Source organism: Dipteris shenzhenensis, chromosome 4 (assembly GCF_047967505.1).
Source record: "Dipteris shenzhenensis isolate YYH24624 ecotype China chromosome 4, Dip_SZ_1.0, whole genome shotgun sequence".
NCBI classification, from domain to species: Eukaryota; Viridiplantae; Streptophyta; class Polypodiopsida; order Gleicheniales; family Dipteridaceae; genus Dipteris; species Dipteris shenzhenensis.
In genome coordinates, this window is record NC_141599.1 from 53459694 (window position 1) to 53586474 (window position 126781).

The 126781-nt window shown below is 41.6% G+C and overlaps 3 protein-coding genes across 3 annotated transcripts; all 3 read right to left on the bottom strand.

The window, feature by feature from the left end:
- Positions 1-4209: 4209 nt before the first annotated feature.
- On the bottom strand, positions 4210-9522 carry LOC147903042 (uncharacterized). The gene is made up of 4 exons (XM_087374132.1): positions 7973-9522; positions 6030-6164; positions 5558-5689; positions 4210-5457 (listed from the first exon to the last, which is right to left on the bottom strand). Exons 1-4 carry the CDS (start codon positions 9452-9454, stop codon positions 4822-4824), a joined length of 2385 nt encoding a protein of 794 aa, XP_087230258.1. The 5' UTR covers positions 9455-9522; the 3' UTR covers positions 4210-4821.
- A 17859-nt stretch (positions 9523-27381) lies between these two features.
- On the bottom strand, positions 27382-52628 carry LOC147903043 (acyl-CoA synthetase family protein). The gene is made up of 6 exons (XM_087374133.1): positions 52428-52628; positions 51979-52285; positions 51577-51796; positions 29722-29925; positions 29241-29606; positions 27382-28919 (listed from the first exon to the last, which is right to left on the bottom strand). Exons 1-6 carry the CDS (start codon positions 52608-52610, stop codon positions 27629-27631), a joined length of 2571 nt encoding a protein of 856 aa, XP_087230259.1. The 5' UTR covers positions 52611-52628; the 3' UTR covers positions 27382-27628.
- Positions 52629-86813: 34185 nt separating this feature from the next.
- On the bottom strand, positions 86814-88601 carry LOC147903044 (uncharacterized). Its single transcript, XM_087374135.1, has one exon. The coding sequence runs from the start codon at positions 88348-88350 to the stop codon at positions 87352-87354; it is 999 nt and encodes a 332-aa protein (XP_087230261.1). The 5' UTR covers positions 88351-88601; the 3' UTR covers positions 86814-87351.
- Positions 88602-126781: the final 38180 nt, after the last annotated feature.

Consider the following 126781-nt stretch of genomic DNA (forward strand, 5'->3'; position numbering starts at 1 on the left):
TGGCTGCGAAAGCTGATTGATGGATCATAGTCGTAGAGCCATTGTTGTCCGAGTATGACATCGTACCGAGAAAGAGGCATAATGTCGAAGTTCAACTTGTCCGTATAATGTTGGATGCGAAAAGACAAGTTTTTAATCCTGGTGTTGCACAAGAAAGTTGTTCCATTTGCGAGTTCAATCTGATAGTCCATGAGGCTAGGACTGGTGGTCAACCGAAGTTTATCGACCACAGAACTGGCTAGGAAATTATGAGAACAGCCACTGTCGATGAGGATGGTGACCGTTGTTCCACGAATCGATCCTTGAACACAAAGTACTTGAGTGGCCAGGGAAGGTTCGGGTTGCTGGCAAGGCTCACGTGGATGGTATTCGCCATTCGAACAGCTTTGCCTTTCTTGTCTTGTGCTGAGGTAGCATCTTCTTTTGGGAAAGTACTAGATTCCATATTAGAATTTTGCTTTGGTCGCTTGGGACAATCGAACCATCTATGGTCGCCTGTACAGATGGTACAAAGTCCTTTTGAGCTGGAGTTGTTCTTCTTGTCAGTGGCCGCACCTTTATGTTGGGGCTGTCGGTAATGACTTTGTGAAGAAGAAGAAACACGATCCTTAGGGGACTGCTTCTGTTGGGATCCAGCAAATGATTTCTGAGGCTTTGGGGATCTTGAGACTGTCGCTGACCTTGATTACCGAAGTTTTTGCGAAACCTGGTATTATCTTGAGGGCGAGCACCTTTGGCCGTAGGAGAGTTCTGTGTGCGAGTAGCACTCTGCTTCCCTGTGTTGAGGAAATCTGTAATGCGCTCTGCGTAAGCAATAGCGCCATCTGTGGTGGTAATATTGGCTTTAAGAACATCAATGCGTAACGAGGGTTGTAGGCCTGAGATGAAAGCATGAAGGCGATCATCCTCAGTTAAACCATCAATCTCTAGCACCAATGTGGTGAACTGAGAGATATAAGAAGACAGGGAACCCGTTTGCTCCAACTGTCGAAGTTTTGATCGTGCTTGGAAGTCCGCATTGGCAGGTACAAACTGCTTACGGAGCACGTGTTCAAAACGTTCCCAAGTTAACACACTTTTTCCGTCCTTTAAGCGTCTTTGCCACCATAGAAATGCGAGCCATTGGTCAACAGTTCGGCGATTACGTTGACCAGTGTAGGCTTCCGGAAGTTTGACGTCAAGTCGTTTTGTTTTGGAAGCTTGAAGTAATCGATAGAGAGTACGCAGTTCAGTATTTTCTACCTCGAGAGGAAAAGAATCCGCATCGTCGTCGGGTTGCGTCACGTTGTCCTCTGTATGTGCTGGACTTCGAGAATCTTGGAGTTGTTGAACTTTTTGAACCAGGTCGGAGATGCTGTCCTGAAGCTGAGATATTTGAAGTTGCAATAGAGATTCACTTTGGGTGTTGCCTTCAGGGGTCTTCTTGGGACTTGATTCTTTAATCTCGGGAGAGGCTTCACGCGAGCGGTGCGACATGTCGGAAATCCCTGTGAGAGAGGCGCGAACTTGCGCTCTAGTTTGAACCATCCCTGAAAGAGGATTCGGGCTGCTCCCTGAGGTTGCTCATATTGGAGGGGGCAGGCGAGGCAGGATGGAACCACCCGTGGAAATCTGGTAAGGGAGGTCCTGTCGGAGGTAACACTGGAGATTCTGAGAAAGGTGTTACTGCTCGTGATAAGACAGGGGTAGGTAGCAGAGTCCACGGATCTGAAAAAGGATAAGGAGCTGCTGTCGGAAGAGGAGGATATCCAGGAGAGGGAGTGCCTTCAGGATGTAAATACTGGCTGGGAGAAGGTACACCCTGTAGAGGAGGATATCGGGGAGCTGAAGGAGGTGGAGAGTACCCTGGGGATGCCGAAGGTGAAGGGTAGAACTCTCTCCAAAAATGAACAGCAAACTCCTGAGGAATATCGTGTTCCGGATATCTTCGTGTCTCGTGGAACACAACCTGTACTGTGCTGAGGAAATAATGTAATTGAGGCGCCTCACGCAGAAGGTAGAGGATGTGATCCAAGTCACTCGGAGGGCACGTGACACAGAAGACCCAAGATGCAAAGGCTCCAAAATGGGCTGGCTGTGCAATTTGAACACGATATTGTGTAGTAGCAGGTGCCTGAGGTGTCCTTGAATGGCCGGGTGAATTACTAGGGGTTTCCATGCTTTAATATGGATTCTTTCATTTGCTGTAATTTGTTTAAAAGAATCCTGAAAAAGCAAATTGGAAAGACTCCACCTGGCAATACTTTAATCTGCCAAATGATTGCGGAGAAGAAGGCTGCAAATCGTTGTCCGGAGATCCATGTTGCAGTGTTTTGTGAGGAGTGCTCGAGGCTGGTCTGGTCCGGGCTGTCAACGGGCTTTCTTCATTGCGAGAAGAGGCTGCAAGTGTTGCTGATTTAGCAGGAAAAGAATGGCGAAAACTGTTGCAGTTCCCTTGTTTGTCGACCGAAAGGTTGGCTGAAGCGGTGCTCCCGTTGCAGGCTGGAAAGGAGCAGGCGAGGCAACACCAACAGGGCTATAAGGGGGCAGAACCTGGCAGCGACAGAGGCCAAGGGCTGGCAGCGGAAAAAGGCAGAAGACCGGCGGCGTGCTGCTGCGTATGCAGAGGCTGTACGGACAGCGCAGGACTGTACCAGCGCAGGGCTGTACGGATGGCGCGAGCTTCTGCGCAGGGCTGTACGGCAGGGCGTAGTCTGTACGTATGTCTGCGCAGGCCTGTACGGCAGGGCTGTACGGATGGCGCAAGCTTCTGCGCAGGGCTGTACGGCAGGGCGTAGTCTGTACGTATGTCTGCGCAGGGCTGTACGGCAGGCGCAGGCTTGTACGGACTGTTGCGCAGGACTGGTACGGATGGCGCAGACTTGTACGGACTGTTGCGCAGGACTGGTACGGAAGGTTGCGATGGCTGACGCAGGCTGCGGGAAATCCGTACGGCCGTTTTTTGTTCCTTGTGTTGGCTGGAAGGTACGACGATTCGTTGGGCAGCCTAAGGGTTATTTGCCCCAATATTAAGTTGGGGGTTAAGTTAACCCTAGGGTAGTTAGGGTAACCTAGGGTTAGGGGATGGGTTTAATTTTTATCCCTTTTTACCCCTCTAGGTTCCCTTTTTGTAGGTACTTGGGCCTAGGAGGTGTGCCTATTCGAAGGGGTGTGACCCTTGGAATAGGTGCACCTGTTCATGAGGGGATATGTCCCTATTGTTAAAAGGGATGCGACCCTGCATGAATAGGTATGTCCCTTTGCCCACGATGGGGTATGTCCCATGAGTGAGGAGTCGTGACTCGTCACCAAAAGGTGTGTCCCATGGTGGAAAAGGCGCGTCCCTTGGTTTTGGGACAGCCCAAGCACCTTAAAGGACACGATTTTGGTCGTGTCCATTCACATCAACTTGTGATGTGAGGGAGATGGAGAGGCCAGGATGACTTTAGGCGTTTAAAAATTTTACGCTCATCCTCTCCATCTCTTCCATGCACTATGTGCACGGATGTCCTTCTAGCGGCAAAAATGTATCAGATCAGCGCTAGAAGGTGGGGGGCATTTCCTACAGGCAGGAGCGAATTTTGCTCTGATACCACTGTAAGAAATCCTAGATTTACTATATTTAGAACTGTGCTAAGGAACAGAAAAGAGACTGAGATAGCAGAGAGCAAAGGAATAACTGTATTGCTTGAATGTCTGTAGGGTGGATGTGATTGTCATCCATACAATTTGGCCTCTCTTATATAGAGAGTGAAGAGTCACACATGAAAAGGTGTGTACTCCAAAGGGTATGTGCATGAAGAGGTGTGTACCCCTTGTGAAGGGTGTGACCCTTGATGAGAGGGTACATTACAATAGGAATGTCTCTTCATTAGAATGCCTCTTGTGAAGGGTTATGCCTCATTAGGAAGTGTCCCGTCGAAAGGGTAAGTGTCCCGTCGAAAGGGCAAGTGTCCCGTCGAAAGGTCATACCCTTCCACAAGTGTCCATTCATTAAACCATCCATAAGTCTAGAAAGAGAAAGGAATACGTCACAGATCGTGACATTGTGACTTAGTCAGTGCTGAAAATTCAACCTGCATTGCTAACTTAAATATCCAAAATGCTGACTTAATCGTGCATATGCCACTATATACAGATGAGATGAATGACCAAACATTTAAAAAAAGGCTTCAACACAAAGGTGGCACATTTAGAACAGCTGCCCATCCAGCAAAAAGATAAAAATTAAGTAAAAAAGGCAGAGGGTAGGGCATCAGCAACTCTTCCACTGACAGGTGCAAGTGACACTTCTTGATCCTACAGATATCAAATGAAATCACAGCACACTACTAACTATTTGTAAAAGAGAATGCACCTTCCCAAAAGTCCATTAAAGAGAGTACAGCATCAGCAGTTCACTTTTCATAAACGAGATAGCAGCACATTAGCATATGCTTGTGAAAGAGAATGCTACATGATTGCATGTTCCAGTTTGATCTTGGAGGAACATACGGTCTGAAAGGGGGAGAAAAGGTCTCAGATATAAACAAGATCACAGCACGTTAGCATCTGTTTGTAAAAGAGAACACTACATGTTCAGTATGATCTTACAAGAACATACATTCTGAAGGGGGAAAAAGGCCTTGGAAAGTACATGTAAAAGAAACATTGGAAGAAATGGAACAAGCAGAGTGTGGCTTAACGTGTGTCTTTCCGTACCTGTCTCATCAAACACAGGAATTCCCATTGAATTGATGAAGCATTCCAAAGGGCCACTTACGGAAGAGAAGGCCCTTTGCCAGCATGCCACGGGATACTCATGATAACTAAGTTATAGGATCTTGGCTTTCACATATCCGATCAAATAAGAAAAAATAAAAGTAAGATGAAAATTAGGTTTTTGAACATATAAGCTACAACAAGAATAGCAACAAATAGAATTGGTTTCTTGGCCATAAACCTCAGATTCACTCTCCAGCCTCGGCGTCGGAGATGAACATGAAGAAGCAACCAGGAGTTCCATATGAAGCTCAACAACATGCTGAGATACTTGCTACTTTGCAGTCTGTGCAAATACTGTGTGTGGTCAGTTTCGGTAGATCTCACAGTATTCACATCACCTGTCTCCTGAGGCTGATGTCTTCCTTCTTGTGCTTCACAGTTTGAGATCAAATCCAAACTTGTATTTATATGGTCTGAGAGCCTCACAAGGTACCGCACAAGCCAAGCTATTTCTGTACTTTCGATCGGGCGTCTCATCCAATCCCCTCTATACCTCACATCCGACCACGTATGTTGTGGAAAAGCTCTGGATGATACGACATGATAAGCGATTGACTGAGCCACAATAAGAGGTGTTACTGCTGGACTTGAAATTGCACGTGAATCAAAAATAGTTTGGCCTGCTTTTTTTATTGCCTCCAGGGTTTTTGTGCAGGCTGTTCGAGTTGTATATGAAAGCAACTGGATTTCACCTTCAGCTTGCAAGATTAACATCTGTAAACATTTCTAAGATCAATGATACCATCTAGCAGCAACTTCAAAAACCACCACCTAATTTGGTATACTTGGAGAGTACTCCTGTATTTCAACTGACCTGAAGAACATGTTGACCTCCACCTTCATTCTTGCTGAAAAATCCTAAATGTGGAGTACTTGATTGCAGTGATGACGGACGAAGCATGTCACTGTCTCGGTTGCAATCTGCATGCAGGCTCTCTTCCCAATCCTAGTTTGCAAAGAAACAGTGATTGATATGTTTCGTATGAGTGCGTCACAAAGACCACTCCTTATGACATATATACGTGCCAAGACTCTTTCTTTAGTTTTACTGTAGCTAAAATGAGAATTTTATAACACAATAACCCATCCCCCATATGAGCTAATTGCACGGAACAGTTGAAGACAATAAGGCCTGTCCAGTCTCCCCAATAGCCACGCTAACATGGATGCCTTACTCAGATACCAAATGCATAGAGACAAGGCCACAACCAGATGCAAAAGTAGCATAATAAGATTGAGAAGGGCCATAATCGCATCAACAAAATCCAGATTGAATTTTTTCGAACCTGCAATTGCTCTTGTATTGCTGAAACGACATTATTGGACTGTTGAAGCATTCCCGAATGATTCGTATTGTAGATAGCATCAACTTTTTGTAAGCAATCCACTAAATCACTTGACCCTGCCAAAATGTTTAAAATCTATGGGAACTTTGGTCAATATGTGTTTTTTCCCATAAAAATGCCATTTACTCAGATTATATAAGTTACAATTAAGTAAACTTGTAATATTGAACCAACAACACTAAAATGGATTATTGGCAATATTGTGGTCAAATACCTGTTTTCTTACTACCTTAGCACACTTAAAACTCTGACAAGCATGCAGCAGCACAAATGCTCTTTCAAATAATCGTTACTGAAACCATAACTTGACAAGATCTTTGTGGAAACTTTTATATAATATTCTTAAAGTAATAACCAATGGCCAGTGCCGAGGGTTCGTGAGATGCCACATGGATTGAGGAAGCTAATTACCGTGGACCATCAAGCAGCAGCCTTTAGCACTATCTCATTTGGGATATCACCTATGTATTCAACCAGTCACTTGACATTTTGGTCAGGACTCCATTTTTCATCACCACTAGTGTCTAGACTCTATTATGATTGTTTAGCCTACAGGATATGACACTATGTTGTTTCGACCTTCAGAGTGAAACAGGTACAGAACTGTATGCATGTTCAGCTTCCATCCCCTGCAGCCTTCCTCCTTGATTTTGGATGTCCTCGACTGGAATGAGGTACTGTAGTATAACATTATCGAGCATCTTCGACATTGGGAGCTCAAGCTAGGACAAGGTAACTCCTGAGCAGTGATGCCCAGCATGCTTGCGACTAAAGCAATACTCAAAACCCTTCCACGTGAGAGTCCTTTCTCTCCTCTTGTATCGTCTTCCCGTCTCTAGAATCGGTTCGACTTGCTTCAGGACGTAGTCAAGTTTCAGGAGGGCATCAAGGTTCAATCCACTTGGCCATCATCTGACTTTTGAGAGAGCACATGGGGAAAAGAATTGAAGAGCTCCTCTTTGCCGGAGAAGGGAGTTACCGCCTTTACCATGGTGCTACAGGGCAGAACTGTAAGTGACGACCGCCAAGCTTGAGCGAAAAATTCTCCTCATGCAAATTGTCCTCTTTAAATAAGGATGCTGAATTTAGCTGTTAGGACAGTGATTGCACTCTGAGGTGGCAACATCATTGCATGCCACTTCCACTCTCACCACTCATTTTGGTCCCAACGTTCACCTCCCACAATCAAGGCTGATAAATGCGGCTCCATCATACTTGGGAATCTCACATGGTGGTGGGTCTCCGATTCGTCAGGTGTCCGAGTTGTTCCTGACGGTTTTTGACAGCGACAACAGCACTCAGTTTTGAATCAGGATCATGTTGTCCATCGTGTAAAGAATCTTGAGTCATAACTTCATTTTCATATGAAAGATCTGAAACGTTGTATTTTAATCGATGAAACGTGGCATTTACTACTAACTAATCATAAGGAAACATGCTTTCACATTGTGCCTAGCCAGACACACGAATAGAGTCCCTGCAAAGTAATAAATTCATGAAAAAATGTTAAGTACTCGGTGTGAAACTACAAAACGTAAACCCTATGAGGAAACATACTCTCCTCACTTCGTTTGGAATTTCCCTCTATGACTATCTGAACATCCATTGGACGTTCCGACCACATGAGAGATCACAATTCCATACGAAACATTCCTTTACTACTGACCTGATTTATTCTACATGCGGCAAGAGCAGCTTAGGTCCCTTTTGAAAGAATTCAGACACTTTGTTAGAAAACAGAATTTGAAGCATTGGATCGCCTCTGTATCGAAGCATAGACCATTAACATAGGCACACATACTGGTAGAGAGAAAACAAAAACGGCAGGTTGAGTTTCGTGAATGTCAGGGTAAAAAATGGCCTTACGAGGTAGAGCTTCATACCTTTGAGGTCATTTGCAGCATTGCCTCTGGATCAAGGTGCATAAGTTTGAGTGCGAATTCCAAGAAGTGAAGTACGAGACTTGAGTAGAAGAGAAAGTTTGCCGTCACGAAACTCTGCCATCTTTCCGAGAACCCATATGATATTGCCGACTGCAGTGAGCCTTTTCCAGGTCTACTTTCTGACATTTGCTGCTCGGGTCTTCCGGCTGTATCCCACGGTTGTAAGTAGTCCGACCATACATCTACGATGCAAGAAGCCTTTCTAACAGGGCTTCCCGCCGTCCAGAAACGAAATGCTCGAAGAATAAATCTGTACAATGGCCTTTGCAGCAGTCGGGCGTATGTGCTGTGAGAGAAACCTGGTCCCACCGGGGAGGAATCGAAACGAACAGAGGGGCTCGTTAAAAGGGCAGAAGTAGTCGATGAACCAACGAATGAAACAGCCCACAGTTTGTTGATGTGATCAACTAATACTCTCAGCGCATCCGTCAATTCAGAACTGGGAAGCACACAAGTGAGAACCGCTGCGCTTCCCGTGGTCGGAAAGCCCAGAGATTGGCGCAGGGGCCAAGGCACAGGCAAAGGATCATCGTCTATCAGCCAGAATTCAACAAGCGTATGGACCAAGAAGTCCGCCCTTGAGTAATTTGCCGTGGACAATTCGGCGTAAGGCAGCCTGGACAGGGAGCTGTTGCTTCTTGTAGTTGGAACAAAATGAACGAGATACAGGTGCAAAAGCTGCAAGTAAGGATCGAGAGAATTGCTGATGCCAGTGTGAGACAACTGATGCAACCAATTCTGCAAAGAGCTTTCCCACATCGACCTGAAGAAAGACCGATCTTTCTTACTCAAGAACGTAGACTGCTGAAAGTTGTGGTCGTTGCACACAGCATAGTAAGAAAACCAAAACACAAAGTACTCGAAGACATCAAGCTGCACCTGGAGGCTGCCGCCTGCGCCCAATTTGATTCGATCTTTGAACACTGGAGAGACCTGGGACAGGATCGAGGCGCCCTTTTCCAGGCGAAGCAATCGTTGAACCCAGTCGGGGAGACGCTCGGTGGGGAAGACGAAGCGGACGGCGCTTTCCTTGTCGACTTGGAGAAGGGAAGAGAAGAGGACGCCGGAAGGGGAGAGGAGGGAGATCAAGGCCTTGACAGCGGCCTCGTTGAGGGGGGAAGAGACGAGGGAGAGCCAGCCACCGGAGTGGGCAGAGGGGGAGGCAGAGGGGGAGAGGGAGTGACAATCTTGGAAGCCGAAGATTTTCTGGAGGAGGACGGGGAAGCAGAAGCGGTAGAAATCGCGGGAATGGTCGGGGGGAAGGCGATGGAGGAAGCGATGGACGGCGATGCAAGCGGAGGGGATACGATTGGGGGAAGAAGAAGAGAGCAGCAGGGAGCGGAGCTCTGCTTCTTCGCCGGCGGCAGCTGCTGCTGCTGGCGGGGATGGACGAGGGGACGCCATCGCCATCGCCATCGCCATAGCCAAGAGCTCACGAAAAGCCAGCACAAGAAGAAGAAGAAGACTACGAAGCTTTTTTTTCTTTCTTCTTTGGAGGCTCGGAAAACCCTCCGAGAACCTTCCTGTGGGAATGGAACGCAGGTAGTTCCATTTCAGATGCGTAGTAAACCTTTATTGCGCCAACCGATAAAAAAAGGTCTTGGATTGAAGCGTTTCACACACGGGTGGACTCGGGTCTCCAAAAAATTCCTAGTCATGCCCGTGCACGAGCAACAAGTTGAATGACTTTTGTCATTCATTAGGCCTGCCCAGATGCAGTCGGTGGCGATGGAGGAGCAAGGTGCAACTTCTTGGCTGCATTGCGATAACGTGGGCATGGAGATCTAGAGTGGGGAGAAACTTGAGAGCAGAGAGAGAGAGAGAGGACCTTGAAATAAAAATGAGGAAAAGAGGGAGAAAATGGTGGGAATGAGGACAACAAATTAGCGAAGTAAGACAACCAATATTGGAGGCACGCATGGAACGAAACAGTATTTACAAAATAAAACTAATAAAATGATTTTTCGCTTTGGAAGCAGCCCTCGCCTTCACTAAGGCCTCCCTATGGTGGCAGGCCAAAAACCTGGGTGGCTTCCCCACGACGCCCAATACTTCATCTAGAATTTAGCAACGTATTAGAAGATATTAGAAGAAGTTAAGATTCGAACTTAGCCCACCAGCCTAACATTCTCCCCACCTACCAATGGGCCAAGCTACTTAGATGAAATAAGTGTGACACATTTAGTATATATTGAAAAATGTGTAGACGACGGACAGACGCCTTGACACAAGGCGGATATCACTTTTGAGGGACATGGGTGAAACCCCCCTTAGAACCACTTGAGCATCCACTGCTTCCGCCTTGCACTTCCTAAAGTTAAGCTACCCCAACCCAAGTTTACTCTTGTTGAACCAACACTCTCCTTGTCGATGAGTGTGCACTTTGCTTGAGCACCTCTTGCTCATCAAATTCCCTATTGCAAATTCAACTTTAGATCATGAACAAGTGAATTTAAAATTCACGGCCTCCAAGTTGATTGGGTGAGGAGCAACCTTGAACTAACCTAATATTAAGGCAAACATGCACCTTAATTACACCCTCATTTTCTATAACCAAGGTGAGTAGGCTAAAAGAACAAGAAAGAATAAACGAGGGATGTGTTTTGTTTACATCAATGACTGCATCTACTGAAGACATGAAGTGCTATGTAAAAGCTTAAAAATGGAAGGAAGTAAACATCCACAACTGGAATTGTGGTTACATCAATGCATAAATGAACTAAAGACATGAAGTGCTATGTAAACACTTCAAAATGGAATCAAGCAAATATGCTCTAGTTTAAATCAAGTTCTTGCACTTCAAGTAGTAATATTTTCTCAAACTTGCAGAGTTTCCTTTTACATGATTGTATCTCAATGTTATTCCTAAGCTGGCAATTCGCTTCCTTTTTGTTTAGAGTGGATGTTAGCATCTCCGTCTCATGATACCTAAGTGTACGCCAATGTGGCCTATCGCAAGATGTGAGTCTAGTAATTATTTTTCACATTTACAATGAGCCAATATAAATTGAGAACAAAAGTAAAATAGCATATGTTTCAAGAGAATTGTAATTTGAGTGAAACTTCCCTTATTCAAAAATTATGATTTTTTAATTACTGGTAAGAAGAAAATCGGAAGAGGAAATATCTGGCTATGAAGCAAGTAAACAATAGCAAGCTGAAGAGGAAGAGATGTATCCTTGGAAAACAATAGTGCACGCCTATCACAAGCTTTTGAAGACACAAAGTAAATGGATTTAGATTGAGCTAATATATGTTGGAAAAGGAAAGAGGACAAAGTTTTGGGCATTTCCTAAGAACAAGCAAGTAAATGTATTTGTATAATAATATATAATATAATTATTATAACGGCACATAGTGTGGGCGGGGAGGAAGTGGCGTGCTTCTTTTCCTAAGATTCATAATTCGAGGGAACATGCCCTTCCCTAAGGCATGACATTTGAGAACGTCGAGTATATTAGAGTCTATTAAAGTCTCGAAGAAGTCTTGAGTGAAAACTAATAGAAGGATAAGATATTGACAAAGTACCTAAATGTCAATAGGCAACCAATCTCATATTCATATTACAATTCAAGAAATGAATATTTTGCACGCACCAATCACAAGTCATGTAGATGTCTTTCACTTTCTACTAACATGGAAAAATACATCTTACTATATATTAAGGAGAGAGGAAGTCCTTGCCACGTGTCATGTTAAACAGAATGCCACGTGGCATGAAAAGAGACACCAAGGAGGAGAGGCTGGAGAGAAGCTACATGGAGGGTGGACACTCGAGATGGGAAAGGCTTGAAGGCGGTGCATCGCATTGAATGTTGCACACTACAGTTTGAATCCGAGGTGCCTTGCCCGCCAAGACTCTCTCTCTCTCGCTCATTCATCTCTCTCTCTTCTCTCTCTCTCTCTCTCTCTCTCTCTTTGGCATCCAAGCTCTCCAATCTCCATGCTCTATATCTTGGCAAATCTCCTCATGCATGCAAGCTTACAAGATCTATGCTTTGATAGGGGAGGCCTCATCATCGCCGGTGCTACTTCAAGTGGCTTCTTACAAATGTTGCATGCTAGGAGATCCTCCTCTCGGTCTATGATGCGGGGCCAAGGTTAATGCTTATCAAGGTTTAGCAGCTCAACTTTCACGAAGTATGTTATTTTTCGGAGATGTTCGCATGAACTTAGCCTTTGATTGTTTGATCACTACCAACCATTTCTTGTGCAATAGTCAAGTTGGGGCTCATGGATGGGAGGGTTGATTGGAGGCAATCCCCGACTGTTAGGCTCCTTGGCAACTCCTTTAGGTTTGGTCTTTCCTCTATCTGCAACGAGACTTCGACGTCAAGGCAGGTGAGTTGGAACTCATGGATAGGAGGTTGAAATGTAAATAAGAAACAAGAACCTTGCTTAGGCTTTCGGGCATGAGCTCTGCGCAGATCTTATGCTAGGCTACTATGGCATTTTTTATATGCTTGAGAAAAAGATTGCATTGAGCTTCGTGATCCTCAGGTTCTTCAAGGCAGGACATCAAAAGAGAAATTGTCGATTGGAGTCGAGATTTTGATTAGAGGAGAAACTATTAGATTGGAGTGGCAAATATTTATGTCAAATGAGTTCGCAATTTGGACGTCCGAAGGTACTGTACTTACTCATGATAGCCCGGTGGTTTCCTCCAATTTTTCCCTATGCTTAAGAACCAGTCCGCATTGAGCTTCATTGTCATCATCAGGTTCAAGGCAGGACATCAAAGGAGAAACTGTCAATTGGACTAGAGCTTTCAAACAAAGGAGAAACCATCTAATTGGAGTGAAGATTTTTGTCAAACGAGTTCGCAATTTGGATTCCTTGAGCGAGCCATGGCAGAGAAGGAGTAGAGTACAACTCCTTGACGGCATGCAGCCCGGACATCGAGCATCTCTGCAACTGCCGATGGAGGCGGTTGGATGCATTTGCCTCAAGCCTTGTTCTGATCCCTCTGCTTTTGTGACACATAAAATGTTTGTCTCTTTGTGATGCCTTTCCAAGGATTAAGTGTCTCTTTGATTCTCCCTCTCCCCTTTCTTCTTGCCGCTTCCTTCAGTCTTCTTTCCTTCACTAAGCATAGATACAACTTGTAGAGTTCCTCTCTACCCAACCTTCGAAATCAAATTCTAGAGGGTGTCGGTGTTAAAGGCCACTGTGCCTTAACTCCAGTTATGTACAATACTCAAACACATATATATATGGATGACATACTTGCATGGGGATCTACACCCACCAAAACTTGTGTGGCTCTCTCTTCTGGCTCTCCCTCTCTCTCACCCTCTTCTGTTGTTGAGATCTCTCAACTAGTATCAGAGCACGACTGAGCTCGAGTGTGTGCCTGGAGCCAGAATCCCGCTACTCCTGTAGCTCTATGGGAGGAAGGAAAAGCTCCATGACTTTACCTGCATCCTGGTGCATAGAGACCTTGCAGAAACCTTTGGAAAGTTCTCGGAGTGGTTTTAGAGCAAAAAAAGACGTTTTTTGATGATTTCCTTGTTTCTTTCGACTTCTGAGAGTCCAAAATGACCTGTAGAGGCAACCATTGCCTACTTTTGGTATCCATTTCACTTTAGGATTTCAAAAACCTTCATTCTTGAATTTGGGATCATTGCGTTGGATTTCGACTCACTATCTCTACTTCAACGCTTTTTTGCCAGTGTGTTGGAACTCAAATTTGAAGCAACCATTTGCAGATCTATCAATTTCGGTGGATGTAGGAGGTCTAAAACTTGTGTGTTGCTCATCATTTGCAGGTCGATGGAGTTTACAAACAGATCGTTTGCAAAAGCATTTTTCAATCCATGTGTTGGACCCGGTGATTGGGACCACGATTTTCAAAACCGTCTGTTCCATTGCATTCGGGAGGCCTAAAAGCCCCTATCTGTTAGCTCTTGCGTGATTTTATGGATATTTGGAGAAGTTTCGTCTCTCAAAGACGTCAATTGCCTGTTTCTCTATCAAAAATCCATTCAAAGGTTCAAAGCTTTGATTTTTTTATTACAGGCCAATTGCAAGGGTTGACTCCCTATTTTTCATTCATCGGTTGGAATTTTGGACTTCCAACAAAAGAGTAATATTTGTAGATTTCCTTGCTGAGTCCGATTATACAGTAACACCCATATTTTGAGTCATCTTAGGTTCTATTTTCACTAGCGGTCATTGCTGTGGGGCCATGATTTTTTGGATATACCTTATGCAAATCACTCTGGTTACAGTTTCAGCATATTCACTCATTCATGGTGTGCATTGGGTTGCAGTGGATGCTTTACAAGCCTTTTGGATGCATTGTGATCCTTGTTGGATGCATTGATAGGCCTAGATTGCCTTGTGGGATGCGTTATTGATGGACGTTTAGCACATAGATGCTATTTTATGTTGCGGGACAGCTTCAACACATTGCAGGTGATGCACTAATCGTGCTATGCTCTCGTGGATGAGACATTATTGATGCTTATGTCCATGCTTGAGGCTTTTGGCTCTTATTGGCATTGGGTTTGCCATTCTTTTGTCATTGCAGGTTGACATTTTTTGGGGGCTCGATTTGCTGATATGGATGCATAGTATATGCACATGAGTCAAATGCATTTTGATGCTTTGAGCCTTTGAGGTTTGGTGATATTACCTTCCATTGTGGCATACATATTTGGGTGCACTTGGTATTTGGTGTGATTCTTTCTTGCAGGCGCTAGCATTTGGGATTTTGCTTTATTTGCATCATGGCATCCTCTTCCATGTCTAAAAAGGAGTTTTTAAGCATTAAAAAGTTTGATGGAACAAAGGTAACTATGTATGAGGATGGTTGAAATGAGTTGGATGCATTAGCAAAGTCTACTATTAGACTTCATCTTGCAGAGTTAGTTTATTTCGCAATAGTAAATGAGCAGACTACGGAAGATTTGTGGAAGAAATTATGTACCGCTTATAAAAAGGAAACTGCCTCTAATAAAATTTACCTCATGAAGAGGTTGTTTGAGCTGCATATGAAGGAAGGGGTCTCCATTGCTTCTCACTTGAATGAATTCAATATTATTTTCAGCCAGCTTTAGGCTCAAAAGCTGAATTTCGATGCAGAGACTAAGGCAATATTCCTCTTGTGTTCATTGCCATCCTCATGGGATACCTTTTGTACAGTTATCAATAACTCTGCACCTAGAAGATAGTCCCAGGGAGGACAAAGGAAAAGTAAAGATCGAGGACATCAATGCTATCTCATTGATGATATTTACAATGACATTCTCTTCATGTCTAGTCTACCTACAAAGTTGCTTACCACTTTAGATGATGCATATTCCCAGGATTGGATTTTGGATTCTGGTGCTTCATTCGATGTTACTTCCCATAAAGAATGATTCTCCACTTATGACAGTGGAAAGACAGGTTGTGTGCATCTTGGAAATATCTATGCATGTGGCATAGTGGGAGCAGGTGACATCAAGTTTTCTTTTGCAAATGGGTCTGCATTTGTTTCAAAAAATGTGAGACATGTGCCTAAGTTAACCAAGAGTCTCATTTCAGCAAGTCAGCTAGATGATGTTGGTTTTTAGAGTACCTTTGGCTTTCAAAGTTGGAAAATTCAGAAGGGCTCTATGGTTTTGGCATGAGGTGCCAAGTGTGGGACATTGTATCCCTTACATGTATCAGAAGGTCTGATCATGTTGTTGCAATAACCGAGCAACCAAGTACTTCTTTGTGGCATTGCCGATTGGGGCACATGAGCCATAATGGAATGAAACTCTTATGCCATTTGGGTTATGTACCGCATTTGAGTTTGTCGGACTTTGAATCTTGTGAGTACTGTCTCTATGGGAAGCAGACTAAATCAGCCCATAAAAGAAGGGGAAAGAAAGAGCATGAAAGGCTTGATTTGGTGCATTCCAATGTATGTGGTCCCATGCATACAAGATCATTAGGCGGGGCTGAATACTATGTGACATTCATTGATGATGCACCTAGGAAAATATGGGCTTATGCTATAGCTCAGAAGAGTGATGTGTTCTAGGTATTTAAGAAATGGCTGGCTTTGGTTGAAAATCAATTAGGAAGAATGCTTGAATGCCTACGGACCTAACAATGGTGGAGAGTATGATGTATCTCTCTCATGACTTTCAACATTTTTGTGATACACATGGGATCAAGAGGGAGCTCACATCCCCTCCTACTCTAGAGCAAAATCAAGTTGTAGAATAGATGAACTGCACCATTCATGAAAGGTTGCAATTTATGCTTTCCAATTCAAGTCTTTCTAGTGGTTTTTAGGCTGAGGCAATGACGACTGCAGTGCATGTGATCAATAGATCACCTAGTAAGAGTTTGGATGGTGGTATTTCTAAGAGGCATGGAGTGGCAAGAAGCCCTCTTAATCTCATTTGCATATATTTAGGTGTGAGGTATATGCACATGTGCCAAAAGAGCTTCGGAAGAGATCCCTAACTTGTCTAAGAAATGCATCTTTCTAGGTTATGGTGAAAGTGGAGAGATGGGCTATCATCTCTGAGATCCAAAAGCAAAGAAGATCATACGAAGCCATGATGTGGTTGAGAAGAAGATGCATAAGACACCCATGAGGGATGTGGAAATGAGGAGAATCACTTTCCAGGATGTGAATCCACCCACATATGATTATAGACAGCAAGTGCAAGAAATGGTGCCACCAGGTGCTCCCACAGGAACACAATTAAGGGAAGATGATGGATCATCTATTGGTGGGAATGATGAGCCAAATGTGGCTGATATGTAGGTGGGGCGGCAAGTTGAAATGCTCCTTAGAAGATCAGCTAGAGTGTCTAGACTGCGTGAGAGATTTGTTCCAGGAGCAGACTATGTGATGCATTGCGAGGGGAGACTTCTTGCTACAGAGGGGCTATGATGCGTGAGGATCAGTGCAAGTGGGAGTATGCTATGCAATCAGAGATGAGTTCACTCATGAAGAATAAGACTTGGGACTTGGTTTCTTTACCACATGGAAAGAAAGCATTGCCATGTAAATGGGTCTACAAGATGGAGGTGATAGGTGATGCCGTGTCTAAGTATAAGGCCCGTTTGGTCACTAGAGGATTCAAGCAAGAGAAGGGTGTGGATTTTGATGAGATATTCTCTCCGATTGTGAAGATGACCAGACTTAGATGCATACTTGGACTTGTGGCAGCAGAGGATATGGAGCTTATGCAAATGGATGTCAAGACAGCTTTCTCGCATGGGTTGTCAATTAATGCCCAAGATATAATGTTTTCATTCCAAACTCTCTACCAAAAGGTGAATCCATGGACATTCCTAACACATCAGATGGTCAAGTTGCAGCCACACTTTTGCTTGAGTCTCTTGTCAATGAGTAGCCTTTTGATTTGGATCAGCTACCAAAGCTCTTGAAGGCCTTCTATGCTCCACTCTCAATAGGAAAACTCAAGTGTGAAGATGTTACACTTCATCATTGCACCTTTGCAATGTCCAACAAAGCACACTATGTACTTTATGAGAAGATTTCAAGAACCTCACTTTGTTCTCAAAAGTTGTGTTCTCCTATGTGGCTTTTCCAGAACCTTCCAATGTCCTGTGCACAAGTTCATTGCAAGGAAAGGCATATGGGGGAGAGGGAAGGGGGGTTAGATAAGGCATGCAAGGAGGGGCCCTCCTTGACTACACACTTGCATGCTTGAAGGACTCCCTTTCCCAATATGTTAACCTCTGTTTCCAACCACATGCCACCTTTGAAATAAGGAATGTGCAATAGTGTGGTGGAAGGCAAAAAGGAATGTGGATTTGTTGGTGGCTACAATCCTTGGCTAGATTGCATACATTGCTACTACCCAATGGAGATTCCGAACAACATATGAGGCATTCATGCCTTTTAGAAGGTGGTCCAATGAGGGGAGAGGATATTGAGGAAGGACATTTCCAAGGCATACCACAATCACATGTTAAAAGAATAAGCCATAGCAGTGAACGATTGATCAAAATAGATAATGAAGTTCCTTGAACAATTCCAAGTAGCTTTTAAGAGAGATTAGACCTTATATCATATGTTTTTTCATGATAATGTTGCTAGACAATGAAGAGAAGAAGATGAAGAATCATCAACATGCTAAAATTATCCTTAAGGCAAAATCCAAGGATCCTTCCAAGGCCCAAGCGTAAAAATGAATTATAGTTTGAAATAGAGCTTGCATTGAGTAGGCTTCAATCACATGGTGAGTTCATAGTTGCATTTTTATGTGACAATGGGGACCGAGGTGCCCACTTGGAACTCATTGCATCTACATTTATGTGCATTTGTGCTCAACCATTGGATTAATTTAAAATAAAGGTTGTCAATATGGCTCATTGTGTTGCTTTAGTGAGGCTCCCAATACATTATCCTACACACTTGATGCACAAGAGATGGTTCAAGCCTGCCCTATATTTTCTTATTTGTGAGGTGCCACTCAGGATTGAGAGGGTAGTGCCATGTGGTGCTCGCTCCTCGCCCTAGCCCTATCTTGCCCAACATGCTGAGAAGAGACACCTTGCCCAACATGCCCTCCTTACCCAACATGCCATCACTTTGTAATTGTTGTAGATCCATTCAATTTTGGTGCCCAATATGTTGTAGATCCATTCAATTTTGCCTTTGATGCATCATTCCTAGAATCTTGACTCCGCACCTCTGATGAAATGAGTCAGGACTGCCATAGCAAAGTGTGCTTCTAGGTGGTTAGCAATGAAGAAATGGTAGTAATGGCATAAGAGGATGTGGTCACGAGACAACCAAAGGGGGCTATGGCTTTCTCATAAAGTCAGAGCTAAAGAAAGGGAAGTAAATGGATGACTTTGATTGGTGAATGCAAAGAGCCAAACAAAACAAGAGGCATAGGATGCCGTGCACACTGCCCTTGCAAAATTAGAAAAAAAAAAGTGCTCACATTTCTCCACCTCTATGTCTCCACTTAGCCCCCCTCCACCTCTCCATACCCATCTCTCCCTTTGCTGAGCCTCCCCTCTCTGGTTGTCTCCCTCTCCCTCCTCCTCTCTGCCTGTGTTCAACCTCCCTCTCCCTCCCCCACTCTCCCTCTGCTTATAGTCCCGCCTCTCCCTTGTCTCCTTCTCCTCTCCCTTCTACCTCCTCCCATCCCATTTCTCTCTCCCTCTGATGACATGATCTAATTGTTTAAATTTAAAATGTATTGTACTATGGGAGTTTATGTGAAGAACTGAGAGAGAGAGAGAGAAAGAGAAGGGGGGGGGGCTCATTTTTAAAAAGTGTGCTTCCAAGAGTAAAATGAGTAGGAGCCAACATCAGGCTTGTAAAATGGGTGAGAATGTGGATCATGAAGATCAGAGTGCTAGCAGCAACCACAAAGCTACATCCAAAGTAAGAGATCAGAGAATTGTAAAGGACCAGAATAAGGAAACTAAGAGTAAGCAAGGTCACAAGGAGCACATAGTATGAATGCACATAAAATGCGCATAGTCAATTTAACAAAAGTGAAGAGAAGTTCTTCAGAATACCACGTTTTTAAGTCTACAATCGTTAGGAACAAACCGAGACAAAGAATGTTATGAACATCTTAAACCAAGACAAAAGTAGTTGCTCTAAGGGACGCAATAGAGGAGTGACAAGAAAGATACTAGCAAAAAAGGGGGGCCGTCGAATAAAAGATTGAAAACTTAGATGAAGGGAGGCCCAGAGTCAGCATGCCAAGCATCTAAGTAGAGGAGCAGAGTAATCTCCAAAGAACACAAAATCAAAGAGCACATAGAGAATAGTGAGTAAGCAACCAAGTAAGCACGAAGGTTCTGAGAAGGTTCAAAAAGCTTGTTACAGATCAAAAAAATTCATGAAAAATAGGTCGTAGAGAGCCAAGGATGTGAAAGGGATCAAGTTGCGACATCAACAGTAGCATAGAACTTGTAGAAGCCCTAGGGGAGCGAGAGCAATAGAAGAGCAGGAATAAACTCTCTCTCTCTCTCTCTCTCCCCCCCCCCCCTTCAATGTGAACAAGCTTGTACTAACATGCTTATTTTACACATTCAAATAGTAGAAACTCTCAATATCTTGATACCTCCTTTGACATAGTAGCACACATTTGCAAACAACCTCTATACCATCCACAAAAGAAGGAATCAAAGTTGGGAAACTCATTCTTATAGCTCCAATATGAATGAATTCTTTGAAATCTAGACTTCCAACTAATAATTACTTTCTGAACCTTAGTTTGAAGGAATTATAACCGGTGGTATTTTCAATATATTCACAATAAGCATCAATACTATAGTATCTTGATGTTGCTTAAATTTTTTGATACGTGACAACATTACTCGTTTATTTTATAGTGACCATTGGTTGATTGTTATTCTTTATCTTGTGGACCATCAGATAACAAATCGAGACTTATGTTCCAACTATAATTATAAAGATTATGTCCAAGTTGAAGTCTTTTTCTCTGCTTTATGCTTTTAATATCTTCTAACTTCTCTCTACGTGTTTGAATTCATCAAGCTTTATTCATCCCTTACACTTGTAAAATTGTGTTTTAGCTAGCTTTTTTATTTGGGGATTACAATAAATGTTATGGGAGCACCCACATTTAACTCTATTTTCCTTTCTTTCTACTTTATATAGTGATTGTCATGCACACTAAAACTTTTTCAAGGAAAATTAAAAGCCAATGCTTGGGAAAAAGATGGTTTCTAGTGGAAGAGAAGCAACGCCATAAAAGAGATGCAACTACATCAAAGAGGAGATTGGTGTTTAGTGGAAGAAACCCAAAAGGAAAGACTGCTAATATGACACGTGAGAGCACGATTTAGATTGGCTATGAAAGTCTCTTTTTAAATATAATGTACAATATTTTGAGACATGATAAAGCTTTTCTCACTACTATAGTAATTTTCTATGAACATGTGCTTTAGTACTTTTTAAAGACATGAGGGGTATTTAAATGCCACTTACATACTTAAGGTTTTAAAATATACCTTTGTAAGACTAAAATATATCCAATTGTACAAATTTAGGATTTTGTTGTTCTAAAGTCCAAAAATCTACACAAAAAATAAAAGAGAAAAAGAAAGAGGAAAAAAAAAAGGTAACAAAATTTTTTAAAAATAGAAAAGAAGACATACTTATCAAGCAAAGCAACACTTATGTCATCATCCTAAGCATAAGTAGCTATACTGGGCTTCTAAAGACTCGTGGAGTGTCTTGGGCAAACCTAGTGCATAGTAAAATATGTCAAATAAACAAAAGAGAAAGAAAACAAGAAAGAAAGAAGAAAGAAAGAAGGTGACTAAGCAAAAATAAACAAGAAAATCAAGAAACAAAATCTTCCAAAAAAGGAATAATCTCTCTCTCTCTCTCTCTCTCTCTCTCTCTCTCTCTCTCATGTAGTAATGGAAGAAAGAATTTATAGAATGAATGAATTATATATCCAATCGTACAAATTTAGATTTTTTGTTGTTCTAAAGTCCAAAAATCTACACTAAAAATAAAAGAGAAAATGAAAGAGAAGGAAAAAGAGGTAAAAAAATGTTTTGAAAATCAAAAGAAAGACATACTGAGCAAGCAAATCAACACTTATGTCGTCATCATCAGTGCCGAAGCATAAGCAACTATACTGGGTTTCTAAAGACCCATAGTGTCTCTTGGGCAAACTCAGTGCTTTTATTAAAATATGTCAAATAAACAAAAGAGAAAAAAAACAAGAAAGAAAGAAGGTGACTAAGCAAAAATAAACAAGGAAATCAATAAACAAAATCTTTCAAAAAACAAGAATAAACTCTCTCTCTCTCTCTCTCTCTCTCTCTCTCTCTCTCTCTCTCTCTCTCTCTCTCATGTAGGAATGATTGAAAGGGTTGATAGAATGAATAAATTATTTAAACCATAAGAACTAAATGAATCCCTTACACTTATGTACCATTTCTTACAAAAATGCAAAATTACATTCCTAACTTAGAAATCATATGCATACTCAATCAAACTCTCTTTTAAAACTAAAAGAAAAACATGTTATTCAGCTCACCACTTTTTGTTTTCATATTATGTTTAATAATTATAAACATGCCTAAGGCCAATACACCATAGATAAAAGACTTCATATCTAAGATTGTGCATACTTTTTTAATTATTTTTCTTGGATTATACCTCTTATGTATTAGTAAAGTAATCAAATTGCTATATTGAGTGATAAAAGGCTCCTTAGTTGTACAAAGGTGGGAAAATATATGGAATTGGGAAGAAATGGCTCCATATTGTGCCAAATCAAAAACATTTGAGTCAATGTGAGGCATTTTTATAATGTGTAAACCACTATATTTAGGTTGTTAATATTTATTATGTAAATCAACCTCTAAGCCTATGGTAGATTGAGAAAGTCTAATATCTAAGAAAACACAAGAAATCCCCTCTTGAAGTGTAGTTTGGTTCAAAAGAGTCACAAGGATAGATTCCAAGCATCTTTGTACATAAAGTCTTGAAAGTCAGGAACATCTAGTACAAATAAATCATCTATAAAATGCCTAACTTGGCTAAGCTTATGTACAATGATAGGGAAGGTATTGATAGAAATAAGACGTTGCATAAACTCAAATTCATAATTGAAAAGATAAAAGTTTGCTAAGATGACATCACAATTAGTGCCCATGTGGATTCCTATAATTTGTTGAAACAAAGAATCACCTACTGTGATGTAAAGATTATCTAAAAGAAAATCTATCCAACAGCAAACATCTTTAACACTTACTACCTTTCTGTATCTTTTCATTTTACAATCAATGTCGTGATCTTTATTATTTAGCCACAAAAAGTCATAACATAAATTTTTTCTCAACTTTTAGCACTTTGCATTTATCTTTGTCAAATTTCAGCTTAAAAACTTCAACCACTAGCTTTTTTATTCTAAACTTTAAATCTTCTAGCTCAATCTTTGTATAAAGCATAGTAAAATCATAGGTTTGAAGGAGAATAGGAGACTCTTTTTCCTGAATGCTTCAAGAGGAGTTAAATTTTTTTACAATAGGAATCACTCCTTCAAAGTAGTTTAAAATCCAGCTTGAATGCGAGGGGACACCTACCTTCTTTAACAAGTCCCTCCAAAGTTCATGGACATTAGGCAGCATGGCTTTGAAGCAGTAGCTTAGCCATTTAGAGACATCTATCAAAGTAGTCTCATAATAAGTAGTTGCAATAAATCTTGGCTTTTTGGAGTTTTGTGAAACTTCCAACTAGCACAAAGAAAAGGGATACTTAGATTGCAAACAAACCCAGAAGACTTGCAAAAACTCTTGTGTTTTGAGATCATATCCTTTTGAGAAACTAAGGCAAGGGCCTAAGTTTTGGCAAACAAGTTCACTTCTCTCAAAAGGCATTCTAAGTAAAACTTTTTGCAAATAAAAACAAAGTTATTGGAACATTTATCCATATAAGAAATGACAAATTTCCTATGGAGTTTTTGAAGAAGAGTTTCATCTTCTTTAGAAAGATGGTTACTTTGCTTTGAGCAATCAATGGAAGGGACTTCTTCTAATTTCAAAGCAACTTTCTTCAAAATCTTCCCTTTCCATTCTGATTAGACATTTTGAACTCCTAAAGTTTCTTCTATTTGCAAAGCAAACTTTGAGATTCCCTTATCAATAGCTTTTAAAACGCAAGACTCTTTAAAAGGCTGCGGCGCAAGATGTTTAGACTGGTCCTTTTTTAAGACTGTTAATTTTGTCCACATTTCATGAAAAGGTCTCTTAAGGTACTAGAAAGCAACAATAAAGTATCAGTTGTGATTACATGTCCTAAAATCAGCATCAATAAATCTTTGGAATCTCTTATTTTTACAACAACAAGGTTCTCTAAGGATAGAAGGTTTTAAATGCTATGAAAGCCTTTTACCTGTCTCTCCATACTTGAAAGCCTTTTGTCCTTCCAAGATACTACTAGATGCTTCCAAATTCTTTTCACATAATGAGGGAGAGAATCCATTACTTCAAGAGACTTTAAAATTGAGTTCAAGCCTACCTTGTCAAGAGAAGGAGAAGTAAAAATAAAAGTTAAGAGTTCCTTATTTAGATATAGTTCTTTGCTTTGAAAGGAAGCTTTTACTTTTAAGAAGCGATCCAACGAAGTTTTAAATTGTATATAATAGAGATTTTACTTTTAAGTTCTTTGCTTTTTAGATAGAGTTCTTTGCTTTAAAAGGAAGCTTTTACTTTTAAGAAGTGATCCAACGAAGTTTTAAGTTGTATATAATAGAGCTTATTTAGACTCAAATCCTCGAAAGAGAAGTTTTCCAAGGTGTATTGAAGTTTGAAAAGAACTTTGACATTATATTTTTTAAAAACTTTTATTGAAAAAAGACCCAGAGACATTAGTCTGTCTAGGTAAAGAAATCTTCTTTTTTAGTCTTGAGAAGCAAAAACTCTTGTGACTGGGGAAGTTAAAGGAAGTGAAGGAGGAGATACATCAATTAATTTATGCGCTTAGGAGAGAGAATGCATGCTTGGATGTCAAGTTAAAATCTCCCCTCTATGCGAACCTTTAACTAGGTTGCGATAGGTAGCCTTTCCATCATGGCCCCAACTCCAAATTGAACCTAAATCCTCGCTATTATCCAATTGGAGTTTCAGTGAGCTTTGTCCAACGATTACTCAATCAACTGATGGCAAGAAACAAAACATGCAATTGTCTCCCTCCTTATATAATAGATTTGCACGAAGAATGAATAAAAAGTATGCTTTTGGGTCAATTTTGGAAGGAGTGTTTTAGTCCTTTAGATCAATCTAAAATCGAGGGCCTAAAATTATACATGCGACTTAAGGAGAGCTCACAAAAGTTTTGCTTTTCTAAAAAACACGTTTCAAACCCTTGGATCTTCATAAAGATCAACGCATATAGTCACAACACTTGACTTAACGAGGGCTTAGAAAAGGAAAACTTCCTTCTAGGCTACCTACTAGATTGTCCTAGCTCTCCTACAATCTCACATGTTGACCGCAATTTGCCTCCCTCACTCCTCTCGATCCCAATTACGCTAATGTATCTCCTCTAATTGATTTAATTAATCTGACTAAGGTAAAATTTTGATGTTTTTGAATAAATTGCTATATCCTATAATCTTCAGGATGCATGCTTCACATGCAACATAGCACTTGTAATGCTTTAACGGTCTAATTCCAAATCCTTATTTCATAATTTTTTACTCTCATGTTCAAGTTTGGAATGTGTACTACAACTTGACAAATTTTGCCGAATTTCGTGGAGCAATGCATTAAGTTATGGGTCATGCAAGATACCTAAATACAGAAAGCCCCTGAACCTCACAAAAAATGACTACACCCAAGCAAACAATGACCCTAGAATTATTATTAAGTTGACTCGCACCTTTCATTGTGCACATCAGCCGACTCAAGGCGTTGATATAGAAGAGCAGAAGCGGTTAAAACATTCCAACGACATCGGGATAATTCGGCTTGATTGAATTTATTTTGCCCCTCTTGCATTACCTTAATCGCGCCACCCTCCCGCCTTGATGATTAATTAATAGCAAGTTTTTTCTCACTGGGGGGGCCTATTTGACGAGTTGTTAACAATTCTATTTAACAAAACACTTTTGAATATAGTTGCTTCCTTGCACTTCCTACATGGTCTTTTAAAGAGTGACCCTTTGGCTGATTTTCAAGCGAAGCTACAAAGTATGCATCATTATATTTCATGTAAATCTTGTTTGAGGATAAGACTTGCACTACAAGCTTGACAATCTCAAAGCATTTATATTATGTATATCTTTAAAGATTATATAACAAGTAAATCATTACCAACAAAGAAGTCTCTTTCCTCTCAACTTCCAAAATCCTTGAAATAAATGGATTGTTTTCTCTTTCAATAGTATGTTTTTTAAAATGAACTCTCATGTATTAAAAAAGTATCACACAATGATTTCTTGATCATTTGAACATATGCTCTTTGGTCTTCCTGAAGGTACCCATGAGCCTTGCTATGTTGAACAAGAACCCCAAACTACAGCTGTTAAGCTAGAGCCTCCAAGAAAACTATTCATGGAATTGTGCAAAAAGAAGTGTGAAACAATTCAACATTCACCATTCCAATTTTTAACATGCTTAAGTTCAATCATTAGCAATTTACAAGCTACACGCTTACTTGCAATAAATGGTGCTCTTTTGTAAAGATAAAAAACCATTACAAAAATTATTATTTATATAAGGAGAATGCCTCTTTTAAAGATGTAAATCGTAGCATATACTCTCTCTCTCTCTCTCTCTCTCTCTCTCTCTCTCGGGGTAAGTTGCACTCCTAGGGTATGGCTAAGAAGAAATGGCTGACTCTTTCTACGAAATCTCCCTCAACTCCAGCAAGTTCAACCAACAGGACCTCATATGCTAGTTGCAGCCATGACATCCTCTCTGTATGCTCACACATACCTACAAGGAAGACCAAATTGATCCATCATTGGGCACCATGAACAGATTTTGTGTTTACAGCAAGAGGTGAGAGAGTTCAAGATGCGACTGGCAGAAGTAGAAGTAGCTAGACTTCAGGTCCTCCAGGGGCCTGGCAATCAGGCAGTAATTGATGAGGTTGTAAAGTCCTGTAAGGTTTCTCCCCCTACTCTCTACAGTCGAAGATTTGGTTCATACTGAAGTACAAACAATTAAGAAAGAAGTGATTGTGGAGGCCGATACAAAGGCAAGTAAAACTGATATCCAAGATGAGATCCAAGAGCACGAAGCCAGACATGACAATGCATTGAAGTTTAGAGAAGGGGGGCTCCCTGAAGGCTGGTACAAAGAGGAAAGTTTCAGTGAGACTTTGGCACAAGCATTGAATATATGAGGATGATGATGTCAGATGGAGCTACTAATATCCGATACTCTAGAGGACATAATTCACGAGATTTCTAGATCAAGCTTCTCCAACCATCTTACAAGCTAAGAAGGACCAAGGTAAGGATAGCCGAGGAGCTCACAAGAGATCAATTGAAGCGTAAGGCAACGGAATTAGCCAAGGTTAAGGCTGCTAGAAAGGATGGAAAATGGGCAGGACAAAATGAGGGCATAGCAGACTATATGTAGGTACTCTAAATAAACGAGGTTGCACTCCTTGGTAGCTGCCATGTGCCCTCCCTTAAAGGTGATGTACAAAACAGACAGAGAGACATGTGAATGCACACACACACACGCACACGAACAGGGGCCACACCAAACCCCATAGGGATCACATGACATTTGAAGACACTTCCCAACAATACTAAGTATCATGTTCATGATTCCATCTACTGAACTCCTCTGAATTCCATTGAGGGGTGATGTACACGTGAAAGATAAATACAGTATGCAACTAAGAGTACAAAAGGTGGCCTCAAAAATTAAGAGAAACACATTCATTAAGTGGATACCCATAAGATGGGGATCTTAAATACCATTACAGGTGTCCCCTAGGGACTCTTGTGCTGTCATTCCATTGGGTAATTCCCATAGAAACTTACAACTTCACCTATGAAGCATATGCCAATATGCTGTGGATATACAATCAGCTGCTCGCCAGTTACGCACCATGGAATGAAATGATGCAGCAGAAAATCTTCAATGCACTGCATTGGCTCCACGTTATGCATCCACGAGTGATGAAGCAATGAGAATATCCAAGCCCTGTAAGACCCGATTAAAGGCCCTCAATGTACTTGTTTCAAGCCCAGCTTGCATTGCCCATACGGAAGCCCTCCGCTGCAGGTCATCCAGCAAAGTTAAATGTTTAAAGTCAGCTTGCTCCAACCAATGCTGTATACACACCATGAGCTGTTTAACAATAGCCTCCTTGAAACCACCAAGCCATTCCAAGCCATGACTTCCATTCACAAATTCTGAGCCTTCAAGGAGCTCTAATGTTTCAAGAAATTTGAAGACTGTAGCTGCACCTGTGGCCCAAGATGCAAGAGAACATAAATCCTTGAAATCTTCAGTTCGGTGGGATGGCTCTCTGAAAATAAGGCCCTGTTGACTGAAGTCTCCTGCTTGAAAGATGTTCCCCTCATGCTCACCACCAGGAAATTCGACTTTGTGTCCTCCATTTTCATTCCTCTCACATGTCAAACAGCTAGCTTCAGACATGATAAAATTAAGGATTAGAGAGACAACAGCATCCTTTTGTAAACCCGGGGAACTTACAAGGGCTACAAGGGGTATACTATCTAAAAAAGTGGACATTCTAGTGTGAGATGAGCTTGCCAGAGATTGTGTGGCAACATGGTCCACTGAGAGCCCCCTTTCTCCCCTAACGATATCTTCCTCCATCAACAATCTCCTCTTAGCTTGATGCCCCTTTCCTGTGCCTATTCTGTTGCAACTACCTGCACCCTGACTAACCAAATTGTCAATAAAATGACGAGAACTCTGAAAGTTGAGAAGCCATTGTTGAACTCCCTGCACAACCTCTTCGCAGGAGTCCGAGAGCACCTGGGGATCTTTGTTGCAAGAATTCTGAATTGCATGCTCTAGACCCCATGTCTTCTGTAGGTCAACAGGCACACCAGATTTCTCATAATCCCTAACCATCACTTTCCTTCGTTTCACTGTGGGGCTTTTATCCGTGTCTTGCTCAGCAATGTAGTTCTCATCGCTAATGCAGTTCTCTCTTCCAATGCAAAGCCAGCTCTTAACTATTTGCACCAGCATCCTGACCACATGGTCTCTATGCCTTTGGTCATGGGGACTAAATAGCCATGCAATGTACCTTGCAACAATTTCCTGCTCACTTAACCGTAAGTTACACAAACGAGATTGTCCAAAAGGTATATCCACATCATCTTGGCTGCCAGAACTTTGCTGTGTGGAGCACTGTAATTGGAAAAGTGAAAGGGATGCGAATTGAAGCCAGAGGGGAAAGTCCATCAGAAGTGCCCTACAAAACATAAATAAAATGTTGAAGCCTTGTTTTAAAAAAATAGGACTCTATAGAAGAGGGACCTGGGTATCAACTTTACTACAGTCTACTAAAGATCATCTAGCCTGAGTCATTCTGACACACTGCCTATTTACCTAATAAGCCCCTTTCATCTTCGAATCATATTGTTCCACACACCACAATTGCATTCAGAGCCACAGATAACAAGGCTAGCAGATCGAGAGAGATGTGATCTTCATGCAATAACAAGTGCTGTTGAAGAAAAATGTTGAAAATCAAATCACATCAAATGCAAAAAAGTACAAATAGCTTTTTTACCACAAGGACTCCTCAAGGACAAAGACACGTGCATTGGCCTGTTCCATGTAGTCATTGGCATTGTCGGGTTGTAGATCATTTTTTGAAGCTTCTGATGAAAGTTCTTCCTCCCCGTACAAGAATGAGCAGCCAGTTATTACTGAAACTTCCTTATCAAACAAGCTTACAAGCTCCCTTAGTCCAGACCAAGATGGTGGCCTAGTGAGTATTCTAATTGCAGAATGGAGTGAGTATTGGTAAAATGCAGACAAAGGAGGAAGATCAGTCCCTGAATTAACAGACAGACCCCAAGAACAAGGGTTTTCCAGCACGTCCTGAATAGCAGCACCAAGCTCTGCTTTCAACTCCCAGATACATGGCGCACCCCTGCAGAGGTTGCAAATGAGCGAAAATACGACATCCCATGCAAGATCCCATTCTTGTGTTAAGTGATAGCATATTTGGAAAATGAACAAGAAAAAAGCAAGGAAAAGCGACTTACAAAGCTAACAGCCAAGAATTCAGGAGTCTTCTCGATTCCACAAATACATCTGGTCCAAAAGCCATTCCAACAATGAGACCATGCCACCTATCACCATGTCGTAGTTCGTTTCTCAATGACAACAGAGGCCTTTCTGCAATCCTCTGAAGAAGACTTGAGAGATCCTGCTTCACAAGCTTCGGTTGAAGACGCCATAAGAGCAATCTGTGCCCAGCAAAAACTAGTCCTTGAGCTTCTGTCCATCCACAAAGATCTACCAATGAGATCTTACATAGATTGGTTTTCATTATAGATGAATATCAACCCATCTATCTACATATATTTAAAGAAAGCTAACCAAAAAAACAGAGCAGTGAACACTTTAAATCTGAGCTTCCAAATTTGCCTTCATTGCAACATGTAGCCCTCGGGTTCACACTTAACAAGGACAATGCTGAGCTCACCAGCAAGAATACCAAGGAGAATACGCGTCTAGACTCTAGCACCACCCTGGCTTTTGGGGGGCATGTTGGCACTTAATGAAAATACAAAAAGCACTCAAAAACGTGTGCAGTATATGACAAGGTCGCAAGTTGCAATCTGACCTGAAGCATAACGATTGGCATCATACAATCCATTCATATAGACATATAGCTAGATTAATCAATGAACATGCCCAAACTAGTCCATCTTGTGCAGGTACCCTCCCTACAGAGCACAAACAAAGGCAGGGACGGCTCTGGACCAGCACTAAAAAAATACTTGAAACAAACTAGCGCCCTCTGTAAACGCTAACTTGACAAGGAAAAAGAAATCTACAGAGCCCCTTCATCCTCTTCATACTAAAGGGCAAAGAACAACCACGGATGCCGGAGAGCCTAAAGAAGTAGCCAGAGCTTTAGCTGCATGCAACGCACAATAAAAAACTTCCTCCTTCGGAAGAAAGGTTCTACAAAAAGGCCTGAGCAAGCTCTTAGAAATGTTTTGACCCCTCCAGCTCAACTCTCCTAACTTCCCACCTTAAGGGTTGCATACAGGAGGAGGAAGAGAGGCTGAGAGGGATGTTGAGAGCATGAAAGGGGTTTGAACTTTCACGGGAAAATAGTAGGTGGGGGTTGGAAGGGGGAGGATGAGAATGTTGCTCAGTCAAGGGATCTGCGGACCAATCCAGTGCCACCTGCAAATGGAAGAGCACACCTAGAGATGGAGCTTGATGAGCAAGAGCTCATCACAGGGAGTATGACTATAGGGTTACATAGAGGCACGGAAGATCATGGTCCTTCTGGGAGGTATCTGGCTTGTTCTGATGGCAAGCATCACCAGACCAAATTTTCAAGGTATGTATTTTCATTATATTTTTTTGGAGATTTCAGTAGATAGCTTTGGGACTCGTGTTTGTGCAGGTGCTCTTAGTTGGTTGGAGAGAAGAGGGTGAAAACCTTCCATATAGACAGAGGGTCATCTCTCATTGCGGAGGCTTTCGCCTACTGCAAGGTTACCTTCAAGATTTGTGAGCAAGACTTTGACAAGCTCAGATTGCTAATCGCTGTTACATGATGCTAGCAAGAATAGATAATGATCTTGCCAAATTCTTTATGGTAGAGTGTCATGTGCACGGATTGGTATCTGACGTGTACTAGGTACACAGGACTAGCTCAAGTTAGCCTGGGGAGGCTTAGAGCTAGGCAGGCTTGATTCTCGGGTTGAGTGGCAAGGATACGGACTATTTATAGGTCTTCGCTATTTTTGGCACTCGGGGCCCGAGTCTATAAAAGGGGCCCAGGGGCTCCAGTTCTGAGTGTGCAGTTGGGAGCAAGCTTCGTTCCCAGGTGCCAGGTCTGTTCCTGGATTGAGTCGCGGACACGCGCCTGCATCTTAGCGTAGCCCAAGGCCCAGTGGCAGATCCAGGGCTTCACAGCGCCACCATGGGACACCAGGCTGGTTTGGATCTGATTGGGAGTTCGTGCCAGTAGCTCAGCTCGTGGCTCGAAGGGGACATCTCCTGATTCGGGATCACATCCCGCAGATGTCATGGTTGGGTGGTGAGCAGCCTGCTCAGTTCTCACGTGGTGTGTGTTTGTTTGCAGATCAGAGGTTTCAGGAGTGCTGGGACGTGTCAGTTGGTATCAGAGCCAGCTCCTGAGGTAGGAACTTCTGATGCGAGAATTTTTTACGAATTCTTTCTCCAGGTATGCCCTAAAATTCGAAATTTGTTGCTGCAAATTCTGCGTGGTTCCTCGGTTATCAGGGGTGGACAGTTGGTAGGGAAAAGGTAGAAGAAAGGAGGGAGAGTTTCAAAATTCCTGAAGGGGGCTGAGAGAGAAGGATGTAGGAAGCAGAGAGAGAGCAGAGAAGAAGGAAAGAGAGGCGAGGGGACTGACAAGGGCTGCGGGGGAGGCGGAGTTTGGACGCCAGGGCTGGTACGGAAATTCGGCCAGGGCAGGGAGAGGCACAAGGTGCAGGAACAGGGTGCGACCACCCTGCGAAGAGGGTTGCTTTTTTCGAAAAAAAGCACCACCCTCCAAAGCTGGGAGGGTGGGCCTTTTTTGGAAGCAGGGCTTCCTAATTAGGCTGCCCTGCTCCCTATATAGATGGGCAGGGCTCCAACCACCAGCCATAGCTTGCAAAGAGCCTTCACTGCGCCATCGAGCCTGCGCCAGCCATCCGTACCCCTGCGTCATCAGTCATCAGCCATCCGTACCCCTGCGCCTGCGCCAGCCATCCGTACATCTGCGCCAGCCATCCGTACAGCCTCCGTCAGCTGCCGTACGGCCTGCATCAGCCACTGTACGGCCTGCGTCAGCAACCGTACGGCTTACGTCAGCCACCGTACGGACTGCATCAGCAGCCATACAGCCACGTCAGCTGTCCGTACTGCTGCGACACCTGTACGGTCAGCAAGATTCCGGGATCGCTGCAGGACTCCGTACGCTACATCCGGCATCGATTTCAGCTAGACTCCGGGATTGTTGCGCCTCCGAGTTCGCCAGTTTCCGGCATCACTTTCCGTCAACATCTCTTGGGACGGTTTTCCTCTGCTCCATTCTCCTTTTCGCTTCGGTTCAGTCAGTTATTTCTCTCAGTTTATATTCAAATCAGATTTCAGTTATGTCTGATTCTGCAAATCCCGAGTTCACCATGGGAGAGCAGGATTTGGATTACACTCCTGTGGGAGAGGAGGATCAGGGTCTTTATGATGACCTGATTACGAAAAAGGCCTTCAGTGAATTTACCACTGCTCTGGATGGAAAATTCGAGCAGGTTAATGCAAATCAAACGGGGTTGACATAGCAACTCCAAGGGATTCAGGCGACTCTCACTCTTCTGGCTAGCACTGTGTAGGCACTCACGCATGTGGATGCCATGGCCTCAGTGCTAGGCCCGAATATAACTCCAGAACCTTTTCCAGAAGATCAAAAGTCTCAAACGAAGGAGGTAGTTGACACTTGGTTACACAAGTGGCAGGTACACTTTCAGTTCCACCCATACCCAGATGAGAAGAAGATCCAACTTGCAGCGGGTTTCATGTCAGGTAAAGTGTTGCTATGGTGGAAGGAACTCCAGCCTAAGCCCGATACATGGACAGATTTCGAAGGGGTCTTCAGGAAGGACTTCCTGAAGGAGGATGATTATGATATCGTTGGCAAGCTTAAAGCCCTCGATATGTCGAAGTTAAACTTGTCCTTTGAAGTTTATCTTCAAAGATTTCGGGATCTGCAGACCAGGGCCACGAAGATGGATCCAGTGACCTTGCTAGGTTTCTTCGTGGATGGTTTGCCAGATTCATACAAGTTGCAAATAAAGAACAACAAATGCACAACGTTGCATGAGGCCATGAATTATGCGCGCATTTATGATGATACCATGGTCGGTGCTAAAGCAACTACCGTTTCCGACACGAGTGGAAAGAACAAACGCAAGTTCTTTCATCCTACGACTGGTACCGGGGAGACGAAGTCTACGAACAACGCCTCCAAGAAACACTTGACTCAAGCAAAGAATGGTAAAGCACGTTTCCTTCGTACTTTGAGGCTCAAGAAAGAAGGACGATGCTTCTATTGCGAGGAGCGGGGCCACACCAAGAATGAGTGTCCAAAGCGCAAGAACCAAAAGTTGGTGCTTTGACCGAAGCTCCAGGCGGATCCACGAACCTCAGCCAAGGGAGCGAACCAAGTCTTGATGACAGGTATTTCTGTAAATGTCATTACCTGCCCACTCTCTTGTAATTGTACTTTCAATACTTCGTTGTTTGGTTCCCATGATCTTTTCCGAATTTATGGAGAAGTTAGGAACCAACAGGTTCACATTCTCTTTGATCCAGGCAGCTCTCACAATTTTGTTAATTACAAATTTGTGCAGAAGATGGGGCTGTCCACAGAACCTAGCGACCACACCTATGAGGAGCAGCTTTCAACTGGGAAGCAGTTTTGGGATCGCAAGGTTGAAGCGCTTCCTATCCGGATTCAAGCCTACACAGGGGCTCTTACATGTTATGTTATGCATCTGGAGCATGTAGACTTGTTGATCGGAATAGAGTGGTTTAAAACCCACAATATTCAGATTGGATGGACGGAGCATACACTTTCTTTTATAGAGAAGGACACCCAATTTTGTATTCAGTGTGATAAAATTCCCTCTTCTCAGGGACCTATTGTATCTGCGATGCAGCTTCGGAATATATTAAACACTTCTCATTATGATGTCTATCAGTGTGTTTTGATTCCGCTTTCTTCATTTGTTGTTTCTGTAATTAACAAGAATGATTTAAGTGCGTTTGAACACCGTGAATTGAGAATGTTGTTAGATAGTTTTAAGGATGTATTCCCTGCTCAACTGCCGGAAGGTTTACCTCCAGAACGGGCAGTAGATCATCGCATAGACTTAGTCCCAGGGGCTCAACCTATCAGTGTACCACCTTATAGGATGAGCCAGGTAGAGGAGGATGAGTTAGCTTTACAGCTTCAGGATTACCTGAATATGGGCTATATACGCCCAAGTAAATCACCTTGGGGTGCACCTGCCCTCTTAAGAAAGAAGAAAGATTCTACCTGGAGAATATGTATAGATTATAAACGATTAAATAAAGTGACAATTAAGAATCGATACCCTGTACCTCGTTCCGATGATTTGATAGACCGTTTGGCCGGAGCGAAGTATTTCACTAAGATTGATTTGCGTACGGGTTATCACCAAATCCGTATCTATGCTAAACACATAGATAGAACCGCATTCCGAACTAGGTATGGTCATTACGAGTTTCTTGTATTACCTTTTGGTGCAGCAGATATGAACGATTTGTTCAGAGATTTTCTGGGCAAATTTGTTGTAGTGTTCTTAGATGACATCTTGGTATATAGTCGAACGCTCGAGGATCACATAAGAAACCTACGGATTGTCTTCGATATTCTAAGACAGCATAAGCTCTATGCCAAGATGAGTAAATGTGACTTCTTTATGAAGGAGATCATTTACTTAGGACACAAGATTTCTTCTGAAGGTATTAGCATTGATCTGGATCGTATCCAGAAGGTTTTAGAATGGCCTATCCCTCAGACTGTGAAACAACTTCGTTCTTTCCTAGGATTTACGGTATTTCTTCGGAAGTCTGTGCGTGATTATTCACATATCACGGCACCACTGACAAACATATTGAAAGGTCGTGGACGCAGGTCTACCCAGTCGATCTCTTGGAATGATGCAATGAACAAGGCTTTTGAAACCTTGAAGTTTTCTATCAAGGAAGCACCCGTTCTTGCATTACCCGATCCTACCCGGCCTTATGTTTTAGAGGCCGATGCGAGTGATTATGCGATTGGGGCAGCTCTATTCCAAGAGGGCAGACCTGTAGCTTTCGAAAGTAAGAAGCTAGACGACACCCAATATCGTTGGCCCACACTCGAGAAGGAACTTTATGCTGTAGTGTATGCTCTTAAGGTTTGGAGACACTACTTGTATGGTTCAAAGTTCCTTGTATTAACTGATCATCAGTAAATTAAGTATGTGTGTGATGGATCTGAATTGAGGGGACGGAAAGCTAGATGGGCAGAATTAATGCAAGATTTTGATTTTGAAATACGTTATCGTAAGGGTTCGTTGAATAGTGTGGCGGATGCCTTAAGTCGAGTTAAGTTTGTAAATGCTCTGTCATTTACGAAAATATCCTCAGACCTATTTCAATCCTTGAGAGGGCTATACGCAACTGATACTCATTTCAGTTCTTATTGGCAGAGAGTCCAGGATGGGAGCTCCATGGTTGACCAGGACTCAGAGATTGTGCCACCTACGGTACAGGCGGCAGGAGGTCAATGGATGATTAGGAACGGCTTGCTGTTCCAGAATGAAAAGATTTGTGTGCCAGATGTTTCGGACCTTAAATCCAAGATTCTCTAGGAGTGTCATGATGCTCCTAGTGCTGGACATCCGGGTATACATAGGACTCTGTCTCTTGTGAAGCATACCTTTTATTGGCCTAAGATGCGTGCATTTATTGAGAACTATGTAGTAGGTTGCCAGGTTTGTCAGGTTACTAAGGCAGAACGCCTTAGAAGCGCGGGCTTACTACAGCCATTACAGATTCCAGGTAATAAATGGCAAAGTATTTCCATGGATTTTATTACTGGTTTGCCTCGAACGCGCAAGGGTCATGACTCCATTTGGGTCATAGTTGACCGTTTGACAAAAATGGCTAGATTCTTACCTACTAGAACAACTATTTCAGCTGTTCAGCTGGCACACAAGTTTGTGGACCACTTGTTTAAGCTGTATGGTTTGCCATCTGACATAGTCAGTGACAGGGACTCAAAGTTTACAAGTAACTTTTGGACACTTGTTTTTGAGAAGTTAGAAACTTCTCTAAGTATGAGTTCCTCGGATCATGCACAATCCGATGGCTGTACAGAGAAGGTTAACCAATTGGTTGAAGACATGCTTCGAGCATATGTATCTAAGAGACAGTCTTCATGGGAAGATTATCTACCTATGATAGAATTTGCTTACAACAGTGCAAAGCATTCTAGTACTGGTTACAGTCCTTTTATGCTTATGTACGGGTTCCAACCTAAGTCACCAGTTATGGTTGGATTAAAAGGAATTCAAAATGATGCTGCTAAGAACTTCTTGCAAGACATACAGGAAATGTTGCAGTTTGCCAAGGAGTCTATTAGAAGTACCCAAGATCGGGACAGATTTTATGCTAATAGACATCGTTCACCTAGAGAGTTCTCTGAAGGAACGATGGTATATTTACGAATTCCTAAGGAATCCAAGAGCCTAAGTACTGGTTTGGTACCGAAATTACCCCCCAGATACTGTGGCCCATTCAAGGTCATTAAAAGAATTGGACCAGTTGCATATCGATTAGAATTGCCTCCTGATGTTAAAGTCCATCCAGTCTTTCATGTCAGTAGACTAAAAGAAGTTTTGGGTGCGGAAGATCAACTTGTTTCTCCTCACGAGATAATCGAAATTACAGATTTGACTTTTATTCCTCACGAACCTGAGTGTATTCTTGAATTTCGTGACAGACAAATTCGTAATCGATCTATCACGGAATACAAGATCAAGTGGAAGGATCGTGTTGAGGAGAATGCAACATGGGAGACATTAAAAAACCTCCAAAGAACATTTTCGGGTTTTTTAGCGAACTCAGGAGTGAGTTCTTAGAGGAGGGAGAGTATGTCATGTGCACGGATTGGTATCTGACGTGTACTAGGTACACAGGACTAGCTCAGGTTAGCCTGGGGAGGCTTAGAGCTAGGCAGGCTTGATTCTCGGGTTGACTGGCAAGGGTACGGACTATTTATAGGTCTTCGCTATTTTTGGCGCTCGGGGCCCGAGTCTATAAAAGGGGCCCTGGGGGTTCAGTTCTGAGTGTGCAGTTGGGAGCAAGCTTCGTTCCCAGGTGCCAGGTCTGTTCCTGGATTGAGTCGCGGACGCGCGCCTGCATCTTAGCGTAGCCCAAGGCCCAGTGGCAGATCCAGGGCTTCATAGCGCCACCTGGTGGTATGGGACACCAGGCTGGTTTGGATCTGATTGGGAGTTCGTGCCAGTAGCTCAGGTCGTGGCTCGAAGGGGACATCTCCTGATTCGGGATCACATCCCGCAGATGTCATGGTGGTGAGCAGCCTGCTCAGTTCTCACGTGGTGTGTGTGTTTGTTTGCAGATCAGAGGTTTCAGGAGTGCTGGGACGTGTCATAGAGACATGGGACCTTGATGATCAAGGAAAGATGATAATAGCCATAGAAGACCAGTGGGTGACATACTCACTCTAAAGATTCCTACCAATAAGACAAGTGGGTGGCATACTCCCTCTAAAGATAGTAGCCGTGGACGACCAGTGGTGGCTGACATACTCCCTCTAAAGTTGGTTGGAGAGATTCCTACCAATAGGAATCAATGTGGGGCAGCCACAAGGATCTCACTGTACAAGGAATAACAGACCAAGACATCGAAGGTGCCAGTTTCATGACCGGTTGAAACAGACCCAGGATCTTTGGTTCCTTGCAGGGTTTGTTCGGTTCCTATCTTCTAAGGGGGATGACTGATCGATTTATTCATGTCTTGGGATTCTGAAGACTCTAGAGAATTAGTGACTTGGACCAGGGAGTTTAGCAATATTCCAGACTAGATCTAACTGTTCGCAAACATTGCGGGTCAGGACCTGTACATGGATCAGATGGTGTTGACATCCTAAAATTGTTCCAGAGAGATTTTTGAGGGAGCTGATGGAGCACGTGCGTTGACAGCTGGGTGTGGGCCCAGTGTGGGTTGGTGAGAGGGGGTGTTGGAATATTGGGGTCGCCTGCAAACTTGTGTGCCCCCATATGAGGAAGACATGGGGAGGATGGCTTACTTTATAGGATCAGAGACAGAGACAGAGACAGACAGACAGAGAGAGAGAGAGAGAGAGAGAGAGAGAGAGAGAGAGGTTTAGGGCTGCAAATGTGGGCAGCAGACTGGCTGCCACATGGACAGCACATACATCTCCTTATATTGAATTTAGGGCAGCCTCAAAGGGCCACCCTGGCCCGCATCAATGGCTGGCAATAGGCCCTTGGTGTCGGCACATTGGCTGGAGCAAAGGGCATCGAGATGGGGCCAGCAGAAGGGCTGCAGAAGTGGGAGGATGTCTGGTCAGCAGATCCAGTACAAGGGTTGTACAACGGTCGCAGACGTGCTCAGCAGCAGCAGGTACTTGGACTGGTACAGCAGACAATAAAGCAGCAACTGGAGGTATAGCAGAGCTGCTGCAGGGCCTGCAGAAGGCAGCTTCTATACTTATTGAGAAGTAACTAAAACCTCTTATCCATAGAGTCTATCTGTACCATTTCAGGCCTATCATGTTAGAAAAGTGGAGCAGAGAGTATACCCAGAAGAAGACCTAACCCTGATAGAGTCAGAGAGTCAAGAACTCACACAGTGGTGTATTTCAATCTCAAACTTCTTTTCCTTGGAGTGTGCTTAGATAGATGTGCAGCAAGTAAATGGATAATGCACAAGAGAGACGTAGAACCAGCAAATATATATTTCCGTCCAAGATGGACACAATGCAATATAGATATGGTCAGTGTGCCACCCTCTACCAGCACAGTGTTGGTTAGATGTAGACCCTGAAGACACAAAACGCTGTTCTCCTACCTCCATGGCACTCCCAAAACACTTGGCCTGCATGCTCCTCAAGAGCTTAGGTGGGCCTCGTAGTCGCACCCTACAAACACACCTTCAAGCTGATCCCCCAGATAGCCACAAGTAAGGCGATGCTTGACCTGGAATCTTGACCACCTTGCTGCTCCGAAATCCATCCAAAGGTGATGCACAAGCTCCCTCTTTGATCCATCTTCTTGCTGTCCTTGATGTCAGCCAATGATGAAGACTTTGTGAGATTTGTCTGCAGCCATCAGCCATCTCCCTTGTAGGCTCAAGGAAGCGGGAGGAGGTACAAACGTGGAGCAGAATGTTGAAAGCCGTCACATCAAAAACTAACAAATGAAAGTACAAAGTACAAAATAAAGGGGAACCCTAGGACAGTGTCCTAGGTGTCCTAAGACACTAAAAGTACACTGTACTAGGTGACCTAAATGCCAATAACTAAAGCTACAACATACCAGGGCCCAAAGGGCATCAATACGACCGGGAGATGATGGCCTACAAATCCCCCTCCATGGTATGGGCTGAAGTATTCTGGAAACGTCTCAAAATACCTCGTATTTTCTGGTCATGGTGGCACATGTTCATCCCAAGGGATATAGCCACCTATGAATGTACAAGGTATACCAGATCATGTAACAAAGGGAACCAAGTGTAAAGCTTGTCGAAAGACTTCAAACTTTGGATGAGGAAGTGCCTTTGTAACACATCTGCTATGTTGTCCTCTATGGGAAGGTAGGACAACTCTACGTCTCCTGCTTGACAACTGCTCTCGAACATAATGATAGTGAACCTCAATGTGCTTGGTACGCGCATGAAACTCTGGATTACGTGCAATAGCCAAAGCACTCTGGCTATCAGTGTAGACCATAGTAGAGGATGTCTGGCGGATACCAAGATCTGCAAGTAACTGTCGAAGCCAGACACACTCTACTGTAGCGGTGAAGGCTGCCCTATACTCAGCCTCACAGCTGCATGTGGCAATTGTTGGTTGCTTCTTGCTGAGCCAAGAGATACATGAACTGCCAAGCAAAAAACAGTTGCCGGTATGTGACACTCCGTTGTCAGAACCTGCCCACTCATCCGTGTAAGCATGCATGGAAAGTGAACCCTGATCACCATAGAAGAGGGCTAAATCCTGAGTGCCTCTGAGATATTTGAAGACTCTCTTCACTGCCTGCCAATGCTGTGAACTGGGCATGTGCATGAACCTGCTGAGCTGGGATACTGCATACTATAAGTTTGGTTTGGTGTGGTACAAGGAAATGAGACATCCAACAGCCTGCTGGTAAAGAGTGATATCACATGGACTCCCATCATGAGCTGAAAATTTGAATCCAGGGTCCATAGGAGTAGAGATTGGCTTGCAATCCTCAAACTAAAATGATCAAGGAGCTGTCCCATATACTTGGACTATGTCATCATAATACCCCCCTCAACATGAGCAAACTGAATGGCCAAGTAATAGTGCAATTGTCCCATGTCTAACATTTCAAAAGCTTGCTGCAAATCAGCCTTAAAAGCCGCAATATGCTGAGCATCAGGGCCAATGATCAGCATGTCATCCACATAAAATGAGCACTAAAAAATCAGAGCCACTCCCACGGACATAAAGAGTGGGCTCTGTTGGGCTATTCTGAAATTCAGGGGACAATATGTGCATAAATTTTAGCATACCATGCCCTCGGTGCCTGCTTCAAACCATAAAGGCCTTTTCTCAGCCGGCATTTTTCAAAGCCAACAACCTCAAAAGCCAGGAGGTTGTGTCACATAAACTGTCACAGGGACGTGAATGTATGAGTTGTGACTAACTTTGGCTTAGGGGACTAGCCCAAGGGAAGCGACACTTCCCAGAAGTCCCTAGGTGCACACATTAGGCCTACTTGCTAGGGGCAAGGCAAGGTTTGGAGGGGTCTTAAAGTTAGGCCCAAGGAAACCAATGTTCCATTGGTTAGAAGGGTTAGGATTTAAGTGTGAGGGGCAAACCAATGTTTCATTGGTTCTTGTGGGTTAGAGCATTAATGAGGGGCCACGTGGCAGCCCCTCATGCACACCTACCCCCTTCCTCTCCTTTCAAAGCAAAAGGTACAGGCTTTTTGGACGGGGCTGTTTTTCTCTCATTTTGCACGCATTCCGAGATTCTCTCTCTCTCTCTCTCTCTCTCTCTCTCTCTCTCTCTCCAAGGCTTCCGTACGGTTGTACGAAAGAATTAATCACGGATTGTATGGGCTGTACGGAATCCTCTTTGATGGTTGTGCGGAAGAGGCACGCATTCCAAGGCTGATTGTACGGGCATTTAATCGCTGCTGTACGGAATGGGCCTGCTGTACGAGCTGTTTCACGACTCCCAAGGCAGGCTGTACGGACGTTATTAATGCTGCTGGCTGTGTGGACACTAAAGGCTGCCATACGGGCAGCTTGGACACTCTCTTCAAAGGCTTGTTCACGCATTTCAAGATAGGCTGCAAGTTGCGGGTAGACCTTACCATGGCAGACAAGCTCTTTCTCTCTTGCCCTGGCCTCTTCACCAATGAACCTTGCTCTTCTCACATTTCTCAGCTCCCAATTTTCCTCTCTTCCTTCCCCTCTCCTAGCTGCCAGTTCCTCCTACTAGTCTCCACACTGGATCTGTTGCTTCTGGAGGTGTTTCGGAGCTGGATTAAAGTCAGTTGAAGCTGGTTTGAAATCTCTTGTCGCTATCCCTTTCATGTTGATTGCATTTGGTGATTTTGGAAGCTTGTTATTGCTCCATTTGTTGTTGGAAGCCCCTCTTGGCCATTCAGGCAATGATTGGGCACCCAGTCACAGAGGGTGTAATCAAAGGGGCAGTGTGTGGATTATCTTCCTGTATTGTGATCACTTGTTCAGTCTGAGATCTGTGTTGAAGCTTGATCACCCTAAGAGACTAGTCAGTGGGTTGTGGGATTGCCAGTCCTAGTTGAGTAAGTTGGATGCTTTGTGGAATGCTTGGACACCTTTACAGTTGGTCATGGACAATGGTGAATGCCTTAGCCTTGCCTTGGCACTTGGGTACTAGTGTGAGCACTAGGATGGAATGCAGGTTGTAGCCAAAGTTTGGCTTGGACAGTGGAAATAGCCCGTGGGGCAGAGCGCAAGGGTGAGCCCTTGTTGTATGTACCAGTTTTATTCCTGAAGAAAAAAATAAAAACCGGAAGGGGCGCGAAGTGTTTGGGGCCAGTGTGGTGTCTTGTACTTGGTTTCATTGAGCAGGGGCACCCTAGCCTCCATCCAGTTATTTCTCAAATTGTTTCTAAGTGGTATTGTTTAAAATTAAGTGGCTGGAAATGATGCAATGTGGCTGTGAATAATGAATATGCAATGATAGTTATGGTCTACTGCCCTTTAGGAAACTGAAGGCCGATTACATAAACTTCTTCTTGTAAATCCCCATGAAGAAAGGCAGTCTTGATGTCAAGCTAGTGCACTTGCCAATGGTGATGGGCTGCAATGGCAATGACACATCTGATAGTAGTAATCCTGGAAGTGGGAGCAAAGGTCTCCTCTAAGTCAATGCCTTGTTGTTGGGCATACCCTTTTGCAACAAGACGGGCTTTGTGTCGATCTATGCTGCCATCAGATTTCCTTATTAATTTGTAGACCCACCGGGTACCAATGGCATGCTTGCCAGGAGGTAGATCTACCAATTCCCATGTGTCATTTTTTGCAATAGATTGTAGTTCAGCTCTCATTGCATCCATCCACTCTTTGCTGCAAAAGCATCTTTATGGCACAAAGGCTCTTCATTGCAAGCTGTAGCAAGGAGTACAAAATCAGGAAAGTGACCATGCATCTGTCTATTCCCTGATCTTGTCCGGGCAGCAAGAGGTTGATCTTGTTTGCTGTCCCTCAATGTGTCAAGAAGCCATCTGGAAACTTGCCTTTGATGTCTATTGACAGCTCTTTCTTCAATCACTACATCATGAATATTGGGATCATTTTGTGCTGGAAGAGGAACCTGCAAATCAGCATGTGTTGCTGGCTGATCGTTGCTTGTGGAGGACCTGCAGGAGGCTCATGTTGCTGGTCAAAATCCCCCCCTGAGGGAAGAAGAGGTAACCAAGAGTCAAAGGCATCAAACATGTCAACTTCTGGCTTTGCTTTGCAGTCCACAAGAGAAGAAGCTGAATGTTCAACAAAGATTACATCTCCACTGACAATAATCTTCCCAATATTTGGTTGGTACAACCGATATCCTCTGCTCTCCTGGCTGTAACCAATAAATATGCATTTGATTGCCTTATCATCAAGCTTATATCTATGGTACATGTACATATGCAAGAGGCCCAAGATCCATCATCATAGGCACTCACCCAAGCACGGGCACCACCACACAGCCATCCCCTTCATAGCATGGTACAAGGGACATGCAACGGCAGCCTGTCAATGGAGAACCTCAAGAGGATATGGATACAAAACATTGGTATAATGTGTGAAAGTGAAGGCTTACTGCCTTTCCATGCTTCATAAGGTGTAACAGTCCTCAATGCCCTTGTAGGTGATCTATTCAGCACATAGTTGTCACACATCACTGCATCAAGCCAAAAATTATTGGGCAAGGACTTGGCCTTAAGCATGCATCTGGCCATCTCCATAGTGGAACTGTTCTTTCTTTCAAGAACAGGATTATGTTGAGGTGCATGAGTGAACAATGCCTCGTGAAGACAAAAATGCATCAAACCCCTGTGACATATACTCCCCCCCCCCGCCCCTATTTGTGTTGAGGGTGACAATCTTGCATCTTGATTCATTTTCAACCATGTTCAACCACCTCTGAAAGCATGAGAACACTTCAGATTTGGCTTTTAAAGCATATACCCAGCAATATCTTGTGAAGTCAGAGTCATGAAATATTTGTACCCTTCAATGGCATTTGTCCTCATTGGGCCACTGACATCACTGTGCACTAGCTGCGATTTCCTTTGTGAGAATTTTGGACAATCTTTTTGAAAAGGAAACCAATGCATCTTACCCAAAAGACAACCCTCACACACATGTTTGGAAACTGTGTGAGTTTGAGGTACATCATTTGCCATGCCCTGTGAATGTAACTTGGCAAGAGCTCTATAATTTAAATGACCCATTCTCTCATGCCAAAGATGAGTTTCAGCAAGCTGTGAATCTGAAATAGCAAATGCTTCAATAGAAAGTGCAGCTGAGTGATAATCAAGGTGATAGAGCCTTTTGCAAAGTGCCAGAGAGAACTATGGCATTATCATCACGAAGATCATATGCTAGGCATCTGTATCCATCAAAAATCACTTTGAAACCTGAAGTGGCAATTGCTGAAATTGAAATCAAGTTGACTTCAATTCCAGGCACAAAAAGAACATTTGTCAAAGTGACAGGATGGCTTGAAATGAATGTGAGTTGCACATCTCCAATTCCTTTTACAACATAGGAAACATTATTAGCGCATGTGACAGTCCCCCCTCGAGGTGCATTAGCCAAGGAATGAAACAACTGTCTGCAAGAGGTTACGTGCTTGAAAGCACCACAATCAAAATACCAAGATTGAGCATCATTAGCAAAAAAGAATGCATCAACTTTCGAGGGATCAAAAGAGCAATGGACAGCCCATGCCCAATCATCCTAGAAAGTATGTGCATGTTAGGCATTTGCTGGCTCATGGGATTCAATTGCATGTGAGGCATTTACTATCAATCTTGCTTTCTTCTCCTCCGAAGCAATACGCTTCCTACATTTTAAAATTTCATGCCCTGGCTTGCAACAATAGTTGCATCTTTTCTTCTTTGACTTATTTGCTGTATTTTGAGATACATTGGAGGAATTGCCACTGTTAGGCACATATTTAGGCTTGCCCATAGGTTTGGAAGCCTTGCCTTTTCCTTTCTGCTGTGAAACAAATGCATGATCAGGAATAGTAGCTTGCCTATTAGCACGACTTTGCTCTTCCTGCAAAATCAAAGTGACTAACTGATCAAATGAGTAGTGATCAGGATTTCCATTGGCTACAAGTCTAAGGGTTGTAGCAAACCCTTGATATGTGTCTGGCAGTCCATTCAATGTAGTGCTAACAAGCTGAGAATTAGACACCACTTCATCAATATTTGCAAGTTGCTTCATGAGGTCCTTGACCTTTGTTAAATATGTATCCATTGCCCTGGCTTGCGACAATAGTTGCATCTTTTCTTCTTTGACTTATTTGCTGTATTTTGAGATACATTGGAGAAATTGCCACTGTTAGGCACATATTTAGGCTTGCCCATAGGCTTGGAAGCCTTGCCTTTTCCTTTCTGTTGTGAAACAAATGCATGATCAGGAATAGTAGGCTTGCCTATTAGCACGACTTTGCTCTTCCTGCAAAATCAAAGTGACTAACTGATCAAATGAGTAGCGATCAGGATTTCCATTGGCTACAAGTCTAAGGGTTGTAGCAAACCCTTGATATGTGTCTAACAGTCCATTCAATGTAGTGCTAACAAGCTGAGAATTAGACACCACTTCATCAATATTTGCAAGTTGCTTCATGAGGTCCTTGACCTTTGTTAAATATGTATCCATTGAGTCACTTTCCTACATGCTGAGTTCCTGCAATTGTCTTCTCAAATATGCAACCCGTGCCTCATTGCGAACTTGATAAAGAGAAGCTAGCTTATCCCAAGCATCCTTTGCTGTCCTGCATGACCAGATGCGTGGAATAATGATTCTCTTGCATGATAAAGCAATACATGAGTGTGCATGATCAGATGTGTGGAATAATGATTCTCTTGCATGATAAAGCAATACATGAGTATGCATTTGCATCTCTAGAATCCCATCTGATTTGGTCCTGAGTAGTAGTAGTAGTGACAGGAGTACTAGGGGGCAACCACTTGAGCATCGGCTGGCCTCAAATCAATACCTGAAACAATATTCCAAAAGTTTCTTGCAACTAGAATATGCTTCATAAGGTAGGACCACATAGGATAGTTGGTGCCATCAAGCTTATCATCTTCACGGAGAACGCCAAACAAATCATTGTTGTTGCCAGCCATTGTAAATAGCATAAGTAAAAGTGCACTAACCAAGTGATGCAAAAATAGCCTCAAGGCTTTCAACTACAAATGTGACCAAATGAGAGCTGAATCAAAGGAAGATCACTGCAAATAGAAGCTAAGGCAAAAGCCCCACAATCTGAAAGGGCAAAATGGCCAAAAAGAGAGCAAATGTGGAAAAGCCCCAAATTAAGCTGCAACTTTGCAAATGTGACCAAATGTCCTGCAATGTCCTGCAATTTCTTGTCAATTTCACTGAAAACTGCCAATTTCATATCAAAGCAGGTAAATGTCACTGCTATTTAAGCAAATGTGGCAAAATAACCTGCAATTCTGACAATATCCTGCAATCTGACTGCAATGTCTTGCAAAAATGCCAAAATAGACCAATTTGACTCCTAGAGATAGCAAATGTCAGATTCTCTCACTCAAATTGAGAGAAAAAGTACCTGCACATCTACCAAAGGCCTTGTCCTTTGCAAAACTGAAGCCCAATATGAAAAACTCCAATTTCTTAAAGGCAAATTGCAACAAAAGAGGGCAAAATCATGGAAAGCCCCAAATATCTGCAAATGTCCAAATATGATTACAAAATCTGTCAATGAACACAGAATGCCTCATATTGTGCCAAGTTTGACAGGTACTCTGTAGACAACGTCAAATGGCAATCGTACGGCAATGTATGGACAAATTGCTGACGATTGGCGATGTTGTATGGAAGATGTACAGACAAATATATTGTACAGACGAACTTCTGACCATACTGCAGATTACGTGCAAGCATACGACAGATTGTTGGCAGTATACAGATGGTGTGCCATACGATTGTACGGTGTTGACGCTGGGTTGTATGACATTACGTCGATGGAGCTACGCTGGAAGAAAAAAGATGTCGCCTGTTAAAGAGTGGCAACGTCAACTCATCTAGATGCTCCAAGATGGCGATGCAAAGCGTCGGGGGACAGCAGGCATGAGTAGGGGCCTGCTCTGATACCATTGTAGGCTCAAGGAAGCGGAAGGAGGTACAAACGTGGAGCAGAACGCTAAAAGCCATCACATCAACAACTAACAAATGAAAGTACAAAGTACAAAATAAAGGCGAACCCTAGGACCTAGTGGTACCACTAGTACTAGGTGTCATAAGACACTAAAAGTACTAGGTGACCTAAGTGCCAATAACTAAAGCTACATGGCACATACCAAGGCCCAGAGGCATCAATACGACCAGGAGATGATGGCCTACATCCTTTGCTCCTGAAGAGGTCCTTGAGGCAGGCTTTCTGCAGCTCCAATCTGCTCCCAAATCAGAGTACATAAGGAGCCTATGAGTGGCTACTTTTATAAGGCTCAATGGCCCCAAAATAACCAACCCAAACAGGCCAACCCACTCAGTCTGTGTGCCCTTTTGGCTGCCCTGTTGGTCCCACCTGAACTCTGCTCCAGGCCTGAACTCTGCTCCATCCAGTCACCTATTTGCCCTGCTCTTGGACTATTGCCTGCCTGCAAACCCTGCTGCAACTCCCATACAACACCTGCAAACAGCCCGTACAATAGCGGCTGCCATCCGTACAGTCCAGCCAGGATCCCGGGATGCTCACGCAATGTTCCACCCTATCAAGCCTGTGCAGATCTGCTCCTGCTAGCCACGTGTCAGTTCCATACCACTTCTGTTCTCCGAGGGAGCTCCAAACTGCCAGGTACTTTCCTAGATGTGCTGCCCACATGGCAGCCTATGTGCTGCCCATGTGGCAGCTGTAATTCTGTCAGCCACAAGTTGAAAACCATAAACTTTATCACACATACCAAGGACTAGCTAATATGAGATCCCCACCGACGTCATCAGCGCCCAAACGTGGGTGGAGACCATAGTATAAAAATATGCTCTCACATACAAATCCACACACATACATAGTTGAGCATCTATTTATACAAAGGTCTTTGTACTGAGTTTCTATCAGCACTCTAGAGGTGGAGGGCAGCCTCAGCCGTGACAAAAGCTAGCACTAAAGGAGAAAGCAAATCAAATAGTAGTCCACATTCTCTTCATTCAGGCTACAACTGCTTGTGAAAACTATATTATTTCATTTTAGTCTCTTTCAAACCAACATCCAAGCAAAAAAATGCTTAGACAATCTAGCTGATAGGGCAATGCACCACTTAAGAGTGCCTTTATTCCTAGTCTTCTCCTCATGATCAATATCCATTCTTGCTTGAGCTTCAAAAACTTTATTAAGTAATAAAGTTAAGGTTCTAACTGTTTCATCTAGATTATAAAATTTTATTTATACAGACTCAGTTACTAGGGAATACCATACATTCATCATTAAGTTCAGGAAGCTCATATTCCAATTCCAATGGTTCATGATATAGCTAGATGAATCCAAGAACATTCCCAAACTCATCCTCTAAAAACACAACATAGTGCAGTTTCAATCTCACAATAGTCACTCATAAGATTGAAAACCATAACTCCATCACGCATAGGAGGGACTAGCTACTATGACATCCCCACTGACGTCATCAGCGCCTAATAGTGGGGGTAGACCATAGTCTAAAAATATGCTCTCACACATACAAATCCACACACCCACACATACTTGAGCATCCATTTATACAAAGTCTTCGTACTGAGTTTCTGTCGGCACTCCGGAGGTGAAGGGCACACTCAGCCATGACGAAGGCTAGCACTAAAGGAGAAGGCTAATAAAAAAGTAGTCCAAAATCTCTTCATTCAAGCTACAACTGCTTGTGGAGTCTAAATGATTCCAATGGTTCATGATTATTATTTATACGCTCAATACATTTTTCCCTACATCTAATATTTAGCTTGCCTCATCAAAAGCCTACTTAGCAATAACATGAGAGGACTGCATGATGGAAACAAAGTAAATTAAACCACATTGTATGTAAACAACAATATAAATAGATAGCACTACTATTTGTTGCTTCAATTGATATCCAAACAACCCCTAGCAAATATAAATGTCTGTCACAAAGTGTGTCAAATACTAACGTTTGTGATGACAGAATCTATTGCAGTCTTATAATGGAAATCCTTAAAAGGCAATGTCGAAATCCTTACAAGCAAACAACCTCTTACTCCAAGTCAAAACCCACAATCTAATGACTTTTACTGCAAGTCACAATCCAACATCTGGCGGCAGGCAACAATTACAATCTAACACAGGTGACAGGTAATCCACCTGGATCATCAACAGTAGAAGCGGCATCCATCAGTTCATCACTGCCAAGGGCCCATGGCTGGGCAGCCCTAAACTTGGGCTTAATACCGACATTTGTGCTGGACAGTCTGGCCCAAGTGGCTGTCCTAAAACCGATCCACGGACAGATCTATGCTGACCATGTGGCAGCTCCATTCCCACCCCCCACTTCCCAACCCATGCTACTTGTCATCCTCTCCATGCCCTCCTCATGTGGGGCTCACAATTGGGGAGGTGACCCTTTTATTCCAACACAATGGCCATTTACCAAATATGTCCGAGCACACTTAGGCCCTCTAGGCTCAGAAGTGGGGAGGTGGCCCCTTTATAACAGCACAGTGGCCATTTACAAAATATCTCCTGGCACACTTAGGCCCTCTAGGCTCACAAGTGGGGAGGTGATCCCATTATGTATTAGTACACTTAGGCCCTCTACGTTCATAAGTGGGGACATGACCCCTTTATTCCAACATAGAGGCCATTTACCAAAGATGTACTGGCACATTTAATCTTCTAGAACATTTAGGACATCTAGTTACTACTGATTGTACTAAATGTCCTATTTGGGTACTACTAGCCCTCAGGCCACTTAGGCCTTACTACTCTATAACCATAGTCTTTACCTTGTAAAGGACAACTATAGGGTCTTGCTAAAACCACTATGGAAGCCTTGAAGGTTACGGGAACCCCAAGACAACTAAAGGGTCTTGCAAGAACTACTATGTATTTGCATGCAGGAGGCTAATCAAGAGTGACAATGAAGCTTGCAATAGGTCAAAAAAAACCTGTAAGGGGGCAGCAGGTGGCTATAGGCAATAAAAGATCACACAGTATAAAGCAAAAGGTATTTACATACCTAGATGAATCCAGGAACATTCCCAAACTCATCCTCTAAAAACACAACATAGTGCAGTTTCAATCTCACGATAGTCACTCATAAGATTGAAAACCATAAACTCCATCACGCATAGCAGGGACTAGCTACTATGGCATCCCCACTGACGTCATCAGCGCCCAACAGTGGGTGTAGACCATAGTATAAAAGTATGCTCTTACACGTACAAATCCACACACCCACACATACTTGAGCATCCATTTATACAAAGTCTTTGTACTGAGTTTCTGTCGGCACTCCGGAGGTGAAGGGCAAACTCAGCCATGACGAAGGCTAGCACTAAAAGGAAAAGGCCAATCAAAAAGTAGTCCAAATCTCTTCATTCAAGCTACAACTGCTTGTGAAGTCTAAACGATTTCATTTTAGTCTCTCCCAAGCGAGCATCTAAATCTAAATCTAGCTGATAGGGCAACGCACCATTTAAGATAGAAAGAATTATCGCAATACCGGCCGCAACTTGGACGAAAACTTCACAAGGTGAAATTTGAATGTCCGCTAATACGGCAGAAGCATAAACCTAGATGAATCCAGGAACATTCCCAAACTCATCCTTTGAAAACACAACATAGTGCAGTTTCAATCTCACGATAGTCACTCATAAGATTAAAAACCATAAACTCCATCACGCATAGCAGGGGCTAGCTACTATGACATCCCCACTGACGTCATCAGAGCCCAACAGTGAGTATAAAAGTATGCTCTCACACATACAAATCCAGACACCCACACGTACTTGAGCATCCATTTATACAAAGTCTTCGTACTGAGTTTCTGTCAGCACTCTGGAGGTGAAGGGCAAACTCAGCCAAAAGGTATTCAACAACCCGTAGAGGTTGGTTCACAATATTGGCTTAGAAATAGTCATAGAAACATACTAAAGAAGACTAAAACCTGTGTGCACTTCATCATTCCCTCTCGTTGCAATGTTCTCTCCTCCCCATCCAAAGAAATGGTAAATACAAACATAAAGAGACGAGATAACACAATGGAGATTTGCACATTCTTGCCGTTTCTACTTATAAGCCCTGCTCCTAATCGAATAAACAAGAAGCTTACCCCAACAAAGCTTTTCACAAAAAGAAGAAAGTAATCGCTTACCTAATGGACGGGCTGAAGCGATTGTAAAACGCTTCCTTTCTTTCCAATGCAAACTGAACTACGAGGCCTATGATTGAGGAAGCTGCATCTGGACTCTGTTTTGCTTCACTTTGTCCTTCCCTTTCATACCATAGGCAAGAGCCAAAAAGGCTAGATTTTGAAAATGAAACCATAGGCGTTATGTTCACGAGCACCTCCAACAGGTCCAGTGCAAGAGGTTCTGGATTGAAATTAGAACACCAAAATTACCTAAGCCTCATGTCATGTCTACTAAGAAAACTGTGCATAAACCACCACTGTCACCAGATAGTGACATGATGTGCTCAACCAGCTGGAATTAATGAATGCAATTTTAAACATCTGCGTGACAACTTCAAAAAGGCAGTAAAGTCTCAGAATTACTTTCAATTTCTGCTTTCTTCAAAAAATCGAGGGAATATTCCACAATTTTTCGGAGGACTCCGGGGGATAGCGACCCCCCAAAATAAAATTTGTGGGAATTGTATCTTTCGTCATTGTGCCCCGACGTGCTCTGTCCATTGGAACCGATGTCGCCAGCACGAATGAATACTGTACTGCATCCTAATCCACACCGTGAGGCGGCTGCAGTTTCTAGACGATCGAGAAATATCTGGCTTTCGCAAGAGAGCGTGGAAGACAGCACAGTGATCAATGTCCGCACTAGGAAGCTGCTCAAAGACTGCTGCATCTGTACAACCACAAACATAAGACGGGTTAGCATCCACTCGAACAAACAGCCCAAGAGTCCGGACAGCTCGAATTCAGAAGCCAAGCGGAAACGCCGTTCTCGATACAATAATGCGGGGAGAGGAAACAAGCGCAAGTCCTACCGTAGAAGTCGTAAAGCCGAGCATGGCAAGAGCAGAGTCCACCAAGGAGTCTCCATTGTCGAGCTGAAGCAAGCTTCTGAGGTTGCGGAGACCTTCGTCGCAAGCGGCATCGCCAAGCTGATCGGCAGAACAAGACGCTAAGAGAGAGAGCAATTGGTCGAGGGCAGCCTGAGGCAGGGTCATTGGGGGAGGGGAGGGGAGGGGAGGGGAGGGTAAGAGCGTATATAAGGAAGGACCTCTTCCTTGATACAAGTTAGTACATCAAACAAGAATGGAATTGTTCTAGTAACTAGTAACTCGATCCTTCTATAATCTTTAAGGAAAAAAGAGAATGACTCGACATGACATGCTACATACCAATCCTATCCGGGGTGGTGATTTATTAGTCATTTTGTGAAGTCCATAATTTGGAAGCTAAAGTCCAACAAATGCATGATTTTCTTTACTCCCTCGCATCGATAACATGCATTAAATGAGAGGAATGTTGTAAGCTTTCAGATTAAAAACAAGAAATTTTGAATGGACCAGTAATTAAAAATATTTATATTATAATATATAATATATAATTATCATAACCACACATAGTGTGGGCGGGGAAACGGCACGCTTCCTTCCCCAAAGAGTTATAATCCGAGGGAACGGGCCCTTCCCTGGGTGCCAAGATAACGCCGAGAATATAAACGTCAAGAATACTAGCGTCCAGGGTAAGACTCACGAATGGATAAGAAACTGGCATATTACTTGGATGTCAATAGTCGTAATCGTAGTCAAATGCCGAGAGACAATATCCGAAAAACTTGCCAATGTGACCTTGAGAGGATGTGTGTGTGTCCTTGAGTGAGATGATTCCAACATTCTCAGATCATTCAGTAAACTCTGGACAGCATAAAAAGACAACTATCATTAGAGGAAGTCCGAAGTAGAGCACGAAACATTCTCACTCTCCACTTAGCCAACGTTACGTGCCTCTCCAACCTCGGGAAAATGGGAGTTTGATCAAGTCGAGCTTTTAGGCTTGTGAGAGTAGAGCATAAGGTCATCGCGAGTCTCTCCAAAGCTTCACATGTCAATAAGCCCAAACTTGCAAATCATCTCTTCAAATCGAATACGTTTAAAACGTTTATATAGTCTTGTTATTGTGAAAAGCACCTATATGCTTTTATTGCTTTAGTCAAAAGCTTAGATTTTACAACAAACGAAATCAAGGGCATAAGATGAAACCAGATCAAGGGCTTAGATTCATGACACGTGGCTCAAGGGGGTGTGAGAAAACCCAAACATCTCCCTAAGTTACCTGTCGTAATGATGAGGGGAATGGTTACACTTTCCTTACGATGGTGAGTCTACACGTGGTTATGTAGACTCCAGTGTGGAAAAGTTCTAGAGTTCTCTTGGATTTCCTGTCAAAATAAAGTGCTCAAAAACGAGTGTGTATGCTCAAGAAGAATGTCAACCTGGCGACACAAGCTAAGATGCAAGTCGAGGATCTGCAAGTTGTTTCATGTAATTTCCCCTATGTTAAAGTCCACTTAAGTCTTGTTAACCAAACAACCAGGTGACTAAGTGTGCATGCTATAACGGTCCACGTCCTCTAGCAACTTTCTTGAGGGATGGGTGAGGAATATGCGGTCCAAGAAAGGACTCATGGTTATGAATATTAGATTCATGAGGAATGGATTCATTATTCTCCTGTTTAAAAAGGCAAAAATGGTCAATGCAGTAGTCAAGAATGGCACTTGGACTATACGGAATCAACCGTTGTCTGTTTCGCTCTAGGATTCCCCTTTGAATTCGAATATGCCGCCCCCCATGTAAAGCACCCATATGGGTAGAGTTTCATGACTTATCCTTGTCTTTATTCCCTCAGATAGAGCCCTTGTGTGCACCTCTAAGTAAGTTTCTAAGACTTGAAATGGAGAAGCTTGTCCGCCCAAGGGGAATCCCTAAGGCTTGTGTGCTTGTAGACCTCCGCATTCAGCCATTAAGCCTCTAGAGGGGGAAGAATATGAAATGATATAGAAGGTGTTCTATGAGAACATACCAAATTCTTGCTTTCTTTGTGGCTTGGAGGTCACTTCATCAAGGACTGCCCTTCCCAAGTGAATTAGAGGAGAGTTGTACCCAAAAAGGAGGAGAGTTGAACCCAAAAAGGAGGACAGTTGAACCCAAAAAGGAGGAGGTAGAAGCAAAAGCTTCTGAGGAAAGCCTTCCAAAACCTCAAGCCAATGTGACTCAAGAGTCTAAAGGAAAGGAGCAAAGCTCATAAGATTTAAAAGGTAAGAATGTGGTTAACCAAAACACTTTTGAGGTACTACGAGAGGAAGAGATGGACAATTCTCAGGAGAAAGAATAGGAGGATGTTGTTCCTAACACACAATCTTTTGAAGAACAACTCAAAAAAGTAGACCAAATCCAAGAAAATGAAGAGCCTTTTATAGTGGTTAAAAGTAAGAGGGGCAATAAAATGAAAAAGACAAGAAGAACACTCCCAAGGAGAGGGTGGGTCTAAGAGAAGTCATGAAACTAGAAACAAGAGAGAAAAGGAGACTATCAAATGGATTTGCTTTTGCACCGGCAAGTCTAGTTTTGAAGAAGAAGAGGAATAAAAATAGCAATTAAATATGTCAAGCAACAATCACAAAAAGGTTGGCTTCTTGAGCATTAATGTTCAAGGACTGACCAACAACCTTAGACTAGTAACTTGAGGAGATCGTTAAAAAATCTGGATGTCAGACTTGACTTCTTGGCTTTGCAAGAAGTGAAGGTTGGGGGAGACCAACTTAGGTGGTAGTTACTACAAATAGACTGCATAAGAAAATGGTTTATGTCTACCCATGATGGAGGAAAAGGAGGTACAGCCTTAGGTATTTCAAATCATTTGGAGAACTATTCCGATTGCAAGAGCAAATGGGATAAGCATTGAATTTGCTCACAACAAGTTCACATGTGAAATTTTTATGTTATGCTCCTAACAATGTTAGAGACAAAACGCTCCTCTGGGATGCTTGCCCTTCTAAGGATGCATCCATAATGATGGGAAATTTTAACATGGTAGAAAATAGGACAAGGCCTAGGTAATGTAATACAAGGAAGAGAAAGTGATGCCTAGTCACGTTTGAAGGAAGAGGCAGAACTAATAGACATATCAAAAGATACCTCGTTTACATGGACAACTTGATGCCTAGTCACAGTTCAAGGAAGAGGTAGAACTAATACACATATTAGAAGATAGCTCATTTACATGGACAAATAACCAAGTTTGGAGAAGCACATAGAAGAGCTAGAATTGACAAATTCGATATGTCTAAAACAGTTAGTGATGAATCCCTATTGTGTGGATGCAAAGGCATGAAGTCTCTCCCTTTTCTTGACCATAATCCCATTCAATTGTATATGGACAGGAATGGGAGAGAAGACTAAATCTTCATTAAGGCCGATCCTTTCTTTTTTTAGTTAGCCATATGTGTGTTCAAAGATAAAGAATATTTGAAAACATGCCTTTGAAGGGATAGCATGTATCATCGCCGATAAATGGGTGAGAGCTATTGATGATAGAACTAAGATTTTTTTAAAGCTATTAGAAAATGGGAAGGGATTGCTAGAAAAAAGAGAAGATAGGATTTGGAAATGCAATCGGAAGCTTTAGCTTCAAACTTTTTAGATCAAGGCCAGTTGAAACTCAATATAGCTAGAGAACAACTAAGGAAAGAGGAACGATTTACAGCACAACAATTTTAGAAATACACAAGGGAATTTTGTGCTAGCAAAGGGGATAGAGACAATGAAGAGATGTTCAAATTTGTCAAAAAAAAGCATGCACAAGAGAACATTAGCCAACTTGCAGTGGACAACAAAATAATATGTAACAAGATAGAGATCATTATTGATCACTACAAGGGGCTCCTTGAAGAGCAGAAGTTAGAACTACTAAAAACCTTCTAGGTAGGGAAAAATGTAGTCATACCAGGCCTAGAGTTGTCTCAACTGATGAATCTACCTATCTTGATAAAGACCCTACTCTAAAGGATTTTAAAGGTCGAGTGGATAGCATGGCTAGAGGCAAAACACCTAGAGAGGATCATTTGCATGTAGAATTGTATTAAAGATTCTAGGACACAACAAGGCCTCTGTTCCTACTACTCTGGCAAGAATCTGTTGAAAAGGGTGCAAGTAACACTAGAATCATCACAGGAATGATTCACTTTATCCCTTGCTAAAGCATTAGCACTTGGGCTTAAAGATTAAATGTAAGTTTGAATAAGAGAGGAATGGAAAGGCTTCAAAAGAGGGGGGCACATTCTTTATATATCCTAACTCTTTGGGAATTCTAGGAATATGATGAGGAGAAAGGTCCAAATATCTTCTTCTTAATAGTGGATTTGACAAGGCACAAGACAAGATGGAGTGGTGCTTTATAATTAATTCACTCAGGGACATGGGTTTTGGGGAAACTTTTTGCAGATTTGTGGAAGTGCTTTTAAGTCAAGCTACTACGAAGATAGAGATAAATGGGTTGACTTCTCCTCCATTCAAGATAAATGGGTTGACTTCTCCTCCATTCTTACTTACCCTTTGTCACCCTTATTGGTTGCCATAGCTATTGATGCTTTGGGTTGGTGGGTCTAGAGCAAAGTGGATAATGGATTGATTAAGGACATTCAAATAGAAGATGAAAATTTTTTTGTAAACAATTTGCTGATGATACTAATATTACTCCTCACAATGATGAAGGCTCAGTAGTGAACATTGTAGAATGCTTGGAAACTTTTGTTTGGCTTTGGGGTTAAAAATCAATCAGAATAAAATAGGGATCTATGGATCTAGAAGTCCTTCCCCAACTATATATATATGCAAGGTGATAAAGGACGAAGTAGTTTTTAGAATTTTGGCAATTCCCATGGGATTCAAACCCTCTTTAAAGGATAGTCTAAGATGTGATTTGATGGGTCATCAACAAGATCAAGGGTAATATCTTTATGGCAGGGCCTTCAACCTTCATTGGCAAGGAGAAAATTTGTATTGAATCACTTTTTGTTCCCTTCAATTATGTACTTCATTTCTTGTTTGTTCCCTTCTAAGGGGAGGTGAGTTTGAACAAAAGAAGATGGCCAAAGTTTAGCGGATTTTTGCATTATGCCAAAGAAGTTTGGGGGGTTCGAGGTCGTCAACATAAACAAGTCTACAATGAGATTTATTGGGCAGTGGATCATGAAAGCTTTCTCAAAACTAGGTAGAATTTGGGCATTAATGGTCGAAAGAACCCTCACTAAGTTCGAATTTGTCAGATGCAAGAATTGGAAAATTTTACTTGAATTATTTGCCAATTTTGGATCAGAACCTTGTCCTACCAAAGGATTAGATTTGTGGAAGGCTAGGGAAAGCCTCTTACCTTATATCATATGCACAGAATTTACAAGGAAGACATGAACTTTAATTAGTAGAGACTCAATTTGGTTTTCAGTCATTTGGAAGGACTTTTGCTTTAGAGGATGCATCTCTTGAATGGGCCATGAGGTTGAACAAAAAAGGGATCATAGAGTGGAAAGATCTGCGGGATAGATAGACATAGACTTAAGTCAAGGATAGACAATTGCAAAGGATCTAGAAGCTAAATAATAAAGGAGAGGAAAAATCTATGTGAAAAAGATGCACTCAGTTCTGGATGGGGGGAAGGCTTTAGCATGCACTACGTGAATTTAGGTGGATGGGCCGAAGGAATATATAAACTATCCCCATTTTTGTAGGCAACAAGAGGATTTAGCAGACCATTTAAACAAACAATGGTTTAGGAGAGACACTGCTAAAATATGGTATGCCAGGTTTGATAGATTATGGACAAAAGATATCTCTAAAAAGTCTTGTGGTTGGTTTTCCATAAAGTGGTTTGGACAGCCATCAAGGCAAGCGATATTAGGTTGGGGGATGGGAGGTGCAAAATATGCCTTAGAGCTCAAGAGGACCTCCCTCATCTTTTCATTAATTGCCAACAATCATCCATGCATGTTTGGGACACACTTAAGTCATGTGTTCTCTTTCTCTTTTATTATGCTTATATTCTCTTGGGGGATATTCCTAATAGATTTAGTGGAGATTGGACCAGCAGTAGCAGGGTCAAGCCCTATGGAACATCTAGCTACAAATAAAGACTAAGCTCTTTAGAGATGGATCTTTAAATGCAAGTCAATGTTTTTTAACATGGTGGATGCTTTTAGGAATTCATCTTGTTCATTAGATTTCCTATTGCTTCAAGAAGGAGGCTCAACAACAAATGGATTTGGTTGCACATACCAGGAACCTCTTGGCAGACATTGTGGAAAGTCTACCCAACAATGAGACTTCATTTCCCACAGGCAAGGAAAAAGTGGCTCTTCTTTCCTAGTGGTTACTCAGCAAGGTGCTCAACAGCTGTTGGCCCAGGCTATTTCAGTTCCCATATCTCAAAACTCTCCAGAACTACGTGCTTAGCTCCTTTAGAGCCTATCCTGTAAGTTTTTGGTCCCAATAGGACTACATCCTCTAATAAACCTCACCAATCATCTCCAATTATCCATGCGCCCCTGCCTGCTCAAGCTACTACCCTCATGGAATCCAAGACATGGGAATCTCTATGTCAACTCCAATCAGGTACAAGGGTATGCATAGGAGCCCCTCCTTCACTACTCCTAATCCTACAAAAAATAAAGATTTAAATTTAAAAAAATACTAGAGAAATTCATTAATTTCGAATTGCTTCGTCAACCTCTTCATTACATGAATGGCATTGCATACATAGTTATTAATAAACTGGTAAATAGGTATAATAAATGCATCATAGATATAAAAATAAAATATAGAAACTTAATAATTCAAAATTTCTTTATTTTCATCTTTTCTATTTCATAATTTCATATTATAGCACAATTTGTTTCAATGATCAAGCTACAATTTTTTCTTGTGCCAAAGCGAAATTAATAGCTCTATCACAAATTGAATATACCATAGAGTCAAAGAAAACTTTGATCCTAACCCAATGTTTAATTCCAATTACTAAACCCGCTTTCTCTTTCTGTCCTTGCAAAGTATTTTGACATGATCTCTTGCTCAAATTTCACTAAAGCTATCTTTACTTAGGCTAAGGTGGATGGCCAAAACAATTGCTTCAATTTTGGTGTGAGGCCATATTGACATGATCTCTTACTCAATTTTCAATAAAGCTATTATGACCTAGGCTAAGGTGAATGGGCAATAACAATTGATTCACTTTTGGGGAAAGCTATCATGACCTAGGCTAAGGTGAATGGCCTAACAATTCATTCACTTTTGATGTGAGGCAACCATGTTTTCCTACAAAGGATTCTAATATTTTTATGTTCAATACAACATAGTGTACATGTAGCTATATCATGTGCACTCCTCTCTCTCTCTCTCTTTCCCCCCCCACTTCATTAGTTACATTCATCCTTTTTTACACTTCATCTCGGACTACGTTCCACAATATTGGATAAATTACCTTCATCTTTAAAGTAGAAAATATCCACACTCCTTAACATAATATAGTCTATAAGACTTTACATTTTATTTGAGTAAATGCCCATAAAATGTATTTTTATAAACTACCCCATCTTTGAGAATGTTGTACATACCTTCTCCTTCATAAACTATTACTTCTTGTCCCTGTAAAGTATTCCTCTCACTAAATCTTTGTTGTCCATAACTTGCTCTTTTTGTTTACATTTCAACTTCTATAAGCATGTAGCTTTGATTATTATTATTTATTGTATACCCGATAGCAAGGGAGGGGTGTTTATGACACATGTCTTTCGAACTAAGTCAAAACGGATTCTCACCCATTGTTTTCTTATGAAGTTCACTAATCATCGTGTTGCATACAAACTCTTTCCTTGTTTGTGAACATTAGTACAAATACTTTTGATAAAGGGTTTCATTTTTCCATTACTTTTTATATACTTCTTAAAACATTTTACTTGTCTTTAGGGGTTTATTTTTAAAAAACATTTCCTTTATTGAATAACTTTTAAGTATGCAAAAGGGTTCTCCTTTGTTTTAACTATGCAAAAGGGGTCTCCTATATTTTGTACACACACACACACACACACACAAAGATTTACATACCCCCCCCCCCCCCCTCTCTCTCTCTCTCTCTCTCTCTCTCTCTCTCTCTCTCTCTCTTTTCAAGAAATAATTGATGGATGGATTGAGGGAGACTACATAAATTATGTATTGGTAGCTTTTGTTTTCAAGAAATAATTGATGGATGGATTGAGAGAGACTACATAAATTATGTATTGCTACCTTACCTGCAAGAGTTGGAGAAAATCCCACTATTCAAGATTGAAGAAAACTATTGGTTAAAGATCAATTACATAAAATCGTTGCATGTATATTATCTTCAATTAGCAATGCAAGGTTGATGGGTCAATGATCAATTGATGATTGCAAGAAAACTATTGGTCAATGATCAATTACATATAATCATTGCATGGATATTATGTTCAATTGGCAATGCAAGATTGATGGGACTCTCTTTGCCCACATAAATCCATCAAAAAATCAAGGTTTGATGATGCACTACATCACATGAAAATGGAAGGTAGGAGGTTTCAATCCATAGCAATTTACACCATCCTCAACACCCCCTCCTAAATCGCACTAGGTAAGTAGAGGGTACATGTACAAGATGTTTTTGTGGATTTTGTTTGGTGCATATGATAGCATCCAGAATTGGAAAAGAAAACTAAAAAGAATCAGAGTAGTATGTGCATGTGTGACCACAGTGGCTACATAGCAAAAGCATGTACAATGCGTACAACTATGATCATGTACATAACTATGCATTTCCCCCTCTTAAGTTGTAGGTCATCCTTCACCTTTGGGAACAAAGCCCAAAACATAGACTGAAGGGACGAGAAGGAAACCCAATAACCAAGAATTCCACTTGGATCAAAGATTGGTCGATCAAAAGATGACTGCATGAATAATGTTGTGTATGATTGCATGCTGAACACATCATGTGTCATCGTGGACTGTGCAGCTGCTCTATAGAAGAGGCATCCAAATGGAGGCTAGTTGCTGTAGCTGTGAAGATGTGATCTGGTAGGTTATGACATACAAGAGTGTCACCAACCCAAAAGAACTGATAGCAATGTATAAGGTATGTTGCAGTAGAACTAAAATATCTATCGAATGATGTGGGGTCAAAGAGGATCGCATAGTTGGTGTGGACAAAGTGATACAGGGGCTCAAAATCTGAGGCCAAAGATATAGGTATGATACACTACTCTACTAATGAAGAGGCCCGTAAAATTGACAAGGTACGGCAACCTATCAAACTTGTATGCTCAACTATCACGAGAGGGTGATCTGATGTGTGCATAGCCAAACATTAGCATGGGTAGCATCTATCATAGGCTCATTTGGAAGGAGCTAACAGTATAAAGTCCTAGAAGCCTAAAATACCACTGAAAAATCGTAAGATATCCCTAAGGCATATGAGGCGTCGAATGCTAATGTCAGGATAGATATATAATCTTGAATCCAACCATTAAACTATATTAAGTAAGGATTGTATATTATAGCCATAAGTGCATACTGAAACACTAAGGTTCCCCAAGTTATGCTATGGCTAAACTTGACGATGCCTACTGCATTGGGGTAGGACTGCATTGATGCATAAATATGCTCATGCTAAGGAATGATCTGCTAATCGAAAGAGGTTGTGATGATAACAGGATCCAAGGGTGGTGCAATGTAGCATGACTGAGCCGAGGTCGAATGTCCTAAAGATTGATGTGCTGATCTGAGCTATTGATGGAAACTGTGTCCAAGGATGTGACATGCTCCATATCAGAGGTGAAAGCATCAATGATGGATGCTGGAATGCAATCACTTGTAGAGCTAAATGCATAGTGGCATGTATCTCTGCATGTTGCTAGAGATGTGAGTGCCTCATATTGAGGACTTACCTACTGAATAACTACATGATCAGTAGAGAACTCCTACCGTGTATCTATATCATCCGGTGTGATAGTAAATGGAGTCGAATCCATGCATGAAAGTGATGGTTGTACATCACTAAAATTAGACTGTGCTGATGTCGATGGCATTGCCTTGTGCTTACCATCAAATGTCCCTTGTGCTAAGGGCTTACCAACAAATGTGCATGATTAGAAAGTGTGGGATGATCCATGCTAACATTTGGAACATCTATGTCCAATCTCTCAAGACCAATGATTGAGCCAACATCTTATAACAGTACATACCCTGTGGCAATGAATGGTCGAAGTAGATTCTCTTTCCACTCACACATCTCATCCACAGTCATGACTAGTATATCATCAATTGTGTGATGTGAATAACTCCATGTTGGAGGCAATCTGGCGCTCTGTGCAAGAGGCTTACCCATGTATGGATGAGAGTGTCTACCCATGAGAACACTGTAAGAGATGCCAACTAAGAGGCTTATGCTAAACGGTCAAAACCAAGCCATGTGATGGAAGAACAATTGTGTGCCAAGGATCAAGTCTGTCTGTGTGTCGAAAGTAGCCAAGAGGATGTACAAGGATGATGTGTATGTGTGTAGGAACCATTGCCAAAAAATAGTCAACAACGTGTGACTTCACATGGGTAGCATGTGTGTGAAAAATGTGTGCAACAATCCTAAATCTGAGGAAGAGATAACTGTACCAAGTGTCACAAATCCTTGATGTGAAGAAGTGTCAAACTGTCAAATGTATTGAACTAATGCAAGTGTGTACACCGATGATAGATCTGAAGGGACTGATGTCGCTTGAAATTAATTGAGTAATGTGGTAATGGCTTACTTGGCTTGGTGGAGTTGAATCTTCTCTATGGTTGTGCTAGTCTACAGCTAGGCTACATTTCGGAGCGAATGTAGCAAAATGAATTTTAGTTTGTTCATTTTATGTGTTGGGTGGCTGCAATGGATTAAGAGGGTGGGTCTGATGATGAGTATTGGATTCTTTTGATTTGTATAAAAGTCTGAGGTGCTCATCGTGTAGAGTGATCTAGCGATCATTTTTGCTTTTTGGAGCTGCTCCAAATTCCACGTGGATCAAAAGTTATGGCTCTCGGAAGAATGGCCAAACTTTGATTAGTAGAGGGTTATCAAAATGATGAGGTGGCATGTAGTGATGTGGCACTCTGTGTTCATATGCTGATTACAAAATGTGTGCCTGTGTGACACTCAGTCTTAGGTGGCACATGCTAACTGGGTAGCTGACATGGCACTACCATGTGTCATGATAACATGATAGGATGCTGAGCTATCAATGACGATGTGGCACTATGATCGGGGTTGTTGATGTGGCATTATTGATGTGGCCAGTGAGGTCAGTTGATGATGTGGACTACCTGCATGGCCAATGATGTGGCACTGGGAGTATGTTAACGTGGTAGATAAGGCCTATGTGGCAAATAATGGTCCACGTGTAGATAGTTGACCAGCCCTATAGGTGGATACGATATCTTTGTTATTAGAGGTGCTATTGATGGAGCCTATTGATGAAGTTGCATGTTCATTGTTGGAGGGTTCACTTGATAGCTAATGCTCCCTGGTGGGAGGTGTTTGGATGCTCATTGCAGCCCGCTGGTGCTCGTTGTTGGGAGCTGACCATGCATGCAAGCTTTTGTTGGAGTTGGAGGGTTGCCTTTGTGATAAAGGCATTTGTTATATGGCAGAGGAGCTCGTATGATTGCAGTTGATGGCAGCTTGTTATGCTTGGCAGAGGAGCCTTAAACGTTGCTTTGCATTGCGAGTCATAGATCATTCATTTGCTTGTAGAGGTGCATGACGGCTCTTCTTGTAGGCTGTAGATGGTCTGTTGCCTTGCCAATGTGGCCGTGTGGGACATTGAAGTATGTAGCTGAGCGTGTACTTAGAGTTGCATAGGAGACCCATTGTTGGTCGATAGTCATAATCACTACTTGGCATTTTGCTTGCTTGCTTGTACCTTAGTTGCAAGTTGCATGTGCTACCAACCGCTTGCTTTGTATCAGTAATTCTTTATAGAATCAAGTCATTGGAGTGGGCTGGCTATTGCACTACTTTCACAATGCAGTGTGGGTCGCTGGAGCTTTCCTTGTAGGTTGCCTATATTTGCTCCTTTAGTCTTGGCAATAGTATTGTTGCTGCCTTTGTCGAAGCCTTAGATGGAGGTGCAGGAGGCCTGTGAGCTATAGGAGCCGCTTTGGCAGTTGCTTGCTTTTGTGGATGAAGCTTTGGCAATGCAAAGAAGTTGGTTGTGGTTGGACCAGAGGTTGTCGTTGCCTTGTTGCTTTGTTGCTGTGCTATATGCCTTCATTGATGAAGGTATTGGATTTTAGAAGCCAGTTGAATTGCTGGCTATTGCTCTGATAACCAATCTCAAACCTTAACTCTATAAAAAATATAGATCTTACTCTCTCCATATTTTGGAATGAGACTCACTCAACCTTTCTTTCTCTCCCTATCTCTCTCAGAATGAGAAGCAAGTGTCTCTCTCTTAAGAAGAGATCTCTCATAAAATCAGAGAATAGAGTCTCTTTCTCATAGAAAACAAGTTACTCCAGGAAACCCATGAAAATTCAAAATACCATAACTTGCACTCCATGAAGTGGAATTGTAGAGTTTCTTGAACCAAAATGGAGGTGAGAAGTAGCTCTAATAGAAGAGCTAGAAGAGATGAAGATGCCTCACAAAGGAGGGCTTGTTGCCTTGATGAAGCAAGGGCTTACGTGCCTTGATGGAACAAGGGCTTGCACTCTCTTTAACGTGCCTTGATGGAACAAGGGCTTGTGCTCTCTAACAGAAAACACTCTCATGCAAAGAACCTCACGAGATGGAGAATGCCTCAAAGGAGGGCTTGATGCCTTAGTGCAAGCAAGGGCCTATCACTCATGAAGGGAGTGGGAGCACCATCGGCTTTGATACCATGATGAAGTGGAGAGAGAGAGAGAGAGAGAGAGAGAGAGAGAGAGAGAGAGAGAGAGAGTGCACATGATAGAGCTATCTGTACGGTATGTTTTATTGAACATAAACATGGATCTATAAATGAGGACCCCTTAGGGTTAGGGTTAGGGTTTTCCCCTATGCCCTTAAGGTATGGTGCAATTTACACCATCCTCAATAGTAACAAGGAGATGCAAGGGGCAAAGCAAGGACATGAAAGAAAACATTGCAACATAATAAAGAGATGCAAGGACTACAACAATTTATAGCATAATTGAGATATGAAGAAGCAGAGCATAGTGAGCAAATGAAGGGGATAAAGTAACATAATGTAAATTTCAACATAGCAAAGATATGAAGCAATTAATGTATCAAGGATACAAAGTAAGAACATGAAGCAATCAATGTAGCATGGGTATGTAGCAAGAATATGAATTAAGGATCATAGTAGGTATTTTGAGAAATGAAGCAAGTATGAAGGAGGAAGGAGGATGTTACCAATGCAAGAGAATAAAGGAGGAGGGGAGAAAGGAGTGAGATGGCTTTTTTGGGTATGAGGGCTAAATCATAGTTATGAACATTGCTATCCATATTGTGTATACATCAAGTATGTAAACGATGAACCTGCAAGGAAGGTAGCAAGGAGAAAGATCATGAAATCAAACAAGGATATCATGGATGAAAGCATAGAAGGGAACATAGGTGTATACGTGAGAGTATGAAGGCATAGAAGGAAATGCAAAAGGATGAAAGCATAGAATAGAATATAGGAGTATGAAAGAAAAGGAAGGAAAGAAAGAAAGTTTGCAAGATGGCATGGAATATCAACCAAGGAGGAACCAAAGAAATAGCAGTCTGGTGGACCTAAGAATCCATGTTGTAGAGATGTCTCCACTTGAAGCTCAAAGAGTCGATGCGATGACTATGCTTGGCAAAGGAGGGCTCATGTATAGCAAGAAAGTAAGCTACAAAAGGACAAAGAGGAGGTTGTCATCAAGATCGATGAAGGCAAAAGCAAGGGAAGGGAAGGGAAAGTGCACGAATAGGAAGGTGAGGTTTACATAGGAGGAGGAGCATTAGTAAGAGAGGGTAGATAGAAGGTCACGAGTGGAGTTTACATTTGAGAAGGTAATAAGATATGATGTTTGAAGGGAGGGATGTTAGATTAATGCCTTACAAAAAAGGCTACAAAACAATAATGTATATATGAGGTATAAAGGTAATTTAATCATAGTGGGAAGTACCACAACCTATTGCAAAAAGGGAGAAAAGTGATGTGTGTGTGTGTGTGTGTTTGGATTAAAAATTCCCATCAATAATTGAGCCATACAATTAATTCCATATGGATAAAAAGTTAAAAAAAGGGGAACATATAAAGAAAAAATGTTTGAGACAACTAAGTTGAAAAATGCAAAAACTAGAGTTTGCAAAAATTTCCACCAAAATTAAGAACTTTTAATAATATTGAGTTTAACAAACACAATATTGGAAAAAGATGTCAAATCCTCATGCAGTCCAAGTTCCAAGGTCAAGGTCCACTTACCTACCACCATGGAAACAAACTAGGTATTAGAACATCATAGTTACGTTTGGGTAGATAGGTAATGCCTATTTTCCCCGACTTGTTATCGCTTTACCTAGGAATATAGACAACCATATGGATTCTTAGATAATTAAAAAAAAAATTTAAGTCACAAGTGAATTTTAAGTCATAAGTGGAGTAAGGAGCGAATGAGTGCATGGGTTGAGAAGGGATTGGAAGAGGTATTGGAGGATTAGTGTGCTTGGTGTGTGGGGTGATTAAAAAGAGCATGTAAAGGGGAGATTTCATGGGGGGGGAGGGGGAGGGTACATAAAAGAATAATTCATAGTTGGGAAAGTATACATGTGTGTGTGTGTGTGTGTGTATGTGTGTGTAAAGAAATAACCTTTTGAGGGCCTTTTTAAACATAGACACATAGATATAAACTTTCAAGATAAATAAAGAAAGTAGAATCCAACAAAACATTGACTGTTTAAACGTGTTAATATATCTATCTATCTACAGATAGATAAATGGATGGATAGATAGATATACATATACATATTCATATGCATATGCATACATACATACATTACACATACACGTTTGTGTGTGTGTATAATGTATAAAAACTAAATATAAATCTCAGCTTGAGTGACAGAAGGTCCACCCAATAATGCTTTGCTCAATAGCCCTAACCGCTAGAGCAGTTACTAAGAACTCAATACAAAGGGGAAACTCAATGCAAATGTGAAATGGTCCTTGCCTAGGAAAATAATTTGTTTTGCCTAAAACCTTTGGTCTTGTCCATCTCACTAGATACTCAATGCAAAAGAGACAGTCCCTTAATAGCACGAAATACAATCGAGCATGCTCTTCTCAACTCCTACATTTGAATAATCATTGGTCTTTCAATCTACGAATCTCAGTTTAGCCTGCCTACAACCTTCAAATGTTGCCAACAACAACATAGACATAACAATTGACCCAATGAAAAATAAATAAAATCTCCACCAAACTCTGCTTAGTTTTGACAAAATGAGCAACGCAATTATGCTCGAACTCATTATTGGAAGCTCTTCTTGACTGCATCGAGACTATAAATCTCCTTCCCTCCTCTTTGGACAACATGCTCAATAGAGGAAATATGCACACCCATTAAACAAAAACATAACCCTCTACGCTCTTCTAAACTTCCACTCTACTTATTCAAGACAAATTAGAATCTGCTTTAACATGCTACTAATACATAGCTCAAAAATGCATAACCATGCTTTGTTTATCCTTTATCGTGATGGATGTTCATGTTTATGTTATATTATTTGTGAACTTCTCTTTCAAATGTGAGATGATATAGTATCCAATTGAATTGGATCTAAAATTTGATACAATATGGGTCAATGTTTGCTTGCGTGTAGCCAATCGCTAAACTATTTTCAAGGCCATTTTGGAGCCGTGATGCGATGTGCTCTAGGGTGAGATTTTGGATTTGGGGCAGACCTGTACTCTCCAAAAAGTTTTCTCGACATCATGATGTCGCACTGGCATAATAATGAGACACAATCTATTTATTCTTAACACTATAGAGCTTAACACACGACAACTCTACCCTACTTCACGTAGTGCAGTCTTTAGACTGACTACATCAAACGTCTCTGCACTACTTCATGCAGTGCAATCTCTGGCCTAACCACCTGTCATCACGTAGCCTTTTGCCACAGCTATGCCACCTGTCACTGGGCAACGCACCATGCAAATCGTGAAAATTCAAGGTTGGCTTGGAGAGACCACCGCGTTGGTTCTTGGCATAATAATGAGACACAATCTATCATTCTGAACTGGGCCACTACGCAGCTGACCACTTATCATTGCCCAACCTTTTGCAGCAGCTTTACCACCTTTCACCAGGCAGTGCGCCCATGCAGATCAGGAAAATTCAAGGTTGGCTTGGAGTGGCCATTGCGCTAGTTCTTGGAGTTATGGAGTTACCCATTTTTACTTATTACAAAAGGAGATCTATGATGACCACTGCAGTGGCAAAAAGAAGGAGATCTGTGAAAACCACCGTGCTGGTTCTTGGAGTTATATATTCGTGCACCAAGGAAAATGTATTTCCTTGTGTAACCACGGAAAATGCAATTGATGATATGGCTCTTGAGGGGTCCCCTTTAGGAGTAAGGGCCATATCGACATGCCATATCTGTCCAATGGCATCCTAGATATTGTATAGTACATGTCTATATGGCCCTTAACCCTAGAGGGGACCCCTCAAGGGCCATATCATTAATTGCATTTTCTAAAAGTTTAATTGTATTTTTCTAGATGTACCTCTATGCAACCATTGGAGTGGGTTATTGGAGCTATTTTAGCCCTATTTTGGTCCTAAACCAAGGAAAATATAGTCCTACTTTACTGGTATTTTAGTCCTTGTTGCAATAAATCCTAAATGGGGGCAAAAGTATTCCAAGCCACCACAATGACTAGAGGCTCAGTGGTGCCTTCCAGATAATCTACTACAATTCATCGAGTAAAAATTGAGCAAAAGCGATTACATCCACATCCAATAACACGTTATATAAAAATTAACAACAATTAATACTGAGAGCCTTAGAGGCCAAAAGATTACATCTAGTGACCATAACCACTCAGTCATAGCTGAGTGGTTTATATAAAAATTAACAATAGTTTATGCTGAGAGCCTCAAATTGAACAAAAGAGATGACATTTGTAAAAACTCAACAATTGTTGAGAGCCTTAGAGACCAAAAGATCGCTCAGATCCTTAGAGGCCAAAAGATTACATCTAGCCATTGCTAAGTGTTTATGAGCCTCATTGAGCAAGAGGATATTTGTACAACTTAGTATTGCTAATTGATAGCAAAATGATATTTGTACAACTCAGTATTGTCGCCAGCCTAGCTTGCTGCATTTGAATTTTTCGGGGAGCCGATGGAGGAGACGAAGGAGAGGCTGAAGACCATGCACATTGTTGAGACTCAGATTGCGGCTCCCCCAACAAGATGAGATCACTCAGCTATGAAAATCCTGAGCCCTTCATCAACTCTAGGGGGAATCCATAGAGCACAACCATATAGAGATTAGAGGTGTGCATGCCATCCAAGCTGGTGACATGCAGATGTGGGGGGGAATCAACCAAGGGAATGAAGAGATTCCACAAGAGCCAACATCTCTAGTCCTAAAGAGTGCAACACAATCACCTTATACAAGAAGGCAGACAAGATTGGGATCACATTGCATTGAGGGGTGATAGTAGTAATAGGCATGGTGAAAATGAGAGGGTGAGGAGTAGAGCGGATGAGAATGGGAGCAAATGAGTGATGAGAGTTGGAGGAGGGAACGTTGAGCAAAGTACAGTAGGGGCGAAAAAGAGCTGGAGGAGGGTGCGTGGAGCAAAGTAGTAGAGTAGGGGCGGACGAGAGCAACATATCAAAATGCCAAATGAGGTCCAAATGGCAAATGCCATGGACATTATATATTACAAAGTTCGAGCCACCATGGTGATTGGAGGCCGGGTGTTCCATCCAAAGTGCCATCTAAATAATCACGAGCCATTTTAAACCACCGCCTTAATTAATAAAAATCTGAGGAGGGTGTTGTCCAAATTTAATCATGAGCCATATTAATTGTAGGTCTATGCGCGGTGGCTGGTAGTTAACTTCTGCCAGCCTAGCAAAATCTTAGGCACCACCCCAGATGCCATCGACGGTAATGGCCATTAATTATGATGTGTCTGGTAATCATGAAGTAGACGCCACCATCTTGGTAATTAACTAGTAATTAATTGTGGTAATTAACTGCACTCTACTGAGCATGCAAGCCTGATGACTGGTATAATTAACTACACTCTACTGATTATGCAAGCCCGGTGTTGGTAACTGGCAAGTGAGTAATTGCAAGCCACTATGGGTGGCTAGTAATTAATTGCCAGTCCACGATAGATGTGGCTAATGAGAGCACCACCACCAGGCATAATTACCAAAAATGTAAATCATGAAGCCTAATCACCTCTAATCACTCATTACCATGCACTATTAAGCATGTAAGCCCAGTGAGACTGGTAATTAACTACTCTATACTGATCATGCAAGCCCGGTGATGGTAACTGGCAGGTGAGTAATTGTGGGCCGTTGAGGTGGCTGGTCATTAACTGCCAACCCGTCAGAATCTTAGCCACCACAGACATGGCTGATGAGAGCCACCACCACCAACTAGGTAGTAATTACCATAAAAGTAAATCATGAAGCCTAATCACCTCTAATAACTCATCACCATGAACTCTATTGAGCATGCAAGCCTAGTGTGACTGGTAATTGACTGTACTCTACTGATCATGCATACAAGCTCGGTGGTGGTAACTGGCTCGGTGATGGTAACTGGTAGGTGAGTAATTGTGGGCCACTGCAGTGGGTGATAATTAATTGCCAACCTGATGGAATATTAGCTACCACCACAGATGTGGCTGGTAATCTTAAACGCCACCAATGGCGGCCACCACTGGCAAAAGGTGGCAGTAATAACCACATATATAAATCATGAAGCCTAATCACCTCAAGGTTGTATTGCCGCCTTGAGTTAATCAAAATTCAGGCCAACCACTGCGATGGCTCTCACCTTGATAGTTCCTTGTAGTCATGCTATAAACTTAAGCCTCCACTATTCCATTCCCTTCACTATTTCATCTTCTATCCCTCTTCACCGTTTCTTTCTCCCATGCACTTGGACTATAAACTTAAGCCTCCACTATTCCATTTCCTTCATTGTTTCATCTTCAATCCCTCTCGACCGTTTCTTTCTCCCTTGCACTCTTCCTAAAACTTCTATCCCCTCTCATAATGGATCTTGCTGGACACACCAAGCTCCAAAACGTGTCTACATAGTTTGAAAGCTCCTCAGCAGATAATCTTTCCTCCCCCTCTGCACATTCCATGAGCTCCTCACACATTCTTTTCTCCCCCTCTGCAACATAGTGTGAGAGCCTCTCCTCCCCTAATCTTGAAATTGTGGCATCTGGGAGCTCCTCACTCGCTCTTTAAAAGACCAATTTGAATCCTCTCAGCAACTTCACCAGGTTGGTACAGGAGGTGAACATGAAGGAGGGACAAATAGCTTGTCAAGGTTAGAAGATTACCATCACCGAAAGCATGATTGAAAATGCGCTAGGCATTCTTGGAGGCAACTTGCAAGCACACTTCTTAGAGAAGCAGTGGAAGAGATAGGATATTCTAGATGTATCCCAATAAGCTTAGATTAGTAAAGATGGTGGAGTCAAGCTTTCTAGCTTGCCAATAGACCTCCAAGATGTGTTGAAGAAGACAATTCAATTCTTTCTTGATATGAGAGGAATCGTGAAGTTTTGGCAGGTTCAAGGTAGAGCAACCGAAAGGATGTGATGTCTCTTTCTCAAGGGAAATCTCCAAGAGCATGATAACAATCTTGAAGAAGTGTGTGGATGGCAAATCCAAATTGTCATCTTAGTCCACTGGAGTTGCAATGCACCTGACGGAATCTACCCTCAAAGAGAATTTTGAGCAATACGATAAGAATATGTCTCATAAGGTGACCTTTCTACAAGAGAAAGCCCCTAATGCAGCAAAGGTAGTGCAACTTGAGAAAATTCTCAGGAAGGGTGCAAAAGCCAACGTAGAGGAGGCAAACGCGAGGGCCTTGTAGGCACAAGAGCAACCTAAGGCCACCACAAAATGGTCGACATGGAAAGGCATAGCAGAGAAGAAGTAGAAAAGTTCATCAAGGAGCTCCGGGATAGGCTTTGAATATGTCAGAATGGATGGGGACACTGCAAAGAAGGAGCTAGCAACAACGATGCAAAAGCATCTTGAAGAACAGAGAGCCAAAAAGGAGGCTCTTTACAAGCAGCTCTGTAACATGTAGAACGCATTGAACATTGTAAAATACTAGATGATGGAGGAACAAAAAAGGAGGCTCTTTACAAATGGCTTTGCAACATGCAAAACGCATTGAACATTGAAAAATACTAGATGATGGAGGAACTGAAAAGGGAGAATGCAGAAACCAGAGCAGTGATGCAGGAGCTACGAGAGAGCTTGAAGGCTAGGAAGGATGGGGCAGAGAGCAACCATGATGGATAAGACAATGAGGTAGCTCTCCAAACCATGAAGAATGTAGAGAGTAGCCACAGTGGAGCGGGGGAGCAATTTATGCAACTTCAGGACATGCTAAGGGAACTAGATGAAGCTGTTGCACAGAGTGAGCAAAGAGTGGAGAACATCTGTAGCCTTAGAATGAGGGAGGAAGGAATCAAGAAGCAACTTCTTCATGTACAGAGTGACTGTGGTATTGACGGTTGCAATAGTTAAATCGTATGCCTATCATGTTATGCAGTAGGCTCCGAAATGCATGGTCTGCCATACCTCCATCATAGATGGCTGCATGATCTGATGGCTTGCATGCTACCACCCTGTGCATGTTTTTTGCTTTGGGGTGTTTGTGCATGCAAGCTTGGTATGTAGAGTATGTAATGTGCCATTTCCCAAGTCATGGACAGATCAAATGTGCCTACATCTTACAACTATCTACAATAGGAAAGTAGATGTTGTAGCTCAATTTGCCATTTGGGCAAAATTTGCAAAAGACAAGGAGCTTAAATTGAAGAAGACCGTGATTGTAAAGAAAAGAAGAATGTTTCCAAGGAATGTTTGTGTTGAAACAAAAAAATTACAATTGAGCATTCAAGAACTTTGTATTTTGGAAGGTACATGGGTGTTAGCACTATGGGACAAACATTTATAGGAGATATCTTTGGATTGCCTACATGGATAAAGATTTGCAATCATAGATATATGACTGAACACTCAATGGCATGATGGATCTAGACCACTTTGAAAAAGCACATCGGTTGACCTTAAGTACTATGGCCATGGCATATAAGCACATCTACACTTGTTGCAGGTGGTGGCCTTCACCCCTCAAAGCATGGTTAAATATAATAATTGAAGAGGGGGCCTTGCACTGTTGACACAAGTAATATGGGGAAACTAATCCCATATAGTAATGTGGATTCTTGTATATAAAGTCCTTAATGAAGACCTCCTCATATCCATGGGTCGACCCTTGGGGGTTTAAGGAGGCAACATGGCTATGGGGCAGTTGGGACCCGCACCTGGTGCTCATGACATGTGGCATGCATAGAGTGTGCCAACAAAACTTACAAATTGGGGGTTAAGGAGGCAATGTGGCTATGGGGTAGTTTGGGACCTACACTCGACGCTCATGACACGTGTGCCAACAAAACTTGCAAATTTCATAGTTTTGTGTGGAGCTCTAATATGGATCAAATCCATTGAGATCACTCCCTCTAGCCCTTTTGTGTGATGTCGAGATGATATGCTAGGAAAATCATATGCATGTAGCTTATGTCTTATCTCATGGAGATTAAGTGTTTTTGGTCTTAAAAGATCATGACTAGTCACTATATAGCTAAGAAGGCAAAATTTTAGGGACCAAATACTTCAATGCTTGGTTAGATTTTGTTTTCAAGTTAAGGCTTGTCATCTCTATGATTTACTTATGCAACAAGTGGCAATAATGTGAATAACACTTTCAATGACCTATGGATAGAGTTGTGTGTGAGCATTGAAAGGGTATGTGTGCATGCAACCACATTTAGACCTAGAAGATATACATAAAAAACTTGATAGTCACCAACAAATTAAACTACTTCTCCTCCATCATGGCTGAAAATGCACATATGTGATGCACAAAAAGTTATAGATGTGCCTTGTCAACTAGAAGATACACAAAAGCAAATAGATAGTCATTATAATTTCTCCTACATTGAGGTTGAAAGTGCACTTATGTCATGTACAAAAAGTTATAGATGTGCCTTGTCACCATTAGGCAAACTACAAGTCTTCTCCTACCTTGTACTTCACCACGGACAACATTAAAGGCTTGAAAAATATCAAAAACAAAAGAGGGGCTACAAAAATTCCTTGTCAAACTAACCTCTGTAATCAAACTAATATCCTTTTATTCACCAAAATGACATTTTAGGCATTAACAAGCAACACTTCAATCATTTTGACAAATTCTCTCCAAAGCCATATGCTATTGGTGCTTGAGGATTAATTTTCATCTAGGTACATTGTCATATGCTCAGTCATATGATCTTTTCAAATTCCAATGCCCAAATGGCACCCTTGAATGAATTTTCAATGCCACAATTCAATGTTCTAAAAAATATGTGGGCTAAAGGGAGTAACCCTTATCCACTCATCAGTATAGATACCCCATCTCCCTTCATTTGTAATCTAGTGTGCAATTAAGCATCTTATGGTTGTGCACTCCTCTCTCTCTCTCTCTCTCTCTCTCTCTCTCTCTCTCTCTCTCTCTCTCTATCTATCTATCTATCTATCTATCTATCTCTTCTTCATCCATTTCAACATGGTATTAGAACCCTTCCAATGGGACCTATGCTTGTGTTGATAGTTTGTTTGAGTTAAGCTTGTGCTTGCCTTCATGCCTTCCAATGGCACATTGTGTCTTCCTTTGCATTTCTTTCTAATGAGGTACTCTATTCTCATTTTGTAAGGAATATCAACTCCGATTCAAATAACAAACATAACACTTTTCACTCTCACATTGTACAAGGAGTTGTAATGGAGATCTTGGCTCAAAGAGATCTTGATTTCAAGCTATGAAGAAAAACTTATATAATTTTGGTGGCTTATGTTCTTAACAGTTTCTTGTAGTGTATTTATAATGATTAATTTGTAAGAGAAGGATAGAAGAAATTGTATAGAAGAATATGTGAGCTAAAGAGAGTTCTAAAGAAGACAAGTAGAGCGCTACCCTTGCATTTGTTATTTTTCAAGGAGGTCTATAGCTCAAAGTTCAAGCATTTTAAGTTTTCAAGTACTTGCTCAAATGCTATGGAGAGGCACAAACACAATCCTTTTCAACAAAAGTAAGATCAAGCTAGAGGGAACTTTTGTCATAGCCTTAGGTTCAAACAATTATCAATCATCATCACCATCATGGTCATGAAATGTAGCTTTTTATTATAAGAAACCAAGATCTTTTTATCGAATACGATTAGCAGATGGAAAACATATTACATTAATCTAGTCATTACAGGCAATTTGTCATTTTAATTACAGTGGAAAACTATATAATTGTTGCTAGAGTCTAAACTTGGTAAAATTAAAGGTTTTACCAAAAAATTTTGCATCGATGTATAAACACAACAAATCAAGCTATGCATCGTGCTTATAACATACATTTATGTGTCTAATCATCATGAAAATTTGCAAATTCCTTCAAATGAAGTAGGCCCTTGCATGGTGTATAATTGCCAAAAAGTTGTGCATTGGTATGCTTATACCATATCTCTATGTGTTGATGGTCATGAGAATTTGAACAGACCTTCCAATGACATAGACCGTCAAACTCTCACATTTTCATAAGGATCCAACATGACTTGTATGGTGGGACAGGCACATTTCCTCATTTTTAGTGATGCATTGAAGATGTAGCTCAAAACTTATCTCAAATTTACATGATAATATATGGACTTCTTGAGCACTTGAATGAAGAAGCTTTGTGGCATTCATTGGCTTTGTGAAAAGGAATAAATTTTCCATGAACTTGAGATGACCAACTATCCTCTCACGAACACATGTGTTCTAAGCCCATTGAGTGGAAGGTCAACCGAGAAATTGAATGTAATACCACTTGAGCATTTGTAATAGTCCCTCTTTGGATAGGAGATTACTTGTAGAGTAAATACTAAACAATAAGTAAACAATTTTCACCCATTGTTTAACAAATAGCAATTCCCTATATCATCAGTGAGGCTAAGAGGGGATTAACAAACGAAAGTTCCCTTAAAGTTGTATCATGTGACTATAGAAAAGGGTTCTGAGGGGCATCTACATAAGTCACAATGGTTGTTCTAATGGGTCTATATTGTGTGTATCAAGGGTTAAAGTCATTTCAAGAGGTCTAGCTTGCATAACTTCACCATTTTCTAAGAGCTATACTAAGCCATATGTGATGGGAAAGGGTGTTGCATATATAGCATAGGCCTAGTCTAGAGGTTGCATGCATTGCTCCATTGTGCAGGTGGTCAAAGTGGGCATGTGAGCACAAAAGCTTTAAAATAAATTTTTAGCACAATCCCATTTACCAAACTAGCCCCCTAAATGCCAATGTGGGTAGAAATTGCATTTCGCTTGTGCTTCTTGCTAGGAGGAAGTGCATTGCTTCCCTCAGATTGACATGGCGGTAAGCGAAACTCTCTCGATGAGGGTAGAGGAGTGCAAGGTTCTAGATAGTAGATCAACAACACACTACATGTCAGAAGTGAGCAATTAGAAATTGGAATTGTAGGTCAGCAATAAAACTTGTATCTACCACAAGAGAGGTGTGATGAATGTGGTGTACCATGAGAAGTAGCTCATGTAGAGACACAGATGGAAACGTCAAAAACTATTGCTTGAGGGAATGACCTCTTGCATCTTTATGGGAGTAAAGGAGTGAAATAAGAGTCAAGGTCCACAACTCTGAAGTCATGAATTAGAAATTGCACCCACCGCGAGAGAGACATCTCAAAGTCGTTGGGAGGCACGGTAGGCATGGTGGGTATTGATCTTTAAGGGAGGGATCATGGATGGTACCACGAAGAAGAACAAGGCAAGCGAACAACAACATCTTTCAGAAGAGCAGTTGACCAGCTTCCATGCAAAGCCCATGAGTCGCGCAACAGCTGGATATCCACACATGAATGTTAACGCGGAATGTCGCTGTTGCCTGTACATCGTTGCTCACATACGTTCACGCAGAATTTACGCGCACCTCCAAGCTTCATCAATTCATTGCCCACGCTTCTTCCCTCTTGTTATTTCAGTGCTGCAATAGATCTTCTGTTGTTGCAAGAGGAGATGCAAGCGTAGAGTGATCTGGTTTTGCACCTTGCTTTGCAGTCTCTTCGTCTCTTGACATGAGCTTCCTCCACGATCCAGTTGCCTTCGCACCCCTTGCCTCCTCCCTCTCCAGTTGCCAGTCCAACCGTCGCCCTTACCACAGCAATTGTAGCTGCTCTTTGCACCAATCCTCACGGGACGCGGATGTTTGTGTTTTCTCTTGCGGAGCCCGTTTCAGAGTGTCGTTCCCGGCGGACCCGAGCTGCAGATCTGTAGTGCTGTCTCCCACGGCTTCAGAGTACGCTCTCAAAGACATGGGTTGCTCCCATTCGATTTTACTGTGCTCTAAAGCATACAGCAGCAGCAGCAGCAGCAATAGAAGAAGCGTCTACAATATGAAATTGTGCGGGCCTTGAGGATCTGGTCAAGAGCCGTAATTCGGTTCACATTTTGCAGGCTTTCGTTCTTCCTTGTATACGCAGGTGTACAACAATCTTGGAGGGAATGGGCTTCTAAAAGCCAGAATCGGTAGGGCGCTCGTCTTTTGGATAAGAATCTTTTAAATGGGCATTAATCCAAGCAACGTATGGAGAAGCGATCATTGTTGTACGCATAACAGCTTTCGTTAACAGATTATAGACGAGAGAAGGCAGGAAACCTCTCATGTCCGTTACGCTTGCAAGGGTACATAAACGTGTCCTTGTAAGAACTTTGTCCATTAAAAATTGTAGCTCCTTGCTTTGTCCATTCAGGGTTTCAAAAGTCCATATATTTGGCATAATGGCATCTACCAAGGCCTAATTGGTTCACTCACAATTACTCCAAAGATATTTTAACAAGATAGATGGTTAAGAAATTCTACTATGTGCTTGATTACAATATCCTACTTGCATGGTGTATAGCTCTCTAAATAAAGAATTTGATTTATAACATGTGTGTACTAGCTTAATAACGAATTGATTGGCATGCTCTAGAGATCCTCCAAAATAGTGATGAATGGTACATAACCCCCTAATGGCTCCAAGAACTTCCAAAATCATAACTCAACATGTACAAATCGGAATAAAGCATGGTTTGTCATAATGAAGGGTTTAAATTACAAAGAAAATTCATGTGCAATCAAAACAATTATTTGACATTGTATGAAAAGGTAATGAATGAAGCATTTCATATCTGCTTCTACATCATTAGGTGTGACATGACTTGAAATCATTTGAAAGTGCTATTTATCTACATCCTTCATGCAATATCCGATCATACCTGAATTGTGTTTGTTTAACTCCTCTACACAATACTGACCCTCCAATAGGTTGCTATTTATCCCTTCCTATGTATTTTTTATTTGGCTTCGTGACATTTGTATAATTTTTTGCACATTGCCATCTGGAAATGCATTTGGAATAGTGTACATCCATTCTTTTGCAAGAACTCATCTGCCTTAGGTATGATACAAATCGATATCAGTCTTGCCAATTCCAATGCCCATACTAACCTCTTGCACTTAATACTAGAAACTAGAACTCCGATAGGTTGTTTTCCTTTTTTTTGTCCATGCCCTCTCCTGTCTCTTGGGTTGAATTATATTTTCATTAGCTTGGGATAATTTACTTGCCTTTTCAAAGCTGCCATATAAAACCTAAAGTTATTCTTCAAAATAAAAAATAAAATTAGAAAGCATTAAATATGAACCTTTGTGAGGATGCGGGGAACTTCAAACAATCTTGCAATATGAATAATATACCAATAGAGTAGCTCAATATGATGTTAAAAAATCTTTAAGATTGGATTGCAAGCTAGATGATGAGAAACAAATATTAGGGATTAAGTCCGAGGGTCTTAGCAGAGCCACCCCGACCTCACCTTGAGCTCCTCCACCACTTAACAAGCCTACTATGAAGCCTGGTACCTTGCAAATATATATTTCCAACATGCTTTCAATCTCCTAAACCTTGCATGATTAAATCACCCTCGTTCTAATTTGGTGATGGGGTTACAAAAGTACCCACTTTCGAGCCACCTTCATACACATTAAAAAAAGCCACATCGATAAATGCAACTTCCTTGACCATGATTAACACTATACAAAGTGACATGCCTGAGGATAGAGGTACTCCCTAATGTTAATAAAGTACCTTCATGCATCTAATTTAGAGGTTGGGAATGGGAATGACAGTGCTAGTTAGAATGGTTGTCGATGAAGAACGTTGATCTAAGCATATATGGGAATTCTTACACCAAATTCAGTAATAGTGTTGATAAAGCAAGGCTCATGTAGAAGAAAGATAAAAGAATTTGACAAAACTGGCTGTATTAGTATGGTTGCTCCTCTAGCACCTAATAACTCTACCATGGGTCTACCACAAAACCTGTACCTTGCAAATGTCTTTTTCCAAAGCTTTCAATCTCCTAGATCTCATGTTTTTAACTCACACCTCTTTTGATGATGGGGTTGCAGAAGTAGGCCATGTTCATATAAATCAAACAAAAGCTACTAGACAAATGGTAGTTTTGTGGCCAAAATCAACCATACAAAAGGGACCGGGATCAAGACAAAGGTACTCTTTGCTATCATAAAAGTACTTTCCTACATCTATAAAGGTCGAGAAGGGGAATGAAAATGGTAATTGGAATGATTGTAGATGAAGCACTTACCAAGTTGATACAAGAAAATGTAAGAATTCCTACATGAAATTCAACAGAAGTGGCAAGAGAGTGAGGCTATGTGAAAGAAAAAGAAATATATTTAACAAAAATAAAGTGAGAGAGTGGAAATATTGTGAACATGCATTGGAATACTTCATGACCACAAGATTCAATGAACATGGAGCACCAACATGAGCCAGCCATCAAAGTTAAATAGGAAACAACTAAAAAGAAGCTTGACGCGATGGGCATTATGTTTCAAGAGATGTAGTAGACCTTTCTATAAGAACTGAGTATATAGTTTTCTCTTCCCTGCTGCTTGTAGATCACAAACCCATGCTTCTCATTGGTCAAGAACCTTCTTAGGTTCAAATCAAATGATAGTTTTAAAGAAATTAAGGCAGTCTAAGAGCAAATAAGAAAAGTGTGCGATCTTGCTTTTGTGGATTCAACTTCAGTTGTTAGAGTTCTAGTTAACTGCAGTGAAGGAGACTAAGATTATACAAACAAGGTGAACGGCGTTCAAATGGCCTACCGTGCAACAAGGAAAAGAAGGGGGAGAGAGTGAGAGAGCGAGAACGAGAGAGAGAGAGAGAGAGAGAGAGAGAGAGAAAGAGAGCTTGCCTTGAAATAGAAAGAGAGATAAAAAGGGAGGAAAAGGTGGAAATCACATGCCACCTATTTTTCCCGACAGGCCAAAAACAAAACAAAATAGAAATGGAATTTCGCTTCTCCAAAAAGCATTGCCTTCACCTAGACCTCCCTAGGTAAAAAAGGACTCTTGTAAAGTCAAATATAGGTGAATGCCATGACAGAAAAGAACATAATCCAGATAAGACAGTAAACACAAAAAGGTACAGCGAATATTATGGGACATTGTGGTCGAGCAACCTATTAATAGAATTTAAAAGCGCAATGAGAATCCTATCAGAAAACTGGTCTGTAGAAACTTGATAACATAGACTATAGTACAGGTTAAGAGATAAAGAAAAAGTATTAGAATGCAGAGCACACGCGTGCGCGCGCGCGCGAGAGAGAGAGAGAGAGAGATGAAATGTACTAATGTCCTCTAGATACCCAACAAGATCTATTGGACGAACCTATGGAGTTAAGCATATCAATCTTGTGGTGCAACTATAAGGAGCTGCACCACGCATCACAGATTATGAAATTTGGAGCACACTCAAAACTATTTGTTTTCTAACTCCAAATTTCTCAATGCTCCTTTTTTTGTGCTTCCAGATTTCCCGAATGTAGCTCCCAATTTGCCTGGGAGATGATTCCAACAGATTCTATAGAGTGATTATAGAGAGTAAGAGTTCACGACTTATTGATGTCGAACTTCGTTGTAACGTGCTTACAGTTGCTGCGATAGAGTAGTACATGACCTTCAACTCACTAGCTTGCATATCGTCTCTCTCGGTAATATTCCTCCACTGACCAGTTTCCACTTCTAGACCATGAGAACTGATCATACCCTGCATATCATTTGCCTTATATGCACAGACATTCCATCTCGGAGGTGGTTTTTTATAAACAATCAGGGGGGCTAAACTCCGTTGTGATTAAGAATTCTTTTTCTGCAATTTCATATATGCGTCATTTGTTCGGCATGTGCTTTGCACTCTAAAGAGTGTCTTTTGTTCTCCTAGAAGTCTTCTCTGTACACATGCATTCCATGTGTAGTTCTCGGTGATGTTTAGGCCCAGATATTTATATAAAGAGAGAATCTATTTACTTCTTCCCTAAAAAAGATCCCGACAGTGACATAGACACTATTTGGATGCCTTTCCTCCTTGTCTTATTACCCCATTTTCAAGCTCATCTATCAATCTACCATCAATCTTGCTAGCTCGTCCAAACCTTCATAGTTTCTTCTCTTGAATCCTTGGGGGCTTTCAAAGCTGGCATTCTATCCAAGAGCTTCTGCCTTGGCACAATGTCAAATGCTTTTTTGAAGTCAACAAAACAGCAAAACAAAAATGTGTTTTTCTTAGAGCTCTCTCTATGACTGACCTCATAATGACTAAGTGAACCTGAACCCTGCTTGTAATGGTGCTCTCACCTTATTATGGTCTGCCCTGGCTTGATACCTGCTCCAAAGCAGTCCCAAATAGCTGAGCCATCAAGATGTTTACCAAGATTGTCCTGAATATTGCACAAATACAACCCAAAGTTTGATAAGACCACGCAGTTTCTGAATTTGATGTTAGTGGCCAATTACGTGTTCTTCACATAGGCTAAAAGGACTCCCTTCAATCGATTGGAAATCTAAAATCTAGTCTTGACATACGGGAATAAATTTCTCCTTTTAGATCATGGAAATCTCTCTCAGAAAACTGACAACGCTCGTTCTATGCTTTCCATGCATCAAGCTCATTAGTCATCTACAGATGCATGGACACGCTCGTCCTATGCTTTCCATGCATCAAGCTCATTAGTCATGCCCACCATGTGAGCCTAGCATTACTGGGAGAATTTGGCCATAGTAGGTGTCAGAGAGGAACATGACTATTGGATTCATCAGGTCCAACCATTGATCTACATTTTATTGAAGTATGGGGTCAATGGCTCACATGAGAGCCCCATTATGAGGAGGACAAAGGGGCTCCACACCTTGGGATTTAGGGTTATATATTGTCTAAGGGAAGCAAGCATGGCTGCCTCCCGTGCTAATTGTCAGAATTACAAAATACTTTTCATTGGGAGTTTTGGGGAGAGAAAATGAAACTGTCTAATCCATGACAAAATAGCCATGCCACAGGTGGACGTTTTGAGGGACATAAGAGGAAATAGACTCACCGGACCTTTTAAGCAAAATGTTCATCTACACGTCTTACTTCCTTACTTGGTTTTGTGAAGGAGTGCTTTCAGATGTCAGGCTCTTTCCTCCATTTCAGTGCTCTTTTTGTACCTCCAAGAGACCCTCCCCCATCTACAATTCTTCTTTGTCGTGTTGACTCATTGAGATCCCTTCAAGCATTTCTTATGACTGAAGCATGGATGCTTGAGCTTGGCCAACTCATGCTTTTGCATTTGCTTCAGCATTGGCATCATCTAAGTTGTGGAGGTGCATTAAGAACAAACCTGGGGATCTAATTTACTCTCTTGATGTACAAGATTATGGATCCTTGGTTGACACTTTTGCTTGGAATAACTATCAAAGTGACCATTCCATGACAAAATGTTCAGAAAATTGGTGCGACTATGAAAGCATGTGAAGGTAATCTTCTTGGCAATGCCAAAAGGCCAATCCAAGGATGAAGAACTACACACATTGGATTTTTTGAGCAAAGGTTTATGAACAAGGCACCTTTCAATACTTTCTTCGAGGACCTCAGGGAAAGTTTGTGACAATACTTGGACCGACGGAAAGAATTGTCAGAAAAGATGGGCTCAGTGCCCCACGTGTGAGCGACCATATGAGGAGGACAAACAGGCTTGACGCATGGCATAAATGTTAGGGCTTGGGGTTGAAGGCAGTACATGGACTGCCACATGGACAGTATGTCAGGTAGCCAAGTGGGCAGCACATTGCTTTGATGAGAGCAGCACCTCAGGCTGCTATGTGGGCAGCAGATCTGAGATCTGGCTGCTACATGGGCAGCAATGATGTGGGCTGGAAGGAATGGCTATGAAGGGCATGGAAGCCCCAGAAGTAACACGACCAAGGGCTGGACTAGCCACTGGAATTCGGGCTGGATAAAGGCCAGCTTGGCCATATTGGAAGTTAATTGGGTCAGGGATTAGGTCGGGTTCAAGGTCACAGGTAAGTCCAGTCAGCAATGTACAGCTCCTTCAAGAGTAAGGTTTAGGTGTGGTCAACCTAGATCCAGAGAGCGGGAGGGCAGTCAGCCCTCCCCTATAAAAGGGGGCCCTGTGCACCACTGTCTCCATACACCATGGAGCCGTTGAAGCCCTAGAAGGCAAGGTGTGGGAGTGCTGCAAGTGTGGGAGCACTCTTGGTGCTCAGTTTGGCTCTTGGTACAGTGCGTGGCTGTAGGTCGGTCACCCCTAGAAGGCATGTCATAAGGTGTGGAAGTGCCGAAGACACTTGATTGCGCAATTTCGCTCTTCGTACAGCACTCGGTCAGCCCCATGGCTGTCTATATGTGGATTGATTGTGAGTCAGCCTTGTAACACTTCTAGAGCAGCCCTTGTCCACCCATTTGTGGAGCAAGGTAATGAAGTTGTTTCAGTGGTGCACGTCGCTAACTACTTTTTCAGATTGTATGTATAGTCATATACTTGCATGCACACTTGTGTGGAAAATCTGAGTACGTGATCCGAGCGGTGTAGTGTTGCTGTATGCTACCCTAGTATCTCTGAAACGGCATCAGAGCCTGAATGATCACTTTCAAAGATTCTGTCTAAACTCAAGGGAGGATGACTCTTTCATGAAGAAAGGAGACTCCAATGGGACCAGGTGTACCTTTTTCAGTTTAGTTGCAGGGAGTGTTGTCATTTATATTTGTTACTTCAATTCTTCATATTTACTGCTTCATGGATGCAGATTTAGAGGAGGCAAGTTATAGAAGCAATGAATGATCGGTGCAACCTAGTGTCATTGCTAATATGGGAGGAAACTACTGGCATGGAGCTAGAAGCCCGAAGACACAGTTGATGTGACAAGGAAGAGCGTGACAGGGAGGACATTGATTTCAAGGTGTTGTCCATGATTGATTGATGACATCAGATAGAGTGATACCATGGAGATAAAGGGTGCATTATTACCTCAAAGAGGTGAAGGTGCTTTGGCGGTAGTGTTTGTACACAAATTAATTGTTCATGCTCATACTCAACATGCTTCCAAAAAGCTTCAGGGGTTGGTCACAAGCATAATGACAGCAGACTGAACTAAGCCACTCATGTTGAGAACTTGGGACTGTTAGCTGCAGCAGGAAGATGGCAGAGAGATATATGAGGGAGATTTTGACAAGGCCTAGGTTGCTTTGGGCAAAGGCAACCCAAAAGAAAGGGCGAGCCTAGTAGGGGCCTTCCAAAAGGAACTACAATGACACGAATGCTTTAGATGAAGGTGGCAACTTTGTAGACAATGGAAGCAGCAACAAGAAGAAAAAATGATGCTATTGTGCCGAGCTTGGACATTATGCAAGATATTGCAAGAAGAAGGGAGCAGATTAAAAGGAGGACCAGCCTCAAAGAGGAAGGACATGCTGTGGTAATTCAAGAAGCCTTCCTAGTGGTTGCGCTAATTGCAACATTGAGGTAACGTATGTAGATAATAGAACGACCAGGTGCACATGAGACAGAGCATTGATCCGTGAGCTCAAAGACCTACAGTGTTATGTCAAGGTGGAGGACAGGAGGAGGTTTAGAACCAGTTCCTCATTTAAGAACTGCTTGTCAAAAGTCAAGAGCTTTGGTCTCACTAGTCAATCTCAAATTGTGTAAATTGTATCGATTTGGTTAGGACACTGACTCTCACTCAAACTATATCATATCCACTATTGCTATTTGTACAAGATAACCTGCGACAATTCTCATGGATTAAGAAAATCATTAGAGGACATAGCAAGCCGACAACTATAAACAATTCCAATTTGGCTTTGTAGAGAATCACATAGTATTGGATATGAACTTTCCATTCCCAGTCAGGTGGGCTTGTAGTTACCAATATTAGAGCCATAGGCACGCTACTTTCCTTCATGTTCAAACCAATAGTGCTCCTCACCTTGTCAAGCCATAGTTGCTTTTCTCATACTCGTTCTAGCCATAGTGCGAGTATTGTAGGCTGTAGCACACCTGTTTGCTATCTACTTGTAGCCCAAGATGCAGAGCTTTTCTTGAAAAGATTGCAGGGTTTTGAAGCTCTGAAAAAATGGAGCTATCAATTTGCGGAGTACTCACACTTGCTTTGGCGCTCATATCTCATTACCATAAATTACCAAAAATATACAATGTAATATCTTTTGTAAGAATAGAATATATCTAATTGTACAAATTTAGATTTTTTGTTGTTAATAACAATATACAATGTAACCTGAGAGCTGTAGATTTGAAGACTTTGGTGAAATTTCAACATTTCATATAGCAATATCGCAGCCATGCAACCAAACTCATCAGAATTAAAGGCTGAAATGAAGCAAAGACATGTAATCAATTGTCCAACAGGAGTTAGTTGAGGAAGTCATTACCTAGGTTTCAGTATATAATGTAAAGCAGTCCCAGGAAATCCTAATGGACACGTTACAAACCTGTTGTCCAACAAGAATGACAAAGAACGACAGTGAATTTCCCACAAGCACCCATTTTGCTGCAAAATAATAGCAATCATTCCTTAGCACACTAGTGCCACACCACGAAAATTCCATTTGAAAGATGACACGATCGGCATCACAAATGATTCATTAGCAAACAGTTGAGCAAGGCATTGATTACTGCTCTGAGCAGTTTGTTTGGTATATAGAATTTACAAAGTAATAGTATACAAGTATTCATGAGAACCTTTACAGCTGCCCCCAGCACTCAAGTTACATGACCAAATTTCCATTTGAAACGCACTCATCACAAACATTTCATAAAAGAAACTCTCAAAGGGGTCAAGGCTGGCTGTGGCAACTTTCCCTGAGTAGTTTATTTGGTATGTACAATTTACAAAGTGGTTGTATACAATTCTCATCACCAAAACTTTTACACCTGCCCCGAGCATTCTCAAATTAGCATACGGAGCAACAGCTAGTATACACTATACATCTCAGGCATTATCATGTTTCTGTCGCTAAGCCTCTGCTGTAGCTGGCTGCCAAGGCAATCTTGCATCTGAAAAAGCACTCCGTAATCAACCCATTTACAGGGTCGACATCTCAGGGAGGTAGGATCTGATCGATAACTCTCCAAGCTCCCTTCTCAAAAGCTTTCCTCGGAACTCCTAGAAAATATCAGCAACCTCTTGCTTGGTGGACATGCGCTTGAGAAATTCGTAGGTAGTAATCATTGTAGTCGCAGACATGGACATGGTCGCCCAACGAGGACCCATCCCCTTATAGCACGCTCTCCAGCCGCCCTCCTTTAAGAGAGTTCTCACTGTTTCTCTTACAGTCGGGCGCTTTTCCTCGCTTTCCATAACCTGGAGCCTTGTCTTGATGGTATCCAGAGGAGTTGTGACGATGGCGGCTACGCCTCCAGCGCACGCGGCGCTGGCTCCTTGTACCGCCACGATTAAAGTGGAGCTAGGAACTGGCCGATCTGCATCTGAGCTTTTCCAATACCCTAGACTGCTCCAAGCCATCCTCTGCGTCATGCAATACGTCGCCCACCACAGAGCATTGGTTGGAGCGTAAGTAACGATTGACATGCCGAAACCACGGTACAATCCCCGCCATCCATCAACTCTCAGAATGGTACGGAAGGCATCAAATCCGCCTCGATAATTGAAAGTCGAGCCCGGGTTCCCTTGTTTGCTCTGCACCATAAGCCGCTGACTGATTACGTCAATAGGAGTCCACACCATTTGAGCTGCCACAGACGCGCTAAGGCCAGCCGCTGCATTTGCAGTTGCGGCTACTGCTGCTTGAGAGAAGCCGAAGTGCGAAGCAGCCAAACCTACGTTGCTTTTCGTAATCTCGAGGGTACTCATGTACAAGGCTCGCGCAGGGATGGTTCCAACCAAGGAAGTCCCGAAGCCCCTGTACAGGCCTCCCACGCCCTCATTCCGAAGAATGTTGAAACCCAGCTTCACGCTTGAAGTGCTCCCAGCAAAGACCTGCTGCCTAGTCTTGAGCACCACCACAGGATACAGAGTGGCAGAGACACCAGAAAACAAAGCCGCCCCAAGCAAAAAGAACTTGGATTTATCCAACATTTCCCAGTCGATATCGGCCGGGAGACGAATTTCGGCAGAGGGCTCCTGGGAAGCCCGGAAACTCATCTTGTCCAGATTGGCACCTATCCTGGGCAAGAAAGAAACGGAAGGCAAAGAAGGACAATCTAAGAGAAAGGAAACTTCGACACTTTGATGATGAGGATGTTAGTTTTCGATTCTAGAGGGGATTCTTGGAAAAGAGTGCGAGATGAAGAGGAAGCATGGCCGATGAGAGAAGGCAATGAAGAAGAAGATGAGGCAAAAGGCTTCAAGATAACTTCACTTGGCTGGCTATGGCGGCACCTCCCTTTTGGACTCTTCTGAGTCTACCGTCTCACGGACAGGGTCCAAAATACATCTCCAATACATACTTCAAATCCACAACTAATTAGTTGAATTGACACATTCTCCCTCATTATCTTGTCTTGTATTGTTCTAATTTTGTAGATACAAAAACCCATCTTGGAGATTTTCCTTACAACTTTTCAAACATATCACGAAAGTTTTACGGATTTTTGCAATTGCAAAATTACATTTATCCCAATTTACTTGAAAATTTTGCAATTTCTGTGTACATAGTTTGCCGTTTTTTCTCTAAACCCCTCTCTTTCTTCACGTGCATTACATGTGATTTGCCTTCCTTTCGAGATCCAAATCCTCTTGATCCCACCCTTGGAATCTCTCCCCATCTCTCCTCGAAACCCTCGCATCTTTGTAGTTTTCCAACCAAACTCTCCCAAAAGTTGTAATAGATCTCCTTAACCTACCTTCTTGTCCCCTTTTCTTTTGCCAAATTGCCGGGATTCACTTAGTTTACTCTTGGTTCTAATCTACATGCCCACAATGAACCTGATTTAATGTTCTTAGAAATATAATCTCATGTTTTGTTACTTGTTATTTACTCTTGCTGTGGATAAGCACAACCTCACTTGATCTCACCTACATACTTTTCTCCTTGGATAAATGTCACCTGACATGATTTGACATGACATGATGCGGCTTTCTCTCTCACACCTTGTGGCCCCAAGTCCTTGCTTTTTGTTCCTTGAGCAAAAAGGAAAAGGCCTCTCACTTTCTAACCCTTCTTGAAAAACAAGAGCACTTTCTAACCTCAAGAGGAAAGGCACAAACCTTCCTCGTCTTATCCTCTCCACTTGTACTATCTCCTTTTCATTACTTTGTCCTCTAACATAGTACCTCCACACTGAATTGTTTCTATTTCTCGTAGCACATCCATTTGTGATGGTTGAATGATGGCCCTCATCATGGGGAGCATAGTGAGTATCATTCTTATCAAGAACTTTAAGCATTGTCTCTCTATCTAGTTCATAGAAGACTTCAGTTCAAAGCCTCGCTACAATGCCGATGTTAGAAAATCCATGCTAAAAGTATGGATTTTAGTAATAAGTAGGGATTGCTATTTAAATACTAGCTCTACTACACAACTAATTGCAAATTGAATTTACATACACTTTATTTAAATTATGTGGCCCTCGTAGTCTAATGAAATATAGGAGGTCAAAGTAGAGTTAATTATGTATGTGATGTTGTGACTTAACCCAATATTCGATTTGTTGCATAGAATGTCACACATTCATCTCATATTGAATAACAATATCAATGGTGCACAAATGGAATGATGGAGAGCATATTTTTAAACACAAAAAATAGAGTCGTTGATGGTAAGTGTAATATGTCCCCTATGTCATGAAAAATTAAAGTTTCCATCAATCAGTTGGGAAGGGCATGAGAGATGTTCAAAATGGAGGGGCAGGTTACTATAAGGTGAGGGGGATTTTTATGAGGGAGGGAAGATGTTCGCCCCCTCCAATCGTGTATACATGCCTCTTCATCCATGCTACACTGTAATTGGTCCTCGTTAATGTGCTCCTTCTTAGTGATAAATTTAGATAATGTGCAAAGCACAAGAATTTTGCTAGCCTATTGGTTAGGGTGCTCATGCATAGGGGAGGATGTTATGGGTTCAATTCTCCATGCCCCATTGTAAATAATTAAACACACTAATCCTTTTTTGGCAAGCCCCTAGCCTCAATCACAAATGAAATAAATTTGTTGCATCGGGCCAAAAACAAAGTAAGCTTCTCATATGGGGTTTAGAGTTGAGAAAAGACATCAAATACATAGGCTAATTCGTGAAAAGAGGAAAAAATACGAATGCCATCGTGAATACAATTTGTTGTATTCAATTTGACTATCTTTTCTTTCAATACAATTTTAAATCGGAAAGAAAAGTTAAAAACCAAATTGAATGTGAGTGGATTAAGGAAGTGGGGATTTGTTATGCATGATGTCAAGAGTGTATTGGAGCCCGCCTACCTGTGGGTTACAGAAACTAGGGTGGAGCCCTTGAAGTGGCCTAATATTGTAATAGTCTTCTTTTTCGCGAGACTAACCCCCCTAAATCTATGTCAATAATTTAATTTTTTTTAATTTTTTTAAAAGAGAGTAGGTGGTTTACTCCCTCTATGCATGTTATACCAATCATATGGAAGAGGCACAAAAGTATATCCCGCATATTGATATGTATCTTTGTAAAAATGTGATGCATTGCATTTGCTTGCTAGCTTGTTTGAGTATATTTTCTATTGAAATTCATTAGGATTTGTCCCTTGTGTGTGAATTGCTTTAGAACCTATATCATCATTGCTCTATTGACATTAGGATTTGTCCCTTGTTTGTGGGTTGCTCTAAAGCTTATATCATCATTGCCTCCTTATTTCTTGCATTATTAGGAAACCCCTTAGTGAAAAACAGCGTGAAACATTGTGGGTATACTTTATATGTGTTGTATCCTTTTCCAAGATACTATCAAGCTGAACCATAATATCACTAGTCCACAATCATGTATTGACCATGTCAACCTCAAACAAGCATATTCAAGTATTTGCACCCAAACGATGCCACATTATATCACATATGGTTTGAGTGTAAAATTCACAACTATAATCACAAAATATTTTAGGATTTACAAAGCATGTATCACAACATGAAAGAAGTGGGCTCTTTCTATTTATGGTGGGTATAAAACAAAATGCTATGCAAGTACAAATTCATATATGTAGTCATATGAATAATGAACTAAAAATTCACATGCTTTGATTAACATGACACAAATACATCATTTAATTCATATGAAAATGGTGCAAAGAGATGGTGATCTCCCAGTACCTTAACTCTCCTTGTTTTGACATATGTTGTATATATGTACGCACGTACATATGTATGCACATATGTATGTATGTATGCAAGTACGTACGTATGTATGTACACACACACACATGCACACATGCACACACGCGCGCACACACATGCACACACGCACACAAAATTTCAAGAATATTTGGTATTATCAACAACGCCATTTATCAATAAAATGACTCTAACATCATGATAAGACTTTCAAGATCAAGCATGTTTAGCAAACGATTTATATGTAATCAAAGTATGAAATTCCAAAAGCATAAAACAAAACAAATGCTTCCATAAAAATGAAGGAAAAGCACAAGAAAATTGGTCATATGATTTGCAAGTAGTAAGGTTTATGAGACCCAAGCATCACATCACCACCCCATCACATAATGACATTCATGTTTTTCCTTGGCTTACCAATTGTATAATGCTGATAGATAGAATATCCATGGACTTTGGTAAGCTTTCATTGTCAATATAACCATTTTATCGAGTGTAAATGAAAAAAATGCCACCAATGGATTCCATACTTGGGTATGTAGAGCCTATTCATTATAATAATTAAAATATTTACAAGTACGCCCACTATAAAACACATGAAAGTCCTTATAAGTTATAATCGTACACTTGTCCAGCCATAATGTTGTTAATGGTCCATGGTACCAAAAAATATACCTTAAAAGAATGTATATGACATGCAATAGTTCTTGGATGGTGAACACACACCTTTGACATTTCAAAGAGTAATCTTCATAATCTAGCTAAACGAAGGCAAATGAGTGAGGGTGCCACCTTTGCCCTCATTGCCATCTCTCTCCATTTGTTCCCAAAATCTTCATCAACTCTACCTAGATGATTAGCAATACTAGGCAAGGATTAGGATCTCCACTCGACATCCAAATACTTTGGTCCTAGGATGAGCTTGTAACCCCTTTTTTATCAAACACAGGAGGAAAATTTATGCAATTTTCTTTCATAGCTTTAGGGCATAGATTAGACCGAGAGTTGATAACCCTACCTTGGTTATTTGGCTCTTGATTGCATCTTGGGGCACAATGATGAAAGGATGAAGAAGCACCATAGTCAACACCCAATATGTAAGGAATTGATAGAAGAGCACCTCTTTGCCACCATAAGCCAAGGTCTATATCATCTAGAGCTGCCAAAGTTCTTTTATCCTTCTCTCTATAATCTTGTTGACCTTTATCTCTACCAACTCTTTCACTTGGTCTATCTTTGTGTTTGCCCTTCTCAAGATTAAAACCATGTGGCAAAATAGGATCTAATGGAACATCATGAATTGGTCCTATGGACACCTCGATTGTGGCAGAATATTCACCTCCTCTAGACACTCGCAAATGAAGTGACACATCTCCCCAAATAATGGCATGCAACAATTGATCAATGTGATGCAAATGGTCCCCATTTTCATTCAAAAAACAAAGGTTCAAAACCATCCATACATAATCTCAATTGTTGAGGTCGGGGCTTCCCACTAATTGACAATGTGCAAACTCTAGTTTTATTCCTAGGCAACATTTTTGGCTCCACTATTACCTCCCCAATAGTATGGATAACCAATGGTAACAATTCCCACATGCTAGAAGGAAAGTCTACACCCAACCCCCCCCTCTCTCTCTCTCTCTCTCTCTCTCTCTCTCTCTCTCTCTCTCTCACCTCTCAGCTCCCTCTCAACCCCCCCCTTAACACACCCATCGCCTAAGTAGCGACTTTGGCAATGCGCAGCACTCCAGTGGCATTTCGCCCAAGGTGGCACCCGCCCGCGAGCAACATCACCTACCACGTAGGTGGTGCCTGCACCACCTCCCACCTCTCGACGGTGCCTCAGCCACCTACCAACGCTCCGCCCTCCGCTAGCCCCTAAACTTCCCTCCACCCTCCTCTCACCTTCTCGCTCGCCCCCTCCTTGCACCACCACTAACCCCCTCCTCTCCCCTTGCCCCTCCCTACCCACCCCTCCTCCCTCACACCCCTCCTCACACAGCACCTCCCCCCCCCCACCTAGCCGCCGTCTCCCCTACCACCCCTCCCCCCATAAAAAAACCCTAACTAATCGTAGTTAGGTTAGCTTACCCTAGGTTAGGCTAGGTCAACCTATGGTTAAATTAGGCTAGGTTAGTTGAACTTAGGGTAGGATAGGTTAGTTAACTAAGAGTGAGTTAGTTTGGTTAACTATCTTGAGGTTAAATTAACTATAGCTCGGTTAGATTAACCAGTGCTACATTAAGTCAGTTGCAGTTATGTTAGCTTAATTGAATAGTTAGGTTAGTTGAACTAACTGGCTAGTTATTAGAACAACTGGTCACATAGGTTAGTTGAATTAACCAAATAGTTAGACTAACTACACCTCGTTTACTTTCCGAAAGTCTTAAGTACATTCACACAAAAAATTAAGGCCCAAGACACACCAAAAGGGTCTAATTTCGCATAAAATTAACCCATAACTCGCCCATTTTGGACCCAAATTGAACCCAGATTGAATCCATATTTCACACTCAAAAACATCACTCTACGGGGTATTTTTCCAACCCATTACACGCCATTTTGGCATCCCTAGTACTCGCTAATTCACGCCCCTGTGTGGGCTAATTTTTGCACTAATTTGCCCATATCTTTCACTCATGATATGCCATTGACAATCCGTTTGCACTAACACCCTCCCACTCTCAAGAGGGAAAATCCTAGGCACATTTTATAGCACGATGTTTCCCTAATTACTAACACATATCTAACCTTAATAATGCACATAACTCAACTTGCGAGCTAAAGGAAGATGCTCTTAATCAAACACACGGCAAGTGTGCATGCAATTACAATCCAACCGGCACCTACAACAACCCTCCTCACCGAATCCACCTCCTCTGCTTAATTAAAACCCTTGTTCTCATCCAATCTGCAACATGGTAGATTGTCGTTCGTGATGATGATGACCTTGAATTGGACAACAATGGCAACAACTTCTTCAACTGCCCAAACTTTGACAACAATGGACGAAGACCCCTAGGAAAGATTGAACTTCCAAAGTACAATTGCCGGGGTGATCCAGCATACAGATGGTTCCAAATATGCAGTAGGGAGTGTGCTATATCAACCTAGTAAGTACAACAAAGATTACCCAATCTACTTTGCAAGTAGGAAAGTAAATGACGCAGAGATCAATTACACTATCACTGAAAGAGAAGCCCTACCAATGGTCTACTTTGTAAGCAGGCAATTAAATGACGCAGAGGTCAATTACACTATCACCGAAAGAGAAGCCCTACCAATGGTCTAGAGTATAAAGAAACTCTGACATTATTTATTAGCTATTGACTTTGTATTTTACATGGATCATCAAGCCCTGTTGTACCTTCTGAGAGTCTCCTTTTCTTCCAATTAGAAATGAAATAAAGGAACCAGAGAAGATTTCGATATCATGGGTCTCTTACTCCATGGAAAAATACTTCTCTCCTCCCATGAAAAAGACCGATTGAAACTTCTATACCATGCATCCCCTATACCCATGGTTAAGGGTCTTTTTCGAATGCCAAGAAGAAACTCCCAAGAGAGTCAATCTGAGTCTTCGAGGGAGTTGCTATAAGTATATGGAGATCTAAGCGTGAGCAAAATAAGAACCAAGTACGTGCAAACAATGTACATCACTAGAGCAGGAAATAGCCACAAGAGATGTATAGTCGAGGCAAGAATGGCATCCCATCTCCTCAAGGCAATCATAAGTGAAGAATAATGTTCAAAGGCCAGTCGTCTCCCCTCCACTAGTTCGTAGGAGGGATCTCCTGACCAGCAATCTCTAAGAGCACGTAGATTTCAAGCTCGTAGAAAGTAACCAATTCAAAGAACTTTTTGCCAGAAGTGTAAAGATTTGTTCATAATGATGCAAAGCTAGCAATACTAGCATACTTCTGTTGAGAGTTCATGCTCAACATCATGTGATCATGTGTGCATAGCACCATCATGTGTGATCATATGTGCATAGCACTAACCCAATAGAGTGCTATAAAGGAAAGGGTTAGATCCCCTAACCTTAAGTCTAAATGGGTTTGTATATATTCTACATTTTCAACTAAATCTAGTGTACAGTTAGTCATCTGTGGTGTGCTCTCTAGCTGTGCCCTCTCTCCTCATCTCCACTCTTCTCCTCTCCCCTCTCCACATTTTGTCATGGTATTAGAGCATGGTTCTGCCTTCCACTAAGGCACCATCCTTCGTGTGAGAGTGAGAGAGATTGAGATTGATTGAGTAGTCTTTCACTTCCGTAGAGTGATAGAAAATTTATGTCCATTTGAGAGGAATTTCCGTCTATACTTTGTGAGAGAAATTTCCATCATTTTGAAAGATTTTCGTCTTTCATTCCATTCCATTCATTTTGAGGAAGAGAGATTTCCATTTTGCCGTGAGAGATTTCTATTTGCTTGAAAGAATTTTATCCATTCTTTCCGGTACATTTCTTGAGAGATTTTTTTCGTGAGGAAGAGATTCAATTTTATGAGTGATTCATTCATTTGAAGGAGCTTTAGAATTCTCTATCTCTCGCCTCTCTCTCGACCTTACAGAGTGCTCAAAACTCTCAAAAACTCCAATTTCAAACGACAGCATCTTCAGGCGACTCGGATGAAGGCCTTCTCAGACATCAGACATTGACGAGCAAAGCTCCGAGCTCCTTTGTTCCAATAACCCAATTTCAGCTTCAACGACTGCTAATAACCACCTCTCTACAGCAAAGGCTTAGCAGCTCCCACGCTCACGTTATTTGCAGCGCTCTTCATCATATATACTCCTAGGCTACACAGGCAGCTCCGCCATCAACTACGACTCTGATGCACAAACTCCAGCTCTAAGCTCTAAGCTTCTAAGCTCCAAAGCGCAACAGCTAGCAGTCTCATGACTGGCTCCTTCAACGACCTACGCTCCAACGACTGCTTGCCTAGGCGACCTCTTCAACGGTTTTGGCCACAGCAAATGGTCCACGCCTTGTTCTACAACTCCAGCAAAGGCTCCCACAGACGGACTCCTGAGCAGCCCACGACCTCCTACATAGCCACCATCCTTCAATCGGCTCCCCAGCAGTGCGACACTAGCAGTGACCATCTACGAACTGGCGGGGTCGTTGCTATAGCCAAGCTCCGCCCGGCAATCTACGCTCCAGCGCTCCTGGCCTCTCCAAGCGATTCTCGCCAACAGCGCTGCTCTAAGTACGCGACGCCAGCCAACGATTCCAGCGTCCACCGACTGGGCTCACGGGACGACTACCGATGACCAACGAACGCCCTTGAGAGCATCCACACATGTGAAGTGCTCACAGCTCCACCAACCTACACTGACGAGCTCTCCCACACTAGACCTCCTTGCATAGCTAACCAAGTGTCTCCAAGCGGGCTCGCGGCCTCCACACCAGCTCCTTCAGCCCGGGAGTCCTTCATCGAATGACACAGCTCATATGAACTTTGCAAACGGAATATTGAAGAAAGAGACAGAATCTTCTAAGATTTCGATGGCAGACCTTCACCCTAACATAGGGTTACCACACACCAAGGTGTGCTGTGAGGGTTGACATGTGTCAACCCCTGCCATGTGGCAGACCTTATTTGCCACATCAGCAGCTTCATCCCAAGTGCCATGTCATCCTGCCACATCATCTGGTTTGCCATGTCAGCATCCACGTGGCACATGCCATGTCATCATTACCATGTCAGCTTGCCATATCACCATCGACTACCATGTCATCATCGATTGCCAGCTCAACTGCCACGTTAGCACAACCACGTCATCAACTGACATCATCATTTGCCACCTCATCAATGCCACATGGCACTCTGACCCCATTGTTGACATCAGCAGATCCTGAGTTACCCAAACAAACCCTAAGGTTAGTCAACCGAACCATGGTTAGGTCAACTTGACCTTGGGTTAGGTCAACCAATGCCACATCAACAGCACAGTCGACATTGCCCTCTACAAGCACGCACAATGCTCCACAGGCACTTGATGTGAACACAGGTGCCACCTCATCACTACTCCACAGGCACAGTCCCTGCTAGCACAGTCAGTCCATGTGACCCCCTGACTACCACATCATCATTAAGCACCATTTGTAGTTGGTCTCGACGGTGCCTCCAAGCGGGCTCGCAACCTCCACACCAGCTCCTTCAGCTCGGGACTCATTCATCGAATGACAACTCATACGAATTCTGTAGACAAAATATTGAAGAAAGAGAGAATCTTTAGATTCTTGAGGAAATCTTCTAAGATTTCAGTGGTAGACCTTCACCCTAACACAAGGTTACCACACACTAAGGTGTGGTGTGAGGGTTTACACGTTTCATCCCCTATTTGCCACATGGCAGACCTTATCTGCCACGTCAACAACTTGATCCCAAGTGCCATGTCATCTTGCCACATCATCTGATCTGCCATGTCAGCATCCACGTGGCACATGCCATGTCGTCATTACCACATCAGCCTGCCACATCACCATCGACTACCATGTCATCACCAACTACCACATCAGCACTCTGCCATGTCATCATTACCAGCTCAACTGCCACGTTAGCACAGCCACGTCATTAGTTGACATCATCATCTGCCACCTCATCAGTGCCACATGGCACTCTGACCCCATTGTTGACATCAGCAAACCCTGACTTAGTCAAACATACCCTAGGGTTAGTCAATCGAACCATGGTTAGGTCAACCTGATCTTGGGTTAGGTCAACCAGTGCCACATCAGCAGCACAACCAGCATTGACCTCTGCAAGCGCACACAGTGCTCCATAGGCACATCATGTGAACACAAGTGCCACCTCATCACTACTCCACAGGCACAGTCCTTGTTAGCACAATCAATCCATGTGACCCACTGCCACATCATCATTGAGCACCATTTGTAGTGGGTCTCAGCGGTGACTTGCATGTCGTGGGGTAGTTGAGGATATGCTGATGGAGTCTCCACTCCTAGCTACTCCACATTGCATAGCACGAGCTGTCCGCAAGTGTCACTCAAGTGGCCTCCAGATTGTTGCAATGTGGTTTCACACGAGGAAGAGGGAAGAGAGAAGAGGAAGAGGAAGGGAGAAGGAGGGAGGAGGAAGGGGAGAAGGAGAAGGGAGTGAAGGGGGATAGAGTGACAACCACAAAGGCAATATGAAGGAAACAAGAGAACACCCAAAACACTCTCTTGAAAGAGAAGAGGGAGCTTGTATTCAACTTGGTGCAAACAACAATGAAGACCAAAGTCAAACATTTGGTCTTTTATACATGTCACCTTTTGAAGGGAGGGCCAACCTTTTTCCTTTTTAGCACTCTCCCTCACATTACAACCAAGGGCTCTTGTGCATTGTCCTCGATCTCTTGGGCTTGTTTTTGTCTCTTCTTGCTCGATCTGTATGGGACCGATGGCGAATTTCTCGACAAGGTCGAAGCCAACTAGCGAATGCTAGCTTTTTAAGTAATAGAGGACCGGCATGTACAACATGGGATTGCTGATGACGTCCCCGTGGGTGCTGAGATCATCTCTCATTTGGCTACAGTAGTAGAAAGCGCAGTTCGTCTCTTGGAAGTTCACCATTCTCAGCAAGATATTGGGCACAACGGATTGATGATGGCCCGTGTGCTTCACTTGAGTGAGCCATTGTAGGGCTCTTGCTGGTTGCTCTACCTCGGGCTTGTGGATGGCGGTGAATTGGATGCGGCCCCTGCACTTGTGGCGGTCGTAGTGACAGACTGTCTTGAGGGCATCGAGCTTCTTTTTCTTCTTGGAGTATTTCTCTCCAATCACTAGTAGGTTGAATGCTGCCCGCATTGCATTTTGATTTATCTAGTAGTGGTGGGGGTTGCCTACTACATTGCGCAAGACACCAATGTTGGTGTTGCTGTCATATGTCTTGAGGAATTCCGCTAACAGGGTCATGTCCAAGTGGCATGGGACTCTTCCCAAGCTTGCAAAGTTGAGGCCTTCCACGATTGTCGGGTCTTGGAGAGCGGCATATGATGCTGCTGTGTGGTAGTGGAGGGTGTGACCCTCGTAAGCGAAGTGCGAGTGTACCACGCAAGCATCTAGCTCTTGGAGCCATGCTTCTCCCAATGGCGGGTGTGCTTGTGAACGCACGATCTTGTACTCGCCTGTGGTGGGCACCGGTGCGCTTTTGTGTTCTCGTGGGAGGCATGCCTATTGTCGCTGGTGGCAAAAGGGGTGCTCTGAGAATCTGATGGGCCAGTGGCCTCTAGTTTAGGGCGAGTGTGGAGACCCAGGTCAGCAGGTTAGCTTCAAACTTGAAGAAGTCATGTTCAGACTCCATTGCAAGCAGGAGTGGAAGTTGTGTGACGAGGGAATTGATGGATGAGGAAGAACAAGATGACATAAATTTGCTGGTTGGAACGTAGTGGAAGGGGGCAGGAAACTGTAAGATTTCTGGATAAATTTTGACAAAGTTATGGGGTAACATGCATGGTGATGACCCGGCAGGGTAGGCCTGCTTTTATAGAATTCTTATCCCCCCAATCGGTGGGATACTGGTATGGCGATGGTCGGTGCTAAATCTCGATGGCGACAATCAACGGTGAATATTTTGGTGATGGTCGGTGACACATATTTTGGCGGCAGTCAGCGTGAAGTGTGTCCAAGGCCGCGACCGACGTGGTACTTGGATGCTGACGGGGCGGTGCGGTTTGGGATGGCGATATTGCAATCGCAACGTCTGGCACTGTTCTTTTTGGCGACGGTCGACGATGAATATTTTGATGCACACACACACACATGCGCATGCGCACACACGCACACACATGCACGCACGTGCACACACATGCGCACGCACGTGCACATGTTCACGCATGCGCACGGATGCATGCATGTGCACATGCACATGCACACGCACACGTGCGCATAGACACACACACACTTTTACCAGGACACATATATACACAAATGTACATTCATCTGTTCACACCAATTCAGTATTCACACATTCACACACTTATTGACTACAATGTCAATGGAACACTTATATGTTGAAGTTCTAATTGCAGCTACGCTCTCATATTTGCATGGTTTGTGCTACCTTATGTTTATGGCAAGGACTATTTCCTTGATTGAGGATTGATACACGGGATGCTTAAGGAGACTAAGATGATATTCCACCGAGAGGGTATGGTGAAATGTTAAGCTAGTGGTTTTTGGTAGGAGGGATTTGTGTCCTTGGATTGCATTGCCAATAATCATGTATAATACGCTTCATAATGTGCCTTTGCAACTCGAGTGTAATGGAATTAATGAACTATAGGTACAAAAGTAAGTAGAAATTGACTCTACCAATGTAACATATCTTATTAGATGCTATACTACCATTATGTTAGTATACCTCTACTTTAAGGATGCATTGATTCTCCCTTTTTTTGTTTTTACCTTATTACTCTTATGCAAAAATCTACTAATGAGTTGTGTTTGTAAGGTGTTCCACTTCAACATATGTAGACATAGAAGGGTTAGCACGTAATATATGTTGTGCTTGAGTGAAATGCATGTGCTCAAGACTTGTTTAGGTAAGTGCATTCATGGATTTGGCGGTGGATCCCCATGGTTCTCGACGTTCCAGATGCTTCCCCTTGAGATTGTTGTGGATGGCCATCTCTTCCTTCCCCTTGGCTACTTGTTGCTACTCCTATCATGGTTGTCTTCTCTTGCTTGCTTGCTATGGTGGTTGTTGAAGCGTACTCTCTGCCGCTTTCTCCTTGCTATGGTCATTTCTATTCAACTAACAATAGTGCCTCCATTATTCTGCTCATGGCAACTGGACAATCTCTGGTAGGCTTTTTCCTTGGAACCTTTGCTTGTGATTCGCTTTTGGGGTACTTATTTCTGTTATGAGTTATGTGTTTTATTTGTTATGCATTTTTGATTGGGTACATTAGTATGGTATGATACACTAGTTGCATGGATCAGCTCGGCATTCTATGAAGTCGTACTCTCCCTTATTTGCACCTAGTGTGGCTACAGAGCCAAGCCCTGGCTTCACGTGTATTCTATAGTTCCAGGGGGTTTAACTTCACGTCATTATTTAACTCGCATTAGCTCTGCTATCATTGCTTATGATAGTGGTGGCATGCAACAATGTAGCGACTTTACTTGTGCTGATTGCACTTCTTATGGATTACTTAGCCTCTTAGCTACTTCACTGGCGTTACATAGGAGGGTGTTCTCTACTACTAACCTATTCCTTGCCATCACGTGATAAATGGTCTACAAAGGTCACTCCACACCCTAAAGTTTTTCTACCTTTTTACATTGTCAGTGTGCTATTGGTTTTGCTCCTATGTGTTTCGTGTGGCTCATTGTTGGCTGCAGTGGTTGGTTTGCATGGTGTGATGTAGGGTTGCATAAGCTGGTGCTATATTCCTCTCAAGCTCCCAGGTTTGTTTGACTGGCTCGATTGTCTTCCTATGTGGACTTCCCTAGTTAATGCCTTTGAACTGGTCGGCGAGCTTTCTTGCTCAAGATTGGATGCTCATTCCATTTTGTATAGTCGAGTGCATGGTGGAAAGCTTTACTCATGATGTTTGTACTTAAAACCTCAGTTTTTATGCTTCTCTTAGCGACTCGACCATATACAGTCACATGTAATAGCATTGCTTCATGATGCAATTTGTTTCTATGCTATACATGTTGCCTACCTTAAAAGGTCCGAGCCTTTGCAGACTCTGCAACATGTTATGCCCTGGGATCGTCGTGATACCTCCTCTTACCTTCTATGATGATATAGCTGGCCTGTCGCTTCTAGCCATGGTCAACCTTGCATATGCCTTGGAGTGTGTTTACCCACACCCACCCACCCACCCACACACACACACACACACACATATGCCTTGTGCCTTGGACTGTGTTTGCCACCCCCCCCCCGCCCCCACCCACACACACACACACACTCACACTCTAGAGTTGGTTCACCACCTTTTGCTTTGGGCGATGACTTAGCATTGTATTGTGGACCCGTATGTGTATTGCTGCCTTGGAGTGTGTTTACCCACACACACACTCTCTCTCTCTCTCTCTCTCTCTCTCTCTCTCTCTCTCTCTCTCCAGTTGGTTCACCACCTTTTGCTTTGAGCGATGACTTAGCATTGTATTGTGGACCCGTATGTGTATTGTTGTCCCATCTGTGGAAATACATAGGCATTGTTCCCTTGGTGTCTGCAAATGGGGGCATACTGTTGCTTAGTCTTCCACTCGACTTCATGCCTCGCTGTGACTTTGTGCTCTCCATCCTCCTATCCTTACTCATTTCCTTCATAGCTCTTGTCACTTTCGTAGTGCTACAAAATTGTGTGCTTCGAAAACTGCATAATTTGTAATTGGTTTGCTTATTTGTTTGATGTATCTGGTTGACTCATGACTAGAGGCTCACAGTGACTTTGAGTCCTGTCTTCTTAACTCTTTTGCTCTCGTTATAGCCTCGTCTCTCTCTCTCTCTCTCTCTCTCTCTCTCTCTCTCTCTTTCTCTTTATGTACACACACACACACACACATATATACATAAATATAAATATAAATATATGTATGTGTATATGTATATATATATAGATATATAGATATATATATGTATATATATGTATATATGTATATATATATATATATATATATATATATATATGTATGTATGTATGTATGTATGTATGTATGTATGTATGTATGTATGTATGTATGTATGTATATGCTCCTATATGTTTACATATATACTTACTAATATGTGTATATTGTAAATATGTACTTTATATATATGTATGCATGTATGTATGTATATGTGTGTGTGTATAAATACATATACTCCTATATATTTACATATATACTTACTATTTGTGTTTATTTGTTGTTATATATACTTGCTTATACTTATATTTTTACATGTATATATTTATATATTTGTATATTTGTATATGACTTATCTTCTTTATTGCCCTTAATTTTCTTTTAATAATATAGCTAAGTTGTGTCTATTGTTTTTACCGTATGTAAATCTCAATCTCTCTCTCTCTCTCTCTCTCTCTCTCTCTCTCTCTCTCTCCATGAAGTGAAATTGTTCCCTTTGAATTTCATGATAGATGACGCAATCAATGACTAGTGTATCAACCTTAGACCACGTATCCAACTCTTCTCAGCACAGGACGACTCAAAAAATTCCACCCACCTCTTAGCTTTTTGTGACCTTAACAACTGTTATGCTACCACTATTAGCTATTTGATGGGATGATTCAAACCTCCAAAACCATCCACTTCTTCTCTTAATACAAGAGAAATAATATGACAACAAAGAACGGTGAAGACATTAAAAACTTTACAATATTAGGTAAAGGAAAGGTGCATCCCCATCAAGCTTGTTTCCCATTATAAATTACTCAAGGACTTACAACTTAACCTTTGCTAGTTGAGAAGAACCATCGGTACTTCTAGCCAAATGACCCTACTAGAAACTATTATCCAACTTAAAAGAAGGTGACTAACTTGACGATCTATGACTCAAAGCTCAAGATGATCTAAGGAACACCATCGTCACTCATAATGACCCTCATCTATATTCTTGAAGAGAAGTAACACCACATTGGTTAGACTCTAGTAAAAGAGAACAGAGAACCACCTCACGTTGAACCCCACATAGATCATAAAACCTTCATAAATCACTCTTGAACCACATCACTGGGGCTGAACCCCACATAAATCACAAAAGAGCCCCCACATAAATCACAAAAGAGCCCCCACATAAATCACAAAAGAGCCCCCACATAAATCACAAAAGATTTATGTGGGGCTGAACCCCACATAAATCACAAAAGAGCCCCCACATAAATCACAAAACCTTCATGAACTAGTTGGATAGACATGTAGTTTCCATTTATAGGTAGAGCCACATTAGACTGCATGGCCCCTTGACAAACATTCCCTATGAAATGTTACCCAAACACTAGTATATATATCCCATATTGTTAGTGCTGTATTCATTATCAAAGATTAAGGAGATGTCAATTACATATTTCAGGCTAATTTTTGGGATTTAGGACATGCAAAATAATTCAAAAAATATAAACCAAATGACCTAAAAAAACACAAAGTTGATTTTTTGGTGAATAAGTAACGGGATTGATTTTTTGGTCAAAAGTCAAGGGTCAAATCTAATTGGTTTGGTTAATGCAAAAAATTTGATCACCCAGCCTGGCCAATCTTGAGATTGAAAATTTCTATATAAGCCTCCTCAAATTACTTCTTTCTCATTCTTTACTTCAACTTTAACAGCCTTATAAGGACATTAATTGGCTTGCCTTTGGAGCTATAGTTGTAGCCTTTGAGCACCCCAATACTTGTAGCCTCTTGAGCCCTAAAATAATTCATGATGTGGATCCTTACCAAATTTATTTCTCTGTCATTAATTCTTCCCCTTGAGTGCTAGGTTTCATCATGGATGGCTCATCATTGAAGTGTTGATATAAACTCGATATGAAGTCCTTCATATAAACAAATATGCATGGATATGTGGACATGATCTTGTATGCAAAGAGGTGAATAATTTTATACATTGGACTACAATCACTATTCATGCATTGATGACGTTTGTGGGAATGCCAAAATAGCTAGTCATTGCTATGGATGATAGAATTGAATTTTCCCAACCTTGTGAATGACTATTATAAAGGTTTGAGTGACTGCAATGGGTTTTCGTGAGGTTCACCTACATTGATGGAAGAAATCTTGTAGTATTGGCTGAATTGGTTCTAATATTTTCATGCCATAGCTAACAAGTCTTAAATTATGAAGAGGATTAGTAAGTTCATGGGCTTCAACATAGGAACTAGGTCCTTTAGCATAGGTACTAGGTCCTTGGTCTTGGAGCATTAGTTTGTTAATTAGTGGGCTTGAGCTTAGGTACTAGGTCCTTGGCCTTGGAGTAAACCTAGAATTGGTACAAATTTTATTCAAATTTTTTATAAAATTGAGATTATTACTCCTTGAATACGTTACTTCACATATGCAGAGGTGCTTCTCACATGTTTTCTTGTCATTTTCAAGGCACTCATTTGTTTCCAAGGTGAGCTCATATATTCTCTTTCATCACACTCAGTTGTTTCTTCGAGTACATGCAGGTTTGCACAGATGCCTAGGTACAATCCAATGGATTAAATGCACATTCGATACCTATAGTTGGAAACCTTGAATGATACACTTGGGTGACTTATGATGAGAGATATAGTACTCTCGACCCTATCATGCACACTTACAGAAATATATCTGTTAGTAATGAGAACTAAAAATTGGACTACCTTGTAACTTGTTAAATTTAGAAACTATGTTATGGTTTTTACCATTGGGGAAATTGATAGGGAGTTATTCTCTTGGATTCTTGATTAGAGATGCAGCTAGAATTTATTCTCTTGGATTCTCGATTAGAAATGCAGCTAAAGTAATTAGGTAGAATTGTTATTGCTCCGTGATTCTCTTTGCTACACCCATAAGCATTAACATAAATATAGTCATGATGAAACAATGGTTGTCAAGGGCCTTTCGAAGCTATGACTAAGAATGTTGAGTAGAAGGAGGGTTAGATTCATTGAAATAGTAGGTAACACACACCGTTACAAGTTCGCTTGGATTTCAAAGATCCTATCATTATCGCCCCTATCATTGGCATACCAGGCCATCATGATGATGTTCAATGAAACAGTGATATACAATGGGAGCATCCGAAATAACCTTTACTCATGACCTTGACAATTTGATCAAGGGACCTTCACATGGTATATTATATGGATGTCCTTGACCCTTAACACTCTTGTACCCTTACTATTGGAGCCTTTCTGGTCCATTATTGGAAGCTTTGTTTCTTTCTCTGACTGGTTGGAGAGATCTGACACTCCCTTTTACTTTAACGATACTTTGAGGATCCATTTATACCCACAACAATGGGAAGGGACTATGGATTCCATTCGGAGTTAATATCAATATTTGTTGCTTACAAGTGATGTGATTTTATCTAGGGCAGTAGTCCCCGACCCAATTTATTGTGATGGGTGGACTGTTGCCCTCACTTGGATTGTGTGTCGGACCTATGGGAATGCGGTCAGTGGGAAACACACACACACACATGCACACTCCTCCCCTTGGGGACCTTTGTGATCCCAAGGTATACATGTTGAGACAATAGGACTCCCGTACTATGATTCCCCACATTTGGATGGGCAAGGAGTCTCTTATGATCTTGATTATCTCATACACTTATATCAATGTCTCCTATAATAATTCTATGAGGAATGCATAGATATAATGGAGATATGATGATCTTATTGATATGGAGAATGCATGTACCATCATATTGATAAGATGATTCTATGTAAATGCGGGGTAGAGAGATGGTGGACTTGGAAACCAACCCCTTTTGAAATGCACTAGATGAAATTAGTAGGACCACATAGTAAGTTTTGTATTATGTTGGTTGGGGTAGGGATTTGTATTGAATAAAGGGAGGGGAGGGATACGTGATTGATACATTTTAAATATTATGGAAGGAGCTCTTTGTACTTGAGAAGTGAAAGTTTCACCAACGTGCTCTATTGGGGGATTGATTGCATGGGGATGTACATCTTCCCTTCCCTTCCATCCTCGAGAAACTCTAGGAGCACTTCCCTTCCAACCTCTATTCTTGAAGCGTATACACTTTTCGAGCTCTAATGACTTACCAAGCTCTCGCACGACCTCGTTGACTTGCAATGCTATGGCTAACTATTGCTGACTGCAGTGACTTGCTGCATGGTATATCAAGCTCAGCACAACAAAGGATCTGTAGCATCACAAAATGCCACTTACGAATTGTGGACAATGGAGCCCCACGTCCCAGGTGTGGCAACTTTTCGATTTCAGTTTCTTGCCGACCATGGCCACAATGGCACTACCATTATAGTCGAAGATCTATGCCAAGGAGATGAAAAATCGATTGGAGACTTGAAAAAGGAAAAGGAAGAGGAAGAGGAAAACCAGAGAGAGAGAGAGAGAGAGAGAGAGAGAGAGAGAGAGAGACACTTACAGACATGGCGTTCGACCTTTAAAAAACTGTGTAAGAGTCGCTAAAGACAATCGTGCTAGTTGAGAGACTGCTAAGAGTGCAGTGCAAGGAAAGGGCTTCTAGTTCTACTTAGGTTGACTTAACCAAGTTTTTGTCTCTTAGTTAAGTGTTCACCACTAACTCTTACTCCTACTCTAACAACGATTATCACTGGCATCCCATTCCTAATTTGTGAACAAAATTTCGGGAGATTGAGACTAGACACTTAATTAATTACTTGTTGTTAGAAGCCAATTAATTAGTTTTAAAAAGTTGATCTCTCCACCCTCAGCCTCCTAGACCTCCCTCATTGCACACACTCTACCTCTTCCTCTTGCTTAGGGAGCTCAATTTGTTCGCTTCATCCTTCAATCGAATCATTTCCTTGTGGCCTTAGCTGAATCCCTAAAACATCAATTCCAAAGTCAACATTAGCTCTAACTCTATTGTAATCCCTATCCTTGTGGATTGGATTTCTCTTTGCTACTTATGAAATCAGTGTTGGTGCTATCATGCCATAAGGGAAACGAAGGATTGTAGCATTTGCAAAAAATTCATAAATCCTCATGGCCTCATGCACCGAGAGATGATTCATTCAGTAGTAAATGCCCTTCCCTATGTGGAGGCCCACAATCAAATTGTGTGCGCCCTTTGGGTCTTGGAGTGATGAAAGGATGGCTAATGTTTCTAGCATGGTTCACTGCTGCTGCTGACCTCTGAAATCTTTGTCACCTTGTCAAGCCTTAGCAATCATGCTCACTTCCATGCTTGCTTCATGTGGAATGGACAAGGATATGGGTGAGACGACTTAGGTAACCCCTCCTAGACTAGTTTGTCATGAGCGTTATTTGTTGTCGAGTCCTTGGTCGGGTAATCAATGGTGGTCAAATGTTAGGCTCCAATTCAATGAGCTCCTTCGAGGATGCCTAGGACTTGTCTTCTTCGCATAGCTCTCTGATTTGTTTTTGCCTGACCTCAAATATCACTCGTTGCTTTGTTGCCAAGGCTATTTGTATGTAGGGCCCTATCCACTCCTTTGCTTCTTGGGCTACTTGTGTGTTAGCCTCTTTTACTACTTGCTTCCTTACCAAGGTCGCATGGTGTTTGGCTCCACTGGTAGCTTGTTTCTCTAAAAATTTGGCTTATCTGCTTTCTTTAGCCCTTCAATTCTCTTTTTCTTTACCAACTTGGTCTCTTGTGTCTTCAGCCTTCTACTGTCTCGACCTCCCCTCTTCCTTTGGTTTTACACTTGGTGCTTTCTCTTTTGGGGTCGTGATTGAAGCTCCCAGGTGGGCACCAATCATTGCTACACCACCTTCATCTTTTTGGTTGCCATCCTTCTTTGATTTTGGGTTCTCAGCATCCTACAATTGAGTGAGCAGCAGTAGAAGCTCTTTGACCTATTGTTGGAGCTCATCCCTTTGCCAATGAATCCCCTCAAACATAGTAAAGCTCTCATTTGTGAGCTTGAGCCTGGACCTTAGTTAGCTTTGCCTTTGACACGAGCACCTTGTCACATTCTTTGTCCACCTTGGTGTTGTGGGTCTTGGAATCCTCTGCTTGGCTTTTCTTGTGCTTGTTTTGGTGCTTCAACTTTTTGTTTTCCCTGCACAGTGCCACTACTTCCCTCTTTGCTTCATAGGCCTTATGGATGCTACCATTTGCTCAATGGTCTTCATCATTTTGCTTGCCATAGCTTCTGGTCCTGTTTAAGGATACATTTGTGGATTTGAGCAACTGATCCTCTTCCTCAAGCTTCAAGCTATGTACTCTATACTCTATGATGATCAAGTTCATCACTTATTGAACCTTCATAACATACACATCACATCACTATAAGTGACTTGGTTGCACATCAATACATTGATTTGGGAGTCATTCAAGCTTCGTATGGGAGCCAGTTACTTTTTGAACAAATTTGTTGGTCGTGCTTGGATTTAGGACATGGCTCCAATGGGCCTACCCATTGGCATGGGTTTGTCACTCTAGTTTTGTTTTCCCTTCCCCTTGTCTTCATGCCTTGGTAATTGAGCTACTCATTAACTGGTCGTGCTAGTGGTGCATCTTATTCTTCTTATTCTACCGTTGTTCAACCAATATCATCACTGCTTGTTTGATCCAAAACATTCATTATTAGTAGTGCTTCTTCTTGGCAGATAGAGTGAGCTCCTAGGAACTTGTCCTACAATTTTCCACCCTGCTTGGATCTCCCCACTTGCTCATTTATCTATAAGGCGATGAGCTTTGCCTAGTCCACTTGCACACCTCCTCCCACCCTCATTGCCTTTTGGACCAACATTCAAAGCATGCACATATCCATTGTCTTGATTTGAATTTGTTCTAACAACAATTGAAAGAGGGTGTTTATGCTTGCATCATTTGCTTTGCTGGCCACGTACCCTTGCCCTTATAATGACACATCATCATTGAATTGTGCGCTTGATTTTGCAGTTTCGACTGATGCATCATTAGTCTTTGGCAGTTTGTGCACTTGTGCTACTTCTTTCTCGTTGATCGTGATGGTGAACCCCTTTGTGTGGAATGTTTTTGATTGGCTATCATATGACATGATAGTTTCAATGAAGGGGATCCAATCAATGCCAAAAGCCATCGAGCCTAGTCAAGTGTGACCAATTGAATGAGGCTATTGGCCATTGGTGAATGGTGGGCTCCAAGCTCTTTGGTTTCTCTAACTTTGGCTTCTTTGATGTGGGCCCTTTGGTCTTCATTCCCTTTTTCTTCGATGGTTGGTTCAATTCCATTGGGTTTGTGGGATGCAAGCTAAAGATTTCAGGCAGGGTTCTTGAACGAGTGGAAGCAAGAAAGTCTGAGCTTTTTGGATTGAGAATGAGAAAAGTGAGCCCTCTTTCCTTGGAGGGTTTATGTACATAGGTTTCTAGGGTTTAAGGCCCTAACACTCTATCAAAGCTATCAAATCATTGCCCTCTCATCACCTCTTCTTTCCATCATTATGTCCTCCCACATGGAATCTTGACCATTTAAGACTCCAACTTTCTAGGATGTTGCGACCAATTTTGTCTTCCCCTCTAATCATGATTCCATGTGAGTGCCCTATTAATCCTAATTTGACATGTACTAGCTCTTAGGGGCCGATGTCCATGAAGTAGCACATTGAGGTATCCTCACCAAATTATGCATGAGCAAACTACACCCATTGCCAAAGCACTTTTATCTTCATTCCATTGATTCACTTTAGCAGATCATTACCTTCCAAGCCTTCCACATGATTCACTTTAGCAGGTTGTGTTGTCCTTGAGGAAGGATTGCATTGTCCGTGATGAAGGCTTTTGCTTTAGCACATGTGGTAAAATAATCGACCACACCACCATGTATTTCTTTCGGGCTAGATGCATGGTCATTTTGAATGGACCAATGAAATACAATCCCCAATTATGGAATGGCTGCCACGAGTAGGTCAGTTGTAATTGCATCTAGGTTGGCCTTTCAATTTAGTAACATGCATCATAGCTCTTGCAATGATTTGCAACAATTGTGTAGTTATGCCTCACCATGATCCCACACTTGGGACTTTTGTACCATGACCTCAGTGGAGAAATCACCACAGACAACCCCTTGATCGACTTCTTCCATGACGATTGCTCTTTTGTGTGAAAAGACACATTGTTAAAGGACCATGTCCCCCTTTTTTTGTACAAGTAGCCACCTATAAACAAGTATCTCCCAGGAGGACGGTGATTTTTTTTCCAAAGACCCTTCTTGGAAAAGGAACACGTAATTGTGCTATCCTACTATTCTCAACCTTGAAAACTGATAGCCTAAAATGGGCGATTAGGTTTTAAACTTGGTGGATAAATTTAGAAATAACTTCATAAAATGCTTATTTTGAAAGATGTAGCTTTATTAAATGGTGCAAAAAATATGATCAATATGTGCATCATGTCTTGCCATTTGATTTGATATGCTACATGACCCAATTTGATTTGTCAATCAAAAAATATAGGGTTTCAAATTTTTGTAGTTTTTAGCAACAATCAACATACATTTTTCCAAAAAAAAAAAAAAAAAACCATGGTCACCCAACTTTTGTCACAAACCCAAATGAGAGCCTAATTTTATAGCATTTGCCTTTTGAAAAGGAACACCCTTGATACATGGAGTGTAGAGATACAATTTCTATGCTAAAGAATGTGGGCATTGATTTTTGAAGTATTAAGTTTTGGAAAAATCCAACATCTCCACGTGTTCATTCAGAATAGTACCCAAGATTCGTGGCTCTCGGCTGAGGAGCTGTTTTTATTTTTGTCTGCTCAAGTTCTAATTTCTTTTGACTCAAAACAGTGCTAATAAGAGGCTGAGAGTGATCAGTTCTTCCAAGAGATAGAGAAAGTATGAGCAACCAATAGCCGAGTTCAGCCAGCTAAAGGAGATTTCATGTACATAAAGAATCCCAAGGGAATCAGAGATCAGGCGAAGGGAAAAAAGGCAAAGCATGTGAGTAATTTTGTTGACCTGACAATGGCCTACAGCATGAAAAGACTTGGTAATGACAGCTATGGTGAAAGCGATACGACTGAATCTAATCAAAAGATGGTTCCATTCAGCTTTGATGACCACTTTCATTTGGTCTTCCATTTGGTATTTACGCCTATGTGCCTTGAGGATTGTATTGATCTTTCTGATGCAAGAAGTTGCCCTAGTCATAAGATTATATTATTATAACATTTTGATCATCCTTAAGCAAATTACTCATGAAACTTTACGGAGTTCTTAACTCTTGTTGAAATTCTCAAGTTACTTGATTGATTATTATCTATTATTAGCATGGCCATGGTAAAGGAAACTTTTGACTTTCTGTAAGGTACCGACGTGGTTATTTTTTATTGGTTTCTTTTTGTGTGAAACGAATGCATGTGCTTTTTGGTGAGGGCAAGACCTTGTTTTTCAAAGAGAGGTGGGCTTTACGTAATCCATAAGACACCACAAAATCTTCATGCCCTTTAGTACCTACCTTCACAAGCCCTCATACTTGTGCCACTCCCTTCCAACGCATGTTTACAAGCATAGTAGTGACACAGCATATATGAAGAATAATGGATTTGTTCATATTGACTTTTGCTCTAATGTTTCCTTGATTTCTCCCTTATAAGACAGGAAAATTTGAAGAAACCCATTGATCTATAAATTCACCTCCAAGTAGTAGATTTTCTCTCCATAAAAAGGTCCCCCCAATTGAAAAGAATTTAAAAATGTAGTAATTAGTGGGAAAGGGAGGAGGAGAGGGTACAGTAAAGGCAAAGGTAGTTCGTAAAGAGGAGGGTGAATAATGAGGAAGTCTCTCTATTTATGGAAGGGGCCCCTCCCCTCTTATTTATGAGAATAAACCTTTTACGATGATTTTATAATAGAGGCCTCTTTATTTGTCTTCTTTTCTTTTATTGGGATTTCTGGGGAGTCGTCCTTTACTTAAGAGTGGATCACATTCTTCCTGATGTTTGAACCTTCTGAAGTTCTAGGGCTTGTTTGTTATTGTTGTTAACACATGAATTTTTTATTACTAAGACCGAATTGTGTGACTGCGTGTTGGTGCTTTGGTTCATCTCAAGGCCCTTCGCTTTGTTTAAATGTGCAAGGCAATTGATATTTTTAGATGACTAGTGGGCTGTCGCCCTTCCTTGAGTGGTGCGAACCATTGTGCAATGAATACGTCACATGAGAGCAAGCAAGAACGCAAAACATACAATGTGAATGATAATTAGAAAGAAGAGGAAAGGTATGCACATGATGGGAAATCAATCTTCTTCTATTACTCACCCAAAATTGACAATTGAATACAAAGGAATCAATCTTCTTCTATTACTTAGCCAAAATTGGCAGTCGAATACAAATGGATCAAGGTCGCACTCTACACACACGTGGTAGCAAGAAAAACCTTAGGTCCTATAACCTAGGACCTTAATACATGTTCTTTCTTCTAATATTTGCACATCCTTGCTAGAAGGATATATGTGCCATTACATCACATCTTACCTTTTGACACCTTTCATTGTCACACAAATTCTACGTTCATCATCATCTATCATTACCAAGGTCCTTTGCCACATTGCCTTGTCATGTAGGACCATTGGCTTGTCTTATAACTCTATCTATAGGCGATGAGGCATCTGGTACACTATATTGCTAGGTGGATATGAGTTGCTCCCAACTTTGCCTAAGCATTTGCCCCTTCACTCCTCAATGGGAAGCTCAATTTGTTTGCTTCGTCCTTCGATCGAATCATTTCCTTATGGCCGTAGTTGAATCCCTAAAACATCAATTCCAAGGTCAACATTAGCCCTAACTCTATTGTAATCCCTATCCTTGTGGCTTGAATTTCTCTTTGCTACTCATGGAATCGGTGTTGGTGCTATCATGCCATAAGGGAAACGAAGGATTGCAGCATTTGCAAAAAATTCATAAATCCTGATGGCCTCATGCACCGAGAGATGATTCATTCAGTAGTAAATGCCCTTCCCCCTATGTGGAGGCCCACAATCAAATTGTGTGCACCCTTTGGGTCTTGGAGTGATGAAAGGATGGCTAATGTTTCTAGCATGGTTCACTGCTACTGCTGACCTCTCAAATCTTTGTCACCTTGTCAAGCCTTAGCAATCATGCTCACTTCCATGCTTGCTTCATGTGGAGTGGAATGGACAAGGATATGGGTGAGACAACTTAGGTAACCCCCTCTAGACTGGTTTGTCATGAGTGTTATTTGTTGTTGAGTCCTTGGTGGGTAATCAATTGTGGTCAAACGTTAGGCTCCAATTCAATGAGCTCCTTCGAGGATGCATAGGATTTGTCTTCTACGCATAGCTCTCTGATTTGTTTTTGCCTGACCTCGAATATCACTCGTTGCTTTGTTGCCAAGGCTACTTGTATATAGGGCCTTATCTACTCCTTTGCTTCTTGGGCTACTTGTGTGTTAGCCTCTTTTACTACTTGCTTCCTCACCAAGGTCGCATGGTGTTTGGCTCCACTAGTAGCTTGTTTCTCTATAAATTTGGCTGATCTACTTTCTTTAGCCCTTCAATTCTCTTTTTCTTTACCAACTTGGTCTCGTGTGTCTTCAGCCTTCTACTTGTCTCAACCTCCCCTCTTCCTTTGGTTTTACACTTGGTGCTTTCTCTTTTGGGGTCGCGATTGACTCTCCCAGGGTGAGGGACCAATCACTGCTACACTGCCTTCATCTTTTTGGTTGCCATCCTTCTTTGATTTTGGGTTCTCAGCATCCTACAATTGAGTAAGCAGCAGTAGAAGCTCTTTGACCTATTGTTGGAGCTCATCCCTTTGCCAATGAATCCCCTCAAACATAGTAAAGCTCTCATTTGTGAGCTTGAGCCTGGACCTTAGTTAGCTTTGCCTTTGACACGAGCACCTTATCACATTCTTTGTCCACCTTGGTGTTGTGGGTCTTGGTATCCTCCGCTTGGCTTTTCTTGAAACCAAAAGGTAATCTCTTCAACACACAAATTCACCACAATCAATTGGAGAAGAAGAAACACAATCACACCATGAAAGCGATAGCAAAATGGGTACAATCTCCCCCCCCTAGATGAGTGGCTCACGCTTCCTCATCTAGAGTATTTATGATATTTCATAAAAGCACCAAAGAGCCAAAATTATCCCTCTCGTCCAAAAATGAGGGATTTGCTTTACATAGCCATCTTAGGTCCCAAAATGAAGTATGTCAACAAAATATATTGCTCAACTTGCAATCATAAAACAAATACAAAATTGGCCCATGGCCATATATAATGCGCTGTGCGACACCTCGATCAGTACCCTCACACTAACTCCAATCCTCGCTAATCACTTGTACTCAAGCCGCCAATTACGTTAGTTATTAACAATCGATTGAACGAATCACCGAATCAACCAATCCCAAAATAACCATGCTCAAAGTACAATAATCAAGCACAACACCAATAACACTAGTGACATCAGTATTAACATGGAATCACCCACAATACCGACCATTTAGCATGGCAAAACACAAGCTAGTCAGGCGTCCCCAACTAACCACACAAAGTATCCACTAGGACCCCCGCCGCATCCGGTGCACTCCTATGGAGTACTTTGTCATAGTCACACTAAACTAAAGTAATAATATCCAAAGCAAGATATATCAGAAAATATAATTTCCATAACATCCCTCTAGCTTGGATTGCAACTGACCTCAGTTGCATGTTTGATTATAGGAGCTAGTGAGGTTTGGAAAAGTTCGAAAGAACCGCTCAGGCATCCACTGAGCATCATCTCTTAGATGATTCTTAAATTTGAGCAAATATTTAATATAGACATTCCCTTTTCAGGTCGAGGTTTGTTGATGATCAATAATGTATTCAAGCTCTAGAATTTCTTCTTCATCAAGCATTATGTATTTTTCAATTATCAGGTAATTCAAGCCTATAAGCTAGATCATTGATTTTCTGAATCACCTTGAATGGTCCATAAAAATGTGGTGACATCTTAATTACTGGCCATTTCTCAACACTCTTCAATCTCCTTTTCTCAATCTGAAGAAGTACATAATCGCCTTCTTTAAAAAGCATGTTTTTCTGTTTCTTATTAGCTTGTTTTGTGTACTTCTCTTGAGCGATTGCAATGGCTTCTCGAACCTCTTTGAGAATATTTTGATAGTCATGGGTAAATGCATCTGCTGCTTCCACTCTATGGGTCAATCATGTGATAGGAATAGGTAAAACCTTCCCATAGATAATCTCAAAGGGTGCTCTTCCAGTTGCAGAATGAGGAGTATTATTCTAAGCAAACTATAAGAGATGAATGTATTTGTCCCAAGTCTTTGGTTGACTTCTCGCATAAGCTTTTATCGTATCCAGAATAGTATTATTTGTAACCTCAATCTATCCATTCGATTCTGGATGAAAAGCTGATGAGAAGTCTAACTTAGTGCCTAGATTATGAAATAATGCAGTCCAGAAATTACTACAAAACTTTGAAGCTCGATCAGACACTACAGTCTTTGGTAAGCCATGATGAACAAAGATATGCTTGATGAATAAATGTGCAGCTTGCTGAGCTGTTAAAGTCTTCTTGCATGGGATGAAATAAGCTTGCTTACTAAAGTGATCTACTATCGTCCAAATCATATCATTTTGGTTTGCTGTAGTAGGAAAACCTGTTATGAAATCCATAGATATTTGTTCCCAAGATTGCGTAGGAATAGGCAAAGGCATAAGCAATCCTGGGGTCTTGCATTTGTAACTCTTGATCTTCTGACAAGTGATGCATTCGGCTACAAACTTAGCCACATCTTTTCTTATAGTAGGCCAATGAAATTCTCTTGCTGTCACTTGTAAAGTAGCAGTCACTCCCCTATGTCCCATATATGGTTGTTGGTGCATTTCCTCCATTATAATTTGTCTAAAGGGTCGAGTGATGCATAATTTCTTTTGATAAAATAGGTATCCATCATTGCATGAATAGTCCAACATAGGATTCCAATTGTTATTCTCTAATTTGTTCCATATATCAGAAAAGTGTAGATCCCCTTGATAAGAATTATTCATACCTTCAAAAGACTGGGTCTCTACAGCAGTGATGTGATTAATACTTGGCTTTCTGCTAAGAGCATCAGCAACTACATTTTCCTTTCCAGGTTGATACTGAATCATGGGCTGAAAACTCTATATAAATGGTGCCCACTTGATGTGCCTATCGGATATTAGTGGCTGAGTCAACAAATGCTTGATACTTTGCTGATCGGTTTTGATAAGAAACTCAGCTCCCATCAAATAATGTTTCCACATTCGTAAAGCATGCACAACAGTGGTTAATTCTTTATCATATGTACTATAATTGCATTCTACTGGTTTTAATTTTCGGTTCTCATATGCTATTGGATGTCCATCTTGCATAAGTACGGCTCCAATTCCATATCCACTAGCATCGGTTACAACTACAAAAAATGGTCTAGAGAAATCAAGTAGTTGCAACACAGGAGCTTGTGTGAGAGCTTCCTCAAAGCTGTAAAAGATTTATCTTGACGCTCAGTCCATAAGAAATGCTTAGATTTTCTAAGAAGGTCAGTCAATGGATGTGCAATGTATGCGAACTTCTTGACAAACTTTCTATAAAAGCTACACAATCCCAAGAATGATCTTAATTCATGTATATCTCGGGGTTTAGGCGATGTGATTATGCACTCAATCTTCTTTGGATCTACTCAAATCCCATCGATGGATACAATGTGACCCAAATACTCTATTTGATCTTGAAAGAAACTGCACTTTTCAGGATTTATGTACAATTGATTTTATTTCAAGAGCAAAAAGACTAGCTTCAAATGTTCTTTATGCTCCTTGACATCTTTGCTAAACACTAGAATATCATCAAAAAATACTACCACACAATCTTGGTGTTTAAGAAGTAGTCGGTTCATCATTCTACTAAAAGTAGCTGGAGCATTAGTTAGCCCAAAAGGCATAACTAGGAACTCATAATGTCCCATTTGAGTTCTAAAGGTAGTCTTGTATATATCCTCTTCTACCATACAAACTTGATGATAGCCGGATTTGAGATCTATCTTACTGAAGACCTTGGCCCCTTTCAATTTGTCCAAAAGATCATTAATCCTAGGGATTGGATATTTGTTCTTCACTGTGATTTTGTTCAATGCACGATAGTCTGTGCACATTCGGTAGGTTTCATTTTTCTTTTTAACTAATAAGACAGATGCTCCATAAGGAGAACTATTGGGTCTAATCAATCCTCTCTCTATCAGTTCCTCCACTTGCTTTTGAATTTCCTTTTGTTCTAGCTGATTGACTCTATAAGGAGCTTTGCAAGGTGAAGTATTGCCTGGTAGGATTTCTATCCTATGATCTTTAGGTCAAGAACATGGTAGTCTAGGCGATAAATCTTTTAAGAAACAATCAGAAATTTGAGAAAGAAACTTTTGGTGCATAGGCTTAGTGTTTGGCTGAGGAGCCATTATCGTATTCACCAAAATCAGATTTGTCTTCTCACGTTTTCTATTTGCTCTTTTGGCTTGTGTGTGGTTGAGTAAAGGACTGATCTCAGGTTTCATTGAAATTTTTGGATATATTTCTTGTCTGTCCTTCTCAATCCACATCTGATGTGAATTGTAGTCTATCTTAGGATTGTGTTGATGTCTCCATGGCATTCTTAAGATGATGTCCACTCCCTGTAGGGGTGCCACTAGAAAGTCTCGTGTATCCGTGTAGGGTTTGATTGAGATTTCAAGATTCTTGACTTCTCTAGTACAATTGTACTTTGTTTTGGTAAAAGCAGCTTTGACCTTATAGTTAGATGGGAAAGACTCTAGATTTAGCTTTGCTAAGGTTCTTTCCGAAATGAAATCATGTGTACTACCATTGTCATGCAGAATAACAACCTCTTTGCCATTTATGAAACCTTTCATCTTTAGAAGAGCATGACAATTATACTTACCTCCCTCTTGCTTGGCTGCTTCATCGTCAATCATGTGCACTTTTGCCGTCGAGGTCTTCTTTCTTTCAGGACACACAGTAGCTATGTGTCCCACTTTGTTGCACTCGAAGCACCTTATTTCTTTCTTTGGAAAATCACCACCGTTTGGCTTCGAAGAAGAATCTATCTTCTGTGGAGTAAATCCATTTTTAGATTTAAAGAAAGGCTTTTTATCAAATCTCTTTTTCTTATGGAAAGGTACATGCCGTTCTGAATCTTTCCCTTCTTTTGGAATCCCATTCTTCCTCTCACAATTCATTGTAAGAGAAATCGCAGAGTTCAGTGAGCGAGGATGAAACATGTTAATCTCGGCTCTCAACTTAGATTTTAGACCTGTCACATACTTCCTTCATTGATCTCGCTCATTAACTTTCTCTAAGGACTGTAATTGGATCAATGTTTGCCAAAATCTATCAATATATGTGGAGATCGTTTCCTTATCGAATTGCCTGAAAGTATCCCATTGTTGTCTAGCTTTTGCTTTGAAATGTGAGGGAAGGAAATCTCTCTTGATAAGCTTTTGAAAAGACTTCCAAGATTTTGGTCGCCTTTTACTATGCTTAGTGATGTTTCACCAAAGTGCAGCACTCTTTACTAAATGATTTGCATCACATTTAATCTTATCTTTTTCAGAGAATTTCTCCCCTGAAAAATAATCATCTAGCTGACTAATCCAAGACGACAGTGTGTGCAAATTTTTGAAATGAGAAAGCTTTTCTACTTATCTTACTCTTATTCCTCGAATTTTGTGCTCTCAGTGTGGCTTTGACTGTCCTGATAATAGTATCATCGTCAGAATCATCATTGGATGACTCATCATCAGATGAGTGCCTCTTCCTTTTCTTACCATTGATTCTCTTTTCCAATCTCTCCCTATGCTCACGCTCATCGGTCAACTGTGCCTGAAGTATGTCTAGCTGCTCTTGGAGCATGGGTGGTTGTGGCTGATGCGACATGAGCGCTGTGCGACACCTCGATTAGTACCCTCGCACTAACTCCAATCCCCGCTATGAGTTCCATCACTTGTACTCAAGCCGCCAATTACATTAGTTATTAACAATCGATTGAATGAATCACCAAATCAACCAATCCAAACATAACCGCGCTCAAAGTACAATAATCAAGCACAACACCAATAATACTAGTGACATCAGTATTAACATGGAATCACCCACAATACCAACCATCTCACATGGCAAAATACAAGCTAGTCAGGCATCCCCAACTAACCACACAAAGTATCCACTAGGACCCCCGCCATGTCCAGTGCGCTCCTATAGAGTACTTTGCCATAGTCACACTAGACTAAAGTAATAATATCCAAAGCAAGATATATCAGAAAATATAATTTCCGTAACATTTCTTGTGCTTGTTTTGGTGCTTCAACTTTTTGATTTCCTTGCACAGTGCCACTACTTCCCTCTTTGCTTCATAGGCCTTATGGATGCTACCATTTGCTCAATGGTCTTCATCATTTTGCTTGCCATAGCTTCTGGTCCTATTAAAGGATACATTTGTGGATCTGAGCAACTCATCCGCTTCCTCAAGCTTCAAACTATGTACTCTATACTCTACGATGATCAAGTTCATCCCTTATTGAACCTTCACAACATACACATCACATCACATCACATCACTCATACACATCACATCACTATAAGTGACTTGGTTGCACGTCATTACATTGATTTGGGAAAAGGGAGTCATCAAAGCTTCATATGGAAGAACAAAGTTGTTGGTCGTGCTTGGATTTAGGACATGGCTCCAATGGGCCTACCCATTGGCATGGGTTTGTCACTATAGTTTTGTTTTCCCTTCCCCTTGTCTTCGTGCCATGGTAATTGGGCTGCTCATTAACTGGTCGTGTTGGTGGTGCGTCTTATTCTTGTTGTTCTACCGTTCGTTTGACCAATGTCTTCACTACTTGTTTGATCCAAAACATTCATTATTAGTAGTGCTTCTTCTTGGCAGATAGAGTGAGCTTCTACTTGTCCTACAATTTTCCACCCTGCTTGGATCTCCTGACTTGCTCATTTATCTATAAAGCCATGAGCTTTGCATAGTCCACTTGCACACCTCCTCCCACCTTCATTGCCTTTTAGACCAACATTCAGAGCATGCACATATCCATTGTCTTGATTTGGATTTGTTCTAACAACAATTGAAAGAGGGTGTTTATGCTTGCATCATTTACTTTGCTGGCCACGTACCCTTGCCCTTATAATGACACATCATCATTGAATAGTGTGCTTGATTCTGCAGTTTTAACTGATGCGTCATTAGTCTTTGGCAGTTTGTGCACTTGTGCTACTTCTTTCTTGCTGATCGTGATGGTGAATCCCTTTTTGTGGAATGTTTTTGCTTGGCTATCATATGACGTTATAGTTTCAATGAAGGGGATCCAATCAATGCCAAAAGCCATCGAGCCTAGTCAAGTGTGACCAATTGAATGAGGCTATTGGCCATTGGTGAATGGTGGGTTCCAGGATCTTTGGTTTCTCTAATTTTGACCTCTTTGATGTGGGCCCTTTGGTATTCATTCCCTTTTTCTTTGATGGTTGGTTCAATTCCATTGGGTTTGTGGGATGCAAGCTAAAGATTTCAGGCAAGGTTCTTGAACGAGTGGAAGCAAGAAAGTCTGAGCTTTTTGGATTGAGAATGAGAAAAGTGAGCCCTCTTTCCTTGGACGGTTTATGTACATAGGTTTCTAGGGTTTAAGGCCCCAACACTCTATCAAAGCTGTCAAATCATTGCCCTCTCTTCACCTCTTCTTTCCATCATTATGTCCTCCCACATGGAATCTCAACTTTCTAGAATGTTGCAACCAATTTTGTCTTCCCCTCTAATCATGATTCCATGTGAGTGCCCTATTAATCCTAATTTGACATGTACTAGCTTTAGGGGCCGATGTCCATGAAGTAGCACATTGAGGTATCCTCACCAAATTATGCATGAGCAAACTACACCTCTTGCCAAAGAACTTTTATCTTCATTCCGTTAATTCACTTTAGCAGATTATTACCTTCCAAGCCTTCCACATGATAGTCCCAATGTCAAAGCTTTCTTCGATTAGGTACCGTGCTAACCATGCCCGATGTAGTTGGCTCCTAGTTGGGCACTATGTAGTATGAGCATTCCATACTTGAGGGGTCTTTTCTTAATGTGGTGCTCATGCCATGCCTTCCTCCTTTATTGGATTATGCCTTGCATCTATGCAGCCCTCACCCTAACTTCACTGGTTCTCGATAGTTTCGTAGGACTGTTCCAAGATGGAATGCCAAATGGAATGGGGTATGTACTGTTGTGATCTTGGATGCCATTCAATATACCAAAAGTGATGTTTTGCAGCTTGTGATCCCAATCATTTTGGTACTTGTTCACCATTTGTGGAGAAACCTTTTTGCACCTTGTTCATTGCTTTGGCCTAATCATTCGCATGCAAAGAGTATGTTGTTGATGTCTTGTGCTAAATGAGGAATTCCTTTGTCATGACATCAATGATTGAATTGATGAAATAAACCCCTTGGTTGGACACAATCTCAATGGGACACCCGAATTGGTAGATGATGTGCTTGTACAAGAACCTTGCGGCTTTGGCAGGTTGTGTCGTCCTTGAGGAAGGATTGCATTATTCGTGATGAAGGCTTTTGCTTTACCACATGTGGTGAAATAATCGACCACCACCACCATGTATTTCTTTTGGGCTAGATGCATGGTCATTTTGAATGGACCAATGAAATACGATCCCCAATTATGGAGGTCAGTTGTAATTGCATCTAGGTTGGCCTTTCAATTCAGTAACATGCATCATAGCTCTTGTAATGCTTTACGACAATTGTGTAGTTATGCCTCACCATGATCCCACACTTAGGACTTTTGTACCATGACCTTAGTGGAGAAATCACCATGGACAACCCCTTGATCCGCTTCTTCCATGACGATTGCTCTTTTGTGCGAAAAGACACATTGTCAAAGGACCATGTGTCCCTTTTTTTGTACAAGTAGCCACCTATAAACAAGTATCTCCCAGGAGGACGATGATTTTTTTTCCAAAGACCCTTCTTGGAAAAGGAGCACGTAATTGTGCTATCCTACTATTCTCAACCTTGAAAAATGATAGCCTAAAATGGGCGATAAGGTTTTGAACTTGGTGGATAAATTTAGAATTAACTTCATAAAATGCTTATTTTGAAGGATGTAGCTTTATTAAATGGTGAAAAAAATATGATATGTGCGTCATGTCTTGCCATTTGATTTGATATGCTACATGACCCAATTTTATTTGTCAATCAAAACATATAGGGTTTTAAATTTTTGTAGTTTTTACCAACAATCAACATACATTTTTCCCAAAAAAAAAACTAAATACCATGGTCACCCAACTTTTGTCACAAACCCAAATGAGAGCCTAATTTTATAACATTTGCCTTTTGAAAAAAATGTTGGGGAGGACCATGCCCCCCTTCACCATTCGTCCTTACTTGCATCTTGGAAAATGCCTCCATTAAGAGATATTAGAGAATCTCTTTGTGCTTGTCTTTATAGTAGTTAGACAACACAAACATATAGCATTGAGCAAACTATCATCAATCCCTTTGTTGCATTTCTTATATTCAGTGCGAGAGAAGTAATCAACTCCATAATGTGATGAACTGGTCTTGTGGATGATCTTGAAGTTAAATTTTTAAAGTAGTAGCATCCATCAGATCAATCTTAGATTCATCATCATCTTATTGATCAAGTATAACAACATGGGCAGAGATTGTGTGACCTAACACCCCCCCTAACAACATGCAGAAATTACATTTGTATGGATTGAGGGAAATTCAAGTCTCCCTATTATGCTTTTTTTTCCTGAGAAAAGTATTCCTACATTTATAGAACTCCTATTATAGACATTCCAAGTGTTCTTGCTTCATATTGTGGATTGAGAAATCATCCAAGAAGATCGCAAGGAATTCACCAAGGTGTCCTTGCAAGGTTTCCACCATGAAGTGGTGAAATGTGGCCAATGCATTCTTCAACCCATATAGCATCACTTTACTTGAGTATGCCCCCACTCCACGATGGATGTGATCTTTTCTTGGTCTTCCTTAGACCATGTTATATGATTGTACCAGTGTATTTGTCCATGAATGTATACATCTCATGCCTTGCTACCTTGTCCATGAATGTATACATCTCATGCCTTGCTACCTTGTCCAAGATGGTGTCCATGAATGATAGCAGGAATGGGTCTTTGATGGTCTATGTAGTTGATGCACACTCGCACCTCCTCATTATACTTTGTTTAATTGATGAGAAACAAACAATGGTCAAACTAGTTGATGAATCTTACCTTGAGCAGTTAGTTGATCTCTGCCTTCACTAACTTGAATAGTTGGGGATCCTTCACCATCATTGCTACCAAGTGGGTTTTTGTATCTAGAATGAGGGGCATTAGGTGTTGAATCAAGATTTGTGGAACCCCCTTCAAATCGTGGGTTTCCATGCAAATACATGTTTCGATGCTTTGAATAGTACTTTGGCTTAAGGAACTAATCTAAATCAACTTTGGTTCTTCACATGATCCCGACTTCATCTCTTTGATTGCCTGACCTTTAGTGGCTTTTCCACTACCACTAAATTGGCCAATTCAATTTGTTGGATGGTCTTGGATTCTCTTTGTCTGTTTATCTTCCGTGAAGCCTTTTGAAAAGGCCTTGTGGAGCTCTATAACCTCTGTCACCCTTTCATTTTGCTACCCACATTTAATACATTAATCGTTGCAAGATGGGCATAATGTCAAGGGAAAATAGCTCCTCCCTATTGTTCAAGGCATATGCCTCTTTTGGGCTTACAATTTTTTTGGATTATGCTTTTGCCCATCAGTATCCCCATGTCCTTTCTATATTGGGTGATTATAAGGGTCAATTGTGGAGAACCTTGGCACCTTCAACCATGGTTGTCCCAACATCACCAGGTATCCTCGTTGGCTTTCCATCTTGGCCACAATGGACATGACCATGAAGTAGGCTCCATTGATCTTGATGCTGATAGCATCGAGATTGCACATAGACATCACCAACCTCTGATCCGCCATTAAAGTTTTTAATGGTGAGCAATTCAAATTCTTCAACTTTAGGCTCTTTTCAAAGATGATGTTTACTTTGAGCCTCCACCATTGATAATCACTCCCTTCACTTATGATTCTAGACTTTAATGTCGATCATGGGTAGTTCTTCATTCCAAACCCATCATCTCAATCACCTCAATCCTTATTGTGAGGGGTGTGGCTATGGGTCATCGGTCAATGATTGGCCTTTGGACAAAATTCAAAGCAATAGGGAACAAGCTCCATCAATGGAGGTTGTCACATTCAATTCCATAAACTTCTTTAAGGTTGAGTTGGTCTGCTCCTGCTCCAATAGTTCTTCATATTTTTCCTCTCTCTTTGGTTCACTGCCTCCTTCATTCCTTTTTCTTGGTCCCATTAGTCGATCATTTGGTGGTTGTAACTTGTTGATCCGATGAGTTTCGTACTATAAAGAGGATTATTTTTTGCTTTAGGTCATGGCTTATCTCCTTTGTCATTTTATTTTATTATTTCTACAAATTCCTCACTCTATCAACTTTCTCAAGCTTGCCTGGGCCACTCCTTGTGATCACCTATGTATCTAACTCTATCAATATTATGCCTATTGTTGGTGCGTAGTCATCTTGGTTGCATGCCTTTTGAAACATGTCAAGTTGTTTCATCCACAATTGGCATTTGCTTTTCTGGTAGTCTTCCTTGCCGCAAAAGTAGCATGTCTTGTTATTCTTCATTATTTTTCCTTTATAGAATCTTCTCCAGTCTTTTTCCACTTGGTGGATGTTTATTGTTTGTTTGTGGTTGTTGAAAAATAAATCTTTGGCCATGTGGCTCGCATGGTTGCAAATGTTGCAAAGCCTATCCAAGCAACACTCATTTGCCATGTGACCATCTATTTTGCATTTATGGCACTAGGCCTTACGCTTTTTTTGGGTGCCTGTAATGGTCATTTCTTTTAGAAGCTCCTTTAGCTCCTCCTTCTCGACTTTGGTGCCTTTTTTTATTACTAATTCTTCTTCTTTGCTATCCACTTCTTGGATTAGTAGCTTCTTCTTTTGTGCTTCCATGTTCCCCTTCTCGACCACTATTTCTCTATTGAGCAATCCATCATACATCCTTATTGGGTATTCAATCTCCATGTTGTGCAACCCGGCTTCTTGGGTGAGGAAACTCCTCAACCAAAACCGCAACACCATTTCATCTTGCACATTGTCTTGGTCAGGACCCTCATTCATGATGTAATGTCATACACTGATTCACCTTTTTGTTGGTTGAGCAGATTAGCTTACGAATTCATCTTCCTTGTTGAATTTATGATGGAAGCTTGCAAGATCGGAGTTTTCAATTGGTCCTACATGGCAAATTGGTCCTCGGGATACTAGTCATACCATTCAATGGCTTTGTTGCCAAAAGTGGTGAAGAAGTAAATCAAGTACTCTTCCTCAAGGTTGACTTGCCAGATCAAACACGCCAATAAATTTTTTATAAATAATATCTAGGATTCTCTCCCTCATGTCCCATTAATTATTAAAACTTCATTCATATTTTTGGTCCTCTTGCTACCTCGGCTGCCCACGGTGCGCTCTATGGTGGATTGGCTACAAATCTATCCATCTCAACTTTTTTTGCT

What these genes read in the sequence shown, in the direction of transcription:
- LOC147903042 (XM_087374132.1), bottom strand. Translation starts at nt 9,454, where the DNA reads ATGGCGATGGCGATGGCGATGGCGTCCCCTCGTCCATCCCCGCCAGCA. An exon ending in CAATACAAGAGCAATTGCAG is followed by an intron (nt 5,690 to 6,029) that starts GTTCGAAAAAAT and finishes TTTGCAAACTAG; the next exon opens with GATTGGGAAGAGAGCCTGCA. An exon ending in GAGGTCAACATGTTCTTCAG is followed by an intron (nt 5,458 to 5,557) that starts GTCAGTTGAAAT and finishes AAATGTTTACAG; the next exon opens with ATGTTAATCTTGCAAGCTGA.
- LOC147903043 (XM_087374133.1), bottom strand. Translation starts at nt 52,610, where the DNA reads ATGACCCTGCCTCAGGCTGCCCTCGACCAATTGCTCTCTCTCTTAGCG. An exon ending in CGCTTCAGCCCGTCCATTAG is followed by an intron (nt 29,926 to 51,576) that starts GTAAGCGATTAC and finishes TGCTGGGCACAG; the next exon opens with ATTGCTCTTATGGCGTCTTC. An exon ending in AATTCTTGGCTGTTAGCTTT is followed by an intron (nt 29,607 to 29,721) that starts GTAAGTCGCTTT and finishes CAACCTCTGCAG; the next exon opens with GGGTGCGCCATGTATCTGGG.
- LOC147903044 (XM_087374135.1), bottom strand. Translation starts at nt 88,350, where the DNA reads ATGAGTTTCCGGGCTTCCCAGGAGCCCTCTGCCGAAATTCGTCTCCCG.